At 43.0% G+C, this 124,803-nt stretch overlaps 3 protein-coding genes and 1 long non-coding RNA gene across 17 annotated transcripts; 2 read left to right on the top strand and 2 right to left on the bottom strand.

Moving 5' to 3' along the window:
- Positions 1-28,447: 28,447 nt before the first annotated feature.
- Positions 28,448-55,627, bottom strand: FAM91A1 (family with sequence similarity 91 member A1). 2 transcript variants are annotated; one of them, XM_084226787.1, is made up of 24 exons: positions 55,425-55,627; positions 53,642-53,726; positions 52,816-52,967; positions 51,958-52,015; positions 50,357-50,424; positions 49,060-49,173; positions 47,930-48,020; positions 45,585-45,647; positions 44,395-44,501; positions 43,592-43,630; positions 43,376-43,488; positions 42,362-42,480; positions 41,830-41,942; positions 41,539-41,625; positions 40,997-41,129; positions 40,195-40,343; positions 39,652-39,786; positions 37,422-37,535; positions 36,454-36,526; positions 35,119-35,268; positions 34,547-34,654; positions 34,165-34,288; positions 33,073-33,142; positions 28,448-31,747 (listed from the first exon to the last, which is right to left on the bottom strand). In XM_084226787.1, the coding sequence occupies exons 1-24, from the start codon at positions 55,494-55,496 to the stop codon at positions 31,571-31,573; spliced, it is 2,514 nt and encodes an 837-aa protein (XP_084082913.1). In that variant the 5' UTR covers positions 55,497-55,627; the 3' UTR covers positions 28,448-31,570. The 2 variants fall into 2 exon arrangements, with proteins under 2 accessions (XP_084082913.1, XP_084082914.1); XM_084226788.1 differs by lacking the exons at positions 53,642-53,726; positions 55,425-55,627 and having other exon boundaries at positions 51,958-52,101; positions 52,816-52,944.
- A 6,754-nt stretch (positions 55,628-62,381) lies between these two features.
- ANXA13 (annexin A13) lies at positions 62,382-87,090 on the top strand (the record flags this gene model as incomplete). Its single annotated transcript, XM_084207896.1, has 12 exons — positions 62,382-62,396; positions 64,078-64,152; positions 76,148-76,226; positions 78,464-78,558; positions 80,204-80,374; positions 80,941-80,974; positions 81,056-81,135; positions 82,250-82,318; positions 82,535-82,636; positions 84,573-84,648; positions 85,501-85,613; positions 86,798-87,090. The coding sequence occupies 12 exons, from the start codon at positions 62,382-62,384 to the stop codon at positions 86,915-86,917; spliced, it is 1,029 nt and encodes a 342-aa protein (XP_084064022.1). The 3' UTR covers positions 86,918-87,090.
- LOC311162228 lies at positions 67,645-72,857 on the bottom strand. Of its 3 annotated transcripts, XR_014616705.1 has the most exons (3): positions 72,727-72,836; positions 71,372-71,530; positions 67,645-68,194 (listed from the first exon to the last, which is right to left on the bottom strand). It is a non-coding gene; the product is annotated as an uncharacterized lncRNA (long non-coding RNA). The 3 variants fall into 3 exon arrangements; XR_014616704.1 differs by lacking the exon at positions 71,372-71,530 and having other exon boundaries at positions 72,727-72,857; XR_014616706.1 differs by lacking the exon at positions 72,727-72,836 and having other exon boundaries at positions 71,372-72,707.
- Positions 87,091-92,915: 5,825 nt separating the features above from the next.
- On the top strand, positions 92,916-105,582 carry KLHL38 (kelch like family member 38). 11 transcript variants are annotated; one of them, XR_014616212.1, is made up of 5 exons: positions 92,916-93,089; positions 93,638-95,116; positions 96,464-96,569; positions 101,134-101,240; positions 104,136-105,582. XR_014616212.1 is itself a non-coding variant. In XM_084207372.1 (4 exons), the coding sequence occupies exons 2-4, from the start codon at positions 93,767-93,769 to the stop codon at positions 104,216-104,218; spliced, it is 1,539 nt and encodes a 512-aa protein (XP_084063498.1). In that variant the 5' UTR covers positions 92,916-93,089; positions 93,638-93,766; the 3' UTR covers positions 104,219-105,582. The 11 variants fall into 11 exon arrangements, 8 of the variants coding, with proteins under 8 accessions (XP_084063498.1, XP_084063499.1, XP_084063500.1 ...); XR_014616213.1 differs by having other exon boundaries at positions 104,391-105,581; XR_014616214.1 differs by lacking the exon at positions 104,136-105,582 and adding an exon at positions 102,806-104,124.
- Positions 105,583-124,803: the final 19,221 nt, after the last annotated feature.

Genomic DNA, 124,803 nt, shown 5'->3' on the forward strand with positions numbered 1-124,803 from the left:
TTCTGGGGTGCAACAGTGCCAAAATGGGGTATGCTGGGGGTTTTTTGGGTTGTGAGGTATATATACTTTCACAGGACTTCATGTGGTCCAGGTATTTGCTGCACTAACACAATTTCTGCTCCTTTTCTGCATGCAGAGACCTTCTCTCCATGCTTACCAGCCCAGACTTTTCTCCCCAGTGTACAAATATCCCAACAAAATCAACAGAATCTTGGGAGTTTTAGCTCCAAGATATCAGAGACTGGTAGAGTGGATAGGCACAAGAAATATTTTGTTTAGCTTAGTTCTTCCCAGGGTTCAGAGTTGTTGCTCCCTGTATGTCCAAGATATAACAAAACAAACAAACAAACAAAATCCCAATTATGAGGACAGCCCAGCATTAGAACAACCTGCTCAGAGAGCCTGTGTGATCTCTGTCCTGGCAGATTTTCAAAGCCTGGTTGGACCAAGCCCTGAGCACCTCTCAGGGTCCCTCTCCTCTGAGCAGGAGGTTGAACTGGAGCCCACCCAGGCCCTTGCTCTGTTCTCCTGTGATCCCATCCTGTGATCCTGTATTCTGGGGATGGTGTGTGCAGGCATATCAGGATTTACAGCATTGAGGACAAAATCTACTCCCTGTAGAGTAAATTTTGGACCAGTAGATACTGGTCATACATTTTTGAATTACAGCTTATGCAGCTGCTCTATGGGAATCATTCTAGTTTCTTATTTCCCTGGGGCATTTGCCAGGCATGCTGTAACATTTTAAAATTATTCATATGGCAAATGATGTTCTACAGTCAGAGCAATACAACCAATGCAATATTTCCATTAGTCCCTGAAGTGATACAAGTGCAGACTTTAGGACAAAGCACAGGCATAGTTCAGGCAATGTCCAGCTTAACCTAAATAAACTAACTGAGCACCAGCCTGCTGCCCAAGTACACAAGGTGTTAACTAGCTCATCATTTCATGTCTCACATAAAAACACATATACACATACTGTGATCCATGCTTCTGCAAAAGTAAACATCTCCCATGTATCAAAAAATGCATGAAATTAATAAAGAATAAAGAAACTGCTGTAATTAATCAAATTAGCAGAAAAAGAGGGGACCTGTCCCACTGAGCAGTCCATTGCATGTGTAGTCATTTTGCTACTCAGTGCAGTAGCTTGGCAATTCATGGCTAAGTGTTGCCAAAGAGTGCTATTAAGGAGTAGATGAGGAAGAAAAGCCAAGCCTGATCATCTGGCAAGAGGAATGTCTTACACCATGAAGGTTAATTCACTCCAAACAGGAACTGCTCTCTTAGTTAAAAACAGATTATGACAGAGGGAAACACTAAAGCTTTCAACCTTTGTAAGTATTTTCCTAATTGATTTTTTAGGGCTTATGGCTATTTTAGCACTTGGCTGCTCACACAGATGCTCTGAGTGCTAAGGAAAACTCACAGGGACACGTCCATACCCCATAGTGTAGACATTTATCATTGATGGGTTTTCACGTGGCAATCTGAGTCAATTCAACACCTCTTTGCTGCTGGGAAGGGATGAGGGCAGTATTCCCATTTACCAGTCCCCTTTTTGCTCTCAACCATCTTTCTGATGCCTATGTTACACCAACTATAGCAACACTCCTCTGAGCCAGTTTATCCACCAGAAAGGACTGGACAATTTGGAGCTGCCTTCCAGGAGGAACCAGAGAGTCTGGAGCCAGAAGGAAAGGAGGGAGAGCCATCATGCAGTTGGGAACAGGAGAAAGGACAGCAGGGAAGACAGAGCCATCAGGGGGGCTCAGAACCAGATGAAACCACAGTCCAGCCCTTTTTCTCACTCACATGTTCCCTTGTGTGGCCTGTGAAGGTGTTAGGTGAGCAGCTTCTTCATTTCTTTACCAATTATTTGTTTATCCTGACAAAGTAGTTCCAGCAGCTTTCTGAGGAAGGCTCTAGGTATTTTAGGTGAATGCTCATCAGGACAGCAATGGAGAGGACCCAGACTCTGAAATAAGGATGCAAAGGAAGCAGAGCAGCTCAACAGGAGCAACCAGTGCCATCTGTGGTGCTTCAGGACATCCTGTTTGGTCTCCCTTCCCTGCTCCAGAAACAAGCAGGTGTCATGGATCCTGTGTTACCCTTACCAACCCTTGTGGGTGGCTGGCCTCCATGGCACCTCTGATGGCACAAGATGCCTGTGTTCATACAGTTCCAGTTTGGTTGTGAACCAGCACTTTAGGAGGACTGAGTGTGACCCACTAGTTTTTGGTAGGCAGTGAATGCTGCAGGGCTCAGTTCTGAAAACTGAATGAAATAAAACAAAAGATGGATTTCAAAATTTTTTTGAAAGTCATTTCAAGCTAGTCTGGGTAATCTCAATCAGTCCAGCTCCCACATTCAAGGAAATTTGTCTTTCATGGTGCAGAGCTCTCTCACTTCATATTTTGGGAATTTTTCTGGGGCACCATTAGTTCAGTGGACATTACAGCTGCTACTGGTCATGACCTTACAGAATTGATGTCGTTTCCTTCACATTTAGGATACTGACCTATCTTAAGGTGGGAGAATCATCTCTCATGTTGACAGGCACCCATCAGGTATCAGCTGTCCTCAATTCAGCACTCCAGGGGGCTTTCTAATGCCTGTGCAGAGAGGCCAGCAGAGCGGTGCCCCTCTGCTCAGCATGAACTGGAGAGGGCCTTTTTGAGGTTAAGTAACCTTAATCTTACTCTAGGTATTTTTATTTCTCTAATTTCCTGAAAGATACCAGTCTCTCGGCTCTGTGGGAGACCACTGATGGCTCTACTGCACAGGGGGCACACGGGGGGTTACTCTGAATTAATATTTGAAGTGGACAAATTCAAGTGCATTCATCTCTGTGCAGAGACATGTGCTCAGAACTACCATGACAGTAATTTAATTTGGTTTCCTTAAGTTTGGAAATTAAATAAATGAAAGTGAAGTGAGACACACTTCAGTGCACTGGAGGGGGTGACACAGGAGCCCACTGAGGTCTGATCTGCTGGAACACCATGGGGGCAGAGGAGGCTGAAGAACACAACTGTGACCTGAAAAGCAGTGGCTGTAGTGAAGGTCTGTAGTCTGCAGGAAGGAAGAGAAAAATTGTGTCAATACCAGGCTTTCAGTCTGCTGCTCTCTTAGGGATAATACATCCTCACAGAAATAACAGGGTATCTTGTAGCACAGTCTTTGCAAAGAGAAATAATTATTGACACCATTGGAAATCCACAGTGGGGCTCCTGCTGTCCTCAGACAGTGGGATTTGGGTTGGTGTTAACTGACACTAATAACTCAATAACAACACATTCATCTTTTTTCCCCCCCAACATCTACCCAATGGTTAAACATGGAAAAACTTTGCTGTGTTTCAGTGGGGGGGGAAAGATGAAAGCAAGTCTGTCTGGACCCATCTCCAGCAGTGCCCTGCTCCTGGAGGGACCTCCCTGGCTGAGGGATTGCACACACCTGGGCCCCTTCCTGCTCGCCAGGCAGCTGCCTTCCAGAAACACTGTGACTCAGAGATGTTTACCCACCAACCTCCCAAACCTCTGACAAGGCAGCTTGGTTGAGAGTTGGGCTGAGAGCAGCCACAAGGTGTGGCTGGCTCTCATTATGTGGTTATCATGATTAGTTTGAACAGTGCCATTATACCTGCAAGGGAGGCTTTGGGTAATGCAAATGCTGAAAGTCTGGGTAAAGCACATTGCTGGACAGAAATGGGAAAACAGGCAATGAGGAAAAGGGCTCCACCCAGGCAGATGCAAAGCTGGCAGAGTTTCTTCAGAAAGAAAGAGTAAAGAAAGAAAAATTAAGAGGTTCATTGAGAATATTTACTCAGGGATTTAATTACAAGAACATTTTAATCATGCAGTGGCCATGTCCAAGAGTCCCTTTTGTGGATGAAGCATCCATCATTCCTTCATTTTGTGACAAAAAGGATTATGCCACTTCAAACACCTAGTTTTACACTCTAACATTCTGTGCAGTTTTCCCAAAAGAAGACAATAGAAGTTGTCAGGGGACAGAGGAGAGTGACTGAGGTCACCAAGGGCATAGGGTGCCTTCCAGACAAGTTACAGCTTGGACACTGATGCTTGAAAAAGACAAATGAGGGGGATGCATTAGGGCCTCTAAAGTCATTAGTGGAATGGCAAAGGTGAGCAGGAAACACTTGCTCACAGTTTATCACTGAGGAAGTGTTTTGCATAAGACACAAAGCTACAGTGTGGAACAGATGAAGCCATTCAGCTGCTGCTACTTAGCACATGACCATGTCACATTGAGATTCCAGAAGAAATCAAGGGTAAAGCAACTCCATACAGAGCACAAGGTTCTCAAATACAGCTGTTTTTTTAAAAAACAGGGTTTTTTTTTAAATTCACAATTAATAGATCATCATCTTTGGGTTCTCTAGCAGTTCATGCTTCTTGGAAAAATTTGCTGAGTTTTTATGAATAAATTCAGTCCTGAAAAGATGGTTATTGATGTAGAAAAATTGGAATAGACATCATGCACAGCTACTATAAAAACATTTTCCATGCTCTGAAATGGAAGAAGAGTTCTCATGTAAATTAACTAGATCCTGCCATAAAAGTTTGATGGCCCCTTTCTCTCTGCTTTCAGGCACCCCCCAAGGCACACAGATAAAATTTTATGCTCCCTAACCAAAGCTGGTGTGAAGTCTGGAGCACACCAGGGAGGCTGCAGTCCCCCCCCAGCCAACCACAGCCTGGGCAAGGCATCAGCCTGTGACATCCTCTCCTGAAACAGATCATGCTGGAGTTGCTCAGGCTTGAGATCTCCTGGAGAACCAAGCCTTCCCTGCTTTTCTCTGAATTAGTTAGTAGAGACAGCAGCAAGAGGAATATCTGCTGAGAAATGGAGGCAGGGCACACTCCTGAGAAACCCTGACAAGGGGGCCAAACCCCCCCAGAGATGGATTTCCTTAGTCTGTAGCAGCTGAATTGGGAGGAGGCTGTCTTTCATTTTACTTCATTTATCAGCTTACCCTATTTTAAAACAACCCATTTCCCCTCCTACCCACTAACCTAATAAAAAAGCTGCAAAGCTAAGACAGTCAGGCACAAGCCAACTCTAACATAAAAGGAAGAATTTGAACCTGCTGTCAGATTTCTTCCTTTTCTTCTGCTGTTTCCTCTCCTCTTTCCTCTGAGAAGGGAGTTGTGCTGGAAGTCACCCAGTTTTCTAGGTCATAAAACACCTTATGTGCATGACAGAGAGATTCACCTCTCTTAACTCCACGAGGCTGCAGACTAAATGTTGATGTGTGAAATAGTCACCTAGAACCTCTTGGTCTGTGGAAGTGAACAAATATTTTGAGACTTAGCTGACCTAACACACTCTAGGGAACTCATGCAGGTGTGGACATGGACAGCATCCCTGGACAGGCAAGGGAACCCCCCAAGTTCTCCTGTCAGGTTCACACCTAACATTTGCAGCCTTGGCCCAGCATGGAGGGTGGAATGAAAGACCCAAAAGTCCTTCCCAGTCATGTGGTACTGAGATTACACTCAAAGGCATGGAAGACAGAGCTAATAATTAACATGAAGGGAGTAGCTCCTGCTCCCCCTCAATCTCAAAACATCAGGCCACCCTAGTCTGACTGCCAGTGAGGTCCCCACACCACATTACCTGGCACTTCCCAGGAACTCTGCAATGTTTGATTCTGCTATCAAGTAGAAAGGACATCACACACACACCAGACTGACCTGCCCTGCAGTGTGACCACTGACACCTTATCCTCCTGCTCCACAGGCAAAGCTTCTGCCATGTCCTTCACTTAGTCTTACATAACAAAATCAAAAGCAGCTTAAAAAGGCTTGTACCTGGATTCCCCAATGCTTTAAATGAGCCCTTCCTACTGAAGGTAACATACAAAGAGACATCTCTGCTTCATTTGCATCCATTTCTCACTTTTATATATAGTATGAAGAGACTGGAATTTATATTGCCTATGTGCATCCAATAAAATTCTCCTTGTTTTTATTCCTACAGCTCTTATAGATGTTTTCAGTTCCCTCTATGAAACAATTCTGTATAAACCATTCAAACTGTTGTGTGTTCACAACTGTAATTAAAAACATGGCAAAGTTGGTTTGCTTCCTTCCTCAGATATATTGCACTAGAAAAGGGAAGGAAAACTTTTTAATATGTACACTTCTCAGTATTTCATACAGATATGCTCTGTTGGTTTATTTAATCCACAACAAACTCATTCATTTAAATTGAATCTGAAATCCTGTGGGTGACATTTTCATGCCCATATGTCAGCAGACGTCTGTTTGGGGTTTGGTTTTTTTTTCCCTTCAACAGAAACAACTTTATACAGAAATTTTTCAGCAGTGTCCATAAGTCAAATCCTACCTCTAGGCAAGCTTCCAAGCCTCAGTGACTTGGTCATATGCCTGAGGATGTGTGCTATGCTTTAAAACCTCACACAGCACTACCCACAGTAATCTTCCATCCCCCTTTCCAAAATTTATCATGTTACTGTCCTCTGCTGATCCTGAACCTAATTTTCTACAAGTCACTTTAAAGCTAACGTTGTCCATATAATTATTTGCAAAACTTCTCCCCTTTTGTAAGACAAGGTAGTTACTGCATCTGTAACATCACATGCTTCTTTATTTGTTTAGCCTTATTCTATGGCACAGGCTTGATAAGGCAAAGACATACCTTTGAAATGCTTTTCACTTGGGTGTGATTCAGACCAAGCCTCTGATTACATCCCATGGGTTTTTTTAATTTCCCAGTTTATGCATTAAAGAGACTTAATTTCTTCTATAGGCACTTGTGAGACATTCACTTCTCCTTGTCAAGTTAGATTGGCATTAATTCTGATTTTACCAGCTTTGTATTTTTTTCTCTTTGTGTGTAGCTATGGAGAATAGTGATTACTGATGCCTTGCACAGCCTCCCCATTACTCCTCCAGCCTCAGCTTTGTGAGCATTTCTTAGAGAATGCATTTTTATCAATTTATGGACACCTGTCCACAAATTTCCATAACAGGCATGGGGTTTCTAAGCACATCCACTGCTAATGGATTTGGAATTGTTCCTTGTATTTTATCTGCATTGCTTTGCCTTCAAAATACTAGTGGTGTAATTTGTAAAGCAGTTTTCATATTATCCCCTTATTTAATTTTCTTCTGTGATGTCTCAAGCCAGGATGAGACCAGAATGGTGATGTCTTCCTGTGGCTCTGCTTCAAAGCCGCATGCAGGTCCTAAACAAGAGATCCCAGCAGCAATAGGTAGCATTCTCTCCTCCTGAATCCTTGCAGACCAGCTCCAGAAACCAAAATACAGCAGAGGGCCAGCTGCAGAGAGGGATTACAGTGTTTGTGCCCAGTCACCCAAAATCTGTAATTTAGAACCCCAAAAATATTTTCCAATAGTGTTGATAAAGACTTTCCATGTGTGGCCCCACTTACCACTATGATGTGCCACTGTCCCCCTTGTTTGATTTTATAAGGAGGCAAAGACCTCACCATGAAGAGCTCTGCCCAGGTACTGATGTCCTGGGCCAGGAAACACCAACTTTGCCTCTCGAGCATCTCTCCAAACAAGCTTTCCAAACGATTGTGTTAACTTTTGGGCATGGCAAACACCTTCACAAATAGCCACACTGGCACTTCTGAATACCTGATAACCTGGCCCTGATTTAGGTACCCAGATGGTGTTGAGCTCTCAGTAGGTCTTGCAAACCACTTGGTCAATACCAGCTTAATTGAGTTGAAAAGTATGATGAACAAATGTCACATTTTCTGATATCAAAGGAACAAGTTGGAAGCATTTTTTTACCTAGTGGGTAGGGCACAAGGTCATTATATGGGCAAGATCAATGTCACACATTTTTCACAAGTATTTCCATGACTGGGTTATCTTAATTTCATAATTATTTTCTCATTGTAGTCTCCTTTTGCATTTTCTATTGGGCTTGGGTTTGGATTTGGGTTTTTTTAAAATAGCCTGAGCTGTTGGAATAATAACACCCAAGAATCTCAGCCTTTTCTTAAAAACTCCTCTCCACTTCTAGTATCATTTGGCTGTAAAGCAAAACCCATCCACATGTCCAAACCACCCAAACCACCTACAGGCTGAGAAATCAAGTAATAACTCCAAATCAAGTAATAACTCCCATTGGGGGGCTCCATTCCAGGTGATCTGCAGTTTTTAATGTTCCCACATGTCATGCAAATCAGTCCTAAGACTCATCAGTGACTATGACACAATTATCATAAAATTTTCAGGCATAGTAGGTATCAAAAGGTAGGCCAGGTAGAAATATAAAATTGGGCTATAACATGGAATTCTGCCAAGTTGTTTGGTCAGGTGTCAACACCCCTGTACACTGTGGGTTGTGACACAGGTGAGTCAATATTGAACAAGGAGCTAAATTTGAGGAAGCATCTTGCTACTTCAGTGCCATTGTTATGGGAATTTTCCTTGTGCTTTTGTCAAATGTATATTTACAGAGTCAGGATTTCAGGTGCAAATTCAGAATGGAATATGCAAAACCAGGATGGGGGTTTCTCTGATTCTGAGAACCCACTTTCCTTATCAGGGCACAGAGAAGATGGCAAGGCCGGCAAACATCACCCAGCAGAGTAACCCTTGTGGATCTCACCAGCCTTGCTCCTGGTGGTTACCTCCTGGCTGCATGTTTGCACTTCATACCTTTTTCCTTGGTCACACAAACATCTTTCTCAGAAAGACGCTGCTGTTGGCCAAACACAAGCATTTTACATCTCCCTGGACAGCCTCAGCAACTGCTAAGTGCTTGAGAGTGTCTGAGTTTTAGCAAGAGTGACAACTCCTTAAAGACCCCACTCAAAATTTGGGTGCCACCATCTTAACATCAATTCAGACCTACAGAGAGGAATAGTTCCTGCCCCCAAAAAATCAAAAACCTGACCAAACAGGGCCTGCTTCAGTAAGTGCACTGCCATATAAACACGGCCCTCTCTTCATTGACTTTGCTTTTCATAACACTGAAGTATAAAGCTGATTGACAAAATGACAACCTGGGGAAAAAATGAGCTCAAGAGAACAGGAGCTGGGTATGGTCACACAGATTGAGCTCTTGTAGGCACAGATTCTTACAAGCTCTGAGAACCCAACTCCCACTTCAGAGAACAAATGAGGCAGCCCAGAGCTCCATGGTGAGGTGTAGAAGAAAGCAGAAGCATCAGTGTGCCCCCAAGGCAGGAACCTCAGCAGGGCCCTGCTGAAGCCCTTGGAGGTGCCAGCAAGGGCCAGCGAGCCCAGGCTGTGACCATGGACAGTGGGGACCAAAGGGACAGAGACTGCCCCTCTGCTTGGCATTGCCCAAACCTGCCCAAGGGACCCTGAGCCCTAACAGGGGTAATTGTAATAACCAGACTCTGCTCATTCACACCCTGCAGGACTCTCAGTTGGTGATGGGATCTTTAATTGCCAGAACAGAGCTGGCTGAAACATGGGTCCAAGTTCTCTTTGTGGTAGCATCTTCTCCGTGCCAAGACTTCAAAGAATGGAGCAGAGCATTTTGGTCCTAGGGCTTTAATTAAGAGTTTTAAAGTCCCAGGGCTTTAATTAAGAATTTTAAACCCAAGTCAAGGGTTAAAAGGAGCTTGACTATGGATACACACCCCCCTCCAAACACCAAGTACACAATCTCATTGCAGGATGAAGTGATCTCACAGTGCAAGTTTAGCATCTTCATTAAGATCACTGCCTCATACTATATTAAAAATACAGTAAAAATGAAAAGTAAAGGTACAAGTAGATTATGCTTTTTATACAAATCTCTTCTATGCTCATTTTATATCAGTCCATGAGATGTTCAAGCCAACATTCCACGGAGCTCCATCTGACAGAGACAGGAAAACGTGGCCGCTGCCTCAAATCACCCACGACCCAGCAAAGAAAAAATTATATGAGAGATGAGGCATCTCCCAAGCTCCCAGTGATTTGACTCATTGTTTATTGGGAGGGTTTGATTTGTAAATGGGAGGAAATATATCTCCATTAAATTGTCTTCCCACACCAAACACATGCTGCAAAAATTATAGCCCTGGTTAAACAAGGGGGCACACAAAAAGCTGCATCGCTTCGTGACAATTACTCTGCAGAAAATTAAGTTAGGGATAATATGTGATATTCTGAACTGCCACAAGTCATAGCAGAAATGCCCAATTACTGAACACAGTAACACTGCCAGGATCAACACAAAAACAGCCCAACCTCCTCTCAGCACCAGCTCTGGTGAGTAAGGCACAAAAGCCAAATACTTATCTTTCTCATTTGGAAAAACATTTGTTTGTCTGTAAAGAGATAGCTCTATTTTAAACAGGAAAAATCCACTACACTGGGGACCTGAAGGCCAGATAAAATAAGCATCTAGGAATATAAATAAGAAAAAGCAGAGAGAGAGGAGATAAGCTCTTTTGTCATTCATCACAAGAAATGTGAATTAAAAATTTTTTTCAAGACATTTAATTCAGTTTTGTGAAAGGTACTGTGTAGGCTGATAAGCCACACTTTTCAATATGAATTTAGATATTATTATAATTAAAAGATAACAGAAATTTCAGATGTAATAAAATTTAATTAGTACAAAACAAATCCAAGCATCACTGTGAAACTGTGAAAATTGGAAATGCAACTCTGTCACCTGCAATATAAATTACACCAGATTTGAGCACGTACAGCCTTTGCTTTTTTGCAAAATTTCTGTAAAATACAGACCTGGATTGTTCTAGTACAGGGTTCTATATCCAGGGGTAGTTTATCAAACCACTTATACCCAGGAAACAGGAATATTTAAGAAATTTATAGCTGCACCCAAAAGCCTACTTCTTCTCTGTGTGGTTCTTTTTAAAATAACTAGCTTATCCTTCATGAAAGAACTGTGCACCTAGAAAAACATCTACCCAAAATAAAAAAAAAAAATCCACATTTTCTTACAGATGGAGAAAATTTAACAAAATGAACTTCAGATGGAATTGGTTTGGGTGAAAATGACTGCGGATGGAATAGAGGAAAATACAGGATCTGTGAGATTTCTCTGAAAAGAGCCACTTGCAGGAATTTCTGAGTGCAAAAATGAGCAACTGCATTTAGGAGTCATAGACTTGCAGACCTCGGTATCTGTAGGAGTCTCTGCAAGAAAGTCTGCAGGGAAAACACTGGAGTTTATTTTAACTCCTCTGCTTTCTCCACAGCTAGCATGGTTTATGAAAGATTTAGCAAAGCTCATTTAACTGCCACTACGTTTTCAGCCAAACACAGAACAGAAGTGGAGGGAAGAAAGCTTGATGCTTTTTTGCAAAGGATAACCAAAATCCTTTGTCACTTAATTCCTCTCTTTCCTGGTAAAGAACCCTTGGCAAGCAGGGTTCTCCCCTCAAAAGGTGCAGCAGCAGAACTCCCATCCCATTTCTTGGAGATCCATTTCCACCACAGTTACAGAAACTCAGCTGCAGCAGCAGCAACACACAGAGCTCTGACCACAAGCTTCAAATCATGTCATATCTATATCTGTTCATTTTATATACATATTCAGGAGCCAAATATCCACTTCTCAGAGGCTGAATAAAGCCAGTTACCAGTTATAGAATTGTTTGGGTTGGGTTGGAAGGGGACTCAGAGATCATCTAGGTTCAGCTCCCTGCCACTGACAGCGGTACCTTCCACTAGAAGAGGTTGCTCAAAGCCCCATCCAGCCTGGCCTTGAACACTTCCAGGGATGGGGCAGCCACAGTTTTTCTGCACAATCTTTTCCAGTGCCTCACAGTAAACACAAAACATGAGTCTTGGTCTCTCCTGACCTTGTTCTTCTGCATTACATAAAGAATCTGCTCTCCTGACGTGGCACAGGGCACCCACGGGACAGCCTGCAGCTGCAGTGGCTCCCTGCCCTCAGCCGTGCTGAGTCTGGGCGGGCTCTCGGGGCCAGCAGACAAACATCTTCTCCAAATAGACCAAAATATAAAATAAACAGATTTGGATCTCTGCCAAACCCATCCCTCAGGTGCTGGGCTGCTGCGGGATCACCCCAGGGCCCGGAGGAGCGATGGCAGCAGAGCACACGATGGCAGCCAGGGGCTGGGGGCAGAGCAAATGCAAGAGCTTGAGGGATGGTGTCATTGTTTTCTGTTTTAATTTCAAGTCAGCTACCCTCAAAACCAGTTTGCCTGTAAGAACGATAAACCCATCTTTATTTTTCCTGACAGCAGTTCCCACGTTGCTGGAGCTTTCCCACTGCACAATTCAATTCCCCCTTTACAAGCACAGTTCTGCAGATGTATTTAACTACAGGCTATTCCCATAAAGCAAACCCCTGGCTAGGAAAACCTTGAGCCATTGCCTGCCCAGTTCTCTTTCCAGATTTACTTCAGCCTCTGTTACCTGTTCTCCTATGGTTTTAAAAGCTCCAACAGATTTATAAGACAAATTCAGGCTTGAATCTTGGCAGCAGATGCCTGAACAACTCAGGACTACAGAGGACCCTATAGATACAGGTCAGAAGAGCTGAAGCCAGACTTTGTATTTCTGTTATCTGTCTGGTCATACTGCAATGACTGCAGCAGCAAATTGAACAATATTTGTGGGGGGCTTTACCCTAATTCAAGAATACAGCGGGAATAAAATTCCCATTTTGGCTGACAGTGGGATAAAACTACTTCAGCCTGCACTAGGGACAGCTATGTGGACCTTGGTAGTGTCCCTGCCTGTGGCAGAGGCCTGGAACTAGATGATCTTTAAGGTCCCTTCCAACCCAAACCACTCTGTGATCCAATGATTTCAAACCTTCCCATCATTTTGTCCTCTAACTTGCAATGACAAATCCTTAGGGTCCACAACAGCAGTACAGGGCACATTCCCAAAACCATCCAATTTAACCAAATATTTGCCAGAAAGGCAGGACAGCATTTTATGAGTCTGTTTAGAAATACTCTCTGCCAAAGAGCCATTCCAAGGTACACTAAGCCAGCTGTATTGAAATTACCCAATGCAGGAATTTGTGTGGCATTTTCAGAACTAATCTGGTCCATTGAAAGCCAAGACACTTTGGACACTTCATCTCTTTTACTGTCACAGATCAGAGTAGGTGGGCTGCTCCTGGTGAACTATTGTGGTAACCATACTGGCTTTGGAGTGTTTCAGCAATCTTGCATTTGGCACAATTAGGAAATAAACAAGTTTTTCACTTCACTCCATTTTAATGGTATAGATCTCTGGTCTTTTCCTCTGAACAAAAGGAACTTTTGACCACCACAATGTCATCCATAATGTGATGTGATGGTGAAGCTGATGAGTCAGTCCTGAGAGGCTGGTGGGGACTGCTGTAATTAGGACATCCCTTCACTTCTGCCCTATTTTTATCCAGCTCTTCACTTCTTATTCTGAAGTACTGTTGTTTCAGGTGTTAGTCACACAGACACAGCACTGCTGCTCAGCAAGCCAAGAAAACTGAGGCATTAAACAGAGTTACATCTCTCCAACAGATAAATCTATTGACTTAGTTAAGCCTCACTGCAGCCCTTTGCCATCCACAGGGTACACACAGCAGCCTCCCAGCCCTCTCCTCTTGTGCTGTTGACCAAAAGGAGAGGAGCAGTTTGGTTCTACTGGTGAAGTGAAGAATTTTGCCTTGGTCAGTTTGGAATTGAATCAAACCTGTTTTGGCATGGTTTTGTTGGTTTGGGGATTTTTTTCCCCAATATTTAAACATAGGCAAAATATCTCACAATGGCATACACTGAGATTAAATCTGCAAATAGTTCAGCAAAAGAAGCCTGTTTCACTTGAATTTTTTCAACAGATAAATTATTTGTCAAATAAAGTCATTTAAATAGAGTGCCTCAGCTCTAGTCTGCAGTTTTAACTGGCTTGTTTGCATCAGGAAAGAAATGGGGTGACCCTTCAGCCTAAAGTTTTAAAAACTATGATGATTCTTTCAGGGATGATCATAAACCATAAAATCACTCTGTAAATACATAGTTTGATATTAATGTAAGCTTTTTTTTTTTCCTGTCTTAGATAAAAATTTTTCATCAATTTTCTGTTTACTTTTGGTTTTTACCTGATGCAGGAAAAGATCAAATCCATTTCTCTAGAAAATACCACTTATCTCTATTCTTTGAAGCGAATGATAAAAACAAATTAGAGCTTGGTGCAGGCATGAATCTTTCTGCCATCCTGTTCCTTGCACAGAACTGCAGATTGGTTTGCAAATTTTTTAATCAAGTGAGTGTGAAATCTTGATATAAATTTTAGCAGCAGAACACAGATAATTAATTTTTGGTCCTACTGTCTGTGTTCATCCCAAGGAAGAGCTGCCAAAAGCCAGGCTTGTGGAGGACACCTGGGAGAGGTATGCAGCACAGCAGAAGATATGCAGGGCATGGCTGCTGGATCTCTTCCTCAATATCTGGCCAAGAATCTGCAAAACTATTCCAGTCTTCAGAGTTTGAGATGACAGGCTGCAGAAGTGGAATTCTACCTGTTTCAGAATAAATAAAATATGATCAAAGGAAGACCTTCAAGCGATTTTTGTTTCCCAGGGCTGACAGCACACTGAAATGAAACTTCTGATACTCTTAAACACAGACTGTCTACTGAATTTTTCCTAAAATTTTTTTCAGCCATAAATCCCAAGGTGGGGAGCTTTGCAGAGAGGAGTCACAGTTAGAATATAAACCAGATAATGCATGTATGTGATGCTGTCCCATCCACTGCTCTTTCTCAGCTGAGGATGATAAAAAAAACTCCAAAGAGCATCAAAGACAGCAAGAGGCCACAAACATCTTGGCCAATAAAATATTTCTGTGTTTTGCTCCAAAACCCACCAGAGTAGTTGGTTCCCCCTTGGCTTTGCCCAAGGCAGGCAGCAGCCCAGGCTCACTGCAGATTTGCTGCTGTTTGTGGCAGGTGAGGACTGAACTGAGCTCAAAACAAGAGCCAGAAAACAGCACGTGGCATCCCTCTGAGGGGAATACCCCAAACAGGACATTTTATCTCACAGACGAGCAGCCTCAGTCCCTGCCTGTACAGAGGAAGACAAAGAACAGCCCCATCCCAGCAGGAAAGCCTCCTGGCTGCCTCCTCTGCTCCCTGCCAGACACCCACCCTGCCTACACCTGGGGTGGTTTGGAAAGACAGGTGCCTGCTAAGGAAGGCAGGAGCCTCCCCTGAAATGGAGAAAATTACCACCACCCCCGCCCCCCACCTCCAAATTGCTATAAATTTTAAATTAAGGGGCTGTCAGGCAACAAAAATTATGGGAGCAGGAAATAACAGTTCTTTACTAGGGAAGAAAATAAACAATGCAGTAAACTGAAACAATACTGACAGAGTCAGAGCACAACCTGACACCCTGGGTGGGTCAGGGTGTTGGTAGCAGTCCAAGTAGAAATGTGGCTGCAGCCCTCCTGGAGGGTCAGGTGTGGTTCTGCTGGAGCAGGGATCCTGTAGAAAAGGGTGTATTCTTCCTCTGAAGATCCAGTGGAAGAAGTAGCAGCTGCTGTTCCTCTGGGCAATCCAGTGGAGAGCGCTGGTGTTTCAGAATCTCCAGATTGTATCTGGGTAGGAACGCTTGGCTCCTCCCTCTGGGTGGAGCATCTCACAGTGGGATGTTATAGTTCTTATCAGTCACGTGGTGACATTCAATAGGCTGTTATCTGCACATGTGCCCTGCTGAGGGAGGAGTGATTGTGGTCACTCAGAGGGAGATAAGGAAAACTGCCCACTTGACACAAGACAATTACTGTACAGATGGTAATAGAACACATCTTTGTAGCAGGCCCAGACCTGGCTAAAGCCCGGTGGAGGACCGAGGCCTAGAGTAAGGAAATGCCAAGTCATTGTGATAAGGCCAGAAGCTCCTTTCTTCTGCCTTCCAGACCCTAGCTTGTCTTTCTGTGACCCCATGGGTTACTTTTCCCTAACCCTTGCTAGAAGGGACAATTTCTGATCCCTTCTATCCCTATATAAGGGGCTACTTTAGCCCATTCTAGTTAGAATAGCCGTCGCTTAATGGACCTCTGTCCATCTGGTTTAGGGCAAATTTGGGAGAGAATCCCCAAAGGGGGCCCTTCCAGAAAGCAAACCCACACGGCCCCTCCCCCCACCCGGTTTGGGAAAAATTCCTCGGAGAGAAGTGGAAAGAACCTGTTTATTGAACAGCACAGCACCCCCCGCACACAAAATGAACAATACCGGATGACAGCACTGTTTCATCGCTCTGAAAAAAGATGACAAATTCAGAAAGTCTCTCTTGGGGGTGGTCACTCTGGTATCAGTCCCTCCGGCGCTGGGGCAGCTGCTGCAGCCACAGGGTGCAAACTCTCGGTGTTCCCAGGTCCCAGTCCGGAGCAGGTTTGAGTGGATCCAAAACAGGAAAGGAGAAACAGTCCAGCAAGAAATTTGGACTGTTTAGCTAATCTAACTAATGAGAAAAAGCAAGAAGCGAGAGCAAGCAGAAGCAAGAGCAAAGCCAAAAGCCAAGCAAAAAGCAGAAGCAGCACCATGTACTGCCCCGTCTGTATGTCCCGCCGGCCGTGGGGGAGCGGCTGATAAGGAGCCAAAACAAAACATTCCCTCTTCAGAGCCAGTCTTGAAGGCACAGAACAGAATATCCAGCATAAACAGCTCACATGAATGGAGATACAAGCATCCTAATGTCAGCCTCCCAATAAACCATCGCTGTGGAACTCCAGGCTGCCTTCTCTCTCTCTCTCTCCACATCTGCTAACCGAGATGCCATAGCCAGCCTGAGCGCCTTAGCAAGCAAAGAGCTGAAATCCTAGGAGCTGAAAATCACTAAGAGCTGATATCACTGAGCTTGCTAAGGTAGCTGTGGCTGATAGCAGCTTGGCTGTCCGGACACTCGGCCTCCAAAGGCTGAGCTGTCTGGCCCAGGCTCCCCTGCCTGCCTGGGGCACACAGACCCTGCAGGAAGCCAGCTGTCCATTTTACATCTGCCTTGCAATCTGGAACAACACCTCCCTGCTGATGGCACCTGAGACCTGGCAAGCTGCATGCTTTCCTCCCTGGCCATGGCATGAAACACCCTGAACCAGCCTGGCAGCCCAGGGTGGGGATGTTTTAGGTGCAGTTTCCCAGGGCTGAGCTCTCTGTGACAGCACAGCCTCAGCTCACACGGTGAGCAGGTTTAGCAGAGCCATCGTGGTGGATTTCCTTCCCACATCACCGCTCAAGACACCACGTGCACGTAGTTAAATACACACAGAAAACCTGAAAATGGCCTTTCTCACCTCAGCACTCAGGGGCAGCAAATGTATCACTGTTGCCAACAGACCATCCATCAACTGCAACTCAGGTTCACAAACATATTTCTGGGTTTTCAGCACCGAGTATCTGTTTCAAACACATAAAAAAACACAGTTTGCAATCACAAATCAAGAAATTTCTAAAGATTGAAAAGTTTGTGTCTAACTTAAAAATATTATTTGGATTTTTTACATTTTAAATTTTCTTTGTTCAAAACACAAAAACTTCATTATTCTATTAATATTCATCTCAGGTACTTTCCTTTTTGGAAGAAGTGAGCGTCACGCTCAAATGATCTGTAAAACTAAGAAAAGCTCTTCCAGAGTCTAATTCAGGGCCTTTTCAACCTCTTCAGAACAGATAACTGAAATCCATTTGCAGAAATCCCAGCACCCTCTACAAATCTTGAATACTTTGTTGAGAACTACGACACCAGCATCAGGGCAGCAGATATTAGGCAGGGATTAAGTGCCAGGGAAGACAGTCACTTAAATAAAACTCTTTTAGCAGGCACATACTAAACCCTCCAACCTTTTCTGCATTACCTTCTCAGAGGTGCAACTCCATCCAGAGCTTCTAAAACAACTAATACCAGTTAATGTTCCTGTGCATAAAATAAACATAGAAGCCACAGTAAGTCCCTGTCTGCCACAGTCTAATAGCTTTTAAAGATATAAATTGTTATAGTATGACTATGCTTCATACATATTTGGGTTGAGTTTTATTTCCCATTAGTCTCCCACCAGGATGGTCTGATAAAAATGTCAAGTTGAGTTCAGGGCAGCTGGTTCACCAAATCACAGCAGGAAGCTAAAAAAATTATGGTAAAAAAGTAAATATTAAATATGACAGCAAAATGCCATGAAGCTCAGCTGACATCTGCAGACACTGTGGTAAACTTTCAAAATACAATTACAAAATACTGTTCATCAATGTAACCCCAGTCCCATGTTTAGACAAGTGTTCCAGATCTGCTTTGTGCTTTGAGTATTCACACAGCTCTTCATCCTGGACAGCCCCAGGCCAGTTCTGGTAATCTCCTTGCTTGGTAATCTCCTTGCCTTCCTGAGTGCTTCCAACCAATTCCATTCAAAAGCTCAAAGGGTTAACCTGCCATTTTAGGAATATCACACAGACATATTTGCAAACTTTCACTTGTTCTTCCAAGCATAATGGCACGTTTCATGCCATTACAGTCCCACTTGGTCAAATGCCCACTTGTGTATTTTGCTGCTGAACCATAATAAATTGTTATAATAACAATTTTAATTGACTGTGCAAAGTATTTAAAGAATTTATGAGAAAAAGTTCTGAGGAATGTGGGGAAGAAAAGGTTACCTTCAAAAGTCAGTTCTCCTTTTCTTAAATTAATTTGTCTTCTTTGAAGTTAAGAAAAGAAGGATCTGGACTGTGAATTGATGTTTTATAGTCTTTGCCATTTGCAATACAATTAACTGCTTTTTATTGCTGAAAATTTCAGAAAGTTGTCTTGCAGCATAATTGGTGCCACAGATGAAAAGGACTTTGGTGTTTCCTCCTGGAGCCATGTAACTGTACTTGATTCTCATCTTCATGTTTTAGAAAACCTACTTGCTGCCCATGATGTGAGCATATACTGCTCACAGTCAAAGACAAAAATCCCTTAACATAAAGGGGTTTTTAAAATATTTTAAATTTTTTTCAGGTTGGGAAGATTCATGCTGGCTGGACATGTAAGTGCTGCCTGTCTGATAATGTGTGGAGCAATGACAGCTTTGGACAATTTTAGTCACTTCATGAGAATCATCTGCTTTGAAATGAGGCAGTACCTAGAACAGGAAGTTGTGCTTTTTCCACAGTTACCAGATTTAGATTTTAATTCGCTCCAACCAAATTTTAATTAGCTCTATTCATTAGCACCTTTTTTTCTTTGCATTTCAGTGTAGGAGTTTTAATCAGCTTATCAAGAGGGACAAATATGATTTTTTGCTGTGAATTTGTATACTTGAGATCTCTCCCTTAACAGCACCAGACAGAAACAGAAATGTGGGTCCCTTGGGAGGGTCTCTGGCAGGCTGATAAGGTCAGAGGCTTTTCTGCATTTCACACACAGACCCACCTAAGAGCATTTCCTCCTGAGGCACTTGGCAGGGGGACACATGAGGGAAGGGAAAGAAGGACAGAAGAAAGGAACACATGTGTGGCACTGTACACACACACTGCACAGATGCACACACAGCTTCCCTAGCAGCTCTGCAGAACTACCCACCAGACTCCCAGGCTTCAGTAGCAGCAGGCAGCATTACATGGGAGCCCTTCACACTGAAGGCAAGGCTGTGTCTGCCATGCAGGATGCAGAACAACCTTACAGCAGCTTTCTGGACAGTTAAAGTTCAGCCAAGTCTGCAAATCTACAGCAAATTCATTCCTTTGAGGCTTGGTGCTTTTTAGACACAGCCCAGCACAGAGGCAGGGCAAAGCTTGAGCACCTCCTGATTCATCTGCCTCCATTCACCCACAGCTGACCTCCTGCTGACTCAAGGCCTGGCATGAGCTCTGGCAGCAGCCCAGGGAAGGGGAAGTCGAGGGGAAAATGTCTCCATCAATTCTAGAACAGCAATGCTCTGTTCTGCAGGTACCATGCAAACATCACACTATCAGCTGGAAGATCTCTCTGACCTTGTTATAACTCCTTAAAAATGCCACCTTCATGGGTGAAGCATTTTTTAAAATTATTAATAAGAAGGTATATATTGCTTATAGCAAAGTCATTGGTGGCCTAACTATTTTTATTTAAAAATAAAAAGGCACAATGCAGCCACAGTCATTGTCTTCTGTTCCACTCAGAGCAAAGATAAGCCTGCAGCAAAATTACTTGATGCACAGCATTGTTCTGTAACTTTTGGAGCTAGGAGCTCTATTTCTAAATATTAACAAGATATCCCAAACCACAGAAGACCTTCATCCATTTTCATTTGGTTTTAGTATCCTTTCCTTCCCTCCAAACTGTAATCCCTGTGCTGAGCCTGCTCCCCACATCACAGCCAGCCTCACTCAGCCTCACTGAGCCCTGAGCCCCAAGCCCAGGTGTGACACACTCCAGTACAATCAGCTAACAGAGGTGTCTGTGCTGTAGCAATAATAAACCCTAGAACTGCTACCATGACTAAATACAGTGAAATTAATTCTTCCCAAGCCTGACCTGTGCCTCAGCAATACAGAGGAACTGTTGGCAGATAGGGACAAGCTTTTCCCCCAGCTGTAATTAGCATGATGACTTCATAATTACATGGGAATTTAGATGTGTTTGGAGAGGGAGATAAAAAGCCTGCTGGGATCCTGGTGCCTGTACTCATTACCTGCAGAAATGTTAGCATGTGGATTAGGGCTGGGCACAGACAGCTACAGACAGTGCTGTGAAATTCCAGAGCATGCTTCCTGTGCTGTACATGTGAGACTGGGGACATCCCAGGGACAGACATTAACAAACTCCTCCAATTTCTAAATATCCAAAGCCAACTATTTGGCTCTTTTCTTTCACGCCCCTGTAGCTCACCATTAACATGCTAGAGATGCAGAAAAATGAGGGTAAGGAATGGTAGCCCAAGCACCAAGACTTCTGCATTCCCTTCCACAATCATAACTGGGGTGTGCAGGGACCCATTACAGAGCACTGCAGCTCAGGGTGGCAAAATGAGGAAGCACCTGCAAAGGGCTGTGCCTGCTTGCTGCATCCAGAGTTGGGATGGTTCATCAGTCAGGCAACACGAGAGCAGCTGAACAACAGGATGCAAGATCACTGCAGTCACAGGCTGCCTGTCCCTAACAGAATCACTGGGCTGGGAGAGACCTCCAAGATCATCGAGTCCAACTCATGCCCTAACACCTCAGCTAAACCATGGCACCCACTGCCACATCCAGTCTTTTCAAACACATCCAGGGATGGTGACTCCACCACCTCCCCAGGCAGGCCATTCCAGAACTTTATCTCTCTTTCTGTAAAAACATTTTCCTAATATCCAACCTAAACTTCCCTTGGCACAGCTTTAGACCGTGTCCTCTTGTTCTGTCAGTGCTGCCTGGAGAAAAAGACCAAACCCCACTGGACTACATCCACATGTCAGGAAATTGCAGAGAGTGATAAGATCACCTCTGAGTCTCCTTTTCTTCAGGCTAATGTTTCCAAAGGCAGCACCACAACCTCCCCCTACCCACTGCATGAAAAAGTAAATCCACTCTGGGGACAGCATTTTCATTTTTCTGCAGAGCAGTAAGTCAGCAAAGAAATCTAATTCACCACCAGCATAAAACACCAGTGCCAGTCATCCACATCAGGGCAGGTTAAAATTGCACAAAATCCCCAAATGCACATTTTGACCATTTTGTCAAGGTAAAATGTGCTCAGGCTATAATTGCTTTATAGTGCCAGATAATTCAAGAAAGCACTTTCCTGGGACTGACTTTTGAAGCCAGGAGATCATTTGGTATCTGGTTACAGGATCATGGCAAGGAGATGATAGATATATATCCTCACAGTGAACATTTTAAATATATACCACAACCATGCTCAGAATGGGGATACACAAATTCCTCTGGGAGTTCAGTGAAACCCAAGAGGAAACCATTCCATCTCCCTGCTGTTGTGTGCACGTGTTGGGTGTCAGAGAAGTGAAGGCATCAAACTGGCTCACTGGAGCTGCTAGGATAAGCCAAAACCCCCAGGAAATATTCCCAAGGGGGACATGATCTCCAGTTTTACTTCAGTGTCATACACCATTCACTCCCTCCTCTTTTAAACATTTTTTAAGAGAAAAGCCTATAAAAACTGAAGGAACAGGAACACAAACATGCTACATCTCAACCCCAAAATTCACCTGTGACCATGCTATCCATGAAGCTATTGCCTCCAAACTCTGGATGGTTTCCATTTCAGGCTCTCCATAGCTTTGACTCACAGCCAGGTGAGCCCAGAAGCTGAAGCCTCATTCTTAATGATCCCTTAAATCAGGCTGAGATCAGCTGAGCTGGGCCTCTCTGCATAGAGAGGGGTCTCCACAGAGCAGCTTTGCACATGAGCAAATTGCAGGGGGTCCAACCTCTGCAGAGCTCCTTGGGGCAGAATTTCCTGAGGAACACAGGATGGGAGACAGGCAGAGGTGGTTGTATCCCATCTGTCAATACATTTCAATGTGTTTACCTGCAAAAGTCCAAACTAGTTTGGAGGTAGGAGCCTGGTTCTGCAAAATCTTTTTTTTCTTTTTTTCCTAAGGCAAGACTGACCCTGGAGGACACCAACAGTCTTTACCAGACACGTATGAGATTAAAAATACCCTTGACAGGGAAGCTCATCTGATGATTTCTTTGAAGAACTTGAACATTTTCTGTCATTTTTCCCTTCATTTGCATGTAAAGTTGGATAGGCAGTTTGAAGATTGCTATTAATTTAGCTCCACTTTTAAACCTTAGGGACCATAATGTATGACAAAGAAAAATTTGAGCATTTGAAACCTGTAAGAAGACATGAGGACAGAGGAAGGGGCTAGCAATGCTCCAGTAAAGTGATCAGTGGCTCAGGTATGGCAGTGTAACACCCCATGGGGACACCTAATCCCAGCTTAAAAATAACCCTATTTCAGAAAGATGTCTCTCTTTCAAGAATAATTACCCTTTTCCTGACATGCCACTCAATTCCCTGCTCCAGAAAATTTATGGTTGGAAAAAATTTATTTCAGAGATGCAAATACAATTAAACAATTAAAAAGGGTCCACAGAATTAGAAATAAGCTTGCTGCATTTTTTCCATGCATATAACCCCCCTTCTAATGCTTTGCAAGGCTTCTGACAACATCAGTCTTTTAATTTTTGTAGTGCACAGAGCAATCTTTTGAAATGTAATAGCTACATAAGCTCTGCAGCCTTGAAAGCCTCTGTTCCCAGTGCACACCTTTAGGAGACACCACTTCTTACAGAGATACTGCACTCCTGTGAGTCCTCCCTGCTGGTTACTGAACACCCCAGTGGCCACAGCTGCCCAGTGACCAGCTGTCCCCTCCAGCCATGGGTCCTGCACTGACCTTTCTGAGGCCACAGGACCCCAGGGTGCTCAGGAGCAGTTTGGGACACATTTGCTCTCCATGTCTCCTTGTCAAGCATGGTAAAGGCCCTGTGAGTGGGACAGGGAGGGAAGAAGTGAGGCACAGGCAGGAGGCTCAGCTGACAGACACAGCACAGCTCTGCTGTGGGGAAAAGCCCTTCCCAAAGAGCTGTTGTGTGCTGGAATCCAACACAGAGCAAGTCATGGGTTTGACAGCAGGGACAGATGAAATGGAGTGGAAACATCTGCAAAAGCAGTGCTGTCCTACAGTCCCAGCACAGAACGCAGCAGCAGCAGCAGCAATACAGTTCCTGTGGGTCTCCTCAGTTGCATTGTTTCATCTATTTCTATGCTTCCTTTCCTGCACCCCTGCTAAGAGCCCAGAGGTGCCCCAGTGTTCGGCTTCTTTTCTTGAATCATCTCACCAGTGCGGCTAATTGATCTCAGTACAGACTAATTGATCCACGAAGGGGAGATTTTTTCCATCGTGGCAAAGCTTCAGCAGATCACATAGCATTTAATCAAACCACATTTATCATTTAAATATTTTAAGAAATCCACCTGAGCTGTTCTCTACTCAAGCAAATGGAAATCTATTAGGAGCGTTAAAAATTCTTGGCTTTTTTTCCTAATAAGATTCTTGCATTAAGAATAATTTCTTCCCACGTCTCTCCTTCCCTCCTCCCACAAAATACTACCTGACTGTTAGCCCAAAAAAAGCAAAGCATAACCAGGGGACGCCTGTCTGCAAATTACTTCAGGCAATCCATCAGGCTATGGGTTTGTGAGCCAGCCAAGCCCCACCCCAGCGCCATGGGCAGCAGGGAATCCAGCCCTGGGAATCCTGCTGTGGGATGGCCCAAAGGGGTTGGACACTGCTGATCCAGGGGTCCCTTTTGAGCCCAGAGGGAGGGCTGGTGTTCCCCCCATGGGGGTACAGGCACACACAGCTGCTGGCAGCTGGACTCTGAACACCGTGGATTGTCATTCCCGACAGAGGGCATTTGGCCAGGGAGGGACACAGCCCAGGCTGCCAGGCACAGCCCACCCCCCCACCCGGGTCCTGGGGGCAGAGAGGGACCTCTGCTGCGGGCACACACACAGCTGGGGCCACCTCAGCCCTGGGGCACTTGTAGAGCTGAAGGAAAACCAAGACAAAGAAAAGCCAAGCCAGGAGCTGCAGTCAGAAGTTTAAACTTCCACACCAAGCTCATCCTCTCTCTGCAGACGGAGATTCAGTCATTAATAGAGAGATATGAAGGCAGAAGTTGTGTTTAGAGAAAAAAAAAGTATTTTTCTAAAAATCAGGAGCTCCTGGATAGCTGCTCTTGACTTTCACCCTAGGAGAATCAGACACAACAACATTTTTCTAATAGATTAGTCTTATTTTTTAAATGCAAGGCTGCTCTCTGTAGGACTGGAGAAGTCTTGCCTGCTGTTTGCAACCTTTTAAAGCCCTATCAGGCAGCAATTGCTCTTCCAGTATCAGCAGCACACTGGTCCCACTGGCTGGGAGTTAAAAATCAGTTATTAAAAAATAACAGGTTTTCCTGTATCCTAAGAAAGCAGTAGTGTGACTTCCCCCTTGATAAACAAAGCAGCTGTTCTGCCCAACTCAGAGCCAGGACTATAAACAATTAATTCTCCCATGTGGCATGCTGATTTTTTTTTCTAATTTCTCACTTCAGACTTTTATTCCATAATATGCTGCTATTTATATGAATTATGATAGTTACAGCAAAGAAGATGGTATTACTTCAGAGTAATGGCACACCTGATTCAGAGCAGGGACTAAGTCTGATCATCAGTGGATGATCATCAATCAAAAGGATCCATTGCACACATCCAGGCATTGCAGGCCCATGTAGTTCTTCCCTTTTTAGCAAATCAGCATTTTCTGTGCAGCACTGCTTGAAAAGGTGGCTTGGGCACTTCATGTATTTCTGCAGCCTCATGGGTTTATTTTGTAGCCAAGACCAAGCTCTTCACTGCTGCTGGCTTTGCACAGGGCTGGTTGCCTTTGCCCAACTCACCTCACTGAAAACAGGTTTAGTGACCCCCTCAGGAGCTGCTGGCTTCATCAACTCAATCTGCAGGCTTGACAGAGATAAATTAATTATTTCAATGCATAAGCTCAAGTAAAAAGATAATCTCCAGACCATCATGTCCAGAGAAACTGGCTCTATTTTTTCTGGCTTCACTCATACCTCATGGCACCTTCACCTCCTGTACTGGCATCCTGGAGACAAGTGCACTGAATGCTTGAATTACAGATCCTGCCATCTGTTCAATGATGGATCTCAGATGCATCTGTGCTGAAGATTAGAGATGAAAATGCAGGATAATTCCCCCTTCTGAAATATTATCACATGTGCTACCGTGGATAAACCTTCAGTTTTGCCACTGACATCCCCTCAGTCCTCTCAGAACATATTCTACATAGTTGTGACATCAGCTCTCTAGGAAGAGGGCAAGAAGTGTTGGTCTAAAGAAGAATATGAGCCAACAAAATCACACTCCTCAGCCAAAGAAACCAATACTTTAGAAAAATCCATATGGAAATTCAGCTATTAATACTTTCTTGGACTGCCTTGGAAACAAGTGTCAGGGAAAAGAGCTATTTAGTAATTCATAAGGTCAGAAATACAGAGACAACAAATTGCTAAGCAGGCTCAATGTAGAGCAAGAAAAGCATGGAATGCTACAAAACTGAACTTCAGCAGTCTTCTAAACACAGATCCCAAATCTCTTTCTGAATCAAATGGCTATGCTAATATCATCAGAATTGCCAGGCTGCTGAGTGTACCAAGTCCAAGACAGAGGGTGCTCCATGCCTATTTTCTTCCTAGGCATTAAAAAGATGGTTCAAATTAACTCTTCCATCCTCCCAGCCATGATTATAAAATAAATCAGTAAACAGCACTGGGCTAAGCCATGTTTCTCCTCCTGCTTCCAAGGGGTCTCAGACCCAAGTTCCCCATGGTGCTCAGACACTTGAGTCACACACATTTACTCATGCTGAGTCACCCTTCAGAGCTGGACTCCAGGGCTCCAGGAAGGCTGGGTTGGTGTAAGCCTGCCCTTGTTGGATTTACAGCAGATGAACAAGGATGAATGTGAACCAGTTGTATGGAAGTCCTGTATCTCATTCCATGTTCATGACTTCTGAAGAAGTCAGAACTCTGCCAACCTGGGGCTAATGCTTAACCTCAGAGATGCTGTCACATATGGCAGAGCACATTACAACTGATGAGTGTCATTTGTTTCAATATTTACCAAAGGCTTAGTCTCATTATTTAGACAGTTTTATAAACAGCTATGTGATATTCTGCAAGTAGCATTTTAACCAAGTCAATTTTCTGAAGCCTCTTTATCCAGTAAGGAGAGCTCTGCCTGTTAGCTCCTGTTAATTATGTAAAACTTTGCTTCAATACCGTTCACTAGCAAAGAATATCCACTTGAATACTTTTAATTTAAAAAAAAACAACCAACCAAAAAAAAAAAAACAAAAAAACCCCACTGTTTTTTCCTGCTACTCCTGTTGCTGCAATAAAAATAGCAAGAGAAGTGCTGACACCTACAGGACATTTGTGTGTCTAGAAACCTGTTCTGGTTGTCCTACATCACTCACACTGTGGTACAGATAAATAAGCAGATGGCTTCAGAGTACAACAGCCACTCAATCAGAATTAATTTACAAATGACTGGAGTAATTCTTCATACACGTTTTCAACACTGTTTTTTAATACATCTCATGAACATACAATCCGGGACAATTAATGCTGATTATTTGAAGCTCAGAAAGCTGAAAAAATAAGCTATCCAGTTCCATTTTTACTCCCTACTTCCCACTCTGCTCACAACCTTGGCACTTTTCATTTCTGCCTCTAGCTTCTTTCCCTTCTTTTTTTTAGGCAGGGAAGGGGCTGTGAACACCAGTAATTAAGAGATGCATTTCCACTTCTTTATTGGGTTAAGAGCAAGCTCTAGGACATAAGCCAGAAAGACGTTTCCCCCCTTTTCCCAACACTTTTTCTAGACTATTCTTCTTTCCCCCATTACCATTAGTTTCTTCTCATTTCCATTTTTTCCCAGTTGACTATAATCATATATTAAATCTGTCACAAACCGACGCCACCATCACCCTGTTCAGGGTGATACTTTTGATTCACTTCTGTGCAGCTCTGCAGGATCAGGACCAAGGAGTGTGCACAGGAGGAGGGGTGTGCTGCCCAAAGCCCTGACCTGTGCAGCTGAGGGCAGAGACTGGGGCTGGCCCAGCCCAAGGCCATTGTGCCACCTCAATCACTCAGCTCCATGTGTACCAGGAAGAGCCCTGAGCTCAGCACCTCACTGCAGACCCTCAAGGACCTCATGTCTCCAGGCCCAGCTCCATTCCTAGCCTAGCCAGCACCCTGCCTAGCCCCAACCTACCCTCACCAGAAGGACCATTTCCAAAAGGCATTTTTTGTACCAAGTAGCTCCTAAGAAAGCAACCTTGATGATCAAAGTCCCCCAAAGCCATTTCCAAGAAGCATTAAGAAGCTTGGCTTTGTTCCAGGGAATTGAGGGAAGGATTAACATTAGCTTCAAGTGCTGCACAATAAAACCAGATGCATTTCTTTGTGGTCCAAAAGGAGCCTTGAGGTCTATCACAAAGACAAAGCTAGAGATACACATTGGGAGTGATCAAGTGGAAGAAATGGTGAAGAGGAAAAACATATAAAAAGGTAGTTACATAGACATTCTCAAGAAAATCTAGGCTAGAATAAAGGAAGGTTTAAACACAGGAGGAGGTTGTTTGATTTCTTTCACCATCTAGGTCTTTATTTTTCACACTGACATCAGATTCATTGCAGTTATACTGCTAAAACTAACCCTCAGCCTGCATTATCTCACATAAACAATTTTTGTTTCATTTCTTTCAAGTTCCTAGTCAAAAATGTCTTTAGCCAAAGCAAACAGGTAAGGCACCACATGCACAAGAGCCTTCAAATACCCAGCATCCAAAACTACAGGTTTAGGTGTGGCTGGCGGAGGTGCAGCATGCACAATGCTCTCAGCCTCTGAGGAGAAGGGGAAGGACAAGTACCCAGCTGGGAAAGACGACACCAGAACAGAGGGTTTGTACTGGGGAAAGTGCATCTCTGCAGAACTGCAGGTGTACCGGGGAAAGATGCTGAATGACATTTGGTGGGCTTGAGCACTACGGTGACAGAGGGACATGACTCTGTGCCCAAGAATAAAACTGCTGCATGAGAAGGATTCTGCACATGGTTTGACCTACACCACAGTTTATTTGTAAACATTTGTTACATGTGTCAATAATTTAATTGAACACACACTTTTTACAATTCGATGTATAATATTAACAATGTCACACTAGAAGAGCACAACTGTATTCAGTTACAGTTGTACTTAAAACTTCCAAAATACAAACCATTTGAAACACTGAACACGAAAGTAAGGGAAAATCTGAGAACAATGAAGGAAAAAAGTGCAATAAATCATGATCCAAAAAACCTGAAAACAAACGTAACACACTTCCTTAGCTGGCTCCTGAACATCTTCAGGTATATCCATCTAGCTTCAATACTACTTGGGTTGTGCCAGAGCACAAAGCCAAACTGTCTTCTTCAAGCTAAAAATCTTGCTGAAACAGAAACTTAAAACAGCTTTACAATGTGTAATGCATGTGATTTTTTCCCCCGGTCAATAAAACTACCTGAAGAAAAGAAATGGATTTAATTTGTCTTTATTTGCAATATAATATAAAATAGATTCTTTTGGTATGAAGATCTTTGAGACCTGTTGGGTTTTTACACCATATTTAAAACAAAAGTCACATAGTTTGAAGCCTCTTGACCATCCCAATCACTGTTGCTGTAATAGAGTTTCAGGAGTTTCAATAGACTTCTTTGGTTACAATTTATTCAGTAAACTTCAGATATGCAGATTTGAATATTTAAGCTCCTAAACTAGTGTTGAAGCCCCTAAGTAAGAGTGGCTTGAGTTCTAACAAACTGCAACACATCTGGAATTCTCACCATTAACTGTAAGATTTATGGGTATTAACCAACTCTGAGGAGCAGACTACTTTTATTGAGAAACTTTACTTTAGACAACCTAGTAACAAAGGGTAATATCCTTCACTTAGCAACACTGAAGAATATGCAGTGAGAACAGTAAGTTTTCATCTATTTTCAAACTTTCATACAACTTGCACTATCATCACTTTACATACTAGTACGGATAGTGCGTGGCAAAATTTAATACAATACAGCAAACTAGCTCACCTACTGCAGCTCACAGTAGCACTTAAAGTAACATCTATAGCCCTGGAAGTGTAAGCCATCACTACTGCTGAATTCCTCTAGTGCCAGGTATTGGCTTCATCTCCATGTAACAGTTCTCACAGGAAAGGTTTTCTCAGCCATTTATAGCAGATTGACATCCAATTCCTCTTCAATTTACTTTGGAGGAAATAAGGCAACTTAAAAACCGCTATAGAGAGTATGTATGTCCAGTACAAAAAGTCACAGTAGTGTAAATTATCAACTTTATATGGGTGATGTAACTGTGATATATGCAGAATGCTAAGTTCAGCTGTTGCTGGTAAAATTCCAGAAAAAAACTGATATAAGAAAGCAGCACTGAGCAAACTGAAGTATTACAGATTTCCAGTTTCTTAGAGCACAAGTCCTATGCTTACACTTCAGGAATGTACATAAAGCTAGTGAAAAAGAATGGGATCTTCACAGTTGTAAACTAAGTCACTGCATTATCCTATACATTTGTACATTTGTCCCCTTCAAGCTTTTGACATGCTTTTTTAATGCAGGACAGGATACAAACCCAAATATTGCCATATTTCACCTTGCTGCTGTTCAGCACCATCCATGTCACAGATCCTTGACCCACTGTGTATTGCAGGATAGTAATGACAGGATGATTAAGTCTCATTTTTAGTTATTACTATTTAAAACAAGGCAGTTTTAGTAAAGAAGGGAGTTAGCAGAGAAGTCTTAACGAACTACATTGCTTGTCCTCCTTGTGTGCTTAACAGAACAGACTTTTTTAAGCTGGCAAAAAGTTGTTAATACCTAATATAAACAAAGTCATGCTACATAAAGTCATCCCCTACAAATAGAGCCAGAACATGATCTTAGATGAAAAAGCTTACTGTTAATTTTTTTCATGATCAACTAATAGTTCAAGGAACACAGATTCACTGAATTTTCTGTCTCCACATCCTCTGCTGTTATGTTCCTTTGCTAACAACCGATGTGAAAAATCAAGAGCTCTGTTCTTTCAAACATTAATCAACAGGACAGAACTAGTTATCGACCTTAAACTCACTTTATGACAACAGGAATTTCCCACAGGAATCATCACCAGCTTCAAATTACAGCTGAAGTCTCCCAGTGGGATCAAATTTCAGACACTCCTGGTTTCACACCAAGAGGAGGATGAATCCATTATCATTAAGAATTCTGCAAACCTCTGAGATAACCACCTCAGATCTTCCACAATTCCATACCTCCACCAAGTACTGACAGAGATGGAAGTGCATCACTCATCTTCAAAGCGGCCTTAGGTCATCAGCAGGACACTGAGTCTGCACTAACTCAGCCTCCTCCTTCCATTGTACTGATCTGTCAAGGCCCCATTGTTAAGCTGAACTACACAATTCAACAATCCTTAATGCCCCATATCATCATGATATTTTTATTTAATCAGTTGGTATCACTGAGCTTTCAGAGGAAGAGCCAAATCTCTTACCTTTATACAGAAAAATTTTCAGTAATACAGTACAAAACTAAACAGAATTTATGTCTGAGTAACGAACATAGAAAACTACTATTGCAATTTTGTGGTGACAGCATAGAAATTTAACAATCATCAGAAAGCCTAGAAAGGGCATGTTTAGTTATAAAAGAAAGATTGTCTCAGGATAAAAATAGTGCTGACAGCTAAAAAGCTCTCTGTTGCAGCAAAATATGCAGTAATGAGTAACAAGTTCTAGACAGTTTAAGTACTTCCCCAGTACTGCAACACAACACATTTTGTAACACTATTTTTACACGGGTTATGCTGCAGCAGCAGCATACACTTCTTAGTGGTTGGCACTAGGAATTAACCATAATAAAAGAAAGGCATTTAGTGATCAACGCACAAGAACCTCTATTTGACCTGTTCCCTAGGTGTGGTTGAAAAAAACTGAGGAAGGGGCCCATCCATTCCATTCAGATAATACACCTTCCTTGAACATGAGATTCTTGGCAGGAAGAGGAACACCCATGTCTGCAGAAATTGGCTGCAGAAGTGAACTTGAAGAGCCAGCATCATGGAGCTGATCCAGCGTTGAGATTCCTTCCTAAAAGCAAAACAAAGAAAACTATCTTAAAAACAAAGAATATGACAGGTTAATCTAATTTGCAAATACACTTTGAGTTTCTGAAGTGTGTTAGTATAATCCAGTGAATACCAAATAATTATGAAAGTAAAAACAAAATAAACAAAATGAAGTAAGTATACAGATGCCTCAGCTGCATTTTTATGTGCAAGATTAGGTTTCCAAGAAACCTTCAGGGTAGCTTGAGACAGCTGAAGACCTAGAAAAAATGAATGGAAAGCTCTAAAATCCTCAGGACACCTATCAGACTGCTATTTATGCTTTACCATGCTAAGATAAATAAATTTGGAGGAAATTACTTGACCATATTCTGAGGGGCATTATTTCCCAGAAGTTTGGTTTTCTCATCTTAAAACTCACAGCAGCACCTTTTTTTCCCTTTCTATGGACATCATCTAGAAAAGTGTATCTCAGAGATAACATCTAACACATCAGGACAGGAGCCACTTGAGACTGAGAGTTGGTTTCAGGGCTTCAAACCTACTGGGAATCTCCAACATTCCTGTTTCCATCAGGAAACAGTTTCAGGATGACCATCATTCATAACACTACCTGGTTAAGTAACCTGAAAATTCATTACCTTACTGAAAAGAGAGTTTTAGAGAAAAGTATCATAAGACAGAGCACCTAAGCAGATTCCATGTTACACATGGCTGACTTCCATGCAGAATTAGAGCAGGCTGCAGACCTGACATTCCTCTTTGCTTACTACACAAGATCCCTATTTCCTACCTACACTCCTAAAAAATCCTTCCAGAGTTTGTAGGTTTACATATTTACACTCATTGACCACTAAGTCTAGAGGATCTTAGGACAAGTACAAAAGTAACTGGCATGAAATCCATGTTAATGTATTTTTTTTTTAATATGGAAACATTGATTTGAGAGACAGATAAATTTAGCATCTCCCTGGTTTGCAGCAAATCTCTCCAACATACATATCCAAGCAGCCACCACATAACCAGCAGAGTAGGCTGCTTACAACAGGAGGAGTGAAGGACAACTTTGGTGAGGGAGTGCCATAAAAAACAATTAAAATAATTACATAGTGGAAGTGGAAGCAACCACAGAGTTGAGCCAAGTATTAAATGAGGCTAAAAAGGGTTAGGGAAGTACTTCCTTTGTCCTTCAAATAGGTCTTGAGTGCTTAATACAGTTACCATTTAAAGAAAAGGAAAATAAAATAAACCATGTATGTTTTCATACACCCAAGAAAGGCAAGGAGGAGGGCAGAAAAGGATGATAGGTCATACAGAACAATTAACATCTGGATTATTGCTCCTTACCTGGAATGAATGAACAAAATTAAGGACCTGAAGAGACAGCTTTCTACTGGAATGTAGGAGTTTTTGAAGGCTGTAAAAAACGAAAGAAACTATGGTCAAGGTACGCAATTTTTTACCTGTTAAGTACCCCTGTAGTAAATTTCTCACAAATAACTCCAGTAGTATGTAACAGCATGTGACAAAAGCTTTCACACATAAAGCTTGATAACATTGTCATCACTGAAGGGGTGCTTGACTCATCTGCTTTGAGTCTAGTCAGGTAAAAACTATTTTCCACACCATTTACACTGAATAAAATGAAACAACTGCAATTGAAAAATATTATTTTATGTAAAATAAGTAATATACTAGACTCATTCTTATCTAGGACAGTCTGGTAACATGACTTTTTAAAAGTTTATTAGTGACACACTGTTAAAAGCAGGTCAACTACTATAATAAGAGCCTTAAGCCTTATTTTCAAGCAGCCTTACTTTTGTTTTCCAGAACTGTGCCTTAGGGAAAAAAATACCAAAAAAAAATCCACAAAAAGCACCACCAACCCCCTCACAAAACAAAACAGACAAACCCCAAAATCTCATTGTTGAAAGAATAATCTTTCATAAAGAAAAGCTGCAGTAAAAAGCATTAGATGGATGGATCCTAAGCCATGACTAAGCCATGATACCAACAGTGAAGAAAACTTCTACAAGAGCTAAATGCATTTTATATCAAAGCATTACCAGCAAGCTCTCCTCCTCCACTCTACAACAGTTAGGAGGAGGAAAAAAAGCCTGTGCTAGGCTAGGAAAGGAATATGAGCAGGAAGGCATTCCAAATTTACTCTTTTCCTGATCTGCTTACAGACAGTTTGCAACAAAGAATTAATTTTTGCTTTACAAAAACTATAAAAAAAGTTCTAATCTTAATCTTACCACAAGTGAAGAGTAGTTGTACACATCTATGAGCCAAAAAAACCTCCCTTACACATCGGAATTAGCTACTCTATAAACATAGCTCAGTTCTGGTTTATAGTCATTGAGTTGCATGTCTTTTTGCAGAAGCTCCACACACACCATCTGTTAAAGCTGAAACCAATAAATTACAGCTCACCTTTCTTTTCTACATAATCCGTGAGTGGCAATTTTTCTGCAGACCTTCTGATTCAACTCAGAACTGAAAAGTGGAATGCCAAAGCATAATTCCAGGGGAACCCATTCCAGTTCAGTTGTGGGTACTACAGAAAGAACAAGAGATAACGAAAGTGTGAGAAAAAGAAAGCAAGAAAGCTCATTCTGGGGTCAAATTTCTTAGATTTGGATCCACTAGACAGCTCATGCTTTTTAAAGACAGCTCATTTACTGAACTGCTCATTATTTAAGGGAATCTGAAGAGGAATTTCGCATTAGACTTGTCCCAGAGAATAATCAAACAATGAATTCAGATCCTTAAAAACAAGGTAATATTTAGTACAAGCCACTTGTCATGTTTTTACCTTCAAGGCTTTGCTTGACTGCAGAATCCATTGAGGGTTCTTCTATTACCATCTCAAATGATTCTGTGCTCCCATTTACATCAGATCCTGACGCCAGTTCAGTCTCTCCTAAAGGCAAAGTAATTCTTACATAAACATGCACATGAATAGAAGCTTAGTTACCTTTACCCAAGGTCTATAAGGCTATAAAGCTGGAAGAAGGGATAGAGAGAACGAGAGGGCTGGACTCATTTTGGACTGAAGAGTTATTTAGGGATCCTCAGCACTTAGGAAAGTTTAAGCTCTGACATATAAAAATGTCACAATTTATTTTTTATATTTAAAAGAGTATTTTTTTCCTTTTTTGACTGTTATAGTTCAGTCATCTATCAATCTGTATTTGGTATTTCTGAGCCAGTCTTAAAGAAGAATTAGGAAGTAAGCCTACTGCCCACAGATTTACACTCAAAACTAGTTCCTATCTATATTGGATAGTATTTTGTAGTTATAAATCAAAGAATTTAATCCTTTGCTCAAGTGACTGTATGTGAAATTAAGGGGACAGATAAAAAAGACAATTATTGGTAACCAACCTCTTCCATCAGAAGCATCACTCAGCTTTCTGTTAGCATGTTGACTTGAAGGATTCAACATTGTGACATAGCCACAAAAATGCTGCAAGTCCACTTTGTTTCTCAGTATTTTTAAAGCCGTATGAATGCCCATGTTCACACGAGAGAAGTCTAAGGAGGAAACAAAACATATTCCAGTGTCCTTTAAAAGAGGCCTCCCCACAACCATGTACTTCCTCTCTAGGCCAGGGTAAGTCTTGTATTTGGATTTTTCCTGCTTGTTTTCCTGCTTTTTCCTGCTCCATCTTAGTGATCACATTCTTAGATATGGGATAACACCAAGCATGAAGTGGTATTTTATAGTATAGTAAGAGAGCCAAGGAGAAAGAAAAATACAAACAAAAGATAATCTCTCTCCTACACAGACACATTCAGACAGCAAAAATGGCAAGGTTCAGCTAGCAATCAGGTGTCCAGCTCTTTCAGTGCCAGAGTCTTCTATGGCAGATGCAATGCAAGATACAGGTCTCACATTGCTGAAATTCTGAAGAATCAGAATACAGCATTAGAGCTTAACAAGAAATTTCAACACCAAGTTGCTCATGTCAAAACTTGAGAGATTCTAACTTCAGGGTTTCTTCCAACTTCATAGACATATCAGAGAGAGCAAATATAATAGCAACACATTTTGAACCTAGTAAAAACTAAATTAGGAAGTTAGTTTTATTTCTACTTGGCCCAGACTTTTCTAAGTGGTATCCTAAATAAATTTAGATTTTGTACCTGGAAATTCATACTTTTAAGACTGCTCTCACTTGGAGAGGTTATAGCCTCAACTATGCAAAGCTTCTCTCCTTTTCACCAAGGAGTAATGAGAACTTGTTAATTCCTGCCTTTCAAAATCAGTTGAGCTAGACAGACTTTGAAGGAATAGATTTTGTTAGCAAAGCTTTTCCTGAGTTAAAAAACACCATAGTAGGTTCCTGGTGCTAATAATCAAGGTAAGTTTGTTCAGTTTCGGCCTCACCTGCCTTACAGTTGAGAAATGCTCAATATAATATATGGAAGAACTACTTATGCAGTTAATAAATATGCTAGTTAATAATTCTTTACATCTGTGTTAGGAGATAAGCGAGGCCAGAAAACACATTCTAATTAGGTCAGAGAAGATAGAAAGGGGAAGGTCACATGTCTAAGCTCAGAACAGACTTGTCAACCATTTAAAACTTTCCATTTTCTCATATGACTCATAATATCAACAAGATTGTTTGAAAAGGATTATTGCAACCTTATTGCACAAGGTGATGTGCAACAGATGTGTAATGTAATGTAGAAATGACACAGATGATCCATTACCTCCCTGTTGCTCGGCTTCATCAAAAGGGAAAGGTATGTGCATTGTTTCTCCCATTCCATGCATGCCATGACCCTGAACATCAAGAAATTAAATTAGGAACAGAAAAAATAGTCATCAGCTTAGCTCAGTCCTACTTGTGCTCCCTTTTAAGGAGTAGCACCCAAGCTGATGAAACAAACCAATGGAGGTTATTTATGCATTAATCATCTTGCTCAGCTGAAATAATTGAAGTACCCCACCTTTGCCCTTAAAATGCATGTGGCAAACACAGTGAGGTTAAGTTACACTGTAGAAGAATAATTTTTCTCTCCAATTACTGGTTATAAAAATATTTTCTAAAGGCTGAGCACTTCTGGAGCAAAATGGACTTCCCACTCCTGCATACAGAACATTTTTCAGCAGTCACAGGCCGCTTACAAGCTGGCCTTTGAGAACATGTAATTTTATGTTTCTTACAATATTAAACATCTATTTATTTAAATGATTAATTCTGAGAGTTCAGCTCAACCAAAGAAATTGATGAGGAAACAATTTTAATTCTTCCAAGTAGAAAAACCCAACTTATTCTGCTGTTTGTGATAAACAGATTGTTTTGTTCCTACTTTACTGTAAGAGCTAAATACCAAGCAGTCTGAAAAGCTGTATTTCTTAAATAACAGTTCATAATACCAGTCACTGCTGTCTAAAACCCTTGTGGACCCTTCACTTTCATCCCAGTTTACTATCTCCTCTACTTTAGCTACCAGAACTCATTATGCTTGCCCATAATAACTCATACATAGTGTGAATTCAGTGCAAAACCTGTGTCTTAACCACCAATGAATCACAGCAGCACTGCCTACCAAAGTTAAATGCATTTTTCAGCTCTTGGCAAAAGCTCTTCTACATTGTTAGTATCCTCTACCACGGAACAGGTTAACTCAAAAAATTATGCAGGTTTTCATCATTTATACAGAGCACTCTGTACCTGAATTAGAACAGCAGAATGAGTTAAAGCATCATTCAACATTGTGAGCACATTTGAAGTAGGAACTACTCCTGGGTCGTGACCCCAAGACGTTATTAGTAAGCGATCATAACCCTGGAAGAGAGAAATTAAGAGTGTATGTAGTAGTAATGAATGATCTAAGCACATAAATTGAAATATTAGAGCTAGGCATTAACATATCATTACAACCAGGAGGTTATTATAGGTAACTACAGATCTACAGTGCTGTACTTGTAACCAAGGACCACTCGTGTTTGTATTCTTGTATTTTCCTTTGAGATCTTGAGGTTTGCCAACCTCAAAGTTAAAATGCTATTTTGGACAGGAAGTATCTGTCACCAAATTCTGTAATGGTATGTGGCCATTGCAGCAGCCTTCCAGCAAACAGGAGATGAATATAATCTCACATCAATTTAAAAGCAAAATAAAAGCTGGATAAACTAACACTTCAGCCAAGAACAAAGATAAATCAATCCCCAAAATATCTATCAAGGGTGGGGTGGGGAACAGGAAGACAAAACCACAAATAACTTCCTAGTTTCTCAGTTTTCAAGACTGAATTCCACTGCATCTCCATAAGATTTCTAGAAATATCCTGACAGTTCCCTCAGAAAATGATGTTACAGAACAGCAACAGGAGAGAAGCACTCACATTCCCACAGAGGAAAAAATATCCAGACTGGGAGATCATTTTGTTCAAGAAAATCTGTCCTGTCAGCACACTCAGATTCATGCAGTATTTTGAAGTTTTCCAAGGCTACCACACTGAATGTTTCTTTACTAACAAAAGTGCACAATCCATACATGTACAGGTGGTTTAAACTAATGACAAACTAGGGTTTGACTCAAGGTCATCACCAATGGCCTTACAAAATGCTTTCTGCTCTAGAAGACTTGATTCACTTAATCCTATGTGATCTTACAGTAAATCTTAGAAATACAGGTAATCTACAAAATTTTTGAAATCATAAAGGGAAGGGACACATGAAAGGTTTGAGGGGAATCTACAAATCCTAGTGCTAGAGAGGGCTGCTAATATAGGTACATCAAAGAATGCACTCCCTCTCTGAATGTCTCCAAACCTTTCTAAAATATTTAGTTACTCATGTATCTACAGGATGAAAAAAATTAGAGAAAAACTTTAGAGGCCTCTCTGCCATTATAAAATTCAACAATTCTATTTTACAAGTATAACAGCATGACTCAAACACTGCTAAATGCCCACAGCATTCCAAAGCAAAGTCAATAGATGCAAAGATTTTTTGGTTCAGGCAAGTTTAGAAGCTGTCATGGCCACTTCCAGTTCTCTATACATTTGTCTAGTATACAGAATACCCAGCAGTGCTCCTTTGTGGTACTTTTGTCTTTGCTAGTATTTCAGAGACAGAATGGGAGAAGGCAGCACCTGAGATCTTTCAGGCAGAAGTTGATCACCTGTGCTGTTTGGTGGGACTCCTTGCCAAAGCACTGTATGGATGATAAAAAGTTAGGTGGATTCCAGGCTGGAAGGAATTGAGGAAATCAACTCATCAGTGCAGAGCCAACAATTTAAGTCACAATCTCCATGTACAGAGAATCACATGCAGCCAGGGAGATCAAGACCAGACCATGCAGGAGAGTGGAAAGGTCTTACAAGGAGGTATTACACAATGTGCTGCTTCTTCCTTCTTCCAGACACTGCTACAAGTCAGGCTATGGGGCTAGGAAGACCTTTTTTCCAACTTAATGCAACCTTTATTACATTATTCTGTCATTAAAATTGTAGGGACAATTACAGCCAATAACTCCAAAGTCTCCAGCACAGATTTGGACAAACTGGAAGTGATCATGTTAGCCATTTTCTAAACCAGGCAGAATATACCAGGTCTGCATCTTTTCACACAGCTCTTCTACATTTTTCTAACACTCTCTCTGGATGGGCTAACAAACCTCAATTCTTAAGACTGCAGTGCCACATTTTACACTTAACTTGAAAAGGGGTGACATTAAATATACTGGAGTGACATTCTGACAAAGGGAGAGACAGAAGTAGCATTCCTTTATCAGAACTTTAAAAGAAAACAAATCAAGATGCTGCCTAAAACCTGCTTCTAGAAAAGGAACATCATCTACAATGAATTATACCTCTGACTTCACCTGTTTTCTCCACATAGCATACAGGATATCTTTGAAACACTTGGAAGGGAGAATAAATCCCTACTCAGAGTACCTGAAAAACATCTGGGAGTTTTCGAAGACGTGTTCCTTTAGAGAGCAACAGGGAGGGTGGTCCTTGTCCAGTTATATGGTATATATACAGTTTGAACCAAACTGAACTGACTTCTGGTATTGCAGGCCCAATATGCTGAAGAGAGATTATTCAAAAAATTATAAATAACTTCAGATTGCAACCATCATTCATACAGATTTAATTTAAGAAGAAACTGTTTAAAAGAAATATAAATCTAGTTTTTGAGCACTGAAATAAAAATGTATTACTCTCCACTAACTATATTCTAGGTACTTAGTCCAGTGACACAAGAGTCTTAACAGAAAGCTGACAGTAATGTATTTTCTATGAATCTAAATTCAAGAACAAAATATCCGTAACTGACTCTAACTTGAACAGAAAAACTGTTAGTAAGTTAAATGGACTTAATTTACTAAATATTCCCATTTTTCCTCAACATTTTTTTATTAGATTAATTACAGTGATAGTCTACATGTTAATAATTTTGTCAATTTAAAAGGGACATCTGACAGATTTTTTCACCTGGGGTGTACAGCTGCTAATAGGTCGAATTTCATTGGTGAGTGGTGCCATGGAAACCAGCAGAGTGTAGTTTTTGTTGAGAACTCTGCTGCAGGTAGCTGGATCCAAACCAAGCAAACTCTCACATCGTAACAGGTCCAAGGGAAACCCTATGTTCAAAATACAAGATTCTTAAATTATCACTTAAAATGGAACATACAAACACAAACTATGACTTCAGATTTTCCTCTCTGCTAAGCATGAACACAGTATTTTCCACAATGAAGTTTTAAACAATTGGGCTAATTTTAGTAAATCTGTACAAAACTTAAGCAATTTTATGTACACAGGGCTGTCTGACACTGAACTAGTTCCTCACCAACTAACTGAACACAGGAAATACACACAGATATGCTGAGAAAATTAACTAAGTTTTAAAAGAAAAACCTAAAAAATTGTCCCCATTAGAAGAATACATTCCTTTTTTTAGCTAGAAAAATGTTTCTTTGACAGAACAGCTGACTCTTCTATATGGCATTCAGAAGCATGTGATTTGAAACAATATCTTTCTCAAGTTCAGCTTGTCTTGCCTTTTATTATGCTTTAATCTGTTGCTCTGGATCTTCAGTGCAAGCCTTGGCAATCAAATCTGTCATTCAACAAGCAAACCCAGTAACACAGGCTCAAAGGATGATGAAAAATATTTCAAAGTATTTTTAAGCAAGTAGGATACCAACTGCTACAAGAGCAGCAAGGGCAGAAAGCTGAGTCCATGGCAGGTTAGTAAACCAACCAGGAGGACTTCCAGACGTGCTGACAGTACCGTTATTGGGTTGGTCAGGCTGCACGGCCTGCGCACCCAGGTCCTTATTGTGCCGCAGGAACAGGATTGTGTTCCTCAGCGTAAGGGCGTGGTCGAAGTATCGCTGGGCTTCCCCCTCCCCTGTGCTTTGAACCTAAACAAGAAACAAAGCAAATGCAACTGGCAGGTTGTTCACATAAGGATCAATTACACCAAAGGAAAGATGAACAAATTAACATTCTAAAGCTTTGTAACTGAGTAATAACCCTGCAGGTTATATGCAAAGGTGATCTACAGCAACTATTAAATGAAAAGCAGGTCTTGGCCATGCTAGTGGAATGGTCAAAAAGCACACAAAGACAATATCTACAGATCAGAACCATGATCTTTAGGTAAAGGACAGAAGTGTCCAGTCATCCTGACTGGTATGAAATGATGCAGCAATTAATAGCACTTCTACATGATTCTACAGTTGTCCTTCTAGAATTATCTTTAGAAGGCAAAGTTGGCCCCTTTAACACTTCAAGTGCCAAAAAAGCATTTTGTCAAACATAACAATTTACCTTTTCCAGCTCCACCAAGAAGCTGTCAAGACTCTCATCTGATAGTTTCCCAACTTCAAACATAGTGACTGCGTGACTTTTCAAGTTCTGAAACAACAAAACAAAACTGCCTTCTTTGAGAACAGAATGGGCAAATAGAAGTTGTACTAAGCAAAATTACCACTTAAAAATAATACAGAAGATTTTTGTAGTATTTATTTTTTAAATAAAGCCGTATTATATTGATGTCAAAGTAATTTAAAGCTTTACATATTTATTCTTGGCATAATACATCAAACAAGTTGAACATACTGGTGAGAGATTTCCCATCATTAAAAAGGCAGTGAGAGTAGAATCAAACAGGAAGGCAATGCGCTTTGTGTGTCCACTGGACAGGTTCAGGCTGCTCACGCTGGCTGTTTCAGCTAATAGAAAACAAAAAGGAAGTAGATGATCATCATTTGTTTTATTTAAAAATAGTACCATTAAGTTTAATCAAATCCAATAACAAAGAAAAAGGAAAAAGTTAGTAATCACTATACAAAGTAAACCAAAATTCCCTTATTACTACTAAACTACTGATTAGCTTAATTTAGAAATTGGTATCTTTGTGTCAAGTTTATATCCACAATACAGATCAGTCTCATCTTCAGAAAGAAGATATTTAGCTGAAGACTCTTAAACCAAGAAGTAGACACCACCTCCCCCACTGAGTAGTCCATGTGACAAAGGGATCAACATAATCTGCGTTTCACTTGTTTCTAGACCTCTTTACAGCCTACACCACTCTATAAATATAAAAATAATTGATCCTAATGTATTAAAATTTACTGTTAGTGCTAACCTGGATCATCTTGACTGTTGGTATCTGTATCTGTGGCTGATGACCCAGCTTCCTGTATAGGACTTCTGTTTTCCCCACTGTCCCATGAAAGCAGCATCTTTTGAGGATCCAAAGTACTCCTATTAATGGGAATTAAAATCCACATCTATTGGTCACTGTAGCACCAGAGAAGTATCTCTGCCTTCCAGTGCTAGAAGTCCATGCACAGGCATACCCAACACATGCCTTTCAATGTCCAAGCCCTAATCAGTCAAGTTTAATATCCCTCAGGGTCCTGCTTGAGCTTCAGCAGAAAGGCTTATTGGGGGGTTGAAAATTTCAGACTGTGAAAAGATCTTAAAAATCAAACCACCATCACAGAGCAATTCAATGGAAAAATCTAATCCATTTTGTTCTCACAGTCTGAAAAAGCATTAAAGAAAACAGGCATAGCAGTAATTTTAAATGGCTTAGCAGATATTGAACTCAAAGCACCTAACAATTCTTAATTAATGCAACTTGGCATTTCAACTTGGAGAACTCTGTTGATTGGTATTAACAGCACTTGCATGGGAAGTGACATAGATACACACTTATGTGAGAGTGCCACTGACAGAACTGCAGTAAGTCCTGACAGCAAACAAGCAAACTCTATGCACATATCCACTGCCAGCAGTCCCAAGAGCCACAGCCTCTATAATAGCACACTCACAGCTGTTATTTCTGGTGCCAGGAGTCTAAAACAAATACACATTCATCTGCTGGAAAAGTGAGCAACTAGGTACCTAAAGGTCAAAAAGCCAGCACTAAGTAACAGCACCAAATGGAGCACTCTGAATTTACAGGCTGAATTACCATTCCTCATCTTCAGATTAACATGAGGATCACTTATTCTTGTCATTATACCCATTAGAAAGCCAAGTGAGACTTGTTATTCCAGAAGTCTTAGAAAGCAACCAATAGCTTTAAAAACAGATGTTCTAAGTTTTCCCTTCAATGAGAAAAATAAGCCTAAGAAAGAGTAAAGACACTTACTTCAGTCTGTTTACTGAAGGAACATTCTTCCATGATGGATGAAGATTATCCAGGTTTATTACTTGGCCTTTTTTATGAGCAAAGCCTAACCGACAATACATGGACACAGCATTCTGCAGAACACACACACAGAATAAGGAACTGCTCTAGGAAACCAAGGTTGCAAGACAGTGAACTTTCTGTATCCAGTTAAACAAATGCGTTGTACATACATACCTTTACTAAAGATAAGTCAATCTCTAACACGTTTGCCAGCTTAAAAATGAAAAAAGACAAAAAGCTGAGTCAGCAATACAGTAGTAACAGGGCACGTAATCACTATTTGTGGGATTTGGCATCTTTTTATTGGTCTTATTTCTAAACCCAGCCTGTAGTGATAGAAACAATTTTGTCTGCATCAAAGATTATGAAAAAAGAGCATGAAGTCTCATAACTGTCCCACTTGAAAACATGCAGAAGAAATATGAGGCTATCTTCCACTTCCACCCATTTCTAGGCTAACCTTATATATATCATTTTAGGTTAGTCATGTATGTCAGAAGACACACAATGAGGAAAACAGATCCTGGATATATTTATTGGGTATTTTTCAGATATGTATTCAGCAAGTTTTGAGAAGATCTTATGAAAACGTATTTGTCATACTCAAACTATGCTTATGCAAAAGCTACATTCCTATTTTAAGCCAACACCCTGTGTGCTTTCGCTGCCAAAGAAAAAATTACTCGAACTTTTCTCACATTAGCAAAACAGACTTTGTTCCAGTTCTAAGTTATATAAAAGCCTACTTCACTCAACTCTGTATAAATTCATTCCAGCTAATGTAATTGTTTCACTGAACTGAAGGTACTCCTTCAAGATTGAAGAACTATAGAAACTACAGGTTGCATCTTAAGCCTGGCAGTATGTGTAAACAAAATCACTGTATATCAACCAGTATCTCTCAGTATTTTTAGCAGTGTGCTTTGGGCCATTTTCAAGTATTCCTAACTCCCAGACATAGGTCAAGTTTTACTTACCTCTGCCACATTAGTATGTTCATCTATTGAAACAAATATCTTGTACAGTAGTGTTTCAAAGTAATCACCTTGCACTCTGTTCATCACAAAACCTTCGAGTGGTGGCACTGAAATAAGATTTACTGTCAAAATTACAATCTGGTAACTTAGTTTATTGAACTGCAACTGCACTAAAACAGAAAAATCAGTTTACACTTTAGTTTACATGGCACCTGCAATTTTGAGAATTTCTCAGGCACGAAAAATAAAAATCTGAAGATAGGACATGAGGTATTTAAAATTCCCCCACTCCTTAAGAAAGTAATGCTTGTCAACATGTATTTGTAGAGAAACTAAAGCCATGCTACCTTCCATCATAGCCTTGCACTTTCCAGCTCATCAACTACAGATAATCCAGGCCATAAAATGATTTTGTAATGTGGATGGAGATTAAATCATTACTGTGATTGGAGTTGGACAAAAAGTAGGTGTGGGTTTTTTTCTGAAAAAACCCATACCACCCACATACCTGAGACTTCAAGAGCAATTATCTAAGCAGTTAGTCTCTTGCATTTAGAGGACTTTCAATTAAATGATCTCTATACAGCAATGCCAGGTACTTGTGCATGACCAAGTTCCAAACAACTTACACCTTTGCAGATTATAGTGAATTCAGAAACCCCGGAGACTTCTCACAGCAAAACAAGCTGCTCAAAGGGCAGCCCATGTGCTGTGCTAGTCTAAGCTCCTACACAGTCCCCAGGCACAGTCTGTGACTAATTGAGGTGACAATACCCATGAATAATAGAACTGGTATCTATTAAACCTTACATCTATCTGGAAAGAAGTCAAAAACCCCATGTATGTTTGGTAAGGTAACTACCATTCTCTATGCTATTCTTCCTTTTCATTACAAACTTATAGGAGAGTACTTATTAATTCATTCCATGCCTCCCATAAAAGAATCTCATCTTCCCTAAATACACATTCAATACAACCTAAGAATTCAAGTTGAAATAAATCCTGTATACAATAAAAACAATGTATCAATAGGATTGAAAACATTTCGTCAGTGAAGAGTTTCATAGCTCAAATGTTTTGTTTGGGCACAAACATGTATACAGACAAGCAGCTTCCTACACAGAGAATTACAGAATGATTGAAAGGAAACTGAGAAAACGTAGGTATAATAACATGAAATATTTACTTACCTGCAATACAGCTGTCATCAGATATTGGTACATCAAGGTAAATAAATCCTTTGTTATACAAACCTTTTTAAATAAAAGGACAACATTTTAGAAAAAAAGAAAAAAAGCATTTTTCAAAATACTGAAGATATAAAGCAGACTTCCCCACCAGCAAATTCTGATTTTAAAGTAATTTTTCCTAATAACCTCCCCACTAGAATAATTCTTTGCAATGCACAGATCAATAAACTACACCTTATACCAACCAGGTGTCACCCTTAACCAGAGTTCCTCACTTGCAGCCTGATGCAGCACACTTGGAACTCTGCAAGTACTTCCAGGACAGCACAGCAAATGGACCACAGATTAAAGAAGTTCCATTTAAAAAACATAAGCAAATCTCTGCTTACAAGTTAACTTAGTTTTCACCATCATCACTGTATTGTCAAGAAGTGGGGTTTTTCTCTTCAACTGGCTTTGCCAGCTGAGGATGCTGGCTTCATTTGGCTACTCAGGCCAGAAGTCACACACCTGGTAGCAAGGATACAAACTAAACCACATCAATTCTGGTGGTCCTTACACGTCCTTGCCACACATGGTGTTGTTTATGCAACTGCAAAAGGAAATTCTGGTGCATTTCAGCACAAAGAATTAGCAAAGCTGCAGCAGATATAGACAGACACTGCATACAACAAGGACAACAATACAGCCAACATATAAATTGCACTATCCCAGCTTGAAACTGATTTGAGCACTAATCATCTCAACTGAGCTCTGCAGAGAAGTCAGCAAGAAGTTATTAAGAAAGGGGAAAAAATTACAGTATGGTTATCCTAAAGTCTAAGTTTTGCAATAGCCATCATAGAATTATAGAATGTGCTGAGTTGGAAAGGAATCATCACAATCATGGAGTCCAGCTCCTGGCCCTGCACACCCCAACAATCACACCATGTGCCTGAAAGCATTATTTAAACACTTATTGAACATTAGCTATACTTTATTGGCAAGGCATAAAGCTGAACTACACAGCATAAATAAGCCAAATTGATTGTCAGTGGTTTCTTTGGTGTTACCCAAGATCAGTGCATCTACACTCTACTCATTATGATGGCAGTGAAGTTACCCAGAGCCCTCAGGTGAAGTGCTACTGAAAACCTGAAGAGGACCTATCAGCATGTTTTATACACAGAGAGCTCAGCTACAGTGTGTGCCTGTACAACTACAGTGTATTTAGTTAATTTATCATCCTCAATCAGATCTTAAATAAAATGCCTGCATTAACCCATCAACTCACTTGGATTCCCTGTCCAACGCCAGCAGTAACATAGTCAGCTTTACAAAATGATGTGTACCAACAAACCAGCTTTAATGGATCAGGATGACATCACAAGTCATCAGCTTGCTGAGTGTGGTCTACATTGCCTCTCCTTTAGATTCAGCTCTTATGATTGATCCATCCTTATCTATACACCTGAAATGGACTGGTGGCATTATAGTTTGGACTCAGCAGTCCTCTTTGCTGAGAAAATATGATCTTTCTCACAGTCCCATTACATTAATTGTATGTACATTCTTTTTCCATACATTAGATCCGTCTAAACTTACTAAATCTGAGCTGTAACACTCTCCAAAAACAATGGGCCATTTATAAAGAGATTATGAAGTGGTTTTGGAATTAAAATTTTATTAAGTGTTATACTGTCTCAGATCCCCTCAAGAGTATAAATTTCACCTACCTCACTTTTGCAATTGTTTTATTCTACTCAGTAACAGACAATGGAATGCTGCCTCAATTTCTCATTAAAAACTGCAGTGTGCAGGTTTGAGTTCTCGTAGTAAGCCAAGCCATCACAGACAAGACTTTTCAAGGAGGAGTTTGTCAGCGAATTTTTACTCCCTAATCTGATTTGTCTATACCTACTACTTGTTAGACTGAAATGGGAAGCCAATAACAGCTGCAGACTTCTGTGAAACAAAACAGATCCATTTTATGGTATTAAAATAGTAGAAAAATCTAAAAAACTTTCCTTTGAAAAGCAAGGAGTGCACTTTAATTACTCAGGATTACCAATTCTGACATTTTTAATTTTACTTTCTCTTGTTCTCATCTACATTCTCTTGCTGCACAATCTTTATTGACAGCTTCTAATGAAAGAATTTGTTGACTCAAACAATAACAGAGCTGCTAACTGTTCACCATTAAACCATTTACAAGATCTAGACTGCAGTCTGTACCAGCTTTTGAATATTTTCGTCCAACTCTCCTTTATGCCTCAGCTGTTTACATCACCTTTATTCCTATTTTCCAGACACTATTAGAATTTACTAAGCAAGATCCAAAATCAGAAATGTTCATTAAAACTTACTGTGAACAACATTGAAGTCTAAAGAACCAGCAAGTTGAGGACCTGAATCAATTATCTTATCAATAGCAGACTTCTCTGATGTAGTACAAATCTAGGTTAAAAAACATCATATTAGTTTCTTGTAGAAATGAGTCTATGCAACTTAATGCCACTCAAAAAACTCCCAAACACTTAAGCTTCAAATCAGTCACAAGTAATGTAAGAGTATAGGGAGTAACCCACGTTGCTAGCCAAAATATTTACACTGAAGAATTTACTGCAGTTCCTGTTCAAAGTCTCTACATTTTTTAGCTTGTTCCCACACAAAATTATGCATGCTCTAGGAAAGGAAATTAATTGCACAAGAATTTGGCAAGTGAACTCCACAGTATAAAAGATTTGTTCTTTAAAACTTCCAAATAGTGTTCACCCACACAACTAGAATCATTCTAGAAAGAGGCCCATTAAATATCAAACTAATTGGCTTCAAATTAACTATCCTGGGCTGCTGGGATGTCTGAATATGAGTAGCCTAAGATATTTCAAAAAAAGAGATTTCATCACTGCTTTAAATATGTTCTAATCAAAACAAAAAACTTCTAGAGAAAAGAATAAATCCAGATCAAATGACCAAAAAACCACCTGTGAGAAATGAAAGCAGAATAAGGATGAAACAGTAACTCATCTCACAAGCTTTTTAGGTGCAAACAATGAAAAACTAAGCAGACACAAAGAACAGAAACAAAGAAAATATGTATCAAATCCACTGCCATTCTGATACTAATTACATTGAAGCTGAAGATTGAGTCAAAGCTGACCTGTCAGGGCTTCAACATGAGATTTGAGAAAACATACTTTGTTGCTTGCTCCCTACATATCATATGATCATGTACATAAGTTACCACAGACTTGATACAAAATCACCTCTACACTGTACATAGTGCAGAAAGTACAAAGGGGAGAGAGGGCAGAACACAACAGGTCAAAAAAAAAATCACTAGTTCCATTAGTTACAATCTCTAAGATACTCATAAGAGAGCTGCTGCAAATTTGTAACACAATCTTTGTGTATTTCATATGAAAGCAAGGCACTGCTTTCAGGTACTATCAGTGTTCACCCAGATTTAGAGATGCAATCCATACTACACTACCTTGATGTCATCCTCAGTGATGTACCCAGCCTGCACGACCCACCACGCTTCTATAGCGATCTCCACGGGCTTCACAGGCAACAGATCATGGGCAGTTTTCCTTCTGAAAAATTTCTGCAGTGGTACAGTCCATTTGAGATAGTAATAAAGAGCACTTCACATGCACAGACATTCATTTACCTTCATAAAAACTGTTCTGTATAAACATCCATTTTTAAGTACAATATATTTACAGACTGGAGACACAGATGCTATTAGCACTTTAGTGTCATTTAGCAAAAGTTTCTCTCTTCTCTTAGATCACATGGAAATAGAAAGGAAAAAAAATATTTCTATATGATATTGTTAAAACTTCCCATAAGCTCATCCATATTGTAGGTGTTGCTAATTAAAATCCACATTATTCCATCGTAGTAGGATTAAGTCCGAATTTAAACTATTTGTGACATTTCTAATTTGAACAGGTAAGAGGGCACAAGTATAGAAACAGGGTATTTTAAAGGAGTTCAGTGATTTCAAAAAACACATTTTAGGAACATATTTTATTTATTTTAAGGAACAAAGTACAACATTCTCAATAAGCACAGACCTAAAAAAAAAACAGTGAATAAAAAACTGGAGAATAGTGTTTATTTATAGAGCTAAATAGCTATTCTTTCATTGCACAGTCATTACTTTTTTTGTTCACTACCAGCTGCATATTTTGGTAAACTCACTTTCAGTTAAAGGACTATAAAGCTACTGCAAGAACACTTCTGAGTTCCCTGAAGAAAGGAAGGAACTGTCTACTTCTATCAACCATCAGAATGCTTTCCATGTGCGCTGTTCATACCCAAGGATGTCTGTGCACTCATTACATTGTCTTAGAGAAAACCACACTGCAAGAATTCACACCTAGATGGATCACTGCTCCAAAATAAACTGTGATCTCAATGGCACACATAAAAACATGGAATAATTCTTTCAGAACCAGTAGCTGTCCCTGCTTATAGTAGCCAGGAGACATTAGTTATCTGGTACCATAAAGTATAGCTCCAAAACTATAAGATAAACAAAACTTAAAAACTAGTAATTAATACCTTTTCCTTTACTATACCTTAATTTTAAACCAAAAAGCTCTTTATTAACTTGAGGAAACATAATATAATTAACAATACACTTCATCACATTCAATTAGCCACACTATTAAACTGACCAGGGCCAGAAAATTATTCCATTCTTCATTTCCTATGAAATAATACAGGGTAGGGGGACAGGAGGGTAAAGGAAAGGGAGGGAAAATTAAAGACAAACTTACTTTTGAAGACCTGCATTGGTTCATTAGATCAATATACTGGTTTCTTCCTATGCCAAGAAGTCTTAGACCTGAAAAATAAGTAAGGTTTTATCTATCTTAAGACAGGTTTAAGCTGAAGATATATTAAACATTCTTCAAAGAATTAGACCTTCTTCTTAAATAACATTTTCATTTACTTTTATCCAAAATAAAAGGACAGTTATGGGAGCTAAATTCATTCCATAGTCCATCCCCATTCTTACACTGTGTACAGGTTAAGGGAAAATAAAAAGAAATACCCTATCACTCAAATCACAGAGTAGCAGTTAATAACCCAACTACTTTCCTCCCATACTCCCATCAACAACTTCAGATTAATAGTTATAGTTTTTCTTTCCTTTAACAAAGCCCATGCCATGCACTGGATTAGAACTCTAAGAACCAGAGACACAAAAGGGCACTTAATCATCTAAGGAATATGATTATGATATAGTTGAGTTAAACTGAATCAAAATTGAATTCCATAATCTCTAGCCTTCAACCATTAAGGAACCACAAACAGATAGTAAAAATCTATTCACAAGTTTTAAGCCATATTCTGTCTCAGCTTTAACTCCAACTTCTAGTTCAACACTATCATTTATGAAAAAAATGAAATTAAGGAAGTCAATTACACTGCAGTCACCAATCTGTAGCTGTGCTAAGATAACAGAATTGTTGGGGGGCAGCAGAAATCAAACAAAAACAGAAAAACCTTCTCTTTCTTCAAACTGCTGACTAACACTAGATTTCCAACAAGCAAAATGGTGCTGAGGAAAGTTCTTCATCCTGCTTCTCTGCTGAGAGCATTACACAAGAGCTAACTAGTAGTTAACTGAGAATATCCTTCTAAAAACCAACTGTTTCCAAAAGCTGCAGGCTACTTCTCACCTGACTACACACTATCCTTAAAAATAACTTTATGAATGCATACTAAACGCAAGGAATTATCTGTTAACTATAGAAAACATTTCAGTGGCAGGTTAATAACATCCCTGTACCATCAGTTTACATTTTGCTCTATAAGACTTCTGAGTAGGCTATTGATCTTACTCTGTTCTCCTCCAGAGCTTGAAGGTTTTTGCTTTCCTAAGCTCCTCATCCCATACCCAGGTGTAATGGATAAAATATCTTGCACATCCAGAGGGTCATAAAACACCAGATCCTCTTGCCTCTCTTTTCTGGTACATTATCCCTCAATTCACACTGATGTCAATTCAGGAGTGTCAGCAGCCTCTCAGTGTCCTGCTAAAGCCTTCAGCCCAACACATGCCAAGAAAAGCACACTAGGAAAGGACCAACAGCTCAGCTTGCTGATATACATCAACAGGAAATGCAAGCAAGTAGGAATGGACAAGCAAGGACACAGGCAAGGTTTTGTACCATACCTATCTGCATTCAAAGCAGCCCAATTCCAGACCTGCCTGTACTGACAGACCTCTATATGAAGGGCACACACTAAATATCACTATTTAAATGTTTTTACACTTTCATTCACATGCTCATATTTAAGTAAACAGATACCCACAAATCCATCTTCAGAAGTGCCTTATTTCTAACTCACTGAAAGCAGTAATACTTACAGTCAGCAGCAGTGAAGTTGGGTAAAGAATCATAGCTTTTTTCACTGTTCATTATATCCTTAAAAAGAAAATAAAACTTCTAAGTTGCAAGAAGAAAGTCATAGTTTCAGAGAAGCAGGTCCAAAATTCTGCCTGTTGTTTTTACTTTAAGAATGAAATAAAATTTAAACAGATTTATAAAAGTCAGTTACCTTATCAAACATGACAATTATTCAATTAATCATTACACAGTAAGTTTAATACATAAAATGTGAGACTTCTGTTTAATGTAAGCTTTGCAAAGAAAAATGTTGGCTGAAAGACTAACAAACAAAATCCTGTATCTCTCTTCACAAAAACAAACCAGCACACAGAATTGCCAACAGTAATAACAGAATAAATAAACAACTAATCCATTATGTCTGCAATCACTATATACAAAATAAAATGAAAGCACTTCAAATATCCAACGAAAATAAAAGGTTGCCAGAGTGCTGACAGAAAACAGAACCATCCTTGTTCTCATAAAAACAAATCTGCTTCAGGCTTCTCAAAAAGTTTCCAATACGGTTGAAATGAGGTATTTTTTTTACAGTTTTAAGTGAAGACTCACAAATCTCAAACATCAAAAGAGAAAGTCTGGTCTCAGACCCAGCTCCATATGACAAAAGTCCAGCTCTTGAAAGGCTAATGAGGCAGAAGGGAAAACATGGCAGGTAAAAGCAGTTCTCCACAAACTTCCCTTACTGTTTCTTTACTTCTTGGCAGACCTACACAAAACCAAAAACACTACCTGACACTGCCCAGTATGCATTACTGGGCCATTACCAACACTTTCAGATGGAGAACAAGACCCTCCCACCACAGTTCTGCACTCACCTCCATTATCCCTGTGTAATAGGAAAACGGTGTTACCCTCAGACCTTTCACCATGATGTCAGACAAATGATACGGGTACAACATGAGATGATCTCGACTGTATTTTAACAGATCTTCATAATATTTACGTTCATCTTTCTTAACATGTTTAACTGCAAGGGGAGAAAAAGTTACAATGTTCTTTGATGTTCAACTTTTTAAAAAAGTGTTACAACAAAGGGTTAAAAATAGCATAATGGCAGCTGACAGAAAACTACAAGCAAAATAAAGCAGTGGTGGAATTCAGCATCCAAGGATTTCTACACATGATACAAGTAGCCTCAGAGACTTCAAGGAGCAGATTTATCTAAAAGGTCACCAGGAAGTGGCCCATTGAGATAGAACTCATGCAGCTTGTAGAAAATTATCTTTTAATTATTGAAATTATTATCTGCTTTGGGAAGAAAAATGGATTCAGTCAATGTGAACTAAATTGAAAGTCTGCAAAAAAGTCCTAGCCAAAAGCTCCTGTGAATCAGGATAACCGTCTGCATGTAACCTAGTGACAGGCTTAACTAGCCAAACCCTCTCTCAATTTCTTGGAAAATGGCAGCAGAACTACAGCAGGAGTTCAGTTCTACCTGCCAACTCCATAACCTTCAAGAGTACTTTGCTAGAGAAGTTTTCAAATGGACTCAAAAGTCAGCATTTTTTATGCTTTTATTATTTAGAAGCATTTCTTTTCAGGGAAGGAAGAACCTTTGAACTGGATCTGCTCTTGCACTTTACAGCAGAGACAAGCTTCCACAGGGGCAGGACTCAGAAGTCACTTTGCTTCTTTACTCACCTAAGTTATTCCGGTACCGCAGCTGATTGCGGATGCTGTAGAGCACGACTTGCCTCTCATATTCCCTCTGAGAGTTTCCAAGACCCTTGAAAACATAAAGGCTTTTAACTGACTTGCACAACCCCCACTGCAAAGTGTCTTATGAAGAAAGACATGCAGGGAGTCCCCCAGTTCAACATAACAGTATCTTTAGTCTCCCTAGGAGTTCAAAAACACCTTTAAATAGGTCTTTACACAGGATGCATATTTAAGCGATTTTTAGATTATTTTTCCTAGTACCACTCCAATAAAAAGGGAGCATCTGATTTTCAAATCAGACATGATGCATCATACATTTACCAAGCATTCAGTGTCATTCAGCCTTGAGAAATTACCCAGAATTAGTGTAGCCACAAACAAGCATGGTGAATGATGTGAAGCTTTATTTACTGCACCTAAGAAACTTTTAACACCAAAAAAATAAAAAAAAAAAAAAAGGTGAACCAGCTCAAGTTGCAGCTTTGCGGAAGTTAAACTATCAACTGATCCTAGGTCACAAGATTAAGGAACAAGCACAGCACATTACTTGACAATCATGAAAGAAGATAAAAAGAGAACTTTGGTTCATGCTTCAGATGCCTTATTTCAAGAACTATCCCCTCAATATTCCCCATATTACTCTTCTACTCTGCATCTGCAACAAGTGATCTGGGTTGTTTGGTTTTTCTCTTACCTCTCCTGATTCCCTCATTGAAGCTTATATTAAAAGATATCTTTTGACAAAAACGTAATTTACTGCACACATGGGATAAACAAGAAAGCTGCACACAAACTGAAGAATCAGGAATTAGAAAAGCAACACCTGATATCAGAGACAGGGTCTGGAATTGATTAAATATCAAAAGAGAGAGCCAAGTGTTACCTCAAAGGACAAAAATATTAAGGACTATACTAACAATAAAGCAGACAAAACAGTATACCAGAAGTTACATTAAAGAAAATAATGCAATAAATACTGGTATATTTTCTATCCTGAATCACAAAGCCAACAATATGGCACTCAGCTGTACAGGTAAAGAAAAATCATCATTTATTCTCCTCTTACTGCTCCTGGAATCTCAAACTCAAGAAATTGCATTACTCGTGGCCTGCAGCAACTACTCATCCTCTCCACCCTTCCTCTGTGCACAAGCAGGAATTGCTTAACAGCATCTGCTTTAAAGCAGTGTAAGGCTTTGGAACAAGAACCTCAACTCGAAACAATACCTCCTCTTTGCTATCAGAGGCCCATTAAATCCAGGCAATCAAAATTTCATGAGGTTTTCTTTTCCATGAGCCACTTGCAGCAAACAATTCTCTGCCTACTGAAACGCGGGGCTGCACAAGCCTCCGAAGGCACCTGTCCCGGTCCGGCCGCCCCCACTCGGGGGTGGCATTAGGGACACCCGACCCCGCTGTTGGACACCTGCACAAGCCAAGCGAGGACTCCACATCCCCCCTGGGACCCCAAGGCACCCCGATTTATCCCTCTCCTCACTGAGGCCACACTCACACACACACGTACACTGCCCGCTCCTCACACAGAGCACACACCGCTGTCTCCTCCCCTTCTCCCCACAGACACCTCGCACACACTCAGAGCCCCCTTTCCCCACAGAGGGGCCGTGCACACCCCACACCCCCCTGTCCCCACAGAGAGCCCCGCACCCCCCGCGGGCCCGCCCGCCTCGTCGCGGGGCAGGCAGGGCCGAGTGCCCCGTGCGCCCCCGCCGCTTCCCCGGGCCGGCAGCCGGGCAGCCCGCACCTGCCTGACGCTGGCGGGCAGCCGGGCCCAGGGGTAGTTGTGGCGGATGTGGAACTCCACGTCGATGTTCATGGCGAGCAGGCCGGGCCGCGGGCGCCGCCGCCGGGAGGCGCTCCGGCCCGGGAAGGAGCCGCTCCAGCCCCGGGAAGGAGCCGCTGCGGCCGGGGCCGCCCTGCGCTGCCCTGCGCTGCCCGCCCCTGCCCGCCGCCTCCCGCCCGGCGCCGCTGCCCCGAACCGCCCCGGAAGCGCCGCGCACGCAGTTCCGCGGGCGGGGCGGGCGCTCGGCGCGCCGGGCCGGGACGGGAGCCTTGGGGCGCGGCGCTGGTGTCCCGGGAAGGCGATCGCTCACCTTCTTGCGACCCCCGACCGCGGGCTGGTACTCACCGGGAACACAGCCAAGCCTGAAATGCCTCTGCCGCCTGCTTGGTTGGGTTTAGCAGCAGCGTCCGCCTAGTGCCGCTCGGGATGCTCTGCTCGGCCCCTCGGCTGCAGCGGCACAAGCGAGTATTCCCCGGCAGGGAATCACCGCCTCTGTTCGGCTGGAAAAGACCGCCAGGATCATCGAGTCCAACCTGTGGCCGAAAGCCACTATGTCAAATAGATCATGGCACTGAGTACCACATCCAGTCTTTCTTTAAACACCTCCAGGGACGGTCACTCCACCACCTCCCTGGGCGGAATGGAATGGAATGGAATGGAATGGAATGGAATGGAATGGAATGGAATGGAATGGAATGGAGATCACTGCGTTGAGCCATGGCCCTGGGCTCCCGCAGCTGCGTGTGCCCCGCTGTGCACAGCAGGGACTGAGAGCATGCAGCCCTGAGTGCCTGGAGCATCCCATCCTGTGTGTACCCAGGATGTGAACACAGTGTGTGCCCCCTGTGCAGGGTCCCGAGCAGGTGGGGTGTCACCAAAGACCTGCTTCAAATAAAACAGCAGCAGGTGCCCCTTCAGATCTTAGGATCTGGGTGCTTCTGAGTCGTTTAAAGTTTTACCTGTGTCGAAATCAGTGCCAAGCATTTTCTTACTGTTGGAGAATTACTGATGTGGGAAGGGCTCTCTATTTTTTACACTATGCACCATTTTAGTGAAAAATTTTATGAATAAGAAGGAAAAAAAAAGGCGTGTAAGGCCCTGATCCCTTGTGCTGATTATTTTTCAAGGCTGTTTGCTGCATTCTCAGCAATGACCTTGGAGCAGTGGTGACAGCTGAAAGGGGACTAGTAGCAGCAGAAGGAAACTCAGTGCTCTTTTATGTTTGAGCAAATTATGTTATGAGTAAATTAAGTTATGTTTGAGTAAATCCCTGGAGAACTACAGTCCCAGTTCTCCTTCTTCAGCATCACTGGCAGCTTCAGGATCCCACTGGCATGTAACTGCAGAGACACAAAGCCTGACCCCGTGGACGTGCCCCACAGTGCCAACACAGGGTTCCTTGCAGTGAGGAGTAACTCACACGATGTCCAAAATCCTCAATAAGGCTTCCCTGCTCATAACACTGATGGGATTCAGTCCAGGAACAGCCACAGCCTGCAAATCTGATCCCATCCCTCAATTCTTTTTAGCTCCAGTTGTTGGGTTTCTTAAGAGCTCTTCTCTGTCACACCCACAATGGTTTATAAATAAGCTGTGAAAAGGCATTAATAAAAAACTTGGTTTACCTTGCCCATTGCCACATAAACCAGATGGTACAAGTCCTTGGCTGGTACTGTCTGTTTGCTTTTGATACCAGCAGTTAAGATACACCTCTAAGTAGGGCAGGGCAATTTTTTTCTTGGATGGTTCTCAGGTAAATTTTCTTGTTAGAGGCACCAGCACCTGAATAATACTTTCAGTAAAACACAGATGTGAGAATCTACAAGCTTAAAATTCAGATGCTCAGAATAACACTAATTTAGGAAGTATTCTATTAATTTTATATATTTATTTATTTATTTATTTATTTATTTATTTATTTATTTATATACAGCAATTATATATAAAAATATAATTAATATTATATAATAATATTGCTATCATCTGCCTCAGACTTTTCAGTTATAGGACTGGCAAAAGAGAAGAAAAAGCAAGACAATTACAAAGAAACTATTGACACAGAGTAGATCTTCAAACAGGCAGTGTAACTGAGCAGACCTGTGATTAGAAGTGAACAATGAAAGTACTTGACTTTTAACAGGATTTTAATTTAGTACCAGAAAGGGTACCATACAGCAAAATTGTTCTGTGTTTATTAATGAGTTTGAGAATTTGCTGACCATTGATTCAAATTCACTTTCTAAATGAAGGTCATAGATAAAAGTCTGAACTCCTGCAACTCTATTTCAGGTCTTCGAAGTTATAATCACATTGGTTTAAATCATGTATTTAAAATAAAGTGAGCATTGAGGACCACACTGCTGATCATTTTTTTCAAACCCTAGCCTATCATTGCAACCACATGCACTCCCTCCCAGCTCTGCTCCTCAGGATGGAGATAGATAGATAGATAGATAGATAGATAGATAGATAGATAGATAGATAGATAGATAGATAGATAGATAGATAATGTTATGTGTAGGATGTTTTGCAGTTTACAGTTTCTCCAGCTGACCCTTCAGGCAGTTGCAACAATGAGCAGATTTATCCTGGAACATGGGCACTATGTGTAGCCTTCTCCAGTTGTTTATGACCTATGTTTCCTTGACCTAAATTAGTGCTCATATGAAATCAACCATGGTTCAGAAATTTCTGCACCTAGTTTGATCTTAATAGACCTGTGTCGCTGACTGTATATAATAACTATTCTCTTTTTGGCTTTTTTTCATCCTAGTCAGGTTAGTGCACACAACTGCTTACTTAAAGGCATTAATTTCTGGCAGGAATAATCTCATTGATAAGGATTTTTCATACTATACCTCTTATCTTTTCTTCCTATAGAGAAAATTTGCTTCTTGAGATTTAATACATTTGCTTCCAGTTATTCTCAGCAGCCTTCATTCTCGAGATTACCGTCTCAAAAGACATTACCCTTTTGTTCACTGACTTTTCTAAAGTCTGCTTTTTTCCTTTTTTCAAGTCTTTTGTTCTTTTTTCTTGCAACAAGATAACTCCATTACACTTTCAAACTAGGTACCTTTGCTTTCTGAATTTTCAACCAGTTTCTCCTTGTTTAAAAACAGAAGTAACATTTTGGCATCCTCTAGTCACTTTCTGTTTCTCCTGAGACAGAAGTTGATTTCCAGTGTTCTCAGCAAACTTGGTGGGCTAGTGGGGACCTGCCAGTAAAATGCAGTGCTCTGAGAGAGGGAACTGAGCTGCATCAGTGCAGCTCTCTCTGAACTGAGCAGCTGCACTGAGATCTCTTACTCGCATTCCTTCTGGTCCTGGCTGGCCTGACCAGCTCAAGGTCAACATGTGAACCTTCAGCAACCTGTGAAGAACATGTACTGTCCAAGATGATTTTTGTCTCTTTCTCATGAGTGATTTGTGCAGTACCTCTGAGCTGCTTACTCAAATTGGCAGCTGTCAATCAGATCTTAAGATTAAATAGTTACCAGGGAATTTTTCCTTGGAAATGGTATATCCAGTGACTTCCTTCAAGGACACTGGAGACAATTTCATTGTAAATGTCTAGTTTTAGCCAAATTTGTTGATAGGCTGAATTTTTTATTTAGGACTTCCACTACAGCTTTCAAGTCCTTAAATACCTCTTTGGAGGGAACATATGAAAGCATCAGTTCTCCCAGCAGTTTTTTCCTTTTTACTGAATGTCTTGGTAAACATTTGAGAATCTCTTGGTCCCTGATAGTGCATGATCAGTCCCTGGTCAATCCTGTGCCTCTGCCCATTTTGACTTCCTTGAATAAATCTCTAAATACTGTTCAGAGTTCGTGTGCTTGTCTTTCTTTCTGAAAATTCTCCGTCTCACACAGGTTCCCCAGAGATCTGCAGAGTTGAACAGGAGTGCCAGGCACCAGTACCGCTGTAAAAGCCATTTCACAGCTCATACCAACGCTGTGGTCAAGGTTGGTGAAGGTTTCCATTCTGTTGACTCTGATGTAATCCACAAGCTGTGTTTCTCTGTCTCACAGAAATCCCAGTACCTTCTCCAGGGAAGGTCCTGCATCTTGCAGACAGACAAAGCACCCACTGCCCATCCATGAAGGCACACTGCTACCACAAATCCTTTACAAAAAGCTCAGCTTCACTTGGTTCTTACCTGTTACCACTTCAGTGCTTCACTATTTCTCACTTGCTTCAGTAGACTGAAGATTTTCATTGCCTCTTCCATTTATCCTCAGTTAAAACCCATCAGCTGTAAACAGTTTTGTGGTTACCTTTAGAGCAAAGACTAGCTCGGAGGTCACCAGCAATGAACTCCAGAGTAGCAATTACCAGTCCAGTTCCACACTGCAGTGTGGTGTTTCCTGCCTGGAATAATATTTCACCTCCTTTTCACCTTTCTGAATTCTCAGAGTGCCCCTGTGTCATAGGCTGGGGTGTGTTGCCAACTGGAGTATGGTCCCCAGGTCTTCTGCAGGGAGTCAGTCCTGTTACTTACATAGTTCAAAAGTACCATAATTCTTAATTCTTGTTAACTGTATAAACTTTTAAAACCCCAGAACATAAGCTAAGCCAACCAAATTGATCAGTGAGAGTAACACGAAGTTTTGCTACAGACAGCCTATTTACATGCTCAGATAGGACATTTGCCTGCACAGCATGGTATAGTAGGGCTCAATGAGCTGCTTGTTCTAAATCCTTCATTAGTTGCACCTTCTGTACTGCTGTGTTTTACTCACAGTCAGTGAAAGCAGTAGGAATGCCAGTCTGTGTTTCAGCTTATGAGTGCTTCCTGACCTCACCCTCAGTTTCCAGACAAACTCTGCAGCTGCTTTCCCTCTAACTATAGTATTTTCTTTCATATCACTTGGGCTGCCTTTATTCCCAAAAATTCTGAAAGAAGTGGGTAGTTCCCAAATCATTAAAGGCCTTGATGATGCATTTGAGGTAGTATGTTGCCACAAATCATTGAATTCTGGATAAATTTTTTTCATACTCACATTTGAATTTTGCATTACTTGTGTTTGAGCACCGTGATCAAAGCTGATTTTTTTTGGTGTGTTTGAATGGTAGTAAGGTCTTCACACTTACCAATCGACTTAAAGTCTAGAATCATTACTGCATTTTCAGTAGCAGTGTTTTTCTTATGCCTTTTACAGAATCACATACATTTTTTTTCCCCCTGAACTGCTATGAATCCAAATGTATTTGGTTTGGTTTCTTGGCTAAGAATATCTTGCCTAAGGTCTAAAGGAGGACCTTGGCTAGCTGTCAGAGGTCCCCCAAGATACCCTCCCACTCCCATCTCAAAAGAACAAGGGGAAAGAATCAGGCAAAAAAAGCTCGTGGGTTCAGATAAAGACAGTGACATATTCACCAATTGCTGTCGTGGACAAAACAGGCTTGACTTGGGGAAATTCATTTACTTTGTTGCCAATTGTAAATAGAGTAGGATAGTGAGAAGCAAAGACAAAACTAAACCCATCATCTTGATCCCATCCTTCTTCTTAGAGTCAACCTCACTCCTTCACTCCCAGCTGGTGAACTCCTTTCCCTGAGTGGCACAGGAGTAGGGAGTGGGCAGTGGTGGTTTCAGTCAATCTGTAATACTTTGTCTCTGCTGCTCCTTCCTCCTCAGGATCTCAGGTCCTGTGGAAAACCTGTGTCTCCATGGGCTTCGCTCCACAGGCTATCATTCCTGCCAGGAGCTGCTCCAGCTCCATGACTTCCCCCAAGGAACATCCACCTGCTCCTGTGTCGGGTCCCCCACGGGCTGCAGGAGCATCTCTGCTCCCCCATGGACCTCCATGGGCTGCAGGAGCATCTCTGCTCCCCCACAGACCTCCATGGGCTGCAGGAGCATCTCTGCTTCCCCATAGACCCCATGGATCATCATGGGCTGTAGAGGCATCTCTGCTCCCCCACAGAACTCCATGGGCTGCAGGGGCATCTCTGCTCCCCCACAGAACTCCATGGGCTGCAGGAGCATCTCTGCTCCCCCATGGATTTCCATAGGCTGCAGGGGCATCTCTGCTCCCCCATGGATCATCATGGGCTGCAGGGCCATCTCTGCTCCCCCACAGACCTCCATGAGCTGCAGGGGCATCTCTGCTCCCCCATGGACCTCCTTGGTCTCAGGGGCATCTCTGCTCGCCCAGGGACCTCCTTGGTCTCAGGGTCACCAGGGCTGCAGGGGAATCTCTGCAAGAACACCTGGAGCACCCCTGCTCCTTCTCCACTGACCTGTGTGTAATTTTTGCCATTTGTTAAATATGTTATCACAGAGGCACCACCAGCATCATTGGTGGGGCTCAACTTTGGTCTGGGGAGGGTTCATTTTAGAGTCAGCTGGCCCTGGCTCTGTCTAGCGTGGGGGCAACCCCGGTCTCTTTTCACAAAGGACACCCCTGAAATCCCCTGACTACCAAAACCTAATCACATAAACGAAATTAAAGCAGTGAGATTCTGTTCAAAATGTTTTGTAGGAGCTGAGGGTCCTCAGTGGTGTATTAAATACTATTAAATTCCATAAGATCTGATATAAACCCTTCAAAGGAGGCATCTTTGTTTGGAAAGCATGTGTTGGGTGCTACAATATTTTTATGTTTTAAATCACTGTAATAACAATTAGATAAATCAGTATGTATAATATTGAGGCTTACATTGTGAAATCCTGATTTTCCTTAGAGAAACCAGTCAGCTCCATGACACAACAGGATGTGATATTAGATAGTAGGGACAATAAAGCCATCATGTAATAATGAATACACCCCACCTTGCAATGACTGGATTTAAATAATGTCAGAAGTTATTGATTAACCCAGGTTTAGATAGTATTTAGCTATTCCAACTGCATGCTTGTTTTATTGAAGAGCAGAGGAGTTGCACCTTCCACATTCAGGCTAAGCAAAAATGGGCAGTTCACATGTAAGTAGTTATTTAATTTGGATTGTCAAGAATGCAATGATTTTCTGGTTTTATTTTTGTCAATTTTCACTTTATATGGCATTAACACAACTGCAAGTGAAGATTTAAAATCTATTTTGTGGGGGAAGCACAAAATAATTGTATGCAGCTGGTAATGTTGCTTCCTAACAGTACATGAATAATGAAATTATTACTGCAACACACAAGTCCTGAGTGCTTTAAAGCTCCTTGTGGCTTAAGCAGAGCAGCACTTTCATTTTGAGAAAAAGAAAATATGCACAGAATGTCCTGGAAAAACTAATTTTAGTTAGTTTAGCAAATTTGTGTTGCAACATTCTGAACACTAAAATAATTCCCTAAAGAAATATTAAAAACTTCCTGTCTCAAAGGCCAATACTTTCAAAATTTGGGTGTTTCCCACAGAACAATAGGGACAGGAGTAATCTCAAGGTGTAGTATTTACAGAAGGCCCTGATTAAAATCCAGGTGTCAGGATTTTCTGCATCAAATTACTGTATGAGGTTTGACTGAGGCAATTTTTGGTAACATTGTCTGCATGAAAACATTTAACATCAAAATGACCTGATTGTCAAAACCTTTTGTGTGACAGCTCTGAATAGTTAGTTCCTCTGCAAGTTAATTTGCTTTTGCTGAGGAAGATGGGGGTCCTAGCTCCAATTTTGAAACTAGGGGATAAAAGCAATATTTATTCAGCAGTGCATTCTCTCCTTGAATGCAGAATTCATGCAGCTTTGCAGTATGTATCTATAGAAGACAGCCTGCTTGCTGATACAGGCTAGAATGAGTCTCTGTAAGGTTTATATTGTCATGTAACTATTTTTTAAATCCAAATTCAGCAAGGCCTGGAGACATGCCAGGGTTCTGATGCTTTTGGACCAGCTCCCCAGGACGTTTTCTTTGGCAGAGTGAGCAAGACACCCCATACCATGCACACACCCCACTTGCATAAAGCTCCAGCTACAAATCCAAGGGGCTTTTTTTCCTCCCTGGGGATGGGATGTTGGTCCCATCTCCACACCATCTTTTTGCAGACTGGCTGTTTGCCTAAGGGGACAGGAGTGAGCAGATCAGCAGCACTGCCTGTGCAGTTCCACCTGTGTGCAGGACACACAGCCAAGAAGGCTCCTGCTGCACGGGACACACACGTGTCATAGGGCAGGCATCTCCTGAGGGTCCTGGCCCTGCAGAGCCTTTCAGTGGACATCACATGGAATGCAGTGCAGGGCAAACATTCTCCATTCACGTTGTGACTGTCCAGAGGGGTGGATCCGTGGCAGGGCTGATCACAGCACTGCAGCTCAGGCAGCTGTAGCTGTGTGTGAGCTCCATGCTGGGTTAGGTGGTTTGGGTGTGGGGGCAGTACACCACAGTTGTGCTGCAGGCTACAGTGGGAACAGGGGCAATCCCATGTTGGAAGAGAATCCTGTCATTCAGCCCGGACTCATCTGGGAATTGCATCTCTCTGTTGTTCTGAGAAAGTTACAGGTATTCTTGGAGAAATGGCTGCAACTGTGTCAGAGAACTGCTTCTGGAAGAGCAGAAAATAAAACAGAATTTCTTGCCAGAGCTTTCCAGCTGCAGTTTGCTGTTTCTCCTAATCTCATGTTTTGTAACCACAGGCTCATGAGTGTCTCATACATTGTGTTTTCTAAACCTCCAGAGCCAGACTTACAAACTCGCAGAGGATATACGGAAACCAGCCCTAGGGGCTGCCAGTTTGTCAGCAGATGAGCCAGTAAGAACTTCTTTTGTGGAGGATGGAAGGGGAACTGTGGTGCTGCAGCACCTGTTGCTGTGGTTTATGGTGGCTTTGGGAGGCTCTGCAATGCACAGAGGCAGCTTCTCTTTTGTGGTCAATGCTGGTGCTGGGTACAAAGCTGGGTAAAAATGGGTTGTTTCATTCTGTTGAATAATACAACATCAGAATTTTATCTGCTTTGAAATTTCAGAAGTTAAATTTTTATTTAATAGCTTCTGCTGGGAGAAATATAAAATGAATCATCTGTGTCAAATGAAGTATTTTATTTGGCTAAATTAGTTGAGGTTTTAAAACTTTTTTTAAGCTATCATTTTTAAATGGAGTTCTCATTGAAAGCTAACCATTCTTCAGTGAAAAGCTTCCATTATGTAGATGTTAAAATTGAACTTTTCAGCTCTATCAGGATGTCTCATTTTAAAATGGAGCTTTCATCAAAATTCATATCTTCCTGAACATGTTACTTTGAACAAAAGTATCAAATGTTACTGAAAAAAATGCTTTCAGAAAAATTTTCCAACTAACCCCAAAGTGTACCTTTCTCTCAGAAACTGAGCTCCCAATTAAGAGCTGCACCTGATGCAACATTACAACTCCAAATCTGCATATTTTCACCTGCTTTTTGCTCTCTGAACTTGGTCCAGAACTTTTTTCCTCCAATCAATGTTTTTGGCTGCACATCCTTGCAATTTAAATCTCTTAATTATTTTCTGTGTTTGCAGTCTTGTATCAAGCTCATCTGTGCATCTGGTGTCCTTAATATTAACATAAAGAGAGTCAATCCACCTGGAAATCTAGATAGCTGCTCTGCTATAAGGGAGATGCTTTGGGGACAATCTGGGAATAGCAACAACGGTTTTTATTCTATGATTTGAAAAGCTTGATTGATTTTTACTTATGTGAAATGTGTAAATTTTTTTAAATCTTCTGTCTCTCAAAAATCCATGAAGACTGCTTATGGACAATTCCGTGGTGTTTGTGAGTTTTATTAACCTTGGGGTTGGGTGAGTTCTTTGGTTTTTATTCAAATTTGTTGAGATTCTCTGCAACACCCTTGACTTTTATCTTGTCATTGCAAATCAGACTTCCAGGGAGGACTCCATAGTATAAGGGGATGGCAGGTTGTTGTGGGCCATATGGTTTGACAACCTGAAGGTCAAAAAGTATTACCTGGAGAACATATCTGCCCAAGGAGACTTCTTGGGCTTAAGCTCACAAAACTCACAAGGACTTCTCTGTTGCCTATAAACATTACTGTCCTTGTAGAAATGTTTCCCTAGTACAAGCATTACCACAGCATGATTTTATTATCTCATCACAAAGCTCCACAATTGCTCTTTGTTGCTTCCCCTGGCAGACCAGTGCTCAGGGACAGACGATTCTTGTTCAGGCCCTGGCCATTAGCCCACAGTCAGCAGAAGACAGAAATAATTTCTTGTTTAGCTACCCCCCTCTGGGCAAGATCTGTGGCAGATTCTTTTCATTTCCATGGTCTCTTATTATGCAGGATATTTGCTGTTCCTTTTACATCTGAGGCTGTCCTGTGAGTGCTGCTGTAGTAGGTGTTAACAAGTGGCTACCCATGAAAAAATTACGATGCATTTGCGGCAAAAAAAAAAAAAATAGAACTCATCTGAAATATCAGAGTTGCTACATTTATGTTTTACATGATGTGACTAGGTCAAGCAGTTATGTTTTACAAAAACATTAAAAAATGCAAAGTTTCTGGACTCTAAGTTTAGAGTTTAATTTTAACTCTCTAGTTTTTATACACTCTACCAAGTTCTGTTGTTACTATTAAAGAAGTTTTTTCACTAGACTCTCATCTCCCTTAGGTGAGTTATTGGCACAAATCAGTTACATCTGGTAGCTCAAGCTTAGGTGCCTCAAAAGAGGGGCCCTGAACAAAAAAACCCCTTGGCAAGTAAACCCTCACAATCTAAACTCCCCATTCCTCATGCCACTCTCCAGACCAGTGATAATATTAGGAGTCTTCTCCCTCTGTAGTGGTTCACTGCTTTGTTACCAGATGGTTGCTATGTGGTCATCTTCACATGCCCTGAGGTCAGTTTGGTGGGGGTTCTGGTCAGTTCTGTATCCCACTTTGGAGTATGGTTGTCACAGTTCATGTACCACAATCAATGGGCTGTCCACTCTAGCCACTAATTTTTAAGTAATATTTAAGCTGCTAACTTTGTCTATTCTAACTATTACTAATGTTCTGGTTGTTCACATTTCACTACAATCTTTATTGTCTTTATCTTTACTGTCCTTAATTATCAGATTATTAGCTCTGGATTTCTCTGCAATCCGTTTTTGACTTACACAACGTAGCCATGTGGTTCTGATAAAGTTCAATTTGTAGCCCCACAACTCTAACTACTTATGTCAAGCAAGAACTTTGCTACTTTCAAATAATATAAAATTTTCAACAGTTACTATCCAGAAAATGACTCTGCCTTTATTGTTAACTATGACTGGTAGCTGAAGCAATGGATAGATTACTGCTGCTTTAGGTGATTCAGCTGATCTGGGAGTATCTTGAAACTTTCTCCACCTCCTTCCTGTGAGGTAGAAAGGTGTTAGGCGCACAAACCTCCAAGTTCTGTAGGCACAGTTTGTTTGTTGGACACTAAACATGCGTGTCTGTGTAGCAACAGCACTTCTGTGTGTCTGTGAATGTATAGATGGTGTTTAGATAAGAGTGTCTTTCAGAGATGTATTTTAGAAGCAGTAAAGGGACCAAGGGGTGAAGCATGCAATTTTGGGGCTTCCCTCCTGGAGTGCAACATCCTTCAAGTTCTTGTCCCTTTGAATAACTGAGCTTTAAACTCCATGCAAGGGTGACCATGATGTTCCCAAGGATTGTGCCCATGGATTTCAGCCCTGTGCAGGTGTCCTTAAGTCATGTTCGCTTTCATGCTGGCATACACAAGAATTTACTTCAGTTCCATCAAGGTTAGCTCATCATAAGTCTTAGTGAGGTGTCAAATTTTTAATAAGACATAAGAACACTTGAGTTAAAAGTCTTGTGTCTCAGCTGAAAAAAAGAGGCAAAATATGTTGATATCCAAGTGTCTTCCAACCAGATATGGTCAGTAAAATAAAAGGAGTCTGTCCCCATAACAAAGAATTATTGTCAACTTGAAAAACTACGTTTATCTGTGGTGAATAAAGCCATTTGTTTGCATTTTTATGGCTTCCATTTGCAAGATAAGTTACTGGAATAAATACCAGTACAGCCTGAGCCTGTGTGGCCCTTGGTGCCGAACCAGAGAGCGGCACCGCGGTGTTTCACCCCCCAGAGACACTTTTGGCCGGCTGGGTGCTGCAGCCGGGCTCTTGGAGGCAAGTCTGGGCATGCAGGAGCTCCAGGGGCTGCAGGATGGAGCTTTCCCCTAACAGGGTCTGCAATTTCCTCTGGCAGAGAAGCTTTAAGGCGGTGGTGAAGGAAAGGAGTCAGTTCTGATGGAGGGTTTCCATCCAGATCTTTTATTCTGGCCCACAGGCCTCTGAATCCAGCACCAGCTCCAACAGAACCTCGGACCACGTGGTTGTGTTCCTCTTAACCCTGGAGAGAGGGGGAGGGAAGGGGTAGGGATCCCACCAGCCAGGTACATGAGAGGAGGTCTTAGGGGACAAAGGACACCTGGATGGCCCAATGCCCCCCCAGGGGCAGAGGGCATCCTTTGAATCTGCCAATCACTCGACGTCCTTCTGGAATTCCAGGACTGACAGACAGAACTCATCAGGGTTCAGGGAGGAGAATAATGGGGGGGGGACCCGAGGTTCTGAGGTAAACCCTGAAATCACAATGCAACAATAAGTAATCAAAGGAAGTGATGTGAGGCATGACTCATGTCTAACCACAGGCATGGTGTCTTTGGAGATTTCCTGCATCCTTTCCTGCCTTGGCTTCAGCAGCCCCACCAGGTGAGTCAGGTCCTTGTCAGCCCCAGGCAGGTGCTGGGTGCTCTCACACATCTCAGAGGTGTCTCTATATAAACATCTGGATTGAAATCTGGGAAAAAATAAATAAATTTTTCTAGAAATAAAAGCTGAAGTTTTGCAGCTTTGGCATTCCCACTGCATGCTGCTCTGGTAGCTAACAGATTTTTAAAGTGCTCTGTGTTAAGGTGTTCCATCAGCCACAAAAAGTTTTGAAAACATTAAAACTGGACAGTATAAAATTCAGCCATGAGAGAACCACCCCAAACTTAGGTTTTTCTCTTAATGTGGGTTTCTCTGTCATGGTGATGAGTATGAATAAATCGGATTAAAAATAATCATAGATGTTATATTAACAGCTGCTAAGAGTAGGAGGGACTTTGTAGGAGAAAGAGTGTTTTAATTTTGCAGACATCAGAGCAATTATCTTCACTATTGCCACTTGTTTGTAATAGGAAAATGTAAATGTGACAGGTTCTATTAGGATCTTGCTGCAGGTTTAGTCCCAGATGTAGAAAATAAGGTTTGCACCTCTCAGTTTGGAAAGAGTAACAGAGTCATGGCAAACAGCAAAGGACTAGTCCATAAAACTTACCCATATTGTATTATCCAGTATAGAATTCATATAGAAATTGTTTTGATCCTGATAGCACCAAACCATCAGGAACAAGCAAGCTGACAGTGTGTGTGGCTCTCATGCAGCTGTTAGACACAGAACAGCCACAAGGATGTGGGAGAATGACAGCCTGGCTGGCAGATGGCAGATGGCATTTGGAGACACTGATACCATTCTCTGAGCAGGCAAGGAGGCAGTTGGCAATTTTTCAGCTGCATATAGTGGTTGACAGAGCAAAATGCTCAAACAAACAAAAATGAGGGTACGTTTTACAAAACAGGTGAAGAAGGAACCTTGCAAACAAAAGGACGTGTCTCAAGGTTGGACTTTGGCAATTCATTTGTCAAAAATGTGTTTGTCAACCCCACCTTTTTATTACCACAGCAGAAACCCCAGTGCTTGCTGATACAGCCCTGCTGCCAACACGCCACAGCTGTTTGCTTTGAGACGTTAGTGCCTGTTAAAGCCTTTACGTTTCAGAGAAATTTCTACCTGAATGACTGAGCCCCAGAACCTGAACTTTACTGAAGAAGAGCTCGCAGAAGAATCCCTTAATTTGGTGGAAGGATGATAGGAGATAGTAAACACATCATCTGCTAATGATGAGATATCCTCGCCCTGAGTGGCCTTTCCCAGTTAGATGAGACCTGACCTTGCCTACCAGTAATTGCTCTTTGTTTCTTTTGCTTAGCCATTATATTAAAGAGCTGTAATATTTGGAAGTTTTTCTCATGGGAGTACCCACACACTGCAGAGAAATGTGCTTTATCTGCTTTTTTGCCCTTTCTGATTGATGGTCTTGAGCTTTCTCAGCAGGTCAACCTTTTGTGACTGGGAATGTTTGTTTTAGTAAACCAGACTATGGATGAAGTACAAATGTAGCGTCATGTTTTCAGTCTGTCTTTGGAAGTAGATCAGGATCAAAATGCAGCAGCCTACTCCTATGTTTGTTCTTGTGTTTTATTGTTCTCCAAGGATGGACATGCTTGAGATGAGTGATGAGGTTTGGGCTGTCTTGAAGACTCCTTTGGGTGGGAGTTCAGAGTTTTTTCTGATAACAGGATGTTACCCTGACAACATGTGATGCACTAGAAGGTTTTAACCACAAGATCTAAGAACGCATGTCCTTTTCTTTTTTCCCTAGTCATTACTGTTAGTCTAGTTACCCCTGGATTCCAGTTGCATTATAGCTCATTAAAGACTTCTGCCAAGATAAATAATTAATCTTGACTATATGTGTGTTTATAAAAAATTAATCATGTAGGTGCTGATTTGCCAAAAGCTGTTTTCTGTGACCCAAGTGTATTAGATACAGTTTAACCAATGAGATGCACACCCTGATCCTGTTGTTTGTTACGCTATCAGGGTGACTACATGGTTTGGAATATTTCCTGGTACATGGAGAAAATAAATTTCCTTCTCCACACAAAAGATAAAGACAGGAATCACAGAACTGGAAGGCACCTTGAGATGTCAACTCACTTAACCACTGCCTAGAGCAATCATTAAATGTCTGTGAAGAATAAGAAGCTCTGCCCAAACCAGTCCTGACAGCTCTCTCAGTGCTGAGCTGGAGAGATGGTTCATTAGCTGGAGACTGGGCTCCCCAAAGCTCTTTGAACTGGTGCTCAGTGACTGTGCATGAGAGAACTGAGAAACCTCAACAGTTTCTAAAGCTTCCTATCTAGGGTGGGTTTCAATTGTTTTGACTTGTTTGTTTGTTTTTCTGATATTCCTGTCCTCACATTTATGACATTATGGATTGTTTGGGACTTGGCTTCCCAAAGAAACAGGATGGAAGAGGATCCAAGATGCTGCAATATGGATATATCTGTTATCCTAGCTAAAAATGTTTGACAACCTTAGATTAGTTTGCTAGCAAGGTGCTAATCTCAAAATTAGTATTGCCTGTTATGTTTCTTGTAAATCTTCAGAACAGAGCAACTGTATTAGAAATCCCCTGAACAAAAGACTGAGGCATGAACTCAACCCTTCTAAGACACCAGAGATCCACACAGTGCTGGGGCATTGTGCTTGTGCCCATCACAGGAATTGTTTCAGCTGCACTGAGCAGCTGAACCAAAATCAAGCTGACAGGAGCTCTAAATCTCTGGGAAATCAGGCAGAGAGGTTGCTGGTGCTCACCTGCTTGATAGAAAGGAAAGCTCAGGCTGATGCACATAGAGCTAGTTTATGCCATTCTTTTTAAAACCTCATTTTTCTCCAATTAATTTTTTGAACATATTTAAATGTATATGAAGAAGAAGAAAATGGCATGTTTGTGTAGCCCACCCCCAGAATGCACTGGTGATGCTCTCAGGTAGGTGAGATATTCTCACCAGGCTGGTGGGTGCAGACCCACAGGAGACCACTGATGTCTGACAGGCAGCAGGCAGCCTACCCTGGGACATCTCTAACAGCACCAGAGATCTATGTTTAGACAACTAACTACTGCCCTAAATTTTATTCCTGATCCCACTCAAGTGTAAGAGTTAATGCTGTAAAGAGCATGGCTGGGTCAGTCTGCCCTTTTTGTCTGCTGCTACATTTAGATTTAATTTTTATTTCTGTTAAACAGCGGCCAAAGAGAAGCTTGAAGTTAGACATCCACTAAATAAAGCACATAAATTGTACCTGGCAAAAATGAAGACTGGGGCAGGCACTCAGCATCCCTGCATCAATCCAGCTCTTTTTAGAGCTTTGCCTACAGCTGCTGGAGCTGATCTCATCTGCTCTGGTCAGCAGCCATGCTCTTCCTGGCTCTTCCCAGTGATCCTCTTTAAGGGTCTGTGCCTGCATTTATCCATGTACATCATCAGCATCAATCTCTGTTAGAGCTGCAGCAGGTGACCAGCACCCTGAGCAGCTGCTCCTTCATCGTTCTGACTACTCCTCCCTAAACCTGTTTCTGAGCAGGCTTGTGGCATCTGCATGAGATCATGGAAATGGAAAAATAGCTGTGATTGCTCAAGCTGTATTATCAGCTGTTTTCAGAGAGGGTTCTTTTGCAATACAGGAAACTACCAGACATGTTCATGGCAGCACTTCTGTTCTTGTCTACTGACAGATGAGCTCTTTGTATCTACTGCAAGTTTAATTGTCTTTAACCTGAGGAAAGCACTAGTTTTTAGGAGTGTCTGCAATGTATTGCAGCAACCTACCAATGCCTCTACTGATGCCTTGAATCCATCAGAGCTCTTGTTCCTGTTCCTCCATCCCCACCACATCCTTTTGCGTTTGCTGACCTTTGCTAAACTGTTTATTTGTGCTCCATAAGGGCTCCACATGCTGAAACATCAAAGCAAAATCTACAAAGCTTCTCTAAGCATTGCAGATCATCTTCAACTATAAACTCATCTTGCAGCTCCTTGAAGTCAGACGTAAATTATAGTAGCAAAAACTACTTCGTGTGGTTTAAAACAAGTTAGAACAAAGCAAGTTAGTTTTAGATCTTTTATAAACTGTCCAGTTTAATATAAATAAATCTGTGGCAATTTCAGCTAAAGCTGCAAGAGAAACAGGTTATTGTCTAAAACATGCCTGAGTGAGACAAAAAACTATTCAGGATAAGAGAAAACAAGTTGACGCAGGCCATAAATACAACTATGCTGGAAGTGAAAAGAATATTTTTTACCATCAGAACTCTGGTCACATTAATTATTATAGAACTATAGGAGAGGAATGAGAAGAAAATTAAATAAATGAGTGGATGGAGCTGGACCAATTTGTGAAAGCAAGTTCTCTTACACCTGTGTCCAGCTTCAAAGTTGTTTGCAGTCTGTCCACTTGATATTTCAGACTCCACATCATGCTCTCACCAAATTTGCTAGAATACTTCTAAGTCAGTAACTAATCTAATCTAATCTAATCTAATCTAACTCTAAATTAAAATGGTTCTGCCCAGAGTTTTAGAAGAAAAATGACTACAGATTATAAATGGTATTAAACATCAATTAGTTTTGCCATGTATCCCTTACAGGAAAATCTACCTGCCAAAATCCACAGGGTAAGGAGTCTGAAGCAGCTCTGAAACAGCTCTCCCTCTCCTGCATTGGGAAGCTGTGTCAGTGGGAAGGTCAAGGATGGGACTCAGCAAGAAGTGAATTTTAGCCAGTGCTTCTCAGCTGACCCAGGAGCTGGCTTTGACAGTCACTTACCACAGTGTCAGATTTCCCTCTATAAAGATGATGCTGGTATTTCACACAGTACGAACAGAATGGTATCCCCCAGGCACATCATTTCATGTTTTACAGTGATATTTTTGGAGACAGGGGCTTTAGCAGAGCTGACTCAATAAATTCCTCTGGTGCCTTAAAACAAACATGTCCTGAACATTGAAACAAGCCTTCCTTCCTGCATGATTTTTGCCTTGAAAAGAAATGTTTCTCTATTTATGTCTTTATGAATAATCAAAAACCTACAGTGTTATTTCAGTTTCTGGTGGTACCATTTTCCTGCCTGCTGCACCTGTGCTACAGCACAACACCTACAGTACCAGTTGTACCGAGGAATGAGGGGCTCACTAAACCTGAGGATAACTGACAGCCACCGAGGCATGAGAGAGCAAACCACTCTCTCCAAGTCCTGCCAGGAGCTGACCATGACCAGGGGCACCTGCAGCAGGGTTGGGGCACTGGGAGCTGCAGAGGCAGCAGCACCAGCATGAGAAGGGCAATTCCCACAGCCCAGCACTTCTGCTGGGCAAGGCAAGGCAAAGGAGAAACCAGCTCCTGCCTTTGTGTGTTTGTGCAAGTGCTTCTGTCCAGGCTGAAGGTCTGAAAAGTGGGAGACAATCCCAGATGAAGCCTTTTCCTTCTCACCACTGCATCTTCTGTCCCAGGTCAGGAGGCAGTGAATGTGAAGCAACAGTTCTCAACTCTTATTGTTGCAGGGAATCTGAGAGTCTATAAATTAGAATAGCACTTGGATGACTACAAAGTAGTAAAATATCTACATTTGATATGTTAGCACTTTTCTCTGCATTTTGTGCTACAGAATTTTCTGCTTTTTTCTGGGTTTTTTTCAGCTGCTGCTTTGGTCCCTTTGGTTTGCTTTGCAAACAACTCTAGAACAACTTCAGTAGTGGCTGCCTCACACAGACAGCAAGATCTACCATAAGCATACTAACAGTGCAGAGCCAAAGTAATGGTATTTCCCTGGAGCCTTCTCTTCTCCATGCTGAACAACCCCAGCTCTCTCAGCCTATCAGTCCATTTCCTCTGTACATGATACCATTGAAGGAGAAGCACCTACACTCTGCTGTAATAGAAAACTGCGACCTGAACTCATTTTGAATAGTTATCAGTGCAGCTGCTTTCTAACTTTGTGTTTTTCCCTTTCCATTTTGACCCAAACTCTTGGGAAATTTGAAGACTGCTAAATAAAATCTCCACTAGAAAATATTAGTTATGTATATACAACTATTTCCATCTTTTTTGAAATGTGTAGGAAAATTTGTGTGAGCATACAGCAGGATACATCTTTAAAAGCCACATTTGTAATAATGATGGGGCAATCAAAGTGTTACCTTGCGCTGTAGGGATGAAATTATTACATTGTTATTGTACCTCACTAATTGTATTAGTTGTAAAAATAACTTTGTGTTTCAGCTACCATTAGCAGTAGGTTCTACCCTAGCTGCTGACTGCACTGGAAAAGCCAGGTACCTAAATAGCTTCAGTCAATGACAAAGGCACGTTGGTAAAGCAGGGTAGGGACTGGATTTGAGCTTTCCTCCTTGAGAGCTCACCCTTTGCCTTTTGACAGAGGCCCCTTTAGCCAGAGTTGTAGCTCTTTCACCAGAACTGGTAGATGACAGCCTGAAACTTTTGAAGCATACCAACAAACACTGTATCTATACTTGTCAATAAAACTTGCTGTTCTCTGGACTGATGGGCATGTGGCAGAGCATGGCCCACAGCCATGTGCCTAAATTGTCTATATTCCACAAGCAGAATGATGCTGTGCCAAATGTCTTTCAGGAATGGTCTCTGCCCTGTGCTACCCCCAGAGACAAGGAGGTTAATCAGCCATTTAGCCTCTTCTGCTCTCAGCTGGCTGGTGGCATTTTCAGAAGGGCTTAAAAGTGGACTGCCATGCCCTGCAGTATCATAACTCTTAATTAACAGTGGTGGTGCCAGGGCCTGGCAGCCCTGCAAAGCAAGCAGCCTGAGCCATGTGTTGCTCTTTAAATGGAAATGCTGAGGCACTGCCAATGCCCACTTAGCCCCCTGAGTCTGTGGGGTGCATACTGGCTTGTGCTGCTTGACTCAGGAGCCCAGAATCTATGTTCTACTACTGCTTTAGAGTTTGGGGATTTAAAATATTCGAGTAATCATGTTAGAGGAGCTGAAATTGTTGCTGTCATTGTGGTCTCAGATGATTCTACTCTTTTCTGAGAAACAGCAGAGTGGAGGGTGTACCAGCCTTGCAGCCCCTGTGACTCACAGCTTGAGAGATTAACAGCTAACTCAGATCACAAGGAGCAGGCATGGTTTTCTGTTTACATTGATATGTCAGGCTGTAAACTGCTGCAGTGGCTGTGGACTTTGAGTTATTATCCTGTCCCTGTAAATTTAGCTTGAGGAAGCCACATGTATTACTTTGCCAAAAAAAAAAAAAAAAAAAGCAAAATGCACTTCCTCAAGAACAACAAAAAACCCCAGCTTTATCACATTATGTATCTCCAGTTATCTTGTTTGCATGAATGCATCAATACAAAAAAAGGTTTTCAGGAGCAGTTTTTATCCAGATGATTGGGAGTGTTCACAGTACTTAAAAATGTACTACAGAGACAGGTCCTGATTCTGCTAAGGTGTTTGTATTGGCCTGTTGTTAAAGTGGTACAAACCAGTAATATTTGATCTGGCAGAAAGGTGTCTAGTATGAAGTTATTATCCTTAAATTCTTTGAATAAGCCAGAACTGGCAGAACACAGTTCTATAGGTCATGTATGTCATACGGTGACATGTTATGTAGGGTGACACACACATACATATGCACATACATATATACATGCATATACATACATATATATATGATATATATATATATATATATATATATATATACATACACACACACACACACACACACACACACACACATATACGGTGACAAAGTTGTATAGACTGCTGTGTTTTTTATGTGGTGACAGCGATTTGTGGATCCATTCCAGGAACCCTAGGGATAGATACAGTATTTCAGCAAAGCCCAGCCTGAACTTCAAGGTTTAGATGGTGTGAACAAAGATCAAGCAAGGACCTGGCCCAAACTGCTGTCATTCTAATGCAGAATTGTTTCCCATGTGTTTCCCATGTGTTTCCCATGTGTTTCCCATGTTTTTCCCATGTGTTTCCCATGTTTTTCCCCCGTGTTTCCCACCTGTCTGCTGTGTCTCTGTCTTCCCAGTCAGCCCACAAGCACCACCATCACGGCTTTGATGCAGAGCATGATGCCAAGAAAATTCACAGCGCCTGCAAAGGAGCAGGTAAGAAAGACTTTGTAGATGTTCGGACTTTGTGCAAAGGGCAGTTCAATATTATAAAAAGCAAACACATGAACTTAGGCAAACCAACTGTTCCAACCAGTTTTAGGCAATCTTTATGTTTTCTGTTAAATACTGACTCAAAGAACATTCACACCCATGAAGATAAATGGGAAGGGAAGCCAGCTTACTCCTCAAAGACTGGTAAGAGATTTAGCTTCATAATTGCATCCCTCCAGAGCATTAGGGTAAACATGGTATCTGTTCCCTGTGACAGGAACATCAAGCTGCCAAGACTAATGTGACAGTCACAGGGTCCAGCTAGCCAGGTTGGATTAAGGTCATGGTTAGATATCCTTTCTCAGGCCTCCAGGGACCAGTAAAGGACATCATCACCTCCATATTTCATCAGAGCCCACTGCAGCTCCATCAGCTGAAAGGAATTTACAGTGGTTTCAACCTTCACCAGTGATTTTTAACTGAAAATGACTGTCCCTCACCATCTTCTGAGGTAGTTTAAGTAAGCTGCCTGAGTGCACTGATGTGAGTGAGGAATGCATAGTGTTTCATGGCATCCTAGGGTCCAAGGAGGTGACAATGTTCTGTAAAGGAAGAACATCCAGGCAGCACACAAAATCAATAAGTTATTAATTCACTCCAGTTATTTGCACAGTTAATATGTATTTAAGCCTTTCTTCCTGGTATAGCAATGACATTCCAAATCAGCTAGTTAAGTGTTGAGTTTTAGGAACTGTTCCTGTTGTACCAACTGAGCCCTCTCCTGACAGTTGCCAGAGGACTTTCCTAGCTGAGAGTTTAACCCAATGTTATCAAACAGGGGTAGAATTCCTTCTAAAATTGGACCATGCCTTGGATCTAAGCAGGAAGAACAGAACAAGATGCCCTAAAGTTGTCCTCCAAGTACCTGGTGGTAATAGAGGGATGAAAACATATCAGCTGTTGCTGAATACCAGTATAACTTGTATCTTTATCCTTTGTGCTGGTTGCTCCTCAGAAACCCTTGTTGGTTCCTGCCCCTAAAAGCTGAGATGAGGCACAGCACAAAGCCCAGGGATGGCCACACAAAGGCATCAGATGGCAGAGCTCAAGGGCAGCGTGGGGCAGTGACCACCAGCAGGGTGTGTGGGCATCAGCAGAGCTGGCAAATGTCTCAATGCCTTTGGTCTGCCATTCTATGGGCATTTGTGCCCATCACAAGCCAGGTCCTGTGTCTGTCCTGGCTCACATTGTCAATGTCAACACTTGTCATGAAGAAGAAATATTGCCCGGGTCCATCTGCTGGCCCTCAGGTGGAAGTGCACCAGGACCCCTGTGCTGGTGCCACAGCTGCCCTGGCGTGTCCCTCGCACATCCAGGTGACATCACTGTGGTCCTGTCTCGTTTCAGCTGTAACAAAGGCCTTCCAGCAGCTCTGTTTAGTGCAAACATCTGTTTATGTGCAAACATCTGTTTATATGGCAGAGGGCAGCACAAGAGCAAGGTCGCTGCCTTTAGGAAGCTTTTCCAATCCATTGCATAATCAGAGCTCAAAGCTGACTGAGGGCTTTTCCCCTGGAGGGGGGCTGCATGTTCAGCTCCCCTCTCTGGTGGGCAGCACAGCAGCTGCATCTCTTTGGGCGTCCCACACTCCCACTTCACTCTGATTTTTGCCAAACAAAACAGCATTGGCAGAGACTGAGACCATCCAGGCTGGTTCCAAATCCTTTTTCCTGACTCCATTTAGCAAAATTAAAACAAATTTTTTACAGGCTGTACATCCAGGCTTCAGGTTAGTGAGCTGACTCAAACACATCCTTGCCTGCCTGGCCTCTTGCCCCATTGCCCTCACTCTGTTGTGCCAGCACAGCATTCATGCCCATAACAAACTGGATCTGGTGGCTGATCCCTTGGGGCTACTCAAACAAGCATTGTCACCAAAAACGTGTATGCCAGCCTGTGGGCACTGGCATAACCCTGATTTTAGGAGCAGTGTCTGCCCTTCTCAAACAGAAGACTCAAATTCTTTGCTATTAACAGCATGAGATGGTGAAATTTTATTGAACATTGTAGCTGACTACAGTTTAAATTATCCTCAAAAGAATCTTAGATGCTACAAATCCTAAAGGTGGAACCACTGGGGATATATGTACAGGATTTTTTTTTCTCTTTAGAGGTCACATTTTCTTTCCTCTGCATTAGATTCCTGGTTATAAAATTCCTATACACAACTTTTTTTTCAGGAACCAATGAAAAAAAAATTATTGAAGTCTTATCAAGTCGAACATCGGAGCAGAGACAACAAATAAAACAGAAGTACAAGGATTTGTATAGCAAGGTACTTTGAAATAAGTGGCCTCTCTGTTTGAAACCACTGCCTCTGAAAATACAGCTTACAGGCATCTGCTTTTGAAAATATCAAGGGCATAGTGCATTTAAGGAGGACACCAGTTACTTTCTGATTCAGCAATTTATTTTATCTCCTAAAATACTGATTATATTTCTAATTTTAGGCCTCAGAATCTTCTTGAAGTCGGCCTTAACCAGATCAGAGCATTTTAATCAAAGCTGGGAGAGCTAAAAAATAATTCATAACTGAAATAGAAAATATATCAGCATGTGTTCATCTTCAGCACATTCAGAAAAATAACGTAAAAGGGAAATTATAAGTCAGAGTCCCACTTAGACCAGATGCAAATTCAGACAAACTATTTGATGTCACACAACTTTATTTTTATTGAGTTTAATGGAAGTAATATTGATTTATTCCAGTGATGAAGTACAACATGTTGCAAAACTAAGAAGTTTCATTGGACGCTTGATTTCTGCAGGAGGCATAAACTGCCTTAATGATTTTATGTGTAAGAAAAATAAAGCTTCTAAAATATTGTTTCAGTAAACAGCTGAATCCTGCAGACCTTATTATTAAATTGGTATTTTCTTAGTGTCTGCTTGCTCATTAATCAGTGTCAATAAGAGAGTCAGCGCTGAAGATGAATGAAAGCCTTCTATATGTGAAATTTACAGCAAGCATGATACAGATTTTGGTTACATGAACACTGTAGATTTTGTTCTATAATGAGAGTTAATACATATAGGCATTAGAAATTATCAAATGCTGTGAAACCTCACAGTGACATCAGCTCATATCAACCCTTATGCTTTCCTGGGCAGCCTGAACCTCCTGGGAAGGAGGCACAAGTGGCACCATGTCCCTGCTGCTGCTCCAGGAACTTGCAGCATTTGTGGGGTGTGTGTTGAAACTGCTCCAGCACAGATGGCAGCCTCTGACTTGAGTAGCTGAGTGTTCACGTGTGGTTGTGCAAGCAGGAACTTGAGAATAATAGAGCTGGACTTCTCACTCAGTGTTCTGACCTTGTCAAGTGCTTCCCATACTGCAGGAAATGTTCACTGCAGACAGGACTTCACACACACCCTCAGCTGGCATCCTCAGCACTAGCCAGCTCAGCTCCAGGGTCTTACTGAATTTTGGTTTAAGGTTGATGCAGGTATGGGTGTGTAAAAATGCTGTTTGCCTGGCACAAAAGCACCTTGCAGAAATCTGCTGCTTTTTCCAGGAAGTCAGTTTTAACCAAAACTGACAGATAAGGTTTTTAGTTTGATCCCCTGTGTGGCAGCTCTTTCAAAGGAGGAAGCTTCTGTATTTTGTTTCAGAGTAAACTCCTGTTAAGCTTTTGAAAACACTATTTTGCATTTGTTTACACGAGTAAGAGTCATAACTGGACTGATATTGGCTAGTATTTGAAGATGGGACAATCATTTTAGTCAATCTGAAGCCAAAATTTTTAGGGAACTTATTTTGTAAAAAAAAAAAATCTGTGTATTTTAAGACCTTTTAAAAATTATTTTGTCACTTTTTGGTACAGAAGCAGCTTTTAAAGCATTAGATTTCCTGAAACAAAATAAGAAATCCTCTAGTCTCACCTCAGCTTTTGCACTAACCCTCCTGACTGTCCCCACAGGAGATGGAAGAGGACCTGAAGGGAGACCTGAGTGGGAATTTTGAAAAGGCTGTGCTGGCTCTGCTGGACTTGCCCTGCGAGTACGAGGCCCGAGAGCTCCGCAGGGCGATGAAGGGAGCTGGGACCGATGAGTCGCTGCTGATTGAGATCCTCTGCTCACGGAGCAACAAGGTCAGGCAGCACCTGTGACTCCCTTGGGCAGCAGGGCACAGAGCTCACCGAGGGGATCCCTGCCAGGAGGAGCAGGGATCAGTCCAGCTCCTCTTGCCAGTGCTTGCAGCAGTAAGATTGCCATACTAGAGCTGAAACTCCAACAGAGTTAAGACCAATAAAATTCACATTCCTTCCTTTATCCTACTCCTGCCTGCCTTGGATGGCTCGGAGGCAGCACCGGTGAGAAGAATCCCCGGACACATGTTAAAGGGCAGCTTTGGCACTGCTCTGATGGTTCAGAGGTACAGGAACATGATCCTAATGAAAAAGAAAATAGTCAGCTCTTGCCTTAATGCAGGGAAAACCAGAGGGACACCTGCATGAGTCAGGCACCCCTCAAACCACTGTCCTCAGCAGGGACTGGGAAGTCACAGCTTCTCCCACCCCCGTGGTTGCTGCACCTCACACACTACAGGCATGGTGCTGACTTGCTGGTGTTTTGTTTGCTCATTTCTTTACTAATTAATAAGACATATTTTATTTATTTATTTGATTATTACTCTATATTTTTTTTGTTTTCCTAGGAAATTGAAAACATAAAGAAGGCCTACAAACGTCGTAAGTAGTTTTATCTTTCAAACGCCTTCATTTAAATCCTTTCTCACTGGTTCAACTCTCACAGATTTTTTTTCTTCCCAGTGTTTGACAGGGATCTGGAGTCTGATGTTAAAAGTGACACCAGTGGCTCCCTACGGAAGATATTAGTCATGGTGCTAGAGGTAAGGCTGGGGACTTTCCTCTTATGCAGCTGCCTGACAGAGTTATTTCCTTTTTTCCCTGAGTAACCATAATAAGTATTGTCTGGCATTTATAATATTGCAGTTAGGATATGTAATATAATAATGAGGCAATTACAGTAAACAAAAGGCATTCTTCAGTATAAGAGCCTTTCATATCTATGAATTTTAATATGTACAATTTTTGTTTATGAAAACACAGATAATTTTATAAATATTGATACTTTGAAAATAAAAGGATTGTTTTACTGTTATTTATGCCCTGGTAAAGGCTAGAATACTCACTCGAGTCATGGCCCCATTATTCTGAATTTTGCCCCAAATCACTAAATCTTATTTCCATCTCAGCTAAGGATTTTAGAATTCAGATATAGAACAACTAAGAAAGAGATTGCTGTTATGTTAGTTTTTCATTCATCAAAAAAAGCTTATTTTCCATTAGAACACATTTTATTTTAAACCCCTTTCATGAAATAGAGCAAAAAATCAATATATAAAGACACATAATAACTAAGAAAAATAGGAGCGCATTGAGAAATGCAGTGTGCTGGTCAGTCTGATCTGACAGCCCTGGGAAATGAAAAGACTGAATAAATAAAAGAAGCTTTAATGCCATAACAGTCACATCACTAAATGCATCACAGTTGAGATTCTCATTCTGGGAAGCGTTGGTGTAGCTCTTTTTAACTACTTCCAGGAGTGGCAAATACATTTATTGCTATTTTTTTTTCATCAATAATTTCTCCCTGGGATGGCAGTGTTGGTGAATGCTCAGGGTTAGTCAGGAAAATATTTCCCAGTTACCAGGGCATATCAGCCCTGTGAAAAACATCAGCACTTCACTGCCGGTACTGGGCACCTTCCTGCTCCAGGGGCAGCAGCCGTGCCCTCTGGTCAGGGCCCCGGCACACAGCACATGAAGCTGGGGACAGACCCCGCTCCGGGCTCAGCGAACCCAGGAGCGCCCCCGCGCCCATCCCCGGGCTCGTGTCAGCAGATGGCAGCAAAACCCCAACCCAAAAACCCGTCAGGGCCACGAGTGAAACAAAACCAGCGCTTGGTCGGGTGTTTTTTACTGTTATCTCCTTTTCTGCAGGCAACCCGCGATGAGACCCCACAGGTCAATGCAGAGCTGGCTGAGCAAGACGCCTCAGATCTGTATAAAGTAAGCGCAGTTGTGCAAAAATCCCTTTTTCCCTGTGCTGCGCAGCAAGGGCTGCCTCGGGGGGACCAAACAAACCGAGCATGGGGGCAAGGGCAGCACAAGGAGAGGAGCAAGGGGGACAAGGTCTGGAGCTGGATGGATCAAAGGCTCTGGCTGGCTTCATGTCTCTACTGTGTATGAACAAGGGCTTCCAGAAAATAACATGTGCTTTTGAAGGCAGGAGAAGGCCGCTGGGGAACAGAAGAGCTGGCTTTCAATGTGGTCCTAGCAAAGAGAAGCTACAGTCAGTTGAGAGCTACTTTTCAAGCCTACGAAAAGGTGAGTTTATCTTCTGCAATGTGGGTTGCATAGGCCCTGACATATAGGTGCAGACCCTACCATGACATGCAATGATCTGAAGAGCCCTTTCCAACCTAAATGATTCTATGTAGAGTGGACAATCCTTTACCTGCCATTTTATAACTTCTTGAATGCTTTAAGAATGTTGGAAAACATATTTACACAACTGTATCCTGAGCATACAGAAACAGCTGATTTACAGGAGAAGCTGTATCTTCTGCCAGTGAAGATCCCATTCCCCTTCATAACCTGCACAATATTCAGCCAAATAAATGTCACAATGTCTGCTCCTTCCCACAGCTGCAAGGCAGTGTACCCCCCCTCCTGCAGCAAAGGGACAGGTTCACAAACTCCTGCCCTGAAGGAAGGATTTGCTTTTCTGGTCTTTTCTTCTCCTTCTCCTAAACAGAGCCTGGCAAGGTGTCTCCTCCTGTTCCTGCCACTTCACACTCTCATTCTGGCTGAGGAAAAGTTCATCTCCAGCCTCTTCCTCTCTGCCCACACTGGGCAGATGGCCTGTGCAGGTGCTTTGCTGTGCTTTGCCCTGTCTCCAAGCATAAGGCAAAGCAGGCAGCAGGATCCTGGCTGTTAGTACTTTTCTCTGTGTCACCCAGCAGGGACATTTTACTCATGCCTGGGCCTGAACCGGACCTGATATGGAGATATCTTGCTAGCAAATCACCTCTGAAAGTCAAAGCTGTGGGAGATCCGAGGTCCTTCTAGCAGCAAGGTGGAGGCTCAGCAGTGACACTCTCAGGAAAGAGTCTCCCTCCAGCCTCTGGCACACACTCCTGAACTTCCCTGGGAAGACTCTGAGTTCATCAGAAAACTGTAGCCTTAGGCACTGAAGATGAAAAGAGCTCAAGTCAAAGCCACGTTTCAATGTCAGTGTAATAAAGAACCAATAGCTACAAAAACGTTTGCAGCTTAATCCAAGTTTTGGGCAGCTGCTGGCAGGAGAACAAACCCGGTCACAAACTGATACTCTCTCCCTTGGAGTGGCCCAAAGCCTGGGGGTTCAGTTAAATGCTCCAACAGCCAAACTACCTTGGCTTTTGATTCCTAAAGCCAAACCAACCCACCACATCCTGCCTGGCTGCTCTCAAAGTAGAAGTAGGCCAAGATTAGAGCCCAAATCTTGCTAACATGCCCTTCTCTTCAGCTGGAGAGATACATAGGGCAAGATCTAAACCAGGTTGGTGCTTTGCAGAACTTGAGCCCTAAAGCCTCATGCGGTGCCCTTGCTGCCTTGTACACAAAGTCTCCCAGTTCTGACCTAAAAGTCAGAGTCTTGAATCTTGCAGGGACACCCTGATACTCAAAGCAGAGCAAAGTAAAAGTCTTTGAGGTTCCTGAAGTTCACAAAAGTCAGGGTAAACTCTGTTTTGAAGAGACAGTCTGTTTCTCCAATTCCCTACAGAATAATACAAAAACTGTGGGACAACCGCGGTGCTTGTAAACTTTGCCTGGGAAGCCAAAGACAATAAGTAACAGAACTTCACAGAGTTGGTAAAGCTCCAAAAATTATCTTATTTATGTGGGAGCTATCCAGAGCCTTTGATAGAGGGGCTAGAGAAAGCTCAAACAGTTTCTGCTGACCAGGGGTGACTCAAGAAGAAGCTGCAGCTTCTTTGTCCTAGAAGCTGTCAGATACCTAGGACTGCATCAGGGACATTATCCATCCCTTAATCCTTGTGCTTGACCTGGCTGTACAGACCTTCTCTGGTGGATCACAATGGACCTGTGAGCACTTATACCAGAGCAGAACTTCATTTGCCCTCAAATTACTCCTTTGGAAAGGCTCTAAAGGATCTGGATTGACCTTTTGCCATTGGATCCCCGATCTGATGCTGGTTTGGACAGTGGGAAGACATGTACAGACAGAAGCTCTTATGGCTCCTTTTTGTTCTCATAGGTGTGTGGGAAGGACATAGAAGAATCCATTAAAAGTGAAACATCTGGAGATCTGGAGAAGGCTTATCTGACTCTAGGTAAAAAGCAATAAATTCAAGCCCTTTCTTTTCTAGTTCTTGCTGTCACCTGACATTGGTTGTTGGGAGTCTGTGTACAGCCCGGCAACAGCCATTGAGTAACCCCTAATCTGAGTTAACATATCTGCCAGGGAAAAAAGAGACAGTTTTCGGTAGTGATTAGGACTCCTTGGTTTTAAAACTAAAACTTGCCTGACACAGCTCCTTTCCACAGGAAAAGCTGAATTTTTTGCTCTCTAACACAGGGTAGCCACCTCCAAGCTTCCTCTGGGACAATGGCTGGTGATAACTTCCAGCAGATGCTTGGGCACCATGAGAAGTGTGCTAGCCAGCCACCACAAAAATGTACAGCATCCTAGACAGCCATTTAGTACTAGGGTTGGCTTTGACCAGTACTTAAACCTGTGCCCTGTCTCACTGGTATTGCTGTTACCCCTCTGGATTTAGGTTCTCACAGATCTTCCTCCTGTGATCTGCAGAGTGAGCAGCTGTAAATGGCTAAATAAACTATTTAGTGCAATACAACAAGCAGCTACCCCAAGAATGGATGGGCAAGGAGAACCCCATGGGGGCAAATGCTCATCCTCATTCATGTCATTTTCACTGTGGAATGGCTGAGTACTCAGTGCTGGTAATCTCTTGTGGAAAAACGGACATCCCCATTCAGACTCCAAGATTTCTCCTTGCATACTGATAGGGGATCAGTCTCAGAATAAAAGCCCTGCCAGCTCATATGTCTAAGCATAAACACTAGAGTTTCCTTTTCCTTCTTACTTATTTAATTCTGCTTGAAGTTGTATCACAAACTGTAAATGTACAAGTATAATATACTTGTCTTACTGTTTTCTTTAGTCAGCTGTGCCAAAGACTGCCCAGGTTACTTTGCCACACTTTTGCACAAGTCGATGAAAGGAGCTGGGACTGATGAAAAGACCTTGATCCGCATCCTTGTGACCAGGGCTGAGGTAGGGTACCCTGTGTCCTGTAATGCCTCACGTCAGCTCTGGGAGAAATACAAATGTAGAGGGTATGGAGTGAGTCCTGCTAGATCATGTGCTCAGCAAACCCTTTTCAGCCCAGTGACATCAGTGGTCACACTCTGCTTCTGTACCCAGGCACCTCTAATTTTGATATTGCATCTATTTCTGTTTTCAAAGGAACTAAACCAGGAAGCATGTAGGCAATTTCAAGTGGAGTCAACTGTACCTGGTTAAAAACAACCCATGGGGAGGTCTGGCTCCAGTAGGATGTGTAGAAGTAATTCCTAGTTAATTAATGATAAAGCAGCAGTTTCCAATTTGAGAATTTCTTATAAACATATGTTGCTTATTTTCTCTGATTCCAGCTGGGAAAAACAGATGGGGAGGAGGGAAGAGAAATAAAAAGCCAAAGGAGTTAACTGTCATTTTAAGAAGCACAAAACTTCACAAGACATTTGAGATATTTAAGCACAATCTTTAAGTATTCCTTGTAAGCTGTGTAGGCTGTAACCCCAGGGCTGTTTCAATTGACACAGAGGAGGAGCCTTTCACAGGCATGAGGAAAGCATATATCTCAATGATCCACAGTGAGAAAAATTAGGCTCCGGGGTATTGTCTCTATTAAGACACAGTCCAGTCATTATAACATTTAAAACCCACAGTGATAAAGATCAGAACTGTGCTGTAGGTGCCTTTTTACAGGACAGCTCCAGATAAGGAGTTTGTTTCTCCTCCAGCAGTAACCAGAAAATTACTTCTCTGGGTGGAACAACACTCATTTTTAGCCATGCTCCTGGGACATGGCTCTTTCCCTGTTTGCCACCAGGGGATGACCTCAGGAGTTCACAGAGACTTGTGTGAGTTTTTCCATTTCCAAGGCTCTGCTGGCACAGCACCACTGGGCAGACATTCTCCCAGCCTTGGCATAACCTTCCACACAGGCCCTCTTCACAGTGAGCATCCCCTCACCACCATCTGACACGGGCTTACCTTAAATTCAAATGTTAAGCTCAAAGTCCTCCAAGAATTTTAGACCTCCTGCATTCTCCTCTCCTACTCCCACTCGGTGTGGTGGGCCCTGAATCAGACCCCAGGAGTGCTGGCAGGGGCAGGGCAAGTTACTCACAGCATTCACCACTCTTCTAAAGAGGCTCCTGGTGTCTCCTCAGAGCGACCTGCCAGCAATAAAGGAGAAGTTCCAGCAAATGTACAAGAAGCCGTTAGCTGAAGCTGTCCGATCTGACACCTCTGGAGACTTCAGAAAGTTGCTGCTGGCAATTTTGCACTAAAAGCCCATCAAGAATGAAGAGGCGTGCTGAGCAGCCATCTCTTGATGAGTTTCCAAAAAACCATCCAAAAAATGTGGCATTAGCACAAAGAAAAAAATCCAATTTATTTTCTTTCCAGCTGGGAAATATGTTGCCAAGTAATGTTGGACGTGAGGTTTATGTTATGGCCGTCTTGCCAAATGCCCTTAAGCAATAAAGACATGTTGAAAAAACTAGATATAAATTGACCTCTTTGTGTTTGCATATATGGAGCAATCTTCTGTCATTGTTTCTTCTGGGTAGATTTTCTGTCTTTCTCTCATTCTAAAGATTATCCCTGCACTTTCCTAAATTCAGTGAATGTCATGTCATGCCATTACAGTCCTGCCAAGAGAAAGTGAATAGTAATTTCTTCTCAGCTCATTATCACAGCTCTTTAAACAACCTGAGGGCTGTGAATTAAGGATTTAAGTCAGCCCTGATTAAAATCCTGCTGTCAACAGGGAAGGCCAGAGTGATTTCCCTATCTGTGAGTTGTCCTCTCAGCAGTCACCTCCTAAATTATCCCATGAAGGAGAGAAAGACTTGCAGTCCCCACCAGCACCACATCCTGGGATATGGTGCAGGAGCATCACAGGGGAAGAGGAGGGTCTTTCATGAGGTAGATGTCAGGCAGCAAATGCTGCTCCCAAAGAGGAAGACATGGGCCTCTGGACAGCTGCATGGTCTTCATCCTGGGATATTTCCTGGTCTGATCTCATGGCTCACCCTGCTTTGAGCAGGAGCTTGAATTAGAGACCACTGGAGTTCCCCTCCTCCCTGAATTACCCTAAGATCTCATAATCATATGAGAGAAGATGTACATGAAAAAAAATATAACAGAACCTGACAACTAAGAAGAAGAGAATGAAGAATTTAGTTCAAGGAGATGGGTTCATGAGTGTTTCTCTTTGTCTGGCCCCTTCTGCCTCTGAAGTGTACCACCACTGCATGATGAAGGGTCTTTCAGGCCCTCTGAGGTGTGATGACTGCTGCCATCATATTCCCATTGAAAACAGTATTTCTGAAGCACTGGACCTGTTTCTCCCCTCTTGGATCAATGTCACAGCAGTTGCACCTGGCCATCTAGTTAGAAGATGGGGCAGTATAAATGAGAGATGGGGAAGATACGTGGCTTTTAAGAGCAATGATTGGTGTCTCATGCAGGTGTAATAGGATGTTGTGGCATTTTAAAGGCCTGATCCTTCTTTGGGAACATTTCTAGCTATCTAAAAATATCAGGGGCAGATCCTGAATACCTGAATGCCTTTATCACAGGCATTTTAATGTTCAGATCCAGCAAGAACAGAGCCATGTAGGATCTAAGTATCTTCTTGTTGCTGTTGCCATGGGTCTGTAACCAGAGACTATAGAAAAGATAGATGAAGATACTTTGGTGTCCAATGATAGGGTGATATTTTATCCTCCAGTACACTGTATGCTCACACCAAGATAAGGTACCCATTCTCAAATGATGTAGTTTGAAGAAAAAGCCAGTGGGTGTCTGAAATACACACGAAGTAGCTGGTTTAGGCAAAGGATTTGATTTAAAATATTCCAACAAAAGTACCCAAAGCTGTATGAGTGGTTTCTGTAAAACCTCTAGAAGCTCAGCACTCTTTAAACCAGCTACGTCCTTATTTAATGTGAAGCACATAACTTTGGCAGCCAAATTTATTTTTGCCTGAAGACTGTTTTAATTAACGCTAGTAGGTCATTCTGACTAAAGAAGAGTGCAATTGCTTTCATCTTAATCTTTCACTCTTTAATTAGAGATTGGCCTGAAACCAAGCCAGGAGCCCACACATCTTCACACCCACGTATACTGGGCCAAAGTCATTATTGAATTACATGCTGTATCTCTCTATCTGTACACAATGCAAACAGTGACTCTTGGGAAGTTGCTCTGTGATTCCAATGCTGTAAAATTTGTCCCCATGCCTTTATAAGTTTAGGTCAGGGGTTCAAGATCAATATCTATAGATGTAGCCTGTTGCCCTTGCCTATGAAACCAGAACCAAGCCCAGATTCTTCAAATAAGCCTTAATTCACCAAAGTAAATGGCAGCTGTGGCAATGAGATTCAGGGGAAACATATTTGCTGAGCAGCTACATAGAAAATTAATAACTTAATAGTTACAGAAGAATGAGAGAGAAAGACCATCAGGACATCTGGACTTAAAAGAATAGGAAGAAGATCAGATAGCTGGCAAGTAGCAGCAGCAGAAGAAAGTTAGCAGATTTTTCTGTGGGCAAGAGACATAAGTTGTCCAAAGAGGTTGTGAAATTTGCATCCTTCAAGATTTCAAAAGTTCATCTGAACAAGCCACTGAGCAAGCTAATGTTCTCTCAGCCTAGGTTGAGCTGTCACCCCAACCAGCCACCACTGCTGCTTGAGGCATCTTCCCATCCTCTCCATGGCATCTGATTAATTATGACCCCTGTAATTGTCTCTTTATACAATGAGAAATGTTAATCCTGCATTTTCTTCCCTCTCCCAGTTTTATTAAGACCATAATAAGGAATATTTTTTCTTGTCCCCTGTCAGTTTAGACTGAAAATTTGGGTAAAGGGATGATCTGTCTCTTGATTACTGTGGGGGCTGTCATTGAGACAATGCACATAACACTGAATAAGCTCAGTGAAGTCTCTGTCTTGAGCAGTCCTTTTTCTTTATCCATATTTGTTCATTTTCACCTGAATTGTAATAGGATCAGTATACGAGTTTTAGAAGTTGTCTGACATCACCAGTCTCTGTGCACCTGTCTGCTGGCTGGTCAGATTACAGCTTTTTTTCCACTCTGTTGCTTAGTGCATGACATTTCATCATCCCATTGCATTAAAACATAAGAAGAGCTGCTCTGGGTCAGATCAAAGGTTCAGTCACCACAATTCCAAAACTGAATGAAGCCAAACACTTAAGGAGAAAGAGCAGAAGGAGCAGGATGAGTATACAGCCTTACAACATGTTTGTTCTTTTTCTAGAAATTGGCCACAGATGGAGTTTGTACAGCAGCAATTATAGAGGGCCACAGTTTTTAATAGTCCCCAATAGCTCCAGCCCAGCAAGGGCTATGGGGCACCTGCAGCATCACACCTCAAGGTGCTGCTGGGTCACATACCCTGTGAATGAGGCCACTTTTCCCACTTGTGTTCAGACAAGACCATTGTCTGTGCAAGATCTCACTCTCATGGTAATGCACTAATTTTTTATTCCCTAAAGGAAGACTACTCAGGTCTGGTTCAGTCAATAGCATACCTCCCTAGAAAACTTGCCCCAAGAGCTTATTTAGAAACTGATTTTATCTGACAATTTAGACTGTCCCACAGCAGAAACAGCTCTACCCTCTCAACAGGGCTCATAACCCACCTTCCCTCTCTCCCCCATAGAGTGTGGGGTGTACAGGACATATTGTCTTTGGCATGAAAAGTGATTTCTAGTCTATTTATAAAGAAAATCCTAACTAAGCAGCGCTGATGTGCCCGCTTGGTTGTACATGTGTCTGAAGTCATAATCTCTGGGGGGAAAAAATGAAGAGAGTTGTAAGGCAGGCAGCAGGAGCTTTATTGCTCAGAAGCTCTGGCTCTAAATTGGCAGGGACCTGTGTGGGGATTCAGCAAGGAGCATCACCACCCTCCCCAAAGCCATAAGCTATTGAAACAGCACACTCTGTACTCTGGGCTAGCAGGAATTTGCGCAACTGTGCAAAGCCATCAAGCCTGGGATCTTCTAAATAAATGTCACATTTATCAGTGTCTGAAGCAGAAGAACATCCCACCTAGCCTTCCCCAACCCCATAAACCGGTGTCATTAATGAAGTCAGAGAGCATTATTTTTTTCTTAAAGGGTTAAGAGAGTAATCCACATCCACTGCCAGGAAGAGGCAGAACTAAGCAGGCAGCAGCAAGGAGTTAGAGCCAGAAGAGAGATATAAAGCTACATCAATCATCAGAATGGACTGCAACAAGAGCATGTGCATACAGAGCAAGAAAGAAAGCGAGAGGGCGTTTTGTTTGGGTAGCTAATGTTCCCTAGACAAGGAGAGAGAAAAATTCTCCTTTGGGTTTTTAATGCCACTCTAAATATTTATAGCAAGATCATGTCCAGCTGGTGAGTTAACGGTGGCAGGGAGCAGGGAGGGAGGGTACCATTTTCCCAGCACCCCAACATCATTCTTGGGTCATTACTTGAGAAGAGGGAAAAGGCTGTAGACTGCCATGTTTACCCTCAAAGTGACTCATCTGCAAGAGTCAAGTCCAGTGGCTCCTGCTCTTGCCCTCCCTCACCTCTCCTCACACACGTGTGTGCACACACACCCAGACTGTGTGGGCAGCCTCCAAAAGCTGCACCAGCCTGACTCCACCCTGCCCTTAACATGGGGCTGGGCCTTCAGGCTTTCACCACGTCAGAAAGGCCATGTACAGCATGCCCATGATGCAAAGCTGCCATTTTTGGAGGAACAGGTTGCCCACATCCCTGTGATCTGCTGCACCGTGGACACAGGGGCAGGACCATATGGAGGACGGCAAACACCAGCCTGGCACAGGAGTTGACATGAGGGCACTGTGGCTCCCAAGGATTTTTGCCCGTCTGCCTCGCTGTGACTAAATGCAGGCATGACTCACCCGTAAGCTTGAAAATATGAGAAGGGCTTTTGCTTTAACTTTGTGTTTCCCTGTTGTAGGGATGCTTAGAAACTGCATATTGGATTCACCCCTACCCTAGAACAAAGGGAGAGATCTCAGCAGAGATGAGGAGCCCAATTCAGTTACCCAGGCAAGGGCAGCCAATTCTATTTCTCTAGAAAGACCCGGGAATTTGGTACAGAGCTGGGACACATCACACTTGACCTGCTGAAGACCCTGACAGGGCACCAGCTGGGGTTCTGGAGGATCCTCCCCTGGCACAAGGCGTTTGAATGATCCCAGCGCAGAGGATGGAATGGTAGGTATGATGGCTCACCATCACAGATGCCTACCATGGGATTGTTAAATATGGGCACTTAGATGTGATTGAGGCAGCTGAGCACCTGTGGACACCCAGCAGTGCCTGGAGAACTGTTCCCCTGCCCAAATACAGGTTGAACACACTGGTGACCTGAATTACTTGGCAGACTCAGTTGTATTGACTAGATTCACTGCCTGCAAAAGGAGCTTAGCTTGTTCATGTGCAGCCATCCGCAGTGAGGGACCCCATCAAGGTGTGTGTCCTGGGGAGCCCTGTGCCACCCTGGGACTTGCCACTCTGGAATCTTGGTTTCCAGCTTGCTACTCACTGCAGCAACCTGCTTCAGTCCTCCCACCTGTAACACTGAGCTTCCTCAAGCCATCTGATTGAGAGGTTCTTTGCTAGGGGTTCCAGAGAGCTGAGGTCCTTAGACAAAAGGCCTCAACCTGGTGTTTTCTATATGAAATAACAAGCAGCATCATAAAGATAAACTGCTCCAAGAATGAACTTCACTTTCTGCTTGAGGGTGAAGATAGTTGGGCTTTCCCTGCCCACCCTGGAGCAGTGCTGGATGCAGGCAGGAGTCCCGGTGCATCAGCATCTCCCACCACACTGTAACAGGCTGACGCTCCCCAGATCTCTCCGTAGGGTGGAGACACGGTCCATCCCACCGGAGTCCCTCGGAGCCCTTCTCTCTCCGCCTTTCTCCATGGAACGCCGGTGACAGCGTAGTGCGAGGCATTGCAGACTGTTTACAGGCTTCTAGAGTTCCCAGGCACTTTAGGACAGCGTCCTGCCACTGTTTCCAAACGGACAGCCAGGACTTTTATAAGTGAACTTTCCTCTCCGTGTCTATTTATTATACGTAAACATTTGCCAGAAAAACACCACTCGGGCATGCTCAGAACCAGCCAGGTCATTGCAAAAGGCAGCGGCGGCGTCACATGCGATAAGAGCGCGGACGCTGCGCGCCTATTCTTAGCGCTGGAATGTACACAATGCCCGCGCCCGCCGCTCCTGCGCAGCCCCGGCTGCGGCGGCACCGGCTGCGCGCAAACACGGCCAGAAATCACCCTCCATGAATCACCTGCCTACTGAAAGAAACCTCCCGTGGGTTCATAGGTTTTTGCCCAGGCTCTAGCTGTGGGAAAACTCAGCAGAGAATAAACGACAGAGAGTAAGTGCATGCAGTGAAGGACAGCAGAAGGTAAACGTTTCTACCCTTCGGTTCCACTGCAGGTTGAGCAGTTAAGTCATGACCGTAGATACTCATCATATTGTTCTGCCTGGCACTTAATTTAGTCATTGTGTGTCTGATTAACATAAAAAAACCACAGCTAAGCAGAGTTAATAAATAACTTTTAATGCAGATTCCCAGCCTCTAGGGTTCTGTTCGTCCTGCTGCAGAGTTCAGCTCTGCCAGATTTGCATTCTTTGGGAGTGACTAACTCTAGAGGAAAGAGGCACAAGCTACTAAACTGCTAATACTTTAAAATCGTGAATAAATGTCTAAGTGCGTTTATTCAACGTGATGGAAATGGACAAACCAATTGCTTCAGCCGTCCAGCTTTAATCCAAAACCAGTGAGATAACTTCAGTGCTTTTGCTTCTTGCCAACAACACAGGCAGTGCTGACCTCAGACTTGCAACCTATCTGATAACTTTATGAAAGTTTTAAAGGGTCTTAGCGACCTTTTGGCTTCTTTATTATTTTCCCACTGTGCTTAAACCATGTTCCATTTTTATGTGTAATAGTGAACGGATATTTACAGCAACATCAAAGTCCTGATTTGTTCCCTTGGAGCTGGATTTTTCAATAAAAGCTGCTAAGAATTTGGGGTTTTTTTCTGCCAAGTCCAGAATTCATCTCTCTCATATTTTGCTATGGAAGAGGGATCCACTGAAGAGTTTCTCTTCAAAGACCAGGACTTCTCCTCTGAGCTGCTGAGGCAGCTGAATGCTCTGCGGCAGAGCAGGATGCTGACCGATGTTACCCTCTGCTCCGGGGGCTTTGAAATCCCCTGTCACCGAAATGTGCTGGCTTCCAGCAGCCCATACTTCAAGGCAATGTTCTGTAACGACTTCAGGGAGAGTCACCAGCCTAAAGTCATTCTAAAGGGCATCGACGCTGATATTTTGGATCAGATTATCCTTTATGTTTACACTGGGGAGATTCTCATATCCACTGAAAATGTCTTGTGCCTCTTGGAGACTGCATCCATGCTGCAGTACACTAAGCTCTTTGAGGCCTGCTCTACCTACCTCCAAGACAAGCTGACCCCTGACAACTGTCTGAGCATGATCAGACTGGCAAAAATCTTGAACTGCCAAAGCCTGAATAAGAAAGCCAGGGCTATGGCTTTGAAATGTTTTCCCATGGTGGCCTCTTCTGAGGACCTGAAGGATCTCTGTCCCATGGAGCTCATTGATTACCTCGGGGATGATGAGCTCTGTGGGGAGGAGGAGCAGGTCTTTGAGGCACTGATGGTCTGGATCCGGCACGACCTCCAGGCACGACAAGGCTACATCCAAGAGTTGTTCAAGAAGGTCCGACTTCAGTATGTCCATCCAACCTTCCTCTTCCATTTCATTGCTAATGACTCGCTTGTTCAGGCCTCACCCACTTGCAGGAGCATCCTGGAGTCAGCCCGCAGACACATGTTTTCTTTGTACAGCACCAACACGCCTGACATCAAACCCATGATGCATGTTCCTCGCAGGTACTCCAACCAAGAGTTCCTCATCGTCATTGGTGGCAGGAAGGACAGCCAGCAGACAACAAGGGATGTCCTGCTTTATGATGACAAGACCAACCAATGGCTGAGCCTGGCCAAACTTCCCATGCGCCTCTACAAAGCCTCTGCAGTGAGTTTACACAGCAATATTTTTGTGCTCGGAGGGATGCCTGTTAGCAATAAGAAAAGTCTGGTCAGTGGTAATATTTACATTTACTCCCTCAAACTCAATCAGTGGAGGTTGATTGAGCACATGCTAGTTCCACGTTACTCCCACAGAAGCCTGGCATATAAAAATTATATTTTATCATTCGGTGGAATTGGTGAAAACCAGGAAATCCTGAATTCTGTGGAAAGATATGATAGTGTCTACAACACCTGTGAGAGCATGGCAAACATGCCTGTTGCCGTCCTTCACCCTGCCGTTGCTGCCAAAGATCAGAGGGTTTACCTCTTTGGGGGAGAAGATATAATGCAAAACCCTGTTCGGCTTATCCAGGTAATGGTCAGTCCTGCTTGTCGTAGGCAATTTCTTCTAAGGTATTCAGCAGTCCATCGCCTTCATGAGGTGACTCAAAAACGTCATTGTGTGTTGCAGCGAGAGGCAGGATGAGTTGATCCATGGCCTCAAGGAGCATTGCAGCTCTTCCATTTTCCCCTTCTGAACGTTTTCCAGGCAGCAGCCCCAGAGGCGCTGCTTTGGGTGTCAGTCAGCTGTGCCACCGGTGGGCTCTAGGGCCGGGGCTGCCGCAGGTGATGCCATGGCAGCAGCAGCAGCTCCCCCTGCCTGGCTCTGTGCCTGTAGCCAATCTCACCAAAATCAGTGCTTGCACTCGGCTGAGCGGGGTCTCAGCCTGCACCTGCTCGCTCGCAGCAAACGCTCACGATCGTTACAGCGATTAGATACTCACTCATCAAAGGGTCAGAACTTAAACTGACAGTCATTCGGGATAAACAGTGGTGTTCAAAATGTGGCTCCTGCCACATGTTGCTGGCTCTCTGCCTGCTTTCAGCTGTTACACTATCAGGAGGAAAAAATACATTACATTTTTTCTAATCTGATGTGAAACTTAAGCAACATTGAAATGTTTTTTTCCCATGAGTGTTTTTCACTGTTCAAGGTGCTTTAACTAAGAAGGATCATTAAGCTAAGATGGCAACCAGGGCCTGAGCAATGCTTTATAACGGTACTTTATTATCAGGGGAAGGAAATGTATTTATCAGTTAGTGGGGAGATGCCTTGGTGATATTTGCTATATTAAGAAGCAGATAACACAACATAAAAGTTTGTGTCACCCAGATGCAGATGATTGAATGATCATCATCTGGCAACAGCTCTTTTTCTCACATAAATCGATGACTTAGATACCACTCTAAGTCCCTTTGCCAGTCTGAGTGCATACCAGTCACTAGCATATATATAGCAGCTGGGCAAACACAGTGGCTGCCAGCAGAGCTAGCTGAAGCTGAGGTTTGTTTGCCCAGGAAATTGCTGAGGCTAATAAGGAATACACAGGATAACTAGAAAATGAAATGAATCAGCTTGCCCTTTGGGAGAACTAGTTACAGTGATTTAACGGCCATGCAAGAAGCCTTCATGTGGCAGATACACTGCTTCAGTGCATGTGCTAGCATCTCCTCAGCAGACAGTCTTGGGGATCCAGAATGCTTTCCAAGGGGACATATTAGGGAAAAAAAAGTGGGCACATTCTCAGATTTCCAGCAGTTTGAGCCAGAGGATTGTATTTATTAGGGCAAAATAAAACCCAGAAGTTCCTCTGTAATTACAGATGTCAGTTAAAATGAAAGATAAACAGCTGAGTGAATATCTTTAATTTTTTGTCAGGTTTACCATGTCTCCAGGAATACATGGTTTCGAATGGAGACCAGAGTAGTGAAGAATGTCTGTGCACCAGCTGTTGTGATTGGAGACCAGATTATCATCGTAGGTGGTAAGGGCTCTGTTTCACCTTCCCTCTCCCTCCCCCTGCCCAGATCCTCTGGGGTTTCACAGCCTTCCTGTTTGGGGTGCTCCCTCAAAAAGCACCCAGATCTTGGGAAGGAAAGGAGGAGTGTACCCACCCTCCATACACTTCTCTTCTGGAGCCTCATGGCAATGGAAAGGGAGATAAGTTCTCCATGAGGCACTTTCTTACCCCAAGTAGCAGCACCTGGGTGGAGAAAACTGAGGAAAAGCCAATGCAAGTTACTGCTCTTGGGAGGAAGCCAGGAGCACGGGGGTCCTGATCCTCCCCTCCTGACTCAAAACCTGGTCCTCCCTGTCTGCTCCACTTGGGAGAATGGAAAGCAGGGTCACCACAAGGCCATGGATGGCTTGTCAGGATGGGTGGGCTGTAGGGCTATGAGGTGTTGAGTGGTCTTTTAGCTGCCTCCTGGAGGTAATTGTGAAATATCCCAAAAGGAGTGCGAAACACTTGGAAAGAGGAAACTTCTCTGTGTCTTTTTCAACCCGAGGACCAGCCTCTGCCTGTGGTGGTCAGGAGTATCATGTCAGTGATAACTGGGCCCTCCACAGTCCTTAGTGCCTTTTCCCTGACCACAGGCTGCCAGGACAAAGCATGTGTTGAATTATTTAAGGAAAAATGAGACACAGTATCTTTAGTAAAGCAGAGGATTGAACCCAAACTGCACAGGACTTCAACATGGTGTCACCCCTCAGGGAGAGGCCACTGCTGACCTTTGCAGTGGGAAAAGGGGAGAGCTGAGTCCAAAGGTCCAAGACTACCAGGCTCCTATAAGGCAGATAGCCCTCACCTCAGACCACACTCATGTGTTTCTACATGGGCAAGGTCCTGCTGGGTACCAAGCTTCCACACCTCCGCTGCTCCAGGGCAGGGGCCCTCTTACCAGCACTGGCCTCTCAGCTGATGCGAGGTTCTATCAAACCTCAGAGGAAGAGCTGTCCACTGGCTCACTGGCATGGTGGCCAGCACAAATGTGGTGCTGAGGGCTTCAGGAGTGGAGTGAGCACTGGTGGCACCATGCTGTTGCATACCCAGTCAGCAGACAGCTACAACTCCAACCCAACAGGGCCCATCCCATGTGCCACTGGTTTCTGTATTTCCAAATAAAGCTCTAGGACTCTGTTTGGTAAAAAGAAATATTTTCGGTTGCTTGAATGCATGTGCAGGTAACTGCAAGCCCCATCTGTGTTTGACAGATTGGCTGCCTGATGGATGGGCTTTATGGTGCTCATCAAGCCTTGGCTGCCAAGGTGCTACAAGACAGGATGAGGACAGACAGGAAAGGAAGATAGCCAGGCATTCCTGTGACACATCATCACTTAGTTTAGATATCTTGCTTCTGCCAAATTATGTACTACTATAATATGTTTTGTTGAAGACCAGCATGAAATATATCAATATTATTCCTTCTTCTGGCCATGAGTGCTTAATTCCCATCTGTCTCTTCCACCTCTGGCTTTGCATTCAGGGTACACCCGGAGAATAATTGCTTATGATACAAAAGGCAACAAGTTTGTTAAATGTGCAGACATGAAGGACAGACGAATGCATCATGGGGCCACTGTCATCAAGAACAAGCTTTATGTCACAGGAGGACGATGTCTCACCTCAGATAATGCCATCAAGGACCTGGATTCCTTGGACTGCTATGATCCAGAGACTGACACATGGACACCAAAAGGAAAACTGCCCCACAAACTCTTTGACCATGGATGCCTGACACTCCAGTGTGTCCCCTGTTCTAACCTTCTCTAAACAACTCTTGGTACTTTCTTGATATTTTGTGCTTTTCTTCCCAGAAAGAACCCACCTTACTCTGCAGAGAGCACATGGGGAATCTTCACGGGGTCACACACAAAGTCCTGACCTTGAAGGCACCAGCAGTGTTAGTCCTTCCAGACCCTGTGCCAGAAAGGCCATGAGCTTTGCTCACACTGTATTCACCTGGCTGAAATCGCATGTGGTGCTGCTGAGTCCAGTCTGGAGGCCTAACCCAGCATCTCAAGAGGAAACAGGAGAAAGATACTGGCTAAGAACCCAGTGTGGGAGTTGTCCTTGTAGAGACTTTAAAAGTGAAGGGGGATGCTGCTATCTCCAGGGAAAATAAGATCTTTGCTGTCTTGCAAACTCAGATCTTTGCTGTCATGCCTGCCACAGCCCTGTGCTGCTCATTGCTGACCAAGCTTTCCTTTTCCAGTGGTGGCAGTGTTTAGAATAGGAAGCCCCAAGCTCCAGTCTTGTAGCCAGCCCAGGAGCAGCTGCCTGAGTTCGCTGTGGTAGTCAGCTCATAAGAAATAAAATTTTAATGTTCCTATCAGCTAATTAGAAATTGGCAAAAGACTGATGCTTGGATCTGAACTCTCATATTGCAACAAGAAGCAGATTTGACTTTTCTGAGCTAACACTCTTCCACAGTGCAGGGAAGATTTTTGTTTCATCTGCCTGGCCTCTGAAGAATCAGGAGAAGATGGGATGGCAATTAAGATTGTCTGCACCTTCTTTTTCATGGGATCCTATTTTGCAGGGATCTTTCTTCTCCTTTGGCATGAGGAATAGCAGTGGATGACTTTGGCTGATGGAGTTCCTGAAATGTAGAATAGCAGAGAGGACATACAGAGGAAAGGGGATGTAAAAGAGAAGAGGTATTTGGGAGGAACAATTTCTTTTTCCCTTTCTCCTCTCTCCAAACCACTGGAAAAAAGCCCATGAGACAAAGCCAGTGACAGGAAGCCAGCTTTCCAAGAAGAGCAAGTCTAAATCTGCCACTTGGCAAAACAGCTCTGCTCCACCAATATTTTCGTGGGGTTCTGCCACTAAGTGCATATTTTTAAAGGGAGGGGATTATTCATCAGACACTGAACAGGCTGTGAACTGCTGTTAGGTCACTGGGCTTGGTAAGATTGCTGAGATAGCAAGGAACTTTACAGATGACCAGTATCCAGAGAAAGGCTGGCAGAAACAACACCCCTTTTTCTTCATATTTGAAAAAAAGTGGAACTTTTCAAAGGCTACAGGATGGCACAAGGAAACCATGCTTAACCTTCCTCTTCACAAAAGGCTGCACAGCCACGTGGTCACCAGCACATTGCAGAAAACCAGCTCCAGACACTAAGATCCCCTCCCTTAACTGAGCAGAAGAGTGACAGAAATAGTTAACAAAATAGAGCGCTGGAAGGAAGTATTTAGTATCAACTGCTGGTTTAACAATGGAAAATAAAAGGGCTATTATTGTTTGCATGAGCTTTGTGTTCAGGAGTCCCCATTGTTCCCTCCCTTTGTTGATAAAGGGAATTGTTTTTGCACCACTGGGTATTGCCAGGGTTTCCTTCTAAGGACCTGAGTAAACCTGTGAAAAATGAGTGGGAACTCGAACTCCTCTCCCAGCTCAGAAGCCTTTGGCTAGATTTCTCTTCTGTCTTTCAGTCTATATCATCATCTCCTCCCTGTGCGGAGCAGAACAAAATCGTGGCATTTGCCAAATTGAGCTGGAGCAGTGATTCATCCTGTTTCCTCACAGACCAGCTCCAGCTCTCTGGAGAAAGAAGCCTTGTCATGGCCAATTATGGAAAGTCTGCCCCAGGGAGATGTTTATTCCTAACCCTGCAGTGCTGCCTTCCCAAACTCCATCCTGTTGTGACCCCACTCAGCTCCAAACTCCAGGAGACGCCAGTTGCTGCCATGCATTTTAGCTGACACAGATTCCTGCCAGGCTCGTGACTGTACCCAAAACTGAGGGAAAAAAAAAGTTGACTTGGGGCCATAATCCCATGTTTGCAAACCATTGCCTCAGTCATAGGTTTATGCTTAGAAGCAAACAGATTTTTTTTAATTCCCATATCATATAACTAGTGATTTTCTCTGTCTTCATGTGGGACCAAGCCATACCTTGCCGAGCTGGGCAGGACATGGGGAGTGCAAAAAAGAGGCAGGGTTGTGGCAGGACTGAGCACAGCATCTTTCCCCCATCTCTTGGGGAGCCCTCACTTGACCCCGAGGTCCTTGGAGATGCCAAGGGATATGGCCAGCTCTGCTGTGGCTGCTGTGCTCCTTTCCTTCACAAACCTCTCACCTCATGCCCATAATTCAAGGAAATTGGGATTGCTGGGCATTAAATTCAAAACCTGGTTTCTAATAGGCTTTTGTCTTGTGGTGAGTTTTGATGCAGACTCTGACAAAACTTTTGGGCCCTTTGAAGAAGAAGGGTTGAAATCAGAACAGTGTTGAGCCTTTTCAAGACAGAGGAGGGAGAGCCAAGTTGCTCGGTCACGGGTAGGGAGCAGCACACGCAGCTCCAGGATGGGATACTCGGCTCTGAGTGGGCATGATGTGGAGAAGGGATGTTGCCTTTCTAATTAGGTGCTGAGCCCCACCTGGACCAGCACCTAAAACCATCCTCACTGCTCTACAGTTATAAAAGCACTCCTAGCAGGGGTTGGCCAAGGTGCCTCGTTCTCCATTGTCAGGAGGGGAATGTTTGGAGCAGGATCTGTAAGGTTGTCACTACCTGATGCACTTTTACATGCTTTTTCAGAGGTCTGATCATCTAAATATTCAAGCATTTGAGTACTCACCTAGATGGGAATCCCCCAAGGGAGAGCAGCAAGGTTCTTCACAATGCAATGATGGCCCCATGAAAAGGTGGGAATTTGTTGCTTTTCATTTAATAACCATGGAAGCCACGGAAAAGAGGCTTTTTAGAAGTATTTCTTCTTGCAACTTGTAAAAAGGTTGAGCACCTGCCACAATTTTTTCAAATCAGGGAGTGCTCTAAAAGTTCATCACCTCCAAGGCCCTGTCCTCAGGTGCCCTGACACAGTCACTAGATCAAGGAAACCATAGGACCACTGGCTGAAACCAGTCTGTTCCATGGGACAGTGGATTACCCAGTCCCTCAAGGTACTTGTCCAAAACACTGAAAATCTGCTATGAGATGCTCTGATCCCTCTCCAAGTAACAAATTTGAGGTGTTTTGGCCTCAGAGCTTTTAATACTATCCTTTTTGTGAGGTACCTTCTGCCACAGAGATAAAGGGCAATCGATTACCCCTTTTAGATGCTGTATATTTTTTACATCTTTAGAGTTTACTAGGATTTTGAAAGTCTGTAGACTAAACAAACCCAGCCCTTCCAATCTTTCCTCATAAGTCATGTTTTCTAGACCTCTGATAATTTTTGTTGCTCTCCTCTGGACAATTTTCAGTTTGTCTGTTGGTGGTTTTTATATTTATTTAAGTGCAGGGCCATGGCTCAGCCTTGCAGTGCTGAGAAGGGCAATAAACCCTTTCTGCATCTTACCTACAACATTCCTGGTCTCAGAGCCCAGAAGGATTTTGCTTTTCACAGCAGCAGCACAATACTGACTGGGGTTCAGCTGTTAAGGAATGTTTGCAAGTTTGGGCAAGGTCACGTGGAAAGACTGCAGGACATCCAGAATCTCCCAGGGTTATTCCCTAACTCCATCTTTGCTTTGGCTCATCAGGATCCCAAGTCAGAACCTGTCGAAAACAATGTCTCTCCATGGCTTCAACAAGGGGCTTTGGACATGACCCTAGTTATTGTGTTCACAGCTGGGTTCTTCACTAATTCTATTAATTTTAACAGCAAATATTTAATGGTTGAGTCATTTTTATTTTTTTTTCTTAGTACTAGGGGAAAAGTTTCAGGCAAAAATGAAAAGGAAGGGAGGAGATGGCATTTTCTTTTCAAACCTTCTTCCCCTTGCCTTGCTGCAAACCCAGAGCTGAGTCCTGCTGCACAGGGAGCCTGTGGCAGCAACTTTGCTTTGATCTCAGCAAAGAGTCGTAGGTTAAGCCTGTGTTTTTTCACTGTAACCATTTATCAAACAATGCAGTCCTTTCCAAGGGCAGCCTTTTTCTTCTGCAGCAATATGTTTATAATTATAATGCATTTCCTGCTTCTTTCTGATTAAACACACCTGACAAAGTAGGAAAGATGTCAATGCATAAATAAATGGGCACACCAAGTTCATTGCTTTGTCAGTCCTCTTTTTCCAAATGCCAAGGAGTTCATTGCGAGGTGAATCCTCTAGTTGAGAAGGAAACAATTGGGTAGAGCATATATGAATAGCATACAGGGTAATTTATCCCTGGCATTGTTCCTTAGCCTGACCTGAGAGCCATTAATAATTGACAGCAGCAAAAACAATCCCTTTTTAAAAATATAAACATCCATACTTTTTTCCAGCTGCTTGAAAACTCCCCCGGCAAAAGTTGAAGTCATATTCTCCATGGCACATGAGCATGAATTCCTCAGTGCAAGGCTGCACCTGCAAAGGAGCTGAGATCTGCTAATTAGTGGACTGCTAATGATGTTTGCAGTGGCTAAATTCAATAAGTTTGCCCACAGTCCAAATGAAGCAGAGTTCTTATGGACAAACTGATGTCTCAGGCTGCTGCTGCCACCCATGTCCACGGGGCTCCTCAGGGTTTGTGTTGGAGCCCTGAGAGATTGATCTGGCGTTTTCTGTTTATTGATGTTTCCAAAATAGTAGCAGAGTAGCGAGGAGCCCAACTGCTCTGTCACTCTGCAAGTCACCCACTGGCTCCAGCTGCTGCCTGTCACTTCTCCCCCCAGAGCTCTTTGTTTGCCGGCACTTCTTTCATGTTGCAAGAACCCTTTCCCAGAAAAGCAAGCAGCAGCACATCTCCAGCAGCCCTGGGCCAACAGGCACATGTCTCGTGGCTGCTTTAAGCACAAGGCATCCCCACAGCTGCTGGAGACTTTTGCCTTAAGAGTCAGGGGTGAGCCACAAGGTAAAACCCTGCAGGAGGTGGGAAAAGGTGGAAGAATCTGGTCCACTTCTTCATCTGGTCAGGAAGATGCCTGTAACCATCCTCCTATATCCAACCTTCCCCTGTCTAGTTCTCTGAAGTTTGTTTCTTGACCAGGCTGTGCCTTCTGATGAATAAGCCATGTCCCACCACCCCTCCCTAAAGCAGGCATGCTGGGACAAGGACAAAGGCATGTCTGCTTCCTCAGAGCCCCCATGCCACATCTGTAATGACATGCCCTGAGTTTAGCCCCTGTCTTGGCACGTTGTTGAGTTTTCTCTCTGCTCTTGGATGCCTTCCTGGGCTCTGCAGTTGCCCGGAACCAACATTTGGATGTGGCAATTACTGCCCAGAGCACCAGGAAGTGACACCAAGGACTCTCAAGTCCAAATTTTCAAACTGATGGGATGCTTCTGGTCTGAAAAATCAGCCCAAATCAATCTGAGCCTTAGGGCTGAACCCTGGCACCTCTCTGTACGACCTGGGAGACTCTAGGGGGGTGTGTTCAGCCGCAAGGAGCAGAGAACAAACTTAATGGAGAATGCTGCAATGTGAAACTTGGCTACAAAGCTTCAGTGCTGGGAAAGGGCAGTGTTTTATCCAGATCAGCAGCAAGCCCTGGAATTAATAGGCTTGATTAAACTATTTTGATGTGCATGGTATGTGGAGATAAGGGCCCAATTCCCTAGGGTTTCCAGTGAAAATCAGATGTTAACATAACAGTACGTGACATTCCCTGACAGGAGTAAGGAACACTGCTGGAAGACAAGAGACAAGTACAGACCAAGGGGCAAAAGAGGCACTTCAGAAAGCAAAGCTACCATGATCTTGCTGGATCTGTTTCAATGCTGAAATGACGTGGACCCTGGCACCAGGCAGAGCAAAAGCAAGGGAACTGTGCCTGCTTTGTGTTGTTATGACACATATATTTCCCTGAAAATGACATTAAAATGTACCAGAGGCTCAAACATTGTTCTGTTTATCTATTCCCTGGGTAGGATCTTGGAGACAGCCTGGGCAGTGCAGAATATAGCCTCTGTGAAGTAAACTTGGCCTCTGGCATGAGGACCATCAGCAATTGTGAAATGGGAAGCCAGCACATCAGGACATACATGACTGTGTCCCACAGCCTGTCAGGGCTGTGTCCCTTGGGGACACACAGAGGGGTGAGCCACAGGAGGACAGTCCCTGCCATGCACTGAGGTTTGCCAGAGAAGGAGCAGATGGCACAGACGATTCCTGCCCATCGCACTGACCCTGGGTTCACCCTGTGCAGAAACACGGAAAGGCTCCTCATCACCCAGGCTGTGTCAACAATGCCTCAGTGTGCTTCAGGCCACATTTCAGCCCTGGCACTCCCTTGCAGTGGAACTTGCAGCTGAATTAATTCATTAACTAATGGATTAATTCACAGTGTGGACTAACCCATGTGTGTGCACACAGAGCCATGGCATCCAATGGTGAAGATTCCCAGCAAATGAACTGAGTGCCAGCTCAAACCCTGACCAAGGAGGAAAGCAGAGAGGTCCTATGGATGTTCTTGAAGATGCTGTGATATTTAATGGCTAATTCAGACCTTTTTAAATGAAGGAAGTCTTTGGCCTTGGTAGGTTCTGACTGAAGGCTTCTGGCTGAGAGATCCTGTTTAGAGCCTACAAGAATTGTCTACTCATAATAACTTGGAACAAATGTCAGTAAATAGAGTCTGTTTCTTCTTCCAGGGGCTCTGGAAATTTTTTCAGGAGAAAAGTAGCAACTCACAATGAAAGAAGGGTTACAGGCAAACTGAACTACAAATGGCAGGGAAGCCAAAAGCATGTTTGCCCTTCCAACCTTGTGCATATGTTTTTTATGGCATGAAATGTGACATGCACAGTGGATCACGGATATCAAGCTGAGAGTCTGTTATTTGTGATGGCAACATAAAATACACAGAGCTTATGAGAAACTGGGAGCTGAGGACACAGATGGCCCTCAGAGCACCATCAGCTGGACTTTCCAGATCATTCATTAGGCAAGAGCAACACCTTATGCCATAACCTGGATAACTAAAGTAGAAGTGAAATAAAATAAAATAAAATAAAATAAAATAAAATAAAATAAAATAAAATAAAATAAAATAAAATAAAATAAAATAAAATAAAATAAAATAATAAAATTCCGCTCTTTTATGTGTCTTCCTGGTCCATGGATCAGCACACAAATATGATCAAATAAGTGCCAGAGCCCAGGACTTTCTGGAAACTTGGGCAAAACTGGCTGTACCAACCTTTCTATCCCCAGGTGCCTCATAGCCAGAAGGGAGCCATTACCCTTCACCTAGAAGAAGAGTTTTTTCCCCTGATTTTCCATGTCAAGATTTTTCCCTTCCTCAGGAAAAGTAGCAGAAGGGGTGGGACAACTATAGGAATGGGCACACACCTGGGAAACTGGATCCCTTCTGCTTCTAAAAACAAGTGATTTATAGAGCAAGGACCAAACACTCAGACAGCTCAGGGAACTGTGATTTCCAGTAACAAGCTATAAAGCCATTTAGATTGTCTGAAAATACTTTGACATTTCCCTTTCATATTTCCAAAGCAATTTCAAAGGTAAGGCAATAGGTAGTGCAGACCAATCTTCCTAGGACTGCCTCCAGTGAAGGGAAATGCAGCTGGGAAAATGATTACAGGCATCAATAGGATTTTGCCTTTATCATATTTGTTTGACTCTAGAACACATTTTCCTCTACTGGTTTGTGGCTGGACTACTGCAAATGCATGGATTTTCATGTAAGTACAACATAGTGATTTGTGGCTGCAGTATGTTGGTGAGCTCAGCCTGATGAGGAGAAAATCCCTGCCCAGGTTTTAGTAGAAACCTTCAGCCACACTGATACTGCCAGGCTCAGTGGGATAGGCACTTGCAAACAGCATGAGTCATTTGCCCTGGAGCTGTAGGAGCAGAAAAGATCTGAAGATCTACATCAAATTGGTGAATCTGCAGCAGCTGACACAGTTTAAGAGGTTAAGCCTATTTATAGACAAATGAGGGTAATTTTCATAGCTGAAGGGATTGTATTTTTTTTTTCAATAAATTCATAATAAACTCTAGGGAGGAGAATACTGAGATCTCTACTCAGATAACTCTTTGGAGATGAGAGGAAGTTTGTCCAAGACAAGGATGAAGGAGCCAGTAACTCAAGAGTGCATTATCCTCTCCGTGGATTAAGTTTTGCTTTCAGGACAACACAAAGCATCCCTGTGGAGCCAGATCTTGATCTCCCTGCCTGGCATAGGTGGGACCCACACAAGTGCATTTGAAGAGGGAAACAGAGAGAGACAGAATAGATTTGCATCGGCTGGGAAACAAATAGCTTATTTTCAGAGGCATTTCTGCTATCACTTCTTGTCTTACTTCTTCTTTAGTGAAATATAATGTTTATTATTAAAAGGGGACAGCATTTTGCTCTTTTAGTGACATGAAATCAAGTAAACATTATTGAACAGACAAATTATGAACTATTAGCCTTACAGTCCTGCGGTAGATCACACACCTTCTCATTCTGGTCATGTCATTTGCCTGCGGATGATGTTTCACAGCGGAATCAGCTCAAAGCCTACTCCAAATTTTGGCTAAAGTCTAACTTGAGGAAACCCTTTTGGTTATCACTAATGGTGAAATGAGAGTTAGTTTGCTAGTGGTTATCAGCAGTACAGTTATGTGGCATCACGAGTAAGTGAGAAAGAATGTGACTTGCTGAATGATTGTGGTTGTTTCTTTCATGTCTCCAATGCCACATCATTAAAAATAACAATGATACCAACCCCAAAAGGGCATTTCAAATCTTCAAAACTCTAAAACAACTCTGCCTTTTGTGAATTGCCAGATTGCTTTTGTACAATCCTACTGCAGCTACTTGCTCTTTAAGAACTAACGACACCTGCAGAAACAGTGCTCTTAATTAATAGAATTATGATCTTAAATGAATTCATCTGGATAAGCACAAAGACTTATGAGGAGAATATGGGACTGATTTTGATGAGGCTAACTCCCCCCCGCCCCAGGAGAAAAAAAAAAAAAAAAAAAAGGAAAGCTAGCAGGGCTGGAGTGCTGAAGTGAGCCCCCATCTCCTTTTCCTAAGATGTAGGGGTTTTATCACTGCTTTCCAAAGAAATCAAGGATGTATTGACTATGGACTTACAGTCCCATGGGGAAAACAGGAACTTATCAAAAGGACACAAACACTAGCAGCATTTGCAGGTGGATTGGGCCCATGGGCTAGTGATGCTTTCACTTAAGCAAAGGCTCTCTTGCTTGGAGGTGAGCTCTCCAAGTAAGCTTGAAGATTTGAAAATCATCCCTTTGAGGTCATCTGAAACTTTTTTCCAAATTCAGCATAATGATGTATGGATGTATGGACGCACTCAATTAATTCCCAAGTCTGCAATTTCCCCTCATGCCAAAACACAGCATTTCCATAACATGCATTTCTACATCCCAGATCTGCAGAACCAGGTCCCTGCTTGTCTTCCTGGAAAAAATCAAGTTTCTCTGTTCTTTCAATGTTTTTACACCAGCCTTTCTGAGACGCCTCTTATAACATCCTCTCAGCATCTGTTTTATTTTATAAGGATAAAAATGCATTGAAGTCTCACGCATTCTTGCTGCTTTCAAGCTTCTCTAATTATGTTATTTATATGAATTCATTCCCTTTTTTTGTCAGGATTTTATTTTAGTTAAAATTTCATATACTCAGTGGCAAGGACAGAGACCTGCAGGGTGTGTTGTTTTTAAAAACCATTTTATTTTGTCTGCTCTGTGATGAAAACATCTCTGCAAATGTAGGATTGCAAAGATGTTTGGGCACCTGCCATCACTCTATTAACTTTAAGCTGATCCTAGGAACTGGCAGTACTCGACTATCCGGTTCCCAAGTAGCATTTGTGAACTGCAGGAGTCCTTCAATCTTGTCTTCCAAGTATGACTCCTTGGGTGCTTGCACTCACCACCTGTCTTGGTAAGCTCAACTCAGCCTGAAATCTTACAGTTAACATGAGACATCTTCATTCTTTGGCCTCTGCATGTGTGTCTCAGTACAAAAGGGGACACAGTGTGAAGATGCCCAAGCTGGAAACCCAGGAGGCTCAACAGCATAAACTTTGTCAGCACTTGTGCAAGTCAGAATTCCTACTCTTGGCCCTGCAGCTTGACCTGACAGCAGATAGGTCAAAAGCTTCAAAGCAGCCTTGTGGCCTTGGCTAAGTCTGCCAGGACTAGCACGGGGGTCCCTGGATCTCCCTGTTTTCCACAACTTCCCAAAAGCAGCTCCAGTCAGTGTGCTTCTAGAGGGGCTAGCAAATCAAGCAACTGCCCTTGAAAACTCTGGCCTTGGTCTTCATGACCAGATCCTCTTGATAACAGCACTGCCTGGAGTGAGCAAAGAGCTTTCCTTGTTTTCCTCAGTCAGAATTCAAGCAAACTTTTGCTGACCTCTTCATTTTGGCCATTTGATTGCAATGGGAAATGGACTGCACAGGGAACTTGGACCTCAAGCCTTGTATATTTTCTCTAATATTCTTTTATCTTCACTAAAAAACAATTACTAATATATTAAGCTAATGTTTCTCTACAGAGGGTCACACACAGTTCAGCACACATCTTGCATCCAAGGATTTCTCCAGGTCTCTAGTGTTAAGTTTTTCTAAACAGGTCGACTATTTACTTGCTGTTACTGAAGGGAACAAGCAGAACCCTTCTAGCTGACATCTAAAATAATGAAAGGAAAACCATATGTAAACCATACTTTCTGGAAATAAACTAACCCTTCTACATTTACAGGGTCAGGGGAGTGCGAGTGACCCCACATATCCCCATGTGACTGCCCAAGTTTCTACATAGCAGGAGAAAACAGGTCACACAGATGTAGTTACAGAAGTTGAAATGGGGATGCAGGGAAGATGAGGAAACACTGCCAGATTTAGAGTAACAGGTGGTTCCTCTGTGGCATCCACAAGCAACGAGCGGTGCAGGGTGCTCAGAGCAACCTCTGCCGAGACGCCTGCACAACACGGGGTGGAAAAGTGTCTGCAGGGATGGGGCACCATGGAAAATAAACAGAGGAACCTGCCCATGTAGCATCAGCCCCTTCCTAAAATTGGTCCTGCAAGGAGAAACCTGACCCAGTGATAAAGACTGTACCTTAGGACTTTGGAAAAACATGATTTAGGCACCTGCTGCCCAGACTATGTCTTACTATCAACAAACAGCTTGGCCACGATGCATGGATCCCAGCAAGTGCTTAAATACCTTCACAGACATGGGTGTTGCTGTCTCAGTTCTCCTGTTTCCTTTCCATGCTGAGCAGAAAATAGCTGGTCTCTAGTTTGCGTGTTGGAGGACACAAATGCACTCAGCGGTGTCAAATGCTATTTGAAATGAGGTTCGTATTTTAGGGGCCCACTCAACTCAGAAGAAATAACCCATTCCCATTTCCAGCCCAGCAGAGGCACCTCATGTGACCCTGCGAGTTTCTGCCCAGCAGAGGACAGGTCACACCGAGACTGTGACAGAAATCCAAGCAGAGAACTGTGATCCAGAGATTATCAAGCCCTGGCAGCTACAGGAGTGAACTCAGAGCAGTCAAGAAGAAAACAATTAGCACAAGGTTTGAAACAGTCTCTGGGGAAGCTCAGAACGACTTCCCATAGGCATTTCAGTGTCTCATATGGACACTGAGCTGGGTTCTCCACCATTCCACCCCTCATGTGAGTACTGGCACGTAAAGTAACCACAAAATACTACAGTCATCATTTACCTCCAATTCATGTTCTGAAGGTTGCCCAAGAGAAGGAAGAGCTGTTTTTTAACATACTAAGCTTACAAGATTACACTGCTGCCATGTGCCCAGGGCTTTCAAAAGGTGCAGCCAGGCCCTCCCCAGTCGCACTGACCTTTTCCCATTGATAACTAACATCAGGCCTGCCTGTAGGAGCAGAGACCACACCGGTCCAGAGTGGCAGTTCCTTGGCAGGAACTTTGTTCACCTTTCGGTGCCACATTTAATAACTCTGGGTGGTACTTATTGGAATACATTTTCCAGCAAGTGGCATGCCAAAGCCTTGATGAAATCAGGCCTTCTGTCTGATGTCAATCACCCACCCTTTGCCAGTTCAAAAGTGCTATCCGTGCTGGAGAGGCAAGTCCCAAGGAGTGCTTTGGCCCAGAGCATGCAGCTAAACCTGGCCTAGCAATATGCTGTAGTAGAAAGAAGTCATAATCCACAGCCTTCAACCTGTTCTCCTTCACTTTGTGTTGAACTACAGACTCACCAAACTACGGGAGGTACTTCCAAGTGTCTTCCTATCTGTTTTTTGGGAAATCTTTCATGGACACTGGAGTTGGAATGTGCACAGGCACGGGTATCAACTGCAGGCATGGGTATCTACTAAGGGCTGTCAAGCTGGAAGTGCATCCACCACCTTATTTTGCAGACATTACATGGCCTTTACAATAGATTGACCCAAACAGATGATTACAAAAATATGAAAGATAAATTATGGTGTGGGGAAAGTTAAGCCTCAGCTCATGGCCCAAGGATATCCCTGCTAAATATGCAAAAGTAGACATTTTTCTCACCCTAGATTAGGTTATACTTTCAGTTCTTGTTGTTCCCTGGTGTCAATAGGAAGTATGTTCTCTGGCATCTGCATCAGGCCCATTTGCACCAGTCCCCGATGGCTGCAGAGCTGCAAAGTCTGCTTGTGGGTGGTGACTTTGCCTCCTGATCCTTTGTTTTCAAAATGCAGCTGCAGAGGAGAGGAACATGGCATCATTATTGCTATGAAAGGTCTTTTCATCCCCTGTGGTTTCCGGGTTAGAGCTGTGTTGGCTGAGGATTCCTCCCCCAGGGTGGAGGAGTAATGGAAACGCAGCCTAAAACAGGATCAGGAGGAAGATGTGAAAATGAGCACAAATTTACAGTGTATGAGTCAGTGCCACAAGGAATCTCTATCCTGTAAGTCAAGATCACACCTCCTCTTGGTACAGCAGAGCTGTTCCCACACAAGGAGAGGGCATCCTGTGGTGTTCAGCATCTTAGAAAGGACTTCTGTCCTGACTGAAAGTTTAATAGTGGGAAAATACTTTCAGGTCAGTAAAACTGCAATTTCCGAGAAGGGTAAGAAAAGCAAGCATGGGCATGCTGCCTTCATTATCTGCTGTAAAATAATATAGGCCAGGCACTGAGGTAAAATCCTCTGCATCTGCAAATCAACCAAGCCTCACTGCTGCTAAACTGGTGCTGCACTGATTAACTCTGCTGATGAGCTGGCCTTTGTCATCGAAACCAGTTCTTGTACTTGTAAGGAGTCCTTCATGGCATATTATATTTTAAAATTTTCTTAAACAGCCTCAGTTTAGATTGTTCAGAGTAATCAAACTGTAGCTCTAGCACAAGGAGTAGACAACGTGGCCTGAGAAATACCCAAGACAACAGGTCCGCTGCTGAGTGTCTCCAGACTTCCTGGCCCTATAAATCTGCAGTCCTTGGCAGAGGGGGGCTGCCAGTGGCTGGAGCTCCAACACCCCCTGAGCCTGTGGGCTCTCCAAGGCAGAGAAGTCCCCAGAGTGGGAAGAATTGTCCTCCAAGGAAAGAGCCAAGGCCCAACAGAGAAAGACCTTCTCTTTTTAGGTTTTTCTAAAGCAGAGTGAAGCCCAAAGAGCAGGGCCAGGATTGAGCCAGGCAGGATTAGGAGGTTGACACTCAAGGCAGCCACAAGGCTGAGCAGACACGCTGCACTCTGCTCTGAACTAAAGGTCCAAGAGATTGGCACAACTGTGGTAAAGAAGCAATGTAAAAAAGAGTCATTTTTATTCCTGTATTTGTCTTGAGGACCAAACACTTAACTAAAGCAGAAATGTGATGTAAGAGGGCAGGTCAGAGCAAAGCAACAGGGGGTGGGACAGCTGGAGGGACTGCCACAAAGGCCTGACCACTGGGCTGTCCATCCTGCCCGGCACCAGCCCACGGCTGCCCCGATGGGCCACACCGGTGGTGGAGAGCAGCCTCATGCCACCCTGCCTGCTCACCTGTCACATGCAGGCACAGCAATGCCCTGGCAGTGCAGCAGCAGTGCTGAGCCTGCCCAGGCAGCCTCGCAGCCCAGGGAGGTGCCTCGCATTCCTCTGCATTCCTCCGCCGTGAGCGCGGCTCCTCCGGCCGCACCCAGCTGCCTGCCAAGGCACCTCTGTCCCACTGCCAGCCCTGCCACCAGCAGCTCTCCTGGGCAATGCAGGAGGAGCTCTTCCAGGAGAGAAGGTGCTCACAGAGGTGTTGGATAGGTGGTGTCACTCCCCGACTGTGGGCAGATGGTTTTGGGACAGCTGCTTCCAAGGAATTGCAAGATGAGGATGACTCATGCTCGAGCATCTACCAGCCTGGGAGACACCCCAAAAAACCCAGGACAGGGGAGGCCCAGGACTCAGCCCAGGACAGCAGCCTGGACCATACCTGTGCCCTTGGCACCCACTTCCCAACCAGTTCCTCAAAGGTGTCCGTGCGGATGTGCACCTGCACAGGCAGAGGGGACACTTGTCACCCCCTAGATCACTAGGACATGGCCAAAGGCAGGCCCTGAGCCACAGGGGGTTCACTCTCCACATCTCCTGTTCTGGGGAGCCTGTGGCACTGTGTTATGAAAGCCTGTGTGTAATTTCTCAAGTAGCTCAAGGTCTCTGCTGCTCTCAGTTTATAGGTGCAATTCGTTTTTCTCTAATTGCTCGACTGAAAAAATGCTGCTGGCATCCGAGGTTCAGGATGTTCCCAAATAAAATCCTGTTTCCAAGGGCATATGAACATCTTCCATGAACTTGCATGGCTAGAGCCTGGTGAACTGCTGACAAGGCACTAGGAGGAGCAGGATCAGGTCATCCTCTGGAATCCATCTGGGCTCATGGAAGCAGACATTGTTTCAAATACAAAAAGCTGAGTAGAAAATGCCATTTGTCACTCTTGGGAGCACATTTTCATTGTAGAGGCCCCAGTCTTATTTACACTAGATTGCCTCATAATGTGCAGGTGATTTATGCCATTCTTCAACTATAAATTATATTTACATCCACTCCATGGTCTCTTTATATTGCTAAAGTGTAGTAATGTGACTGTAGGGTAAGTGAAAGGGATAATTGTCTACAAGAAGAAATTAATCATAATAAATGTGTACATGAAGAAGAATCTTTTTCATCTTGGAAAATATTCTGCCTGGTTTCCTCATGTGAAAAAAACCATTCACAACACAGATTTGATCTGCAGGCATTGCTCCCCATGACCCAAACACCACAGATATGTGCTGCATCTTCCTCTGAAATGGGGTCAGAAATTATGAACCTCTTCTGTAACTAATGCAATTTTTATTCACAGTATTTATCCAAGGATACCAAGCAGAGAGTAAAAAGCAATCTAAATTGTGAATGAGGATAAATTTATCGTGCTTGCTTTTTTTTAATTCATTTTTCCAGCATCCGGAAAACATATCTCCTCCTATTCTAAGCTATTTTTCCAGGGTGATGTTACTTACAGTCAAAAATGAGCATTGTGAAACCAAATGTTAAATTTAGATCTTCAGGCTGTTTTCATCAGAACAAAAACACAGGGATTTGTAGCTGTCAGCCTCCCTAGAACTGATTCAGAAAGAAAGACCAAATCCTGAGCTCAATTAACTTAAGGTGGTTTCCAGTGACACTGGAGACACAGGCATGCAACCAAGGTGCCTTTGGACCTTAGGATGAGGGATCTTTTGAGTGTTTCAGGCAATGACCAGACTGGGAGAGGTAGCTGGGAGAGAGCCATTTTAGTGGTTTCTCACTGCTAGCTTCCTGCTGAAACTTTTGAAAGAGGAAAATAACATTTCTGCTTTCTCATTTTTCTTTCTATTTTAGGATATTATTTTGGCTACAGTTGGAGCTTTCTAGCTTTGAGAGCCAAATTCTACCATTAGATCAGCAGGGCATTTTATCTGGGAGGGAATGAAAAATGTCTGGAACATATAATGGAGGACCAGCATGATTCTTCTCCAAATACTGGTCTCACTAGATTGATACCAATTTTGTATTTGGCATGTTATCTCTTCTGTGAGAGGGGATAGTTCTAGTGCTACCTGCACCACTAAAACACACACCATGTTTGTCTGTAATAGGGCCTAAGTCCTCCCATGAACTGTCTGACAGCTTTTAAGACCAGATTGCTTAATATGCTAAATTGCAGACAATTACCTTATTATTCTGGATAGAGTATTTTTGTCCAACATGTCAGAGAGATGAGCACTGGATATAACACAATGTCTCTGAAGTTCACAGCAGTGTTTTCTGAGAAAAGATGTCCTTCTGGTTCACTGGTAAAAGCAATGTCTTTCCAGCAGAACATACCAACCTGTTACTGGATAAGCCTCTGCCTTTGACACTGTGTTTTAGTCTTGGAACTTAGTCCAAGAAGTACATTCTAGGCCAAAAATGTGGTATCTGCCCCTTGAGTTTTTATCTCACTCTGCGAGTCCAGCAAGCCAGAACAATGGTCTGACTGATACAGTTGATTTGCAGGAATCAGTTGCATCCTTTAAAACTTTTATGTGCAGGATCATTTTTTTGTTATTTTGAACGTTCTTTGCATCAGGTAAGTTTTTTCCAGTCCTGTATGTAATCTCTGTGCGGCTTTTTTTAGGGAAAAAAACCTACAGCTTGCTACCAGACTGACCGCTGCTGATAGCATGTACAGGATGAAGTAAATGAAAACCATCAAGGTGTTTGATCAGAAAATTAGATTTACATGTGAAGAGGCATAATTCCGGGGCTACCTTTTAGTAACCCCGTTAAACATTATGGAACCTGTGGTTAATGCATTTTATGCTGCCAGTTGTATGAGCCATTTCACTGGTTAGGAACACAATCCCCAGGAAGCACTGGAGTTGTCCTCCCAGAGAAGAAAAATGGTATGAAGAAAAATGGTATGTTATGAGAGTCATTGATGCTGGTGCACCACGGAAGACTTTAAGTGGCTCATAAGGACAGCCCATAAAAAAAGGACAGAAAGGCAGAGAAACAAAAAACCTGCCTCCTGGGGCACACTGAGCTAATATCACAATTAGCAACCTCTTAATGTTTCTAACCCCAGAGTTTCCCTGTAAAGCAGGAATTTCATGGAAAATGTCATACAGAATTTAGCCTTTTCCTGGTGGAAATATTGCAGCCAGACATTTTGCCTGCTGAGAGAATACCACTTTTTCTTTTTCATTTCTGTTGTTAATGATAGAAATGTTTAGGCACATTGTATAGATAACACATGGGCTACAGATGGAGGAAAGAGAAAATCTGGGAGACGATGTCCTCTTCTGCCCTTTGTGATATCCGTGCCTGGGAAACAGGGGGATATTTTTGGAATATTATTTTAAAAAGCAGGGAGGGACTATCAGGTTTCGTTTCATCTGTTGGTTCTGATCTGTGGTGCCAATCACAATTGCTACAATTTTAAATTATAAAATGAAGTCCTATGGGGTGAGGAGCAATAAAAAGAGACAATGCCCTTCTCCACAGCTGGGGTGTACCTGTGGCAATCTGTGCTTTCACCACTAAGCCCATGTTACTGCAATTACTGTCTGCCTCAGACTTACTGATGTGAAGCCTATTATGTGGGCTTAGTCAGACAGATCAGAGCAGGATCCTCTGCTCTCCATACCTCGGCCCCTGCCAGGACAAAAAATGGGTTCCCCTTTCTAGAGGGACTGTGGTTTTCCTAACAGTGTGCAGTGGCTCACAAATTCACAGCACAACTGACATCATCTAAATCCTCAAGTCTTTACCCAAGGCTCCCTCAGGAAGGTCCATCCAGTCTCCATACTCGTCAGTAAAGGAGTATCAAAGGAGTACCCCCCCTCCAGGCACTCCCCTCCTCTCTGGGAATAGCATCCATCTGTGCTTTCCATTTGGTCCCTTCTTTACAGCCTACAAATCTTTCAGCCATTTTGGTTTTACACTGACTCCTGCTGAAAGCGCCGATGATGGTACAGTGTGACCATGTGGGGAAGATGGCCCAGAGATGCACTGAGCATATCTGTTTATATCCAGATAAAGCTGAGTATTGGGATGGAGAATGGCTTTGAAGGTCCATCAAGATAAGGGAGTTGAGTTGTATCCCCGGTTGACTTTTCCTGAGAAATACATTTGATTGTGATCTTGCACAAATCCCAGCACTGGGGGAGGCTGAAAAGGGATCAAATGTTCTCATGGTATCAGTCATTCTTTAAGCTTTCAGCTACAGTGAAACCACACCAGAAGACAAGGTGGTTTCCTACTCTGATGACATGAATGCTTTGGGGCTAATCTTGGGTCTGAAGATTTAAGTTGAATTTACCTTCCCTTTCTTTCTTCAGCTTAAATGGTCTGTATCAAAGACAGCAAGGACACTTGCTCCAAAGACCTTATGAAATTAGTTTTATGGGAAAACTAATAAATTTATGTTCTGGCTTGCAGGGTTGTATATTGTCTACACTGCTACTACAATGATCTAATTTAGCTGGAGATATGATGACAAAGGCTATTTCTGCACAGACTAAACAGTAACGGCTTTGTACAAGGTAAAAGGCAGTGCCTGGGAACAGGGGGGAAAAAACTAGTGTCAGGCAGCTTAAGGTAGCTGTCTTATGATGTATCTTTGCATATCAAATAGCTCACAGAGAGATCTAAAACTTCAGCTGTTTAATCAGCTGTCACCTCTTCAAGGTTTCCTAATTCTCCTGCGCTACACGCTGCCTTGGATGATACGTATTTTCCACAGACACATGACAGGAGCTCCGTCAGGACCCATGTGTCTGTCATTACCCTCCCACACCAGAGCTAATGTCCTTCCCATAATGGATATAGATATATAGATACATACAACACATCTCCTTCCAGAAAAGTTTTCCAGGCTTTTTCTCCATTAAGTTAGCCTCAGTTGTATTATCTGAAATTAATTTTCCTGCAATTCTTGCCAGATAGTCAACCAAAAAATGAATGCTATAAGCACTCACAGGAGGTTCATGTTCAATGGAATAGCTGATCACTAAACCTGGATCCAGAAGCGTTTTCCTTCCCTGTGCTCCAGCTGGTGAACTTACAGTGGTCACGCTTTAAAAGTCAGCATACACTGCACAGTGCTCAGCACCCTCCAATACATAGCACAATATCTTCTGGAAATATTTTTTCTTGACCACCAGCTCTGCCTCCAGGCAGCAGGGCTGGAGGAAGGGGACTGCAGCCATCAGCAAAAAGCCTCATTTGAACCACCAGAGAGTTTCAAGCTAGAGTATTCTTTAGGGACACACAGAGCAAATTTAAGATCAAAACCTGCTGCACTGATATCAGTAGGAAAGTTGCCAACAGCAGCTGCAGATGCCACATTAGCTGTTCTGGCAGCTGAAGAGGAGAGTGTTTTGAACTCTCAGATGGATACAGATATTGTGTCCCACCTAGCCTGGGCAAATGCCTCGTGAGTTAGAGCAGAAGAACCATAAAATTAAATGCAAACTTATGAGAACTCACCTTTTTTTTGATACAATATGAGAGGGAAATCCAATTAGAGAATATAGCTCTGAAAAAAAGCTATTCCTGCTCCCAGGAACCTGTTCAGGTAGCTCCTGCTACCTGAAACCTAAAGAGCAGGCTGGGACAGACTCAGCTGATAAATTTCTTCCTGAAGTTAATTACTGAAATGTAAGAATTTCTGTCCTGTGAGCTGATTCAGGATAACTGTCCTAAGAGCAGACTTCTGACTCCAGTGGAACCAAGGTGCTCTGCCTGAGTGGGAGGCCGATTCCATCACTCTACAGCTGGTGCACACAAGAAGCATGGAGCCATAGCATTCCTCCAGCTCTCCTTGTGCCCAGGGACTAGCTAAACCCAGGCCATTTTGCACCTTGGCTATCTTAAAACAGAAGAAAAGTCCTCTTCTAGGCCAGGTGATGCATTTTGGATCAGAGGAACAAAATTTTCTCCTCAACTGGCCTTTAATTGTAATGTGGCAGCTCACATATCTTACCATGGGCCAACAAAGAATGACAGGTAACTTTTTTTCCCCTTTAAGATTGGTTTGCAATGGCTGGGTAAAGCACCTAACTGCTTCTGCAGAGCTCAGAGGCTCTTAGTGTGCAGCAGCTCTTGCCAAAAAAAAGCGCCAAAATCGATGTTCCAGCTATGCAGGTGGCCTGTTTGGACATCTGAGTTATGAACACACTGAGTTTGCTGAGTTCCTGCGGTCCTGTATCACAATTTTCTTATGGGCCAGATTAATAATTTTTTCCATCAACCTCAACCATCTCAACCCCTGCAGAATATAAAGGGGCCTTTTTGTGACCTTGAGGTATTATCATGGCTTGTTCCTCAAATGTAATACTCTCTGAAAAAAGCTTCTGCCCATCACTCAAGTGTTGAGATGAGCAACTCTGCACAAGGCTGTATAATTCTTGTCTTCTGAATGGGAAGACCCTCAAAGCAGCAGAGTTTTTTTTTTTATTTCCTGCTGTTTTAGTGATATTTTCATATTTAAAAAACAAGCCACTAGATATGTGTTTATAAAGATAGATCTGGTACTAAGATCTTCCTTCTATTTTACAAGGAGAAGACTTCCTCTTTCTCAGCTAAGTCTTGGAAAAGATTTTGCAGCCAAAGAAATACTTACTCTGAATTCATTCCTCCTTTTGCAGGAATCAGTATTGTGCTCTTTCTTTGCAGCTACCATCTGTGGACTGATGAAAAACATCTTGCAGAGTATCTCTCTTGGGTTATCTCTGGACTCCCCATGCCAGTGTCTTCTAGGAGTTGAGTTCCCATTCTGTACGGAAAATCAAAGAGCTCTCAAAAATGCAGTAGCCACCCATCATTATTTCAGCACAGTGTGTGCTGAAAAATCCATCCTTGTAATAACAGTGACACTGCTGTGACTACTTGGCACTTTTCTCTGCAAATCCACTTGCTTCATGGAAAAATCAGGCATGCTCAACTCTGTGCCTGGCCAAGAAAGTCCAGATGCTTTATTGCTTCATTCTCATGCTGGGTTGAGATTTTTAATGCTTTTATAGGAAAACACATGGGAACCTTAAGTTGATACTCTATTTATTTCTTCTGTAGAACCCCTTCATGTTGTGAGAGTTAAAGGTCACAAGGAGTGAATGGCTGTTGACTCCAGGGGTTACTCCTAAAAAGCAAACCAACACTGATTTTTATTTCTGTTTGTCTGATGCTTGCAGAACACTGCACACCATGTAAACATCACAAGGCTCCAAAGGGGAAGTTGAAAGAAGGGGTTGACCACTGTGCTTATGTCTGCACACAGCACAGAGAAGCACAAAATAAGTATTTAGAACTGTTGCTGCTGAGCCCTAAAGTCTTTGCCTCTACTGGAGCAATACCAAGTCTGAGAGAGATGAAGCTAAAGCCCATAAGTTGTGTCTTCAGTACCTACTGGAAGGGGAAAACTCAGATGTGCAGTGGGCCTTCAGCAGGAGGTCTGGTAAGAAAAAGCTCCATTTTCATGCAATTGTTCATAAAAAAAGAAAAGCATTGCAAAAATATCTTACTTATATGTTTTCAGATTAAGAGTGCTGGCATTAAGGTTGTCTGTGGGCAGTGATAAGCAGAGCAAGGGAAAGGACCCAGCCTAGTATGATGCCTCCTACCTGCTCCTCTGAAAGGTCCTGGGCATGAGAGGTGCCCACTGAGCAGCTGTGTCCTTCTAAGCATGGCCTAGTAGTGAAAGGAAGAGTTTGTCACCTGTTCCAGGACACCTAAATCTCTGCAGTGCTGGTTCTCAAAATTATGCCTGAACTTCTCCATAACAAAAAGGCCTGGTACACTGGCATCTTTCCCTGAGACTGACAGTGCCAAATACCCTAGGACCACTGTGCAGCCTTAAAAAACATAACATTCCTTCTTCATTGATTTCTTAACCAAAATATGGAGTAATTTGCATTTTCTGAGTCATGGGAGCATGCTTGGAAGTTACGTTGTATCTTCTCTGCAACTGTCAGGGCTCCAAATGTGCATTCTGGATTTTAACTGAAAGCTGAGCTTCTCACCCCAAAACTATGCTCCAGATATTGGTGCTGTCAAGAGAAAGCCAGCTATCACAATGCTTACGATAAAAATCAGAAAGCCAGCAACTCTCCTTCCAGCAAAGCATTCTTTGTGGCTACAAACAGCCAGCTGAATCTCAGCTATGTGGCTTCAGAGACAGAAATTAGTACCTCTGGCTGCACAACAACAAGCCTTAACTATATGAACTCAAGAAGGTGACTCCACCAGTGTCCCTGGTCACTGGCACCCATGCTGCCCAAGGGGCAGCTCAAAACAGGGCAGTGATACTGAAAACAAAGCTGAAATAGTGGTGCTTATAAGTCATAGATGTGAGAGATGAAGAATAGACGGCCTTGGGTAGGAAATGGCAAGAAGATCAGTAATTACAATACTGGTCCTGGTCTGAGTTCAAGCACATGGGCCAAGTGGCCCCATTCAATTAAAGACGTATTTGGGAGAGGTCCCACATGAAGCTGCAGTGCTATTCCTGGACACACTCTGGGTGAGCTTTGCTGGCAAGGAATGCGTGCTTCAGGAATGCGGCGGGACAGGCTGTGTTTAGGAAAAGTTGTGTATCCTACCAACAGCGTGGAGCATCAGAACTCTCTGATAACCACGCCTCTCTCCACAGGGGTTTTTACACAGCAAATCACCCTGCTGCCCCTTGCAACCAGCTCCTGAGGCTGCACTGGGCACTGGCCACCCATGAGATGCAGCTAGCCCAGAGCAGCTTTACACAGAGCTCCTCTCCCAGGCAGGGATGCTCACTGTGTCCCACTGACACTGCCCAGGTGGTCTTGAGACAAGCAAAATGTAGAGCAACCCAGGCTGGAACTTTCTGCAGAAATGGAGGTGAGCATACAGAGAAACTCCTGTGGGGTCTTCATTGAAACTGAGCAGTTAGGCTCTGGCTTTCATGGAAGGACCTGCTGGGGCAGGAGAGGGCTTTCTCACACATGGAAAATGACCTGGTCTGTAAAGCAGGTAGTTCTGGGTAAGAAACATCTAAGAGACAAGAGGGTCAGCTAAGGGGCACCTTCAAAGCCAGCCAGGAACAGCTTCTTAGGCTGCTTCCCCCACACTGCATGACCATGAAATGTGCACTTGCACAGTGAGAGAGAGAAAGAGCTCTTTCCAGAGCCTGTGAGGGAGGGTGAATGTGCTGTGTGGTCTAACAGCAAGGGGTTACCTTTGGATTTTCTTCCTCATCATGCTGAATGGAGGCCTGGAGCAGGCAGCATGCCTGTAATGCCCTGGCACCTTCCCAGACCTCGCCTGGGGCCACCTCTCACCTTCAGAAACTGCCCTGCCCAGGGATGCCTCTTCACACGATGGAAACAGCTGCTTTCCGCAAGCTGCTGGAGGGACAGAAGGGTGGAAATTTCACACTCCATTCCCTCCATCTGTGTTCCTACCTTCTCTTCCAGGGACATCTGTCCTCTGTAGCAGGCTTGCCCTTGGTTTGCACCATCTTTCCACCTCAGAAGGCTCCAAATCACTTTAAGAGACAGGAAAATGAAGATGCAACAAGGCTGCAAAAGGGAGTGCTTGACATCAACCACCTCCCTGCAACAGGCATCCTGAGAATAGAAGCAGCTGGGGTAAAATATTGAGAATTTGGGTCACCAAACGGGATGCACTGAGGCTGTGGGCAACCAGGCAGCAATGCTTGTTACACAGGGGACACAAAAGCCACAGAAAACACTACAGAACCAATAATAAACTTCAGACTTATTGTAAGAGCCACAGCCCTGATCTGCCACAGAGAGGACAGAAGAGATGAAAGGCACGGCCACTGCTTGATGTCCCCAGGATAATTACATTGTTTATTCCAGGAGATCAACCCTCACCTGCACTACAAAGCCAGGCCAAGCCAACCCCACTGCTGACTTGATCTCTGCAGGTGTGATACCCTCAAGCTTAGTGCCTTTCAGTGCCTTCTGCTTTCCCCAGCTGCACAGCAGTGCAGCACACACACTGCTGTGGACCTTGGGGAGGCCCTGATGCTGATCCAGCTCTTGGCTTGCTTTGTTGCTGTCCCACAGAGAAACCTGCATCCTGCAGGACTGTTGCCACAGCCGGTTCAGATGCCACTGGCCTCTTGCCCACTGGAGCTCTGTACTCCATATCCTCTGCATTGTGGAACTGAATGTCCACTACTAACAGCTCCTGACTGCAAAATTCTGGGCTTAATGCAGTGAGCAGGGGGTGGACACACTCTTTCACATGGAAAAGTATTTTTTTTCTATGAAATCATATCCCAAAGCCTGTTGTCAGCTACATCCTGCACAGTTTACAAGGAATAAAAAGCAAGGAATAATTCCCAGATATACTTCCAATTTGACAAGATACAAGTCCCTCGGGCTGCTCCTTTTCTCAGTTGGTTTGTGACATTAATTTGCTGCCAGCCTCCTGCCTCCTTCAGATCTACCTACAGCACAGGGAAGAGGGAGGATGGGCTGGCCCGTTGCATACAACAAACAGAGAAGCTGGCTCACAGACAACACCCCACTGTTTGTCTTTTGTGCATGGGGAACTGCCAGTACTATTGTGGCTTTCTCCTCTCTATTGTCTGTCCTAAGCACATCACCTTGTGCTTAGGGGTACATTCCTGTGAACCGAGGTTCAGAGAAGCATCATTTTACTTCTCCTAAATGTTTTTTATTTTCACACCAAACCTTCTTGCAGGTATTTGCCTAGGAAACTGTATTCCTCTCCCTCTGGTTCCCAAGGAGCTGCTGCTCAGCACTGCTCCCATTTCAGTGTGGAGCAGGCTTCTCCCCCTGAGATCAGGTAACTCACTCAAGGTACAGCAGCAGTGGGCTGCTCTTGGGGCCAGTGTCCTGGCTTAAGTTCCCACCAGTGACTAACACAAATGGCCCTCTCACCTCAATATCAGCGGCCCAGATCCCACCCAGAGAGTTTAAATTTTAAGCTCAGACTTTCAAAGGCAAAAAAGAAAAAGTTTGGCATTCTGACCTTGCCCAGAGCTGCCTCCCTCTGCCCTTCAGCATCCCTTACTGGGTGCCCTTGTCCTGCCAGACCCTTGGAGTGAGTCACTGGAGGATGCACCCAGCAACTCCTCGACCTCATCTCACACTGGAACCTGCTTTCAAAGTGAGTCATGGCCCAGCACCTCCCTGCAGGCTGTGCAACCTGCCTGGAGAGGAGAGGGTGGCTTCTGCACATCCTTGCATGCCAGCTACCTCCTGGATGAGTACATAAGGTCTAATGGTCACGGGATGGGCAGGCAGGAACTGCTGTGATTTCATCGCAGCTGTGACCTGATTCACCCTACATCACATCATTTACTCTGCCTCTCTGTGGAGCGAGAGTCATGAGACTTGCCTGCCTGGTATGAGGATTAATTCCCAGCAGCTAATGCTTTGAAGATGAGAAGAAGGGCAGACATCGCCGGGTGCCACTGTTGCTGTTAGACCTGTGCTCAGCCCAGGCCTGGGTAATGCTCAGATCAGGATTCCATGGTGAGAAGCATTTATGCCATTGGTGTCTGTGTGACATTCCTCTCCCAAAAGGATCCCAAAGGAATTCACTGTTGGGTGCCTCAAAGGACCCAGATCTACCAGGAAGTCTCCAGGAGGCTACTGGACAGGGGCATGAGGGTCCCCTCCCAAGCCTAAGGACAAAAGAAGGTCTGATCCAGGGTAGAGCTACTGAATTTTTTGAACGATAAGGCTCCACAGGACAATTCTGAGCATCCAGAGAGACCCACGGTAAAACCTAAATCATCCGTGGAGCTTGGCCAGTGAGCCAAGCTTATTTCTGGCATTTGCTCTCAGTCAGGGAGTTGCTACTTTCAGGGACAAGAGGTGTAGTAAAATAAAGCTTGGGCCCTACCATGACTCACTGACCTCAAGGTGAGATGCCATTCATCATCACTGCATGGCTTTCCCAGATGGCGAAACCTCTGGCAGCACTGTGAGCCACAGCACACTGGGAATGACAGGGGCAAGGAGGCTACCAGATCTGCCTCTTTAATGAAGTATCTGTCAGCTGGATCACTTTTTAGGTAAGAGGAATGTGTATGTTTCCGGAGTTTGAGAGCACAGGCTGCCACAGCCAAACATGGGTTCCCTACCTCTCTGCATCAGATGGTGGGAGCACGCCTGGGATGGCCGGAGTCCTGAGTGGGCAGGATGCTGTGAGGTGTGGCAAATGAAGGTTTGCTGCCCAGAGTTTGCTCTGAATGAATGTTTCTGTCTTTATTCTCATATGGGAGATGCATCCTTTAATGCATACATTGATAATGTGATGACCACATCAATAATTCTCCCGCTGTGGGAACCCACATGGTTAACAACATCACTCATG

The sequence above is a fragment of the Fringilla coelebs genome, assembly GCF_963513975.1.
Source record: "Fringilla coelebs genome assembly, chromosome: 1".
Lineage (NCBI taxonomy): Eukaryota > Metazoa > Chordata > Aves > Passeriformes > Fringillidae > Fringilla > Fringilla coelebs.

Excerpts from the sequence above, each read along its gene's own strand:
- FAM91A1 (XM_084226787.1), bottom strand. The coding sequence starts at position 55,496 with ATGAACATCGACGTGGAGTTCCACATCCGCCACAACTACCCCTGGGCC. Across the intron at positions 43,489-43,591 it reads TTGACTTATCTTTAGTAAAG|AATGCTGTGTCCATGTATTG; the intron begins GTATGTATGTAC and ends TGTGTTCTGCAG. Across the intron at positions 40,344-40,996 it reads GCCTGACCAACCCAATAACG|GGTTTCCCTTGGACCTGTTA; the intron begins GTACTGTCAGCA and ends TTTTGAACATAG.
- KLHL38 (XM_084207369.1), top strand. The coding sequence starts at position 93,767 with ATGGAAGAGGGATCCACTGAAGAGTTTCTCTTCAAAGACCAGGACTTC. Across the intron at positions 95,117-96,463 it reads ACCCTGTTCGGCTTATCCAG|GTTTACCATGTCTCCAGGAA; the intron begins GTAATGGTCAGT and ends ATTTTTTGTCAG. Across the intron at positions 96,570-98,401 it reads CCAGATTATCATCGTAGGTG|AAAGAACCCACCTTACTCTG; the intron begins GTAAGGGCTCTG and ends TTTTCTTCCCAG.